Source organism: Antechinus flavipes, chromosome 1, assembly GCF_016432865.1.
Source record: "Antechinus flavipes isolate AdamAnt ecotype Samford, QLD, Australia chromosome 1, AdamAnt_v2, whole genome shotgun sequence".
Classification (NCBI taxonomy): Eukaryota; Metazoa; Chordata; class Mammalia; order Dasyuromorphia; family Dasyuridae; genus Antechinus; species Antechinus flavipes.
Window position 1 is genome coordinate 666965658 of NC_067398.1, and position 125990 is coordinate 667091647.

Below are 125990 nucleotides of genomic sequence, written 5' to 3' on the forward strand. Positions count from 1 at the left end.
CAATATAGCCAAAATTAGAATAAAAGCAGGAAACTGAGGAGGAAATTGTACAAGAAGTTCCTCTTATAAAGGCCTCATGTCTCAAATATATGGGTAACTGAGCCACATTTATAAAAATATAAATCATCCCCCAATTAATAAATGATCAAAGAATATGAACAGGAACTTTTCAGAAGAAATAAAATCTAATAATAATCATGCAAAAATACTCTAAATCACTACTAATTAAACAATTACAAATTAAAACAACTCAGATACATTAGATTGCCTAACATGACAGGAAAAAAAAATGAGAAAAGAGAGGGGATGTGGGAAAATAGGCTCACTGATGCATTTTGTTAGTGAAATTGTGAATTGATCCAAATATTCTGGAGAACAATTTAGAACTATTCCCAAAATTTAGAACTCTGACCCAACAATATCACTACTATGTCTGCATCCCAAAAAGGTCAAAGAAAAGGAAAATGGCTTAAATGTACAAGAATATTGCTATCAGTTCTTTTTTGTAATGGTAAAGAATTGAAAATATAAGGAGCGTCTGTCAATTGGGGAATGATTGAATATGCTGTGGTATATGACTATGATGGAATACTATTGTATAAAATTGTATTGTATAAAAATAGTAGGCAGGATGTTTTCAGAAAAACCTGCAAAGATTTATATGAACTGATACAAAATGAAGTGAGCAGAAGTAGAAGAACAATGTATACCATGTAACAATGGGCCACTGTGAAATTCAGCTTTGCTACTCTAATCAATACAATGATGCAAGACAATTCTAAAAGACTCACATTTTAAAAGGTTTTCTATCTCCCGAGAGAAGTGATAAACCCTTACTTCAGATTCAAGCATACTGTTTTATTTGCTTTTCTAAAAAACATGTCTAATTCAGAACTATGTTTTACATGACTTCACGTGTATAATTGATTTCATATTGTTTAGTTTCTTGACGGGCGATGGAGGGTCTAGAGGGAGAGAATTTGGAACTCATAATTTTTATAATGAATGTTAAAAAATTAGAAAGATTAGAAAGAATGTTAAATTAGAAAGATGGCTTTTAAAAATCAAAAGATCATGTATATTTAGGATGAGTTATGGAATATTGTGTAAGACATTTCTCTAAGCCTAATTTCTGTCAGACTGCTTTATAATTTTCACAACTTTCTTTTTATCAGATAAGGAGCTCTTTTCTAAGTAATTTCTGTTTTCTGGTTTTATAAAAAATAAAAATAGTTTAAAAAATAAAAAGAGATAAAACACTGGGTTATTGAGTTCTATCATTTCTGGTTCTCCTTTGTATAATGTATTCATTGATCATTGATTATTTAGTACCAGACAGCAATGATGACTAATGCTTTACACATAGTTTGGATTGTGAAATGCTATGCCCTTTTTGTCTCTACTTCTTTTCACAATTTCCCTTGATATTGTAGATCCTTTTTAAATGAATGTTGTTATTATTTTAGCTAGTTCTAAAAATCATTGCTTTGATAATTTAATTGGTATAGCACTGAAGTATAAACTAGTTTCGATAAAATTGTCATTTTTATTATATTGGCATGACCTATCCATAAGCACTATATATACAATATTTTAGTTATTTTCCTTAAGGAACTTTTATAATTGAATCTATTTTATGTATTCTGGTTGTTTGAACCTGAGAAGCATTATATATTTCATGATTATTTGGAATGGGATTTCTCTTTGTATTATACCTTTTTGAATTTTATTATTTTTACGAAGAAATGCTTTTGATATTTGAAGTTTTATTTTCTGAAGTTGTCTCAAATTAGTATATTTGCTGATTCCCCAGGAATTTCAAAATAAATCCATCATTTAATTAGCAAGAGGGGATAGTTTTATCTTCTTTTACTCTTTATTCTACTAACTTCTTTCTTTTGTTTAATTATTATTGCTAACTAATGATGGGAAGAATGGTTATCCTTAATTTACTCTTGCATGTATTGGAGAAGGTACTAGTATGGCCTCAATGCATATTATGTTTGCTTTAGGTTTTAGAGATATATTTGTATATGATATTTAAAAGGTTTTTCTGTTCCTATGTTTTATAAAATTGTTAGCATAAATGAGTGTTGTACTATTTCAAAGGTTTTTTCCATATTTGTTAAGATAATTGTGTGATTTTAGATGAGTTTTTTATGTAATTAATTATAATAATTGCTTTCATAAAACATTATTGAAATTGCATTCCTGGGATAAATCCAATTTCATCATAATGAATGATTTGGGATAAATAATCGTAGTCTGACAAGATTTTATTTTTTAAAATTTTAATCAAAATTCCTTAATAACACTAATCTATAGTTATCATTCTTTGTTTTATTCTGCTGTTGTTTGAGTATTAGGAATTTATTTGCCTCATAAAATTAATTTTGTTGGGAGCTTTCCTTCTAAATTTTTGAGAATAATTTGTGTAGTGTTGATACTATTTGTTAAGTTTGATAGAATTCTCTTATGAATCCATCAAGATCAGAAGTTATTTTGTTTTGTTTTTACTTTAAATATTTTCTTTATACTTGTTTTCTCTTCCTGAAATTAAATTATTTAAGATCTCTATTTGGTCTTCTGTTCATTTGAATATTTCATATTTTTAAAGTATTCTATTTCATTGATGTTTTGTTATATGCTAGTGGGTTCTGATTATTCTTTTGGGAGGAGGTTTGTTTTGTTTTGTTATGATATTACTGAGTTTACTTGAAATTTTGTTGATTTTATTTTTTTGCCATATTATTTTTACTCCAATAAACTAACGATTTGTCAACTTAATAAGATTTTTCAAGAGTCAGGTTTTAGTTTTATCTATTTTTTTTTATTTTTGTTCTTTTAATTTTTGATATCTCTTTTTGTGCTTATTTTAGATTTGTTCACTTTCTAATTTTTAAGTGCATATTCAATTCTTCAATGCTTTCTTTTTCTGAATTATTAATGTTTAGGTGAAAGGATATGATTTTTCTATTGAGGATTATATTGGTTGCATTCCAGAAAATTTGGTATCTTGTTTCATCATTATCATTTTCTTTCAACTAATTATTAATTGTTAATATGAGTCATTGTTTAGTATTTATTATTAAGTCTCCATTTGGATCTGTCTTTGCTTTGGGTCACCTGAACTAATTACTGTTTTATTGTATTATGTCTGTAAGAAATGTATGTATTATTTCTAACCTATTATGTTTCTTTGAAACAGATCTGTATCCAAATATATTAGTTTTTGTGAAAGTTCCACATAGAGCTTAGAAATACTTGTATGCTTACAATGGATGTTTGCTTTCAAACTGCAGAAGCATATTATTGAGGAAAATCCATCCAGACAGAGTAAATAGAACAGAAGGAGAAGTCCAGAAGATGTAAATTCAAATTTTGCCTCATACATTGAGAAGATGGCAAATCTCTTAATGTCTTCCAACCTGAGATTCTTCTGCTATAAAATGGGGATAATATTAGTCCCTAACTTCACAGGATCATTGTGAGGATCAAATGAGATAATGTTTAAAGTGTTTTGCATGATTGCATATATAAAACCTTTATTGATTGCTCACTGTTTCAGGAAGGGGAAGGGACAGAATTTGTAATTCAGAATTTTTTTAAATATTAAAAATTATTTTAGCATGTAATTGTGGAAAAAATCCAATTTTAAAATTGAAAAAAAAATACTTGTATGCTTTTAGAAAAGAATATAAATTGATTAGTTTTATTTTCTCCAGTGAGTTACCTAGTTTTTATATGTTCTCTTTTATTTATCTTTCTGTTGGATTTATCTAAAACTGATAGAGTGACATTGAAATCTCTTCTTTCAATTCAGAAATTTGACATTTCCTCTATGAATTTAGATGTTAAAGCATTGGGAGTATATGGGTCAGTATTGATAGAGAAAACACAAGTCACTATTTTGCTACTCTCTATTTCTTATTATAGATCAATAAGCATTTCTTTTATGAATTTAGATAGTAAGATATTTGGAGGATACAAGTTGAATCCTGGCATTGTTTGTTGCCTATTTTTTCTTTGAGGATGATTTGGTTTCCTTGTTTATCCATTTTTATGTTAAATGTTTGTTTTTGTTGTCTGATTAAAAATCTTCCTTTTTTAGATTTCCCTAATGCATTTTTTTTTAAATTTGTCCTTTTTATTCCATGTTTATTTTCATTTTTAAATGTATGTTTTGTGAACAACAGATTGTAGGATTTTTTAATCCAACCTGTCACTCTTTTCTCATTTTTATTGGATTCTTTAACTCATTTACATTTAAAGTTACAAGCATCAGGTTTATATTTTCCTCCATTTGCTTGAAATTTTTTTCAAAATTAGCATTTTTCCTTCTACCTCCATAAATACAGTATTATATATCTGTAATTATTTTAGCTTGTTCTACTCAATATTCTATTTTATTCCGATCAATTTTCTTCTTCTCATCCCAAGTCTCAACTGTCACTCCTTTCCCTAGTTTTGGAGTTTTTCTTATTAGTAGTTACTATTTCTTAACTGCTTTTATCTTGTTAATTATTTAATTTTTCTCTGCTTTTTTCCCCTCTCAGTTAAGAACTACTTTACCTTCATAGTAAGCCTTTTACTTGATTATAGTACACTGCATATTCATTTCTGTTTCTTCCTCTCCCCACTTCTATGCCCTCTCCCATTATGCAATTTACTCTTGCAAAAAAAGAAAATCATTGGTTCATCTGTATAAGATGGTTGTAAGGCTTAGTTTATGAAGTTTTAAGACTATTTCTTCACTATCATTTCTATTTGACTTCAGTGAAATCAATTTTGAAAATCAATTTTTAATAGTCTCTCTGTTATTACTTTATCATTTATGTCCTCCGTTGCAGTACTTGTTCATTCTTCTTATATTTCTGTTGTCTGCAGTATTTGAGAAGCAAGTGACTTCTGTCTGATTTTCTCTTTAGACGTATTTTAAACACCTTTTTATTGAAATTTTTTTCCACTAATAGTGTAGGATCAAATGTGTAGGGTAGGTCACCTGGAACTCTTAACTTCCTCTACTCTTTAGAATACATTATCCCATCCTCTCCTTTGTTTTTGTGGGCACAGAAGAGTCTTCTGTTATTTGAATTCCTTTCCTTTACATTTGAAATTCTTTCACACTATGTGTCTTGGAGATTCAAACATAGGCTGTTTTGTTTGGAGTTGCAAAGAGGGGTGTTCTTGAGTGATGTGTGAATTCTTTCAATCAGCACTTTGTTTTTTGTGTCCAGAAATTGTGAACAATTTTATTGTATTATTTCTTGCGTTATCATAAAAAAAATTGTCAGGTAATTCTGAGAAATCTACAATAACTAAAATGTCTTTACATATCTTATTTTCAATAATGATATTTTATTTGCATGGAGACTATGGTTTTTTAGTTATTGCTTTTTGCTTCTCTCCTTCAAGACTGTCTTTCACTTCCATGTATTTGCAATTCCAATAAGTTATTCTCTTCTTTATTTCTTTTGTAAGACTTTCTATCATGAATTCAAGTTTTTCTATTCTCCCAATTATTTCTGCTGTGCAAGCCATAAATTCAGCTTTTATAATTCATATTTCTCCTTTAAATTATCTATGAATACCCTGCTGTGGTCCCATATTCTCATGAGAATCTCTAGCTTCCTCTGCTTCATAATGTTGATTCCTTTATTTTGTAATACCTATTCAATCCAAATTCTTTTAATTAGGAGGCTGCATTCCTTTTTGTTACTGGTATCTTCCCTGTTAGCTTATCTGCTTAAATGCCAAATCTTTCATTGATCTGACTTCCTTCCATCTTTAATTATTTCAATCTTTTTTCCCCTTATTTTCTCCTATTATTCACTTTCTGATTTCTCCTCTTTGATAATATCCTTTTAGGGGGCTGGATCTCAAAGTCTTCTCAACTTTGTCCCACACTGGAAAATTCAATTGGCCAGCATTGGTTTTTTCCCCAAAAGACAGATCTGGCTCCAACTAGATGGTGGGCTCTTTCCCTCAGATTTGTTGGAGTTTTACACACACACACACACACACACACACACACACACCCTACCTCAGTTCCTTTGTTCCCCAGATCTCTGAGTTCTTTTGAATCACAGAACACTGACTCCTTCTTTAGTAGCCTGAATGAGCTTCTGCTGTTTGGAATTTCAGTGTACTGGAAAGGATTAACAGGGTAATGTTGAGAACAACAGTGTCTCTGTAGTAAACCTATGGTTCTTTCTGTGCCACCCTATTGAAATGAGAATTTGATGGACATTGAGAGAAAGGTTGTGTGTACATATTAGAAGTTAGAAATCATGGGTTGTTCATCATGTTTTTAACCTCATTTGAATTAGACAGGTGAAATTATCATGTATACTATAAAACATAATTTTGAAGAAGTTTGAGGGATCATGAAGATCAAGAAAAAATACCTCTTGCTCCAACTTGTTGGTCACATGACCCAAAAGCTGTGTTCTTTTTTCTAAAGCCCTTCTACAACTGATATTCAGCATTCTCTTTTATATATAATATGATTTATTTAACTTCCTGCTCTAGTAATTTTGGGGATAAGGTCTCTTTCAAGTTCAAAACTGTAGGGTCTTGGTTATCAGGTCCATTCCAGCTATGATATTGAATGTGTAAAAGGAAATGCAAATCCCTTTCTATGTTGTATTCAGTAATGTATCTGGTGGGGAGGGGGGGTGAATAAGGAGTATAACTTTTCCTTAAACTCTTAAATATTTGGAGAGTCAGCCCCAAATTATTAGAATAATTTCCTCCAATGCCAAAGTGGGATTTGATGTAGACTGAGAAACAGTACAAAACCTTGTGAACCATGGTGGGGTAATAAATAATAGGAAGAAGCAAATACATGAGTTGAGAGTTCTGAAGGAAAGAAAGCGTTAAAATGTAATTTTATTTAACATAGAATTCACTGCTAAGATACAAGGGGAAATTTTTTCCTAGACTCATAGAAGAACTCTTTTATTTGAAATTAAGATATGCCAGCACAACAGAAGACATTAAAAAATGAAGGTATTCCTTGACAAGAATTACTCTTTAAATTATGCAGAGGATTCTGGAGATGGAAAGTTAGTCTCCTAGGAAAGAGAACTATTGCCACCTTCTGGAATATTAGGAAGAAGACAAGAATCATAAACCACAGTTATGTCAGTGAAAAAAATCCATAGCAGGGAACACTGGCCACAATGGCTGAGAACTGCTAGAGGTATGAATTGCAAGAAATTCAGTGTTGCACAGATGATGAAAGGAACTATGGAAGGAGTACTAATCCATTTTGGATCCATGTAAGAGCAACCTCTTATCCCATGACTAAGATGGTAAAGGCACAGTTGGGAGGGATGGTAAAGGCAGAATTGGGAAGGGTTACTCACTGGTGGTTATTTTCTTTGAAATCTGCAATGTGTTCTAAAAGCATTTAATTTAGATGTCAGAATTTCTGGGTTTGAAATTAGCTTTGCTACTTCCTAGCCATATGAATGTCATAACTTTCCTGTAGATCAGTTTCCTCATCTTTAGAAGCAACACAAATCCTTTGCCATCATCCAGAAGATAGGACCAGATGATGGCAAAGGATTTGTGTTGCTATGTCTCGAATAAGCCTTTGACATGAGGCTTACATATATTGCATGGCTTAACATCCCTCCCAGGTCTAGTTGTGTTTAAGATCTTTTATGACTGTGATACTCTATGTTCCAAGATCTAGAGCCCTTTCCCCAGAGGAAAAGGAAGAAAACAAAAGAGTTCTCAGCAAAATAAATTGAACAATATAAGGCCAAGTTCTATGCCAAAACAAACTGGGCCCAAAGAGGCTACAGTGCCAAATGGACAATTACTTTGTATTTACTTCTAATAAGAACCATAGGGAATTGGGTACCTGGGTTCAGGAAATTCCTATTAAAACACCCACAATCATCCCCACATACCCCTCCGGGGGGAAGGGCAGATTGCTGCTCTCATGCATACCACCTCAGTCAAGATCTCAAAACCTCATTCTTCTATATGAGTCAACAGCTTGGGCTAGCTTCCTGTTCGTAACTCTCATCTATAAGAACAGGACGAGAGAAAGCAACAGATCTGGGTTTCTCATGATCAGAACAAAAGATCCAGACCAAACACCCAAGTAAGTGCATCTGCAGAGGATGTTTTCCATTCATCTCAAGGTAAAGCTCTCACACAAAGTAATGTTGTAAATGAGAGAAAACATAGAAATTTGTGTTAAAAGGGTACTTGAGAATGTAGGAGAATGTCAGATATAGGACTCTAAGAACATGGAATATCAAAGCTTGAAAGGGCAGAAATTCTAAATTGCATTGGAAAAGATCTTATAATCTAACACAAAAAAAAGTCTGAGATCAAAAAGTTTTCAAACCATGAAGTCAGATGCTGAAAAGCATCTTAGAATACAAAATGTTCAAACTAGGAGAACCTAGAAGATAGAATATCAGAGATATAAGGATCCTGAGAATATAGAATGTAAGGGCCAGAAAGGAACATTAGAATATCAAATATGCATGCCTGAAGACTACTTAGAACATCAAATACTGAATATTAGAACTTGAAAGGACTTGAGATAATAAAACATAGAATATCAGAGTTAGGATATCAAAGCAAGATGGAAACTTACACAATAAAATATCAGACATGGAAGGGACCAATTTGTTAAACTATTTCATGTATCAAGTGAGAAAAGCCAAACAACATTTTGGTTGAAAATCAAAGGCTGAAACCCAGATTTCCTGAATTCCATGCCAATGCTTTTCCCCCTAAAAAATGCTGTCTCTATTTCCTAAATCTTAAAATTTTGGAGAAGAAGCCAATCACTGGAAAGGAAAAGAGAAATGGTCCTTTTCTTACTTTCTACTAAACTGAACTCATTATCCCAAACATATGTTCAATATGCATTAAAATAAATAGTCGTGTGACTAACCTTGGGAGGAGCAATAAAGATCCCTTCCCAATTCAAAACATAAGAATAATGTTTGCTGGCATGGAATAATAAGAGTCCTGGACTTAAAACTTGAAAAACTTGTGTTCAAATCCAGTGAAATTTTCTGACAGAATGACCATCCAATTCAATGGGCAATTCAATTCAACAAATTTTATTATGAACAAAGAACCTATTATGTACAAAGTTATACTCCAAAGATAAAAAAACATAAATGATACAGTCCTTGCCAATGAGCTTATATGCTATTAAGCAAAGAAAACACAGAAATTAAAAAAAAAACACACAGATAAGTGCCCAATTTATATATATAAAATGTTATACAACGTAATTTCATTAGAGAAGATCAAGAAAATCACCAAATAGGTGACACCTAAGTTGTTAATTAAAGAACTCTAGGAGTTGTAAGTGGCAGAGGTAAAATGAAATTTTATCCCAGGAATGGGGGGTAGCAGAAGGTCAGCTTGACCAGAATGGAGGGTATAATATGGAGGGAATGTAATATGAAATAAGAATGAAAAAGCAGGTGGGAGCTATACTGTGGAAAGTTTTTAATACCAAATGAGGATTTTGTATTTTATCTTAGAAGAAATAACTGATATTTGAGTAGAAGAAGACAAATGTGTGTTTTAGGATTGACACTTTGACAGTTGTGCAGAGGATGAATAGGAAAAGGAGAAACTTAAGACTGTAGGATCAATTAGGAGATTATTGCAGCAATTCACATAAGAAATAATGAGCTCGGGGCAGCTAGGTGGCACAGTGGATAGAGCACCAGCCCTGAAGTCAGGAGGACCTGAGTTCAAATCTGATCTCAGATACTTAACACTTCCTAGCTGTGGGACCCTGGGCAAGTCACTTAACCCTAATTGCCTCAGCCAAAAAAAAAAGGAAAGAAAAAAATAATGAGTTCTTGAGCCAAAGCAGAAACTAGTAAGAGGATAAATACAAGATCACCTACTCTCTTAAAATCTCAGTATCTTCATCTATGAAATGAGAATAATAATATCTTTATGTGACAAAGCACATATATTTCACAGGACCTCAACTAACTTTAAAACACCTTCCATATCCATTATTGTGATTATGATGATACTATGATTAAAACATTCTTGGAGCTAGAAAGGATCTAATTTCTAAATCATTTAAACCCATTGCTAAATCAAAAACCCTTCATTCAATACCACATGAGCAGTTTCCTAATCTAAGAGGATCTGATATTTTTCAGTCATTTTTCAGTAGTGTTCAATTCTTCATTGATCTCATTCAGGATTTTCTTGACAGAGATACCGGAGTGCTTTGTCATTTCCTTCTCCAGCTCATTTTTACAGATGAAGAAACAGGTAAGTAAAAGTTAAATAACTTGTCCAGGGAAAAGCATATAAATTGATAGCCAGAACATAATCTAAAAAACTTTTGACAGGCCAGAAACAACAGGATGAATCTAATGGGATGAAATTTAAGTTAAATAAATATAAAATACCTGCATTAAATACAAGAGTTAACTGCACAAACTCAAAGGAGTACAATTGTTCCTCTGAAAAAAAGTACTAGTTTTAATAGATTATAAATATATATGAATTAACCAGTTGTCATATTGACTTTTGTTCTTCCATATGATTTTTGTTAATTTTTTCTAGCTTTATGTTGCAATTCTTTGGTATTTTGATTGCTATGGCACTAAAAAAGATAAAATAATTTAGATAATATTGTCATTTTTAATATATTGCCAAGGCCTACACATGAAAAGCTCATACTTCTCCAATTATTTGAATCTGTATTTCTATAATGAATACCTTGTAATTTAATGTAATTAATACCTGTATATATCTTAGTAAATAGACCCTTAAATATTTTACATATTTTATAGTTTTTCTAATGGAATTTCTCTTTCTAACTCCTGCTGGGTTTCATTGGTGTTCTGCAGAAATATTGATGACTTCAACAACAATACTATATGATAATCAATTCTGATGGACCTGGCCATCTTCAACAATGAGATAAACCAAAGCAGCTCCAATAGAGCAGTAATGAATTAAACCAGCTACACCCAGCAAAAGAACTCTGGGAGATGACTATGAACCATTACATTGAATTCCCAATCCCTATATTTTTGTCCACCTGCATTTTTGATTTCCTTCACAGACTAATAGTATACTATTTCTTTTTGTACAGCAAAATAACTGTTAGGACATGTATGTTTATATTATATTTAATTTATACTTTAACATATGTAACATGTTATTGGTCAACCTGCCATCAAGAGGAGAGGATGGGGGGAAGGAGAAGAAAAATTGGAACAAAAGGTTTGGCAATTGTCAATGCTATAAAATTACCCATCCATAACTTGTAAATAAAAAGCTATAATAAAAAAAAAAGAAAAAAAAGAAAAAAAATATTGATGACATATATTTTTATGAACTGCAACTTTATTAAAGATTTTGTTTCGATTATTTTAGTTAATACTTTTGAATTTTCCAGGTAGACAACATCATTTTATCTAGAGAAAAAAAAAACAGATTTGGTTCTTATTTATCAATTCAGTAAGGTTTTTTTGTTATCAGTTTCAAATCTCTCATCTCTTCTTTGATTTTCAGAATTTTATATTGATAGTTGGAATTTGTGGCTTTTCAGACTTGTTTTTAATTGAATGACCTATTCATTGTTCTTTTTTTTATTCTCTGCTGGAAACTATTTAGAAATTGTACATTTCCCCTACAAGGACTACTTTAGCTCTATCCCATAAGTTTTGACACATTATCTTATTGTCATTTTCTTAAGCAATACTCTTACTGTTTCTATGATTTGGTCTTTGACAAATCAGTTCTTTGGGAGTAAATTACTTATTATTCAACAAAATTTTAATCCTTTAAGGTAAGCATGAAATGTATTGTTGTCATTCCTTCTTCCAAATCTATATGCTCTTTTTCTTTTGTACTTCACATATCAGAAATAGCAAATCCCACCTCTGTCTTCCTCTTTTCTTTGTCCTTACCTTCCATTCTTTTTACCCTCCTAAAATCCTAAGAATAAAACCAATCCACACCCAGGACCTCTGTTTTGTTTTGTTTTTAATTTAACTGCTTCAATACTTTTAGAAAACATTAAGGTTCTGAAGCAATACATTTCTATTCCCTCTATTAGAATATTATCAGTACCATCATATAGTCTCTTCCAATTGTTCAAATAAATTTACTTTTCTGGATTTCTTGTGAAATTTTGTGTTTACATTTCAAAGTTCCTACTCAGCTCTAGTCTTGTCTTCAGAAATGCTTGGAAGTCCTTTATGCCATTAACTTTCCCTGTAAGTTTATATTCAGCTTTGAAGGGTAAATTATTTTTTGATGTAAGCCTACCCCTTTGGGTTTTTGGAATACTGCATTCCAAGATCTCTCATTTATGGAAAAGTCATCTTCCCACATATACTACTACCTTCATTGATTTTCACATTACTCAGTATTTAATATCCTTTTTAGTGATCTCTTCATTTGTATGTGTATATTTCTGTTTTAGTTCTGCTTATTTTATTCTATATAAATTCATACAAATCGTCCCACTTTTTTCTAAATTCTTCATTTTTCTCATTTATTAATTTATAATATTTTATGTATACTTCATGTATACCAGGCTTTTTTTCCAATCATTCTCCATTGAATAATTCTTTCTTTCCCACATCTTTGCTCCTATGTTTAAAATTAAATATAAATATATAATTATTGAAATTATGAATATAAAATTATTTGAATATGAATAATTTGACATCTATCAATTTTTTATTTTAAAAATAATTAAAATTTAAAATATATATTTTAGGAAATATGACCAATAGTGGAATCTCTAAGTCAAAGGAACAGTTTAGTTACTTTTCTTTCATAAATCCAATCTGAAATCTAGAATGATTGAACTCCTTCAGTTTCTTCAATCAGTATGCCTATTTTCATATATTCCCGCTACCATTTTCATTTTTGCCAACTTAAAGTTTGAGATGAAAGCTCAGAGTTGTCTCCATTTGTATTTCTTTTATTATTTATGAATTTGAGTATTTTTCATGTGGTTTAAAATTTTTCTGAAAAATATTCATTTCTTTTCACCACTTAATTATTAGAAAATCATTTATGGTGTTATATATCTATGTCCATTTCTTCTATATTTTATACCAGATTTTTATTAGCAAAAATATACAGTGAAAATTCTTCATAATCTTTCTACCTTTCCAGATTTCTTACACATTACTACTTCCATACAATTTGCTCTCTAGGCACATTGATTTATTTACTGTTCCAAACACAGAGCATTCTATCTCTTATCTCCTGTATGCCTTTGCACTAGCTGTCCCCCAAGTTTGCAAGGGATTCCCTTATCATTTCCACCTCTTGTAATCTTGGGTCTCCTTCAGATGGCACCTTCTACATGAAACTTTTCCTGTTCTCTTCAAGCTGCAAGTGTCTTTCTTCCAAAACTACCCTGTATTCATTTTGTAACTGAGAGGGGGACCAGATTACCAGTGATTGATTGATTTCACACACACACACACACACACACACGCCCCAAACTGGTGCAATCACAGAAAATAAGAGGCAAATACAAAAGTGTTCATTTTTTTAATGAAGTGTCAAGATGGGTTTATCCCCTTATAAGAGGTACAAATACTTAGCTTATTCAATTAGAAGGGCTGTTTTCCAAGGGCCTCCTCTGGCCAAAATTGAAAATTTATTGCACAGTTTGTCTTTTAACACCTAGCTTGTCAAATCTGGACATGAAGTAGGTTCAACGAGTATAAATCCAGGCAACAGAGAAGAAAATAATCAATACAGGGGGAACAGTCTTTATCTCTCCTCCCCTCCATCCCATCAACCATGATACTTTATAGCAAAGCTACTCACCCAGTAGGAGATATCACATCCATAATAGAGCAGTCCAAAAGATAGTCAGCAAAAGTACTTCTAAAAAGAATAATTTATGACAGCAGAAAAGAGAGCTAGATATGAAATCAAAAGAGAATTATCCCTGGCAGTCAGAAGTTGAAGTATGAAGAGAAGCAGGTCCAGAAAGGTCAGCTGAGCAAACTACCCACAATAGATGTTGCTTCATTGATTTTATTCATCCAAAAACTTTAGATAAACTTCTTGGGAAAAAAAATTTAAAAAGCTGAAATAGATATGAGCTGAAATGGAGTGAGGCAGTCAAAGGAAGCACAAACTGCCTGCTAGTGTTCCATTTTAACCATTTATTCGTGCTTCCAAGATGATAGTCCCAGTTGTTCCTATACTACTCAGAAAAAAAATGCAAATGTTCTCTAAAATTTGGCATCCTGGGAAAAGCTCTTGTTATGTCATCCTAGTTAACAACTTTGGAATCTAGGGTTACTTCTGTATCATTATGACCTATTGATATAATACTTTAGTCAAGGTAAATTCTATTTCTATTTTCAGTTTAAAGTCTTCTGGATCATATGTATAAGAGTCTGAGCAAATATATGTTATACTAATTCTTATTCAGCACTCTATATCCGTGACCAAGTGCCATCATATCTATAACATTGGTTTAGAAATCCAAAACTCATTAGCAGATACCATCTTCATCCCTAGCAATCCCTACCCAGGCAGCTAGGTAGTTCTATGGATACAGCACTGAGCCTGAAGTCAGAAGGACCTGAGTTTAAATACAATCTCAGATATACAGCTGTGTGACTCTGCACTATTTACTTAACTCCTGTTTGCCTCCTTCAGTTATTAAATGTGAACTCTAGAGAAAGAAATGGCAAACCACTCCATTCTATTTATCAGCCCCTAAAAAACCCCTAAGGTAATGAAAAGTCAGAAAAGACAAAAAACCTAACAACAACCTAGTAAGAGCAGCTGGCACAAAACATTTCCTCCAGAAACATGGGATACATACATACATACTCAGAGTCCGTAGAGAGAAAAGACACTAAATTGAAGCACAAGGGTGTTGAGGCATAAAATTAGAGATTGGCCCTAGAAGTTCTTTTTTCTCTTGAATTGAAGTGTACTGTGGCTTCTGGCTTCAAAGACGGAGGAGTTTCTCCAGTGCTCAGCTAGGCTGGCTCCTCAAAGGAGATGACATTTCTATTGACCAGATCCATATTTTGAAGGGTAAGACAGATCTGCTGGATCAAGTACTTTTCTGAAGAGCCAAAGCAATTTTCTTCTTCTCTGGATTGCTCTATAAGTATAATATCACTGGTACTTTTTTCTTTAACTTTATGCTAGGATGCCTAAAGGACTGGAAAAGTTTGAAATACTTACAAAATAAGTGTATATGCACATCTGTTTTAAAGTTGCTGCCCAGTCACTTTGAACAAGCAAGAACAAAAGAGAAAAGGAGTCATATCTAACTTTGGTTAGATAAAAGACAGGAAATTCCTTTTCCCTCATAGGAAGACAACTCAAAGTACTCCTACTTCACTTGCAGACACATACACAGGAAAAAAAAAATATTGGCAAAGGAGACAGCTGCCTCTTTTGTATACGTTTTCAGTTTTGGCTCAGCAATACCTGAGTCATCAATTCTTCTGGATTTGTATCCAATTAAAAACATTTTTATTATTCACAAGTCAAGTTCTTCAATCACCCCCAGTCAGAAACTGACTCCCGAAATTCCATGCATTGGACTGGAACCCTACACTGTATGTCCATTCCCCTCAGGAAAGAGAAATCTGAGCAATGTTATTGTTCATTCAGTCATGTCTAAGTCTTCATGACCCCATGTTACACATCAATACTGTTTATGTGGCTTTCTCGGCAAAGATACTAGACTGATTTGTCATTTCCTTCTCCAGTGGATTAAGGCAAAGAATGGTAAAGTGATTTGCCCAGGATCACATAGCCGAAGCTGAATTTGAATTCGGGTTTTCCAGTCCTAGCACTCTATCCCCTGAGTCACAGAGCTGCCTTCCACGTTGAGCATCCCCCATTTACTAAAGTAAAATCTAAACCCTCTGGTTGATAAAGACTTCACAACTTGACCTACGCCTACCTTTCCAGCAGCATCATATATCACTCTCCTTCCTACATTCTACATCCAGCCAAACTGACCTTCCCTTTCATCAAAGCTCTCATTTTCCCTTCTGCATCTACACTGACCTGGAATGCTCTCTCTCTTTACCCTTGACTCATAGAATCACTTATTTCTTTTAGCACTGTGTTCTACATCTTTTACACAACCCACAGCTTCAAGAGTCCTGCCTCTCAAACACCTACATTTACTTTTATTTATCTTTATAAACATATATGAACAACAAAAATATATTTATCATTTAAATATGTTTAAATGAATATATTCATAAACATTATGAATAATTTATTTCCGCTAAAACAATGTAAATTTCTTGAGAACAAGGACTGTTCATTTCTTGGTTTTGTGTCCCAGTGGCTGGCATATAGTAAGTGCTTAATAAATGTTTATTGAGTGAATGAAATTGATCGATTTATTGAAACTTAATGAATTAAAATTGATATCTCATCCATGAGTACCTTTTTCAATTAAATGTTTTAAATTCTTTTTTCATCTCTTCCCACACGTACTTCCCAATAGACCTATGGAAGGAAGAAATCATTCTAGAATCTCTGAGTTCATCCTCCTGGGCCTTTCAGACCAACCAGAACAAGAGAAGCTCCTGTTCCTGCTATTCCTGTTTATGTACCTGATCACCGGGCTTGGCAACCTGCTCATCATACTGGCCATCAGGATTGACTCTCACCTCCACACTCCCATGCTTCCTTAGCAACTTGAACCCGGCTGACATCTGCTTCACATCCACCACTACACCCAAAATGCTGGCAAATCATGTATCTGGGAATAAGGTGATTCCCTACTCTGAGTGTCTGACACAAGTGTACTTCTTCATCTGGTTCGCTGGGATAGACAGTTTCCTCCTCACCGCCATGGCTTACGACCGCTATGTGGCTATCTGTGTCCCACTACCCTAAAAGACAATCATGACTCCCAGGGTCTGCACACTTCTGTTCACAGTATCCTAGTCCTCAACTTCCGTTAATTCTCTAACCCATACCATCTTGCTGACCCGACTCTCCTTCTGTGACCACAATGAAATCCCTCATTTCTTCTGTGACCTCAGTCCCTTGCTGAAGTTAGCTTGCTCAGACACCTTCACAATGACCTGATGGTCTACACAGTGGGAGTCCTGCTGATCATCAGCCCATTCGTCAGCATCCTGATCTCCTACACTTGCATTTTCATGGCCCTGCTGAGGATCCCGTCTGTGGTGGGAGGTGGAAAACTTTCTCCACCTGTGGTTCTCACCTTGTTGTGGTGTCTCTGTTCTATGGAACACTCATCGGAGTGTACTTCAACCCCACATCCACCCACACAACCCAAAAAGATACAGGAGCAGCTGTGATGTACACTGTGGTTACTCCCATGCTGAACCCTTTTATCTACAGCCTAAGGAACAAGGACATGAAAAGAGCCTTGAGGATGCTCATTACCTGGAAACCAGGCCTTGCTCTGTGATTATGGTACATCTCCCTGGGCTTGGACACTTGTGTCTCAGACAATAACCTCAGTGATGTGAGAGTGAATTTTTCACATCAGATGAAGTTAATCTGTTCCCCTCTTGACCTGTATAGGATACAGCAAGATATTAGGGAAACCATATTAAACTAAAGCTTTGGGTTCCAATTCTAACACTTCCTATCCATGTGACCCTCAGAAAATTAGTTCATTTTCCTGGGCCTCAATTTCCTAATTTATAATTTATAAAATATATATAATTATATATGAATATACAAAAAGTATAAATTTACATATAAATTTATAAAGCTTTATAAAGGCCAAAGAAGAACACTACATAACTTGATTCTATGATCATTCACTCACTGCTTATGGGATTTGAGGAAAGCTGTCTGTTTCATAGGTTTCCATTTCATAGAATCATGAAGGAACTTCAGATATCCCCTAGTCTAAGACTTTTTTGTGTCATGGACCTTCATGGGCAGTCTGAGAATGCTTATAGGTTCCTTTTCAGAATAATTTTGTTGCATTCATAATTGAAGAAAATACTAAATTTCAATTAAAAATTATAGTGAAAATTTTAAAAAGAGCTTTTTTTTTCCTATCCAAGTTCATGGATCTCCCCCCCCCCCCGACCCTGCCCGTCAAAAAAAAAAAAAAAAATCTATCCACAGACCTCAGATTAAGAGCTTCTGATCTAGTCCAACCTCTACCTCACTAAGAATTCCCTGACTAATGGTTATAAAATACACCCTCCCAAATGAATTTCTTCATCTATAAAATCGTGAATCCAATTTAATATATATTAAGTATTAATAAATGATTTTTATATGAATGAATAAACATTATGTGCAAAGCTCTTTGATAAGCTCCAACAATACAAAACACATATGAAATCATATACAACCCCTTCCTTTAAGGAACTTATAGTGTAATTGAAGGAGTGAGATATGTCCACAAATAACTAGGATACTTATAATAGGTTCAGATGTGCTAAAAATACAATGATCCCTGAGAGATTCAAGGAGGGAAGTATAATTCTAGCAAGGGTAATGGGGAAGCCTCTTGTAAGAGAAAGGATTTCAGTTGGGGCTTCAAGGCAGAAAAGATTTCAAAGAGTGGGAAATGATGCAGGGAGTCTATTCCAGGTAAGGGACGGGGTGGGGATCATTATGTGCAAATACAGAGATTTAGAAGTTGGCAGGACAAGGGCAGGGAGTGGCAAGAAGTTCAGTTTAATTGTAATAACGAATAAGTAAGAATAAGAATAAGAAGCACTGTGAGTTGAGGCTGGAAAGGCAGATAGGAGCTTTTGCTTTTGTTGCCTTTGATCACAGGAAGATATTAATTACATTATTATACCTTGATGGGTCCCAGGGAGATCAATGTTAAAACTGTCTTTTTAAACTGATTTAGTGACAGGAGCAATTTTAGGACCCCTGTGCTTGAATTCAAGCCATTTATAAATCATATGACCTCTGCCAAAATACTTTCCTCTCAAGGAGCCTCAATTCCCTCATCTGTAAAATGAGAGTGATATTTCTTGTACCAATTATTTCACAGAGCTATTTTAAAGTGCTTCATTTAAAATTCAAAGTTCTGCAGAAATGTGAGTTATTATTCCCACTTAGGGACTACTTCAGAATTCCCAATTAGGTGCCTCAGGTTTCTCTATGCTGTGTTCTCCCATTACCTTGCCCTTTTTCACTGGACAGCTGAACCTTATCCCCAGAGCCCCAGGAGGAGAAATCTGACCATCTGAATCTTAAGAAATGCCTTTGTGAATCTGTTGGCCATCTCAGCTATTGCCCCCTGACTTAGTGAAAAGTGAGAGGAAACAACTGGGCCCTCCTAATAACTGGGGTTCCTCACTTAGGGATCCAGACTCAGGAAGTGGAATCCTATTAGAGATAGGGTCTAGAAAGTGGGAGGTCTCTGACTTGGCTCAACCTTCAATTTTAGCTTCCCTGGTCTGTGCCCTCCTTGCAACACTCATTAGCTCAGTCAGGAATCAGATTCTACCTCAGAGAATTCCCAGGACATTCATCTTTCTCCAGGCCAGGCTTGACCATACAAGGCCATGGAGTGAACATGGGCCATTTCCTGTGGGAGGGATCCCATTTCCAGTATATTTCTGCCCGAGCTGTTCATCGACTTGGGTTTCAAGATAGCCAGTGAGTCATAGCCCTGGAGATGTCTAAACCAGTCTGGCAAAGCTGGGCTTCAGGACCCTCCTCCCTGCTGATACCTTCACCTTCCCACTCTCACAGACCTCATCCTACCTATAGCTACTCTGAATCCTTCAATGGCCACCCCAGGAGGCCACCCCAAAGTATGAAATAGTGGATAGTTTTTGAGTACAAATTCACTGTGTCAACTTGAGTAAACAACTTCCCTTCTCCTGGCCTTCTCATTGCTAAAATGGAAAAGATAATCAACTTCACATGATTGTGGTAAATATGAGATATCAAATATCAAATGAGATAAGGTATGTGTCAAAGACCCTTGTAACAGAGCATTATACAATTATACAATATTATAGAATTATACAATTCTGATGTACTATTATAATCAAAAGCCTTACTTTTGTCACTTCCCTTAGGATTGTGCTCAAGCTCCAGACTTACCTGAGTTCTGTCCTTTGCAGTCCAAAGGTTGTTCAATTTGGCAGAGAAAACAGAGGCAAAATAAGTGATCAAAGCTGCCTTCTCTTTTTGTCAGGTATAGTCCTATCTCCATCCCCATTCACAATATTATTTTTTATTTGATTCCAACTTATCCCCCAATTCTACCAAGATGGGGAGGAAGACCCTTCTTGTTATTATCTTTCCTTATTATCCTCAGTTCCTTCTGAACTTTGGTATCCCTGATACTGGGGGAAGGGGGAAGAGAGGTAAGAGGGGGCAGAAAATTAAGGTAAGTGATTTGCCCAAGATCACCCAGCTAATAAGTATCAAGTGTGTAAGAATTCAAGTGCAGGGCTGGTACTCTATCCACTGAACTGCTCCCCATACACATAAATTAGGGTCAAATGACTTGCCCAGAGCCACACAGCATGAAAGTGTTAAGTGTCTGAGGCCAGATTTGAACTGAGTTCCTCCTGACTTCAGAGCCAGTATGCTATCCACTGCATATCTAACAGCCCCACACACATTATTCTTACAATGGTAGTCATGTTTTTGCTTTGATTCTCCATTACCTACCATTGCTGAAATCTTCTATATGTGTCTATTTGGTTATTTTTCTATACATCCACATCAGCATCTTCTTATTTGTTTCCTTTTGCAAGTTCAAAATTTCATTCTAAGTTTTCCACCCTTCCTGGGTAGACTACCCCTGCAGAATTTTGGTCCAAGGTATTGTGGACCAGAACTCTGAACTTGAAACAAAGGATTCTTACAAGGTGCTAAGTCAGTGGAATTGATAGAGACAATGATTATCTAGTTTAGCATGGTGACTAATATTTCTCTAAGGTCAGTAAGATTGATTTAATCTTACAACAAATAATGGTTTCCTAGTGATATAATGATTGGTTTATACTCAGTATAAAGCATATAAGCTGGGAACCTCAGTCAGGATTCATTCAGAAAGATTCAAAGGGCAAAGAAGACAGGCAAGAGCTCAAGCTCTTGGAACCAAGGAGAGAGATAGGCCTTTAAGAAAGCTAACTGGGCCCCAGGAAAGGAGATAAGACTTTAAAAGAGATAATAAAGGATTTGGACCCTGGCCGCACTTGTGGTGATTACTGACTGAAATAAAGGCTGCTCCCAAAGACCCCAAGAAAACCAAACCCAAGAATATTACATTTTGGTGCCTGAACTTGGAACCAAGGATCTTCATCTGTGACCTAGAAATTAGGGTGAGTACAAGAAAGAAACTTTGTAAAGGCTAAACAAGTGCTTCAGCTGAAATGGGACAGATGTTTAGAAAACAGCCTTCTTTTCCAATTCAAGGAAAATGTGTAGAGAGCATTGTCAGATTTACGAAAAGCCAAAGTTTGATTGTAACTTGGGAGCAGATCATTGAATTTTTAGAAACTGTACAATACACATCTCCTTGGTTCTCTAAGGAAAAAAAATTAGATCCAGATGAGTGGAAATTAGGAGAGCAACTATGTGAATACTACAATGATAATGAATCTGACTCAATTTCCAAAGAAACACTTTATACATATAACTTAATACAACTGGCTTTAAGAAATTATATAAGTATTAGAATAAGAAAAAAAAAAAAAGAGAGAGAGAGAGAAAGAGCAGGAGGGGGAGGATCCAGATAAACTAGGTGAAAAGGATGAGGAATTAGATAAGAATGGAGTTAAGTACAATTCTGAGTGTGGTGCTTCACAGCAGAAGCCATTAAGGCATTCCCCAACCCCTGACCTACCTCCTTCAATTAACCCTTCATGGGTGGAGAAAGAAGGAGGAGGGAGAGAGACAGTAACACAATCAGTACTACCTATGAAGCAGCCTATGACAAGATTACAAAAGGCATTGGTTAAGGCAAAAAAAAAAAAAAAAAAAAAAAAGGACAGGATATATCTAATTTAAAAATAAACCCATACTCTGTGATTGAAGAGCTTGATTCTTCAGGTCAACAAAGGAGAAGATAAACTCCTTTTGATCTGGAAAAAATTAAGGATTTGAAAAAGGGTTGTACTCTTTATGAGGCTACATCATCTTATGTTAAGATGTTACTAGATAATTTGGCTTATGAAATCCTAACCCCTAGTGATTGGAAATCTATAGCAAGGACATGTTTAGAACCTGGATAAAACTTGTTGTGGCTTTTGGAGTATACTGAACTTATGCAGGATACAAGCCCAATGAAATAGGCAAACCAGAGTTAATATACAAGTCACTTTTGATCAACTAGCAGGTGAAGATCAGGATGCAGACAATTCAGCACAGATTAATTACCCCATAGGAGTGTATGATCAAATTGCTGCTGCTGTTCCCAGGGAAAGATGGAGGGGAAGCCTTCACAAAAATATAGTAAGGTCCCAATGAACCCTTTGTGGATTTTGTGGGACTTCTGCAAACAGATGCCATAAGAACCATTGGAGAAAATGCAGCTACAAGAATAATGATTAGACAACTGGCTAAGGAACTACTAATAAGGTTTGCAAAAGAATTGTATGGGGACTACACAAAGATGCTCATTTAGAGGAGATCATGAGATGCTGTGCCACAGTGGGCACAAATGCTTATTATATCCAGGCTATGGTGCAAAATATGGGAAGACAGGGTCCCTCTTGGCAAGGGACTTGTAGAGAAACTTGTTAATGCTTTCAATGTGGAAAAATAGGACATCTGAGAGCCCAATATAGGTATAGAGATAGAATGAGAAGACAGTGAAAAAAGACCTAAAACCCTATGTCCAAAATGCCAAAATGTTTTTTTCCAAAACCAAGGTTTCCACTGGGTCTCGGAATGTAGATTGGCCCAGGGAAATGAGAGGCAGGGCTCAGCTCCAAAACCTCAAACAAAAAACAGGTGGGGCATGATAGCAGCCAAGTTTACACCCAGAGAGTCTTTAGAAGTTCAGTACCCTAATATCAATCACCAAAGAAGCAATCTGATAGTAGAAAGGGATTACATGGTCAATCAGCCGAAAAGCAATCAGATGGCAGAAAGGGATTACAACTGGGGAGAATACAGGCTTTTTAACCCAACAGAAAGGCAGTGTCTAGTATGAGCAGCTCCAATGTAACTGCCAGGTGATGAGAAGAGATTTAGAAAATGGTAAGTATAAGGGACTAGATAGGTTAACTGCTTGTGAGAAAGGGTTTGCTTGTATCTCTACAGATGGAGAAGGAATCAGATGGGTGCCAACAAGCACCTAGAGAGAGAAAGAAAAAAGAGAGAAACCTCGAAACAAAGAAGATCTAAGAAACATCTGACACTGAAAGCATGGCTGATAATGAGACTGTTTACAGAACTTCAAAATCCACAGGAATCATTGGATTCCCTGAGATGAAAAATTGTTGATAAGACTGTTGCAGAACTTCAAAACCAGCAGGAATCATTGGATTCTCTGACATATGATGAGACTATTGCAGGACTTCAAAACTTGCAGGAATCATTGGATTCCCTTCACACATGAAGGAATGGACAATAGATTGTTTTTTGGACTATTTCTAGGACTTATGGACATGTACAATTCCTCATGCTGATTCATGTTATTTGTCACATCACTACTAGCCTATGTGCTTATGTAATTTATGTAATTATGTGTAATACCTCCCATATTGATATTATGTATACCTGTTTCAAGTGAGACCCTTCAGAAACCCACTAATCTGATTTTATTTCCCATTTCCCTTTGGTGTTTTCATCTCCCTTCCTGAGACATCAGGGAGGGCATGATCACTTCCTTTTATGGTGTTTTAACCCCTTTTTTTGAGCATTCAGGGAAAGCATGATCACCTCCTTTTTGAGGGTTCTCACCTCCTTGAGAAATCAGGGAGAGTGACCACCTTATATTCTAAAACAAAAGAAAGCAGGAGATGTTAGGGGCCAGAACTCTGAATTTGAAACATAGGATTCTTACAAGGTGCTAACTCAGTGGAATTGATAGAGACAATGTTTATCTAGTTTAGCATGGTTCAGTATGATTGATTTAATCTTACAACACATAATGGTTTCCTAGTGATATAATGATTGGTTTATACTCAGTATAGAGCATATAAGCTAGAAGCCTCAGCCAGGATTCATTTGGAGAGAAGACAGACAGGAGCTCAAGCTCTCAGAACCAAAGAGAGAGATGGGCCTTTAAGAAAGCTAACTGGGCCCCAGGAAAGGAGACAAAACTTTGAAAGAGATAATAAAGGATTTGGACTTTAACCCCTGGCAATTCTTGTGGTGATTACTGAACTGAAACGAAGGCTGCTCCCAGAGACCCCAAAAAAACTGAACCTGAGAACATTGCACCAAGGGATCCTACTTATTCTTCCTCTGAAACCTTTAAAATCTGCTCTCTCAAAATCTAAGGTACAGGTCAGATAATTCATTCCAAAATCTTTCTTCTCTTCCATCATAAATTCTAAGAGGGAGTGGCCAATTTCTCTTAAAGATCCCATAATTTTTGCACCCCAGCAACTAATTCCTCCCTATTGGTGAGAATCAGATGATAATAGAATTCTCCCTTTTTGATTCTTGTACCTTTTTAAGTAATGAAATTCTCATTGAGCTAAGCCAAGAAGCTATTACTTATTCTCTTCTGCTTTTAACAGAAAGATAAAGAGCTGCAAAAGATGTCTAAATAATTAAAATCCAACATCACTCTGATAGCAGACCTAAGACAGACTATTACAAGGAGAAGTAACCTCAGAGAAAAAAATTGTGAGAGCTGGGAGGATTCTTAGAATATAGAATGTCAGAGCTGAAAAGAACCTTAGAACATAGAAAATCAAAGTTGGTAGGGATTGCGCTGTCAGACATTTAGAACTGGAAAGGAAGTATGCATCAACTCTACCTCTACCTCTCACTATAAAATTTAAAAAAATATATCGTCATGGTGAAATTGAGTGATTTGCCAGCAATCCCACTGTAAGTATATGAGGCAACATTTAATCCCAGATCTTTCCTAGAATATTGAATGTCAGAGGTAGGAGAGATGTCTAGTACTATCTGCCATTGCAACACCATTTTATAAATAATAAAAGAGCCTCATATACAAGAGGTATCTTGCCTGGAATCAGACAACCAGTTAATGGTATATTGGGAGGAACCTTGATCCCCAAGGATCTTTCCATTACATCAAGTTTCCCCAAAGCACCAGCTGTTTAAATTCAGGCATGAAGCAGGGATCTTTAGAGTCTAGGACCCTGCCAACTGTTTTCTTTCCAAGATAACTAATAAGTCTGCTTTTGGACTGTTCCGGTTTGCATTTGGGTGTTCCAGGCCCAGGCTCTACTTAACTCCAACGCTAATGATTCATTGTGGGGAGGAACATGTTTGTACTTCTCGTATTAATAGGATGAGTTAATACCTGGGTATAGGTTCATTCATTCATTTTAGCTTAAAAACTCCCATAGACCTACCTAAACTGAGACCAGTTCTTGAGCCATTCTACATGACACTGATTTCCTTTCACTCAAGAAGTTTGGCAATGGGAAGCAGTTCACCCACTAACTTCCATGAGAGATAGTCATAAAGGAAAATCCTACTCTATTAACATCATTCTATTGGAATGATAGATAGCATAAATGATAATTCATAATTATATAAAATAGTAGGATTCAGAGTTAGAAGGGATATTCTGCTTACCTAATCAAACTCCCTCATTTTACAAAGGAGAAATTAAGGGCCAGAGAGAAGGGACTTACCTAAGATCACACAGAAAGATTCAAATTCAGGTCACAAAACTGCAGATAATCATAATGAATAATAATAATGTGATAATAACATGATAATAATAGTTATGGTGATTATTATTATTATTGATATAGACCTTCCATGTTTACAAAGTTTATTTTATTTCCATGGTCTCATTTAATCCTAACAACAATCCTGTGAAGAAGGTGCTACCATTATCCCCAATTTTTCAGATTAGGACACTGAGATTCAAAGATGAGAAGTGATTTATCCAATTCACAGAGCTAGTCAATGTCTGAGATGAGATTCAAACCTGGGTCTTCCTGACCCGGAATCCAGCACTCTCCACTGTATCACCACATAGCGATTTTAAGACCAGTCTCTTTTATCTGCAAAAATGAAGAGGCTGGGTTACATCACCATTGGGATTTCTTTCCACTCTAAATCTATAATCTTATGATCCTAAGATTTACAAACTACTTTTCTCACAACAATCTTGTGAAGTAAGTAGAACGTAGGTAGATATTCCTACCCATACCTCCTCTTACCAGGGCAGCATGGAGAATTATTATAAATTCATATGATTTGGAACTGGAAGGGATCTATTCCAATCCCTCCCACTACCACCACCTCATTGCCACTTTGCAACTGCTGAAAGTTAAGTCATAAAGGACTAAACTATTTATCTATGGTTCCACAGGTAGCAAAAGTTCTGGGATTTGAATCCAGTTGCTTTGACTGCAAATGTAGTAAGTATTCTATACCTTGCAAAGTCACTGTCCCAGTGACTTCCTTTTCTTCCTTCATTCCTCCCCACCACCGTCAATTCTCATTTCTACAGAAGATCCACACAAAATTTCTAAAGTTGGAAAGGACATTGAGTGGCCATCTAGTCCCAAACATGCCTGAAAGGTTTTTCCACTATAACATACCTGACAAGTGAACATTCAGAGACATTTGTCATTCAGCCACACTAGATAGCAATTCATTTGCTCTCCAAAAGATGCCTCAGTCTTTTTATACCTTGTTGGCAGCAGGTAATGAAAGTCTGGAGTTAGGGGGAAACTCAGGCTTAAAAATGTAAATCTAATAGAAATTTAAACTATGTTAGTGAATGAGATTGCCAAAGGAGAAATAATATTAACTAACATATAATACTTTAAGGTTTGCAAAACATTTTATAAATATTATCTCATTTTATCATCATAATGGTCTTGGGAGGAAAGTGCTAAATTATCATCCCCATTTTACAGATAGGTAACTGAGACAATCAATGGTTACATGACTTGTCAAGGGTCACACAGTTGGAAAATGATATAAGCAGAATTGGAACTCAGCTCTTCCTGACTCTTAGAGCCAACACTCCAGTCCCTGTACTACCTAGCTGCCAGATGCTAGGCTAGGTACTGGAGATACAAATACAAAGAATGAAGAATTCCTTACTTTCAAGAAGTTTACATTATCTTAGTAGAAGTATCATGCATATATACAAATATATAGAGTAACTGCACAGTGTCCCAAAAGATTTGGTTCACTTGTGCAACTAAATTAAATGCAAAAAAAGCACAAGCTAGTTAAATAGTGTAAAAAAAAAAAAAAAAAAAAAAAAGATCATGTAAGAAAAAGAAACAAGTCAAGACTCAGGAACAACACTTACATTATAGATTCAAGAGAACCAGAGGAGACTGGGAAGTGATTTAAAAAGTGAGAACACTCAAAAAGGGTCTCTGTCAGTATCTGTGAAGCCAAGAGAACAAAAAATTTGCAAAAGAAAGTTCTGATGAAATGAATGAATTGTGTGGTTCAGAAATGGTGAGGGGTCACCATTTAATAAAAAAAAGCTGGAGAGATCTCTAAAAGCAAAGCAAAGTTTATTATATGTTCTCGTGAGAAGGGTGTCCCACCAGTCAAGGAAGCACCTCCTGTGGGCAGGATTAATACTTTAATCCCTAAGGCAAATTCCCCCTCCCACCACTGACCCTCATCCTCATTGGCTGAGGGATTCACATTCTAAAGACGAGAACTACTCAAGAAACTGAACTTGACCAATAAATACATAGTCGCCCTATTTGATTGAAATAGGGAGAAAATGATGTCATAGGAAGATAGCAGGAAGGGGATTTAGGTATGCCCTTGGATCAAAGCTCAAAGTCCTTCAGGCCTACTCAAACTCTGAAGTAGATGAAGCCTTACTCAATTTTCACAACTGTCTTGAAAGATCTCACCTCATCTTGTTCAGAATGAATGAACAATCACTTCTTAAGACTGCAACATATACCAGGCATTCCTTTAATTGCTGGGAATATAAATACAAAAGAGAGATCCATGTCCTCCAGGAGCTGACAGTCTAATGAGAGAAACAATGCATATGAGGGAATGATGTCCAAAGGAGAGAATTTTTGAATGGGTTAGCTGATAAACTTTTGATTAATAGATCTTTTCCAAAAGCAATAATGGTATTGGTTACTGTATACTGGTTCATCTGCAGTGAAGACAGCTAGATATAATGAGCTGGGTAAATTTGCACTCACCTATTTACAAATCTACTCTTCTCAGCTCCCAGGATAGATATTTTAGAGATGAATAGATTAGCAATTCAGGGAACTGAAGAAAGACATGGTTTTTGGAGATCTGGTTTAAAAAGTACTGTGGCAAATGTTTAAGATGTAGAGGACTGAGGGAAAGTTATTGAATTTAGTGGTTATAAGCAGGATGAATACAGAGAGGCTTGGAGAGACCTACATGAACTGATGCTAAGTGAAATGAGCAGAACCAGGAGATCATTATACACTTCGACAACGATATTGTATGAGGACATATTTTGATGGAAGTGGATTTCTTTGACAAAGAGACCTGAGTTTCAATTGATAAATGACGGACAAAAGCAGCTACACCCAAAGAAAGAACACTGGGAAACGAATGTGAACTATCTGCATTTTTGTTTTTCTTCCCGGATTATTTATACCTTCTGAATCCAATTCTCCCTACGCAACAAGAGAACTGTTCGGTTCTGCAAACATATATTGTATCTAGGATATACTGCAACATATCCAACATATAAAGGACTGCTTGCCATCTAGGGGAGGGGGTGGAGGGAGGGAGGGGAAAAAAAAATCGGAACAGAAATGAGTGTCAATATAATGTAATTATTAAATAAAAAATTAAAAAAAAAAAAGAATTTAGTGGTTATAAAGTCATTGGGGAATTCAAAAGAGAAGTTTCATGAGCCTGATAGCCATAGAGACAGAGAAAGAAAGCCCACTAGTAATGAAAAATGGACACATTGATGGTTTAAAAAAAAAACCCTTTCCAACAATTTGGTAGTGAAAGGGAATAACAATAAAGAAAAGAAGAAGGGGAAGCTCAAGGTTAGAGGAAGATCTTAGCAAAGCCCTTTTAGAATGTGTAAAAACTAGCCTGACAGAGGGGAAAAGAGCCATTAGAAAGGGTGAAATTAAAGACACAAGTAAAAAAAAAAAAAAGCCCAGCCTGCCAAGAAGAATGGGAGGGTCCCCTCATTTGCTGACACACCCAAGGACTTTGGGATCTTTCCACATGACTTGCAGCTGAAACTTTTATATGTTATCTTCGCCTATTAGTTTTGAAGTTTCTTTAAACCAGGGACTGCCTTGCTTTGCTATTTATATCCACTGGATGTAGCACTATTTTTGGCACATATAAGTGCTTAATAAATGATTTTTCATTCTCCTAAAAATTTTTTTCTAAGGAAAACTATTGTATTTTCAAAGTCAATTCAGTTCAACAGGTATTTATCAATTATATACTTTGTGCTACACATTGTGCTTGATAGTAAGGGATATTATAATGATAGTCACAATAATAAAATTATCATCTTGAGATCTACAAAGCACAAAATAAAACCATGTCTGCATTAAAGAAGTATATTCTAATAGGGATACACAATATATAAACAGATAAATAGACATATAGTAATTTGTGGAAGAAGAGAACTCTAAAAAACAGAAGGATCAGGAAAAGTTTCCCAAAGGACATTATGACACATTAACTGAGCTGTGAAGAAAATCAGGGATGCTAAGAGGTCAAAATCAAGAGTAGTAAATTTCAGGTATGGGAGATAGCCTGAACAGAAACAGAGAAAAGGAACATAAAATGTTGAATTCAGGGAATTATCTATATGAAAGTCTGGCTGCAACATACACTACATGAAGGGAAGAAATATAAAGGAAGTCTTGGATAGCAGACTGGACCCAGACTGTGAAGGGCTTTGAATGCCAAATAGAGGCATTTGTATTTTATCCATGAGTCAATATGGAGGTCCGGTAAATTTTTTTTTTTGAGGGACAATGGACAGACCTGCATTTTAGGAAGATCATATTTACACTCATGTGGGAGATGGGTTGAAGAAGCAGAATCTGGTATCTGGGAATTCCATTTTTAAAAATCTAATAGTATAGGCAAGAGACAAGAGAGCCTTAACTAGAATGGTGACTGTATGAAGGGAGAGAGAAGTAGGAACGGATACTAGAGATGTTGTAGAGAAAGAAGGAACAATGCTTGGTAAATGATTCGATATGGAAGGGTTAAGATTAGAAAAAAAAGTTTAAGGTTGAGAATTCCAAGGTTCCAAGTGAATGGAAGGTGCACGAAGCAATAAATTTTGAGTGGAAGGCACTTTCAAGGTCATTGATTCCAATACCCTCATTTTGCAGATGAAATAACTGAGGTCTCAGGATTAAGTGCCACTAAGGCTTATCTAATTAGTACCTAGTAGAGACAGGATTCAAATTCAGAACCTGTGCCATAAAGTTTGATATTCTCTCCACTGTGCCACTGTTTGATCATGCTCCAAGGTAAAACAGAAAAGCCTGAAGAAGGGGTAGATTTCAGAAAAGAATTTATACTTGAAGATGATGAACCTTGGATATCTATAAAACAAAGAGATGGAGATGTTCAACAAGTAGCTGATTACACAGCTGAGCCACACTCCGAAGACAGACAAGGGCCACATAGGTAGATTTAGAAGGTATCATCACTGAGATGATGACTGAACCCACAGATTCTGATGAAGTCATCAAGAGAAAGAATTTAGGGAGAAGAAAAGAATACTCAGGACAGAGGTTTAGGGGATATTTGCAATTAGAAGGATAATAATTGCAAAGGAAATTGAGAAGCAATTGAGAGAACAATGTCATAAAAATCAAGAAAAGGAAAAAATCCAAGAAGAGAAGACAAGCAACAGCATCAAATGCTACCATACTCAAGAGAAATAAGGACTGAAAGGAAAGGTCATCACATTTAGCAAGTAAGAAATTATTTTGTCAGATTTGTCAGAGAAGCCAAAATGTAGGAGACTGAAAAAATGAGCAAAAATAGAAGAAGTGTACACGATGATAGAGAAAGGGGGATGATGTATGAGAGAAGTTTTTCTAGTAGTTTGGCTGAAAAAGGCAAATGAGACATATCACAATATCATTTGATACAAAGGTCAGGTGCAGATTTTTTCAAGGAAAGGGAAGAGTCAGACATGTTTATAGGTAGCATGGAAGGGACTAATAGTTGTAATGTTCATTTTGGTTTTTCTGGAGGTCTAGGAAGCAGCCTTCTTTTCAGTCAGAGTAATCACCATGAGAATAGCCAGATGTTAAAGTCCAAAGTCCTTTATTTTCTCCTTCACAATCTAGTTTCCTTGCCTGGGGCCCGGGCCAGCTTTCTTAGAGGCCTTCCAGAGTCTTGGTTTCAGTGGAGAAACTAAATAGGACAGGCCTGCCACCACGGGGCTGATGAAGATGAAAAGAATCTTTCTCTGAGTCCCAGGGCTTGTGCTTCAGCCTCCAGCAACCACAAAGGTGGACGATGGAATGAATCTCTCTCCTTGGCTCTGAGAGCTTGAGCTCCTGCCTTCAGTCCTCTGTCTTCTCTGGCGCTGAATGAGTCTGGCTCTGCATCCCAGCTTATATGCTCTACACTGAGTGTAAATCAATCATTATATCACTAGGAAACCATTATTTGTTGTAAGATTAAATCAATCATATTGAGCTTAGAAAACTATTAATCACCATGTTAAACGAGATAACCATTGTCTCATCAATTCCACTGAATTAGCACCTTGTAAGAGGCCTTGTTTTAAGTACAGAGTTCTGGCCCATAACAAATAATAGTTAGGGAGAGATTGAAGATTAGCTAGAAATAGGAGAATTATTAAAGCTTCCAAAGAAGAAGCAAAGGTTTAGGATGAAGAGCCCAAATAAAAAGTCTGTCCTTGGCCAGAATATCTATCTCCTTGCCAAAGACTGGAGCAAAGAAAGAAGAATGAAGGATATTATTGAGAGGTTCTGGTATGCAGAATTAGAGAGAAAAAGAAACTCACATCTAACAGTTTTTATTTTCTCAGTATAATAAAGGGTGAGATCCTCCATTGAGGATTCTGTAGAAGGCCTGAGAAAAGATGAGAAAGTTGCAATAGAATGCTAGGAGAGTACAGTAGAATTAATTAGAGACAAATAAAAGAACTGCTGGACAGCTAAAGAGTCTAGTTGAGATGAGAGAGCAATAATATGTAATGGACCTAGACATCATGGTTGCTCCTCCCACAACATTCAGCAACATGTCTATAGAAGTAAACAATGCATGTTGTTAGGGATGCCATGGTATACATAGCATGACAATGGGAGATGAAGGAGATAGAAGATTCTCTCACAAAGGACAGTATAAAGTCACACAGGCTAACTATAGATTCAAGATCATGAAGGGAAGAAGGAGAGTACAGAATGGGGATGACGAGGGAGTCAGAAAGGAATGAATGAAGGTTGAGATAAGGATGAAGAATAGGTTTAAGAGGATCAAGGCATGGACGGAGATAGGAAGGATAGGAGGTTATGACTGGGGAAAACAATTTCAGAGTTCTGAAGCAGGGAGGAAGAAAACTTAAAGGAAATGGTCATAGTGATCTTTGTTTGTGACTGGGATAGAGTCAATCATTAAACATGTATTAACTATATGTCAGATACCGTGGGAGATATAGCAAAAATATGGAAATATAGATATAGAAATAATATAAGTACAGATATAGAAAGAAAAGGTATAAGACAGGCCTTGTCCTCAAGGAATTTAAGACTCACAATCTAATGGGCAAAGACTACACAAAGGAAAAAAAAATTTTAAGCTAAAAGAGGATGGTTGGGAAAGGAAGCTAGGTTGGGGTCATAATAAAGGATTAAAGACAGAGTGGAAAATAATCAAGTGAATCTCCTAGACTCATTCTTTTAATGGTGGAGGAACAGAGAAGAGTTCTCTGATGTCCATCCTATAGCTTCTCCACATTTCAGAGAAATACATTTCGGAGTTAATGTCATCTTGCAAGATGTGCAGTTATGGGAGATTAGGAATTTCAGGATAGCAGGCAGATGGAAAATGATGAAGTGAATGCCCTGGACACTTTCTTTAAATGGGGGTAAAGCTCTCTTAGGTTCACTTTTCACTCTCTGCAGTGACAGAGATGACATGAAAGTGCAGATCATGGAAAATGAAGAAGTTGATGAATTTGGAGGCTAGAGTGTTCAAAAGGGCATCAATTTGTATATTAAAATCTCAAAGTAAGATGGCAAAGATTGAGACAAAAAGAAAGAAATTGAGCCAAGTGATAAATCACTTGAAATGGAAGGGAGAACCACCTAAGAGTTAGTCAAATACTATAACTAAAAAAAAAAAAGTTCTTCTTGTGAGGAAGGTAGGCCTTAATAAGTATTTCCCCAAATCTACATGGATAAGAGAACCCCAGAGCAGTTAACCTGGCCCTACCCAATAAATCATTGGCAGAACTGAGAACGGAAGGGTCTTAGTAAGCCTTGCATATTCTTGTGCAATAATCTAACCTTGGGATCATTCACTTCTGCTGTAGGAGAGTAAACATTATAGAACTCCTGGTTTCTTTCTCTTTTTTGTTGTTTGTTTAAACATTATAGTTGAAAAAGAGAAAAGCAGTTTTTTAAGAAAATATTTTGAGCAAGGTTGGAAGTCGGGGCTTGTCCCAAAGGACCTCTCACCAAGAGAAATCTGAACTAGGATACAAAACTAGCATGACATTGCCTAGGCAGATTATCATCCAAGAAAAGATGGAATAGGAGGGATTTTAAGCCAAAAAAGTAGAGTAGGGGACTGAGGGAACAGGAAAAGATTGGCATAGGAGCCAAGCAGAAAGACTGGTACCAGGGGTAATTAAGGAAGATTCAAGTTTTCAGACAAATCAAGAAGATAAAAAAACCAGAGAAGGCAGAGCAAGGCAGGATGCATGGACAATGACACTGAGTCAAAGCTGACAGAAAGTTTGGATTACTCTGAAGAATCCAAAGCCTTATTCCCAGTTTGTATTTGCAGTTGAAAGGGATCTAAAAGATCATCTAGACCAGCTCCCTCACTCTGTGTGTGTGTGTGTGTGTGTGTGTGTGTGTGTAGTAATTGGGGTTAAGTGACTTGTCTAGGGTCACACAGCTAGTAAGTGTTAAGAGTTTAGAGCCACATTTGAATTCAGTTTTTCCTGAATTTGGGGCTATCCACTTTGCCATCTAGCTGCCCCTCCCTCATTTTTCATATGAAGCTTCTAAGACTTTGAGATTTTCCCTGAAAGAGAGGAACTTGTTTGAGTTCACACAGTAAGTAGCTGAACCTAGATTTGAACTCAGACCTTCTGACTCAAAATACATCACTGTATTTTCACTGTATCAAATTGTAGAAGTTAAAAAAAAAAAATCAGTGGCACAGTAGAACAGCAAGAAAGGCAGAAGATATAAAATGAATGGATCCCAACTCTAATAAATCACAAAGAAAAGTAACCTGAGTGAAATAATAACCACCTTGTCATAAGTTCAAGGCAGAACTAGTAAGCAAAAATCAAATTATCTAAAATGTTATAGAAAAAGAGAGAACGTCAGGGCTGTATTGAACATTAATGACCATCTAGTCACATCTTACTCTCCTCTATCACCTTCTTCAGTTCAGAAAGAGGAAAGAGACCCTGAGAGACTCTAAGACCTAGAGAAAGGAATAAATTTCTGCCCAGCATTCCAAGAGTTTTGCTGTTTACACAAGCCCATGCTATCACACAGTAGCATTTAGCCTAGAAGTTGTTACTTGCCCTTCTTTCTCAGAGGTCCATGATATCAGGGAGGTGATGTCATGATATGCAAATATATTGGATTTAAGCTAGGGAGGGTTGTGCAGAGTCATCTGCTTCACTTTCCCCTCCAGAGCCATCTGGATATATGACCAGATATAGATCAAGAGGACTGGAGATGGCCTTGGATGAAATGGGATACCATGGCCTTTTTAAACTAAAATCTTCAACAGATCTCAGTTTGATTGAGGCACCACCCATTCAATGATTATGGCTAGGTAGCAATTGAGGCAAATAATCTCCTGTTTTACCTAGGCTTAAAAAAAAATCTAAATAAGAAAGACACTCAAGGCTTTTGACCAAAGCAAATGACCAAATGGGGCTTGGCCTAGGACCTGTTGGTGACCAATGAAAATCAGATATTTTTTTTTTTTTGGTTTAAGACCTGGTCCTTAAGAAAGAAATCCAGCCAAGAAACCCTAAGATATCTTGGGAAGGCAGCTAGATGGCTCAGTGGTCAGTGCTGAGCTTAGAGTCAGGAAAACCTGAGTTCAAATCCAATCTCAGACTTACTAGCTGTGTGACCTGGGCAAGTCATTGAATCTCCATTTGCCTTAATTCACTGGAGAAGAAAATGGCAAACCACTTTAGTACCTTTGCCAAGAAAACTCCATGGACAACAAGGCATAGTATGCTCTCCAGAGTCCTGAAGAATTGGACAAGATTCAAACAGCTGAACGACAATGTAGAGGCAGCCAGGTGGCGCCATAGTGCACACAGTGCTGGGCCTGGAGTCAGGAAGATTCATCTTCATGAGTTCAAATCTGGCCTCATATACTTACTAGCTATGGGGCCCTAGACAAGTCACTTAACCTTGTTTGCCTCAGTTTCCTCATAAATAAATGAACTAGAGAAAGAAATGGCAAACCACTCCAGTATTTCTGCCAAGAAAATCCCAAATGTGGTCACAAAGAGTCAGACATGACTGAAAACAACTGAACAGCATAATAAATAATGGCTACCTTGAGAGGCAATGAACTAAATGTTATTGAAAGTCTTCAGATAGAGGTTAAAAAATAACTCGTCAAGAATATTATAAGACACAATCATCTTTTTATTGCACTACATTATGGAAATGCTTGTTTTATTCTATACATTAAAAATAAAATTGGGGGGGAGGAGCAAGTAGATGGTGCAGTAGATAGAGCACTGCTCCTGAAGTCAGGAATATCTGAGTTCAAATCAGGCCTCAGACACTTAATACTTACTAGCTGTGTGATGCTGAGCAAGTCATTTAGCCCCAATTGCCTCAAAAAATTTTAATAATTTCTTTTAAAAATATTATAGGGAGAATTTCTGCATCAAGTATCCACTGGATTGATCTGCTTGAGAGTACAGGGATGAATGAACAGGCAATGGTGGGATCATAATTTAGTACTATAAGGATCCTTAGGAGTCATCTAATTTAACCCCTAATTTCATTGATAAGCAAAATAAGATCCAGAAATTTATCCACAATCCTTCAGGGACTTAATAGCAAAGCCAAGATTCAAAACCAGATCCTCTGATTCCAAATCTACTACTCTTCTTGCCACGAACTCCTTAAATTCCACTGAGATAAATATAGATTCATTGACAGGAATTGAGCTTTTATTAATCAACAAGTAACTACAATGGACTAGATGCTGGCATGATGGTGACCCTGTTTTTCTCCATTTCCTCATCTAAAAATTGAGCTGGAGAAGGAAATAGCAATTCTCTCTAGCCTCTTTGCCAAGAAAACTCCAAAAGTGGTCAAGAAAGGTCAAACTCAATTGAAAACGACTAAACAATAAAACCAACAAACCTCAACTGAAAATGAACCCTCCAGGTTCTAGGATTCTGTAAATCAATTGTTAAAAAACAACAACAACAAAAAAAAAAAAAATCCTATACAAAGACACACACACACACACACACACACACACAAGCACTGTGTCAGGAGTACCAAAAATTGAAATAATCCCTACCCACAAGGAGTTTACCTTCTAGCAGAGAAGAGAAATGCATACAAAAATATATGTGGCATAAATATAAAATAGGGTGAAAAATTTGGAACACAGGGTTTTGCAAGGGTGAATGTTGAAAATTATCTGTGTATTTTGAAAAATAAAAAGTTATTATAATAATTATATATAATAATATAAATTATAATACTATATTATATTCTAAAATATACATTATTACTGAATATAATAACATAATATAAATGATAATAAACAAATAAATATGAATATATATGCCAAATAGTTCAATACAGAGATATTTGAGAGATATTTGGGAAAGATATTAGCATTTAGGGATATCAGTGAAGGCTTCCCATAGGAAGTGGTAAATGAACTCTATCACTTTGTTATTGGAGATACTATTTGGTTCTTCTCTCACCCCTTAATTACCAGGTACTGTTATTTTAAGTTTTCTATTCAATTTTGGGAAATTCTGCTTACTTCTTTCTTCCATTTTACTTAACTTTATTATATCTTCTAGAGACATTTAATCCAATCAAGCTTTTTGTGGCTGCTGGTTTTCAATAGCAATGGATCCACTACCAGATCCTAACATCAAACTCAAATCTTTTCATCAATCATAGCAATATGAGAGACTTCCTGGAAGGGATGGAATCTTGTAAGGGGGAAAACACAGAGGGAAATGGGAACACCCCAACCAGGGGCCTAAAATCCATTTCAAACTCTTTTAACAACTCATTACACATTCTGAAGGGGCAATAACTAGAGTCAAAGGTAGGTAGAATTCACTAGTAAGTAGATTTGGATTAATATGAAGAACTTCTTAACAGTTACTTGTTCCAAAGTGAAATGAGCTGCCTTAAAAGATAATGAACTCCTCAGCACTAGAGATGTTCAAACAGAGACTAGAGGACCATTTATTGGGATTTATTGGACAGAGAAAAACCTGGACTAGGTAACTGGTCTTTGAAATCCCTTCAATTTCTAGACCTCTACTACTCTATGGACCATCTAGAACAGGGGTCTTAATCTTTTGATGTCATGACTCCTCTTGCAGTATAGTAAATCGTAAGGATCTCTTCAAAGAATATTTATTGCCTGCATTCATAATGGGGAAAAAATGTTAAATTTCATTTACAGGTTCATGAAAATAAAGCTTTCTCTTCGTTTCCTGTCCAAATTCAATTGTGAATCTTAGGTTACAAATCTCTAGTTTGGAAAGAGATTCTCCCTTTTACCATCCAGCCAGTAGGAGAGAGGGCCTGTCTCCTGCCTGGGATCATGCCAGACTCACTTCTCCAGTTCCTTGGGATAGATGGGTAACTAATGAGCTTTGTTCCCATCTCTGTATTCATGTGTCAACACTCCTGAGTCTGTCAGATGGTTAAAAATGGAAACAAGTTGTTTGCCTTTTTTTTTTTCCTTTAAGAAAACCTAACTATCCAAATAAGGAGAGGGTAGCCGGCTGAAGCTTCAGCCTGGGAACTGGAGCCAATTTGTTCCTTAGAAAGGCTAGGAGGAAAGTAGTTACTCGACCCTGGGGACTTGGGCAGCCTCCAGGCTTCCCAGGAAGGGGCCCGGGAGGTTAAAAACCCCCTCCTCTTGCTGCCAGCTTGCACTTGGTCTCCTGGTCTCCAGAAGCTAGTCAGTCGGACGTCTCTCCTTTGCTACTTTGCACTCAGAGGCAACCAATCCATCCTACCACCATGGAAGCCATTAAGAAGAAGATGCAGATGCTGAAGCTGGACAAAGAGAATGCCATTGACCGAGCTGAGCAAGCAGAAGCAGACAAGAAGGCAGCGGAGGACAAGTGTAAGCAGGTGAGCCTTGTGGCTGGGTAGCCCAGAGAGCACAATATGCAGGCCCAGGAGAACAGAGCTCATAGCATGTCCCTACTGTTGGCTTGCTATATGATTTGGGCTAAAACACTTGCCAGCTTTTCTCCCCAGTAAAGCAAAGGGTTCTGGGACTTCTTGTCTCTGTCCTAGAAACCTTGGGAAGTTGGTCTGGCAAAGCCTCCCCAGAATCATATTTGCAAAAGCATAAAATCAAATACAAAGGATTACAAAGAAATTTAAACTTATCAAAATTAAAAACAAAAAATAAGATGGGAGGCCATGGAGTTAAAAACTACTGGAGAGTCCCTAAATACCTAATATTCGATTATATTGTTTTCATCCATTCTTTTCTCTTGATGAGGAATCCAGCTAACATTACCCAGACCCATCCCTCTTCCCTTCTTCCACTCCCCAAGATAAAGATTCCTTGTGCCTTTCTGGTGTTGTCAAGGAGAATTAGCTCAAGTTAAGCTGTTTGCTGTAGCAAGGGAAGGCTCATATGCTTGTTACAATGTGTCTAGTAGATGGCATGTATGTGTATTTGCAGAATCAAGTCCAAGTAGAATGTTAAAAACTGTAACTTTGTAGTGAAATACAATAGCTTTATGTCTGGAAGCTGGAGGTGCATTCATAACTTCCTATTAATTTTTATATGGAGGTATATGTGTGTATGTTAATCTCTTAATTTTTTTATCAGAAAGCATGCATAGCTGTGGTTTTGTGTACAGAATATATATTTTCTTGTATATACCTATGGCTCCATGGTTGGAAATTTGGGGAGGAAGTGTATTAAAGGAGTATATGTGTAACATACTCATTTCATCTTGTTCTCTCACTTACTATGCAACAATATTGTGACTTTGTATATAGGATGCATATGTGAGTATGCGGTTATATACCTGTAACTTTCATAAGATGACGTATGGTGGGGAAATTGAGTTCTCTATGTAAATGCAGGAATATGTGTAGCCAGGTTTGTGGGGGAAGGGGATGTGTTCATACCTGAGTGTGAAAATGTGATTGGGTGTATAGGAGTGTACATAAGAGTATAAATTTCCGATGGTATATGTGTGTCCATGTGTGAGACTGTATACTTATGGCTTTGTATATAAAGGTATACGTTCCTGTGACTATATATATGTATATCCATAACCTTAAATATTAGGAATGTGTTCAGCATTTGTGTTTGTGTGGGACAGAGAGTGGGAATTGATTGAATATATATATGAGGCTGATCTAGGAGTATACATGTGGATATATATGAGACTGTTGATAGTTGTGATTTTGTGTATAAAATTATATGTATGTACATATGATTTCAACCTACCTCCTCATATTTCTACGTAACAAAACTATGACTTTTAGAATAAACTGTGTGGACATAACTGTATGTGTATATACTTGTGATTTTATATATATGATGGGAGTGAGATTGAATATATATTTGTTACGCTCTATAGCTGTATGTGTGACTATGTATGTGTGTGTGTGTCTATATCTGTGTGTGTGTCTGTATACATATATATGAGTTTTGCGTGTAAGGATGTACATGTGTACGATTATATGTGTATATCTGTAATCTTGTATACTAAAAATGTGCTTTGTATGTGTGTATATGTATATGTATGTATGTATATATAGATATATATCTGCAACTACATAAGAAAGCGGGATTGACCATATATATAACTTTATGGGAGTGTATGTGGATACATATCTCTATGTGTGAGTGTTTATGAGGCTGTGAGTTTATATATACTGTAAATTTGGATATAGTGCTATATATATATAGCTCTGTACATGTTTATATTGTGTATGGAATTAGTGTAAGTGAGCTGTGTGTGTGCCTGTGACTTTGTACACTGGAAGTGTGTGTGTATGTATGTGTTTGTGTGTGCACATGCATACTCTAAACTTTTTGTAAGAAAGTTGTACACAAGTATATATCCACAAATGTGTATGAAGATATGTTGGAAATTAGATTTTGTATGGGCAGCTACATGGCGTAGTAGATAGAGCACCAGACCTGAAGTCAGGATGACCTGAGTTCTCAGTACTTAACACTTCCTAGCTGTGTGACACTGGGCAAGTTACTTAACCCCAATTACCTCAGCAAAAAAAAGAAAGAAAGAAAGAAAGAAAGAAAGAAAGAAAGAAAGAAAGAAAGAAAGAAAGAAAGAAAGAAAGAAAGAAAGAAAGAAAGAAAGAAAGAAAGAAAGAAAGAAAGAAAGAAAGAAATTAGATTATATATACCTGTGATTTTGTGTTAAGGTGTATATGTGTGTGTGTACCCTAATCACCTCTCATTCAATAGCCTTCTGATTGGTCTCAATTTCTTCTGCATTCTAATCCATTCTCCATTCAGCATCCAGAATGATTTTCCCAGAGTGAAAGTCTGACTATGTCATATCCACCACTCAGTAAACTTTAAGGGTTCCCTATAACCTCCAGGATCAAATAGAAAATCTTCAATCTGACATTTAACATTCTTCACAACCCAACCCCTTCCTACCTTTTTCATCCTTTTTTATATTACTCCCATTCTTATATTCTACTCGTATATTCTATAGTCCAACCATACTGACCTGCTTTCTGTTCCTCATACACAGTACTCCATCTCCTGCCTTGGTGTCTTGGTGTCCCCATACCTAATATGTCTTCCTGGCTCACTTCTGTATTTTAGCTTCTCTTGACTCTGTCAAGAGTCAGCTCAACTCCCACCCTCTGCAGGAAGCCTTTCCCAGCCACACTGCACACACACACACACACACACACACACACACACACACACCCCTGGTGCTTTCCCTCAGAGATTACCTTCCATCTACTTTCTCTAAAGAGTAATAAAACTTGTATATACCTAGTTAGATATAGATATATGTTATCTCCCTCATTAGAATGCAAACTTGAAAGAAAGAATTTTTCCCCTTTCTTTGTATCTTCAGAGCTTAACGCAGGTTCTGATACATGGTAAGCACTAAATAAATTTTTTCTGACTATGTGAGCAATAGAGTCACTTGCCTCTGGCTGGATATTTGGAGTACATGAATGTATTTATGTGTGTGCAAATATATACATATATATGTGTGTGTTTGTGTAGGTATATGTACATACACTCATGCTTGTACATACATACTTGTGACCTTGTATAGAGGAGGGTGGAGAATATTAGCACCAACAAAGGTAGGATGGCACAGGATCTTGAAGCTGGGAGAACCCTTACAACTCAGAAAGTCAGATCTGGGAGAGCCCTTAGAACTCAATGTCAGACTTAAGAGGGCCCTTAGAACCCAGAATGTCAAAGCTGAGAGGGCCCTTCAAACCAAAATGCCAGAGTTGGGAAGAGCCTTAAAACTAAGAATGTCAGAGCTAGGAAGACCCTGAGAACCCAGAATATTATAGGTAGGAGGCCCTTAGAATCCAGAATATCAGAGCTGAGAGGAACCTTAGAACTCAGGATGTCAGAGCTGGGAGGACCCTGAGAACCCAGAATATTAGAGACAGGAGGGCCCTTAGAACACAGGATGTCAGAATTTGAAAGGGCTTCCAATACAATTCAATGAACAAGTTACCCATTAGGAACCTACTGGGTGAAAAGGCTTCCATGAAGGTCCTCATAATGATCTGGAAATCACTTGAGGTTCCCCAAGACTCTTTCGCAGCAAAACACAAATGCTAGCAGGTTCTATCATGCTACTAGTCTAATTGAATTTAGTTAAAATGAGTGGGACTGAGCAGCCCTGTATTGACTGCAAAGTGACAAATGTTTCAGCTGTAGTAACTCCCCAACACCAGTCTCTAAGTCAGAGAGAGGCTACAGTCTTCATTGGTGGAAGGAATATTTCCTGGCCAAAGGTGGGGGAGGGAGAGATGGAGGGGGGGTGAGGGGGAATGAAAAGAGTCATCGAGATCGGTATACTCTCAGCAGGAAGCTCTTTGGCTTCAAGTAATTGAGAGTAATAATAAAAAGTAACTTTTTTTATTTAGAGCTTCTAAGGCTTAAGTGAGGCAATGTGGGACAGTGGCTAGAGCAGGACCACCCGGCTTCAAATTCTACCTCTGATACTTTCTGGCTACAGGACTTGGGGTCACTTGTCCCCTCGGTCTCCTAAGCTGCAGAGAAAGTGTCAACATGAGTTAGCAGGGAAGATTTCCTCACCCACCACTTTCCTAATACAGATGAAATCACAGGTCCAGTCCCTCACCTTTGAACATTCACAAAATAAACATTCACCTGGATTCCCTAAAGGTCTCTAGGTGGCGCAATGGATAAAGAATAGCACTTTGCCTATATCACGACGAGGCCTCTAGGTGGCACAATTGATAGAAAATTAGATGTGGAACCTGAACCACCTAAATTTGAATTCTGCTTCTGACCCTGAGGAACTATGTGATCCTGGACAAGTCACTTAACACTGTCTGTCTCAGTTTCCTTGTCTATAAAATCGCGATGATAATAATTGTATTATATATCATATATTATATGTTATATCATGCTAGAAGTGATTCTTTGTGTTATGTTATACTATGCTGTGCTATGTCATGTCATATAACATCATATAATGTCATTTTATGTCAGATTATATCACATTAACTTGTAGGATATTGTGATGTGATTTGATGTGCTGTGACATGGCATGATAGGATATGATGTCACATATAACTATGTTATTATTCACCAAATCCCTCCACTCCACCTTCCTGATTTCATGGTCCTCTCCCAGAACGAAGGACAAACAATAGCAACAATATTGTTACTAAACCATCTCTGATTCTCACAACAATTCAGAGGTAGATGCTATTCTTTTCTCCATTTTCCAGATGAGGTAACAGGCCTGAAATGAGTAAAGTGACTTGGCCAGGGAGTGTCTGACATAAGGTGTAAATCCTCCTGAGAGCCAGGTCCGGCTGTGCCACCAGAAGCCTAATAGGAAGGATACTAATTACCCAAAATAAGTACTCCACAAAGTGGGGAGGAACAAGAGCCGGGGAGAAGAGCAGACGAAGTGCTTTAAGAGAAGGAAGAGAGAGAGCCCTTTTGGCTGAGGACTTGGAGGAGACAGAAGGGTTTAGTCTCTGGCATTCTAGGCCAGGGTGACAGGCCAAGGGAATGCACTGAGGTGTGAGGAAGCAACATGAGATCAGGCCAACAGCTCGCTGTCCATTTGTGTCGGGAACATAGAGTTCAGGAAAGAGAGAAGTGAAAGATAAGCTGAGAAAGGTAGGTGGGGGCCAGATGGAGAGGGGCCCTCAATGCAGAGGAATCCATGTGTTATCTTCTGGTTAATGAGAAGCCACTGAAGGTTTTTTGGTTTTGTTTTGTTTTTTGGAGAGGGTTGAGGGAGTGAAGGGGGAAGACAGTGTTGCACAATTTGCTCAAACCTGTGTCTTAATTATCTGATTTTGGCAGCTGTGAAAAAAATAGGACAGGAGAAAAGAGAGACAGAGATAGACAGAGAGAAGTGACAGACAGAAAAAGACAAAAAGAGAAAGAGAGACAAAGAGAAGACAAGGAGAGAGAAAGAGAGAGAGAGGCAGAGACAAAGACAGACAGAAAGATAGAGATAGAGAAAGAGAGAGAGAAATGGAGAGAGACAGAGAGGGAGAGAGACACAGAGAGAGAGAGACACAGAGAGAGAGACAGAGAGAGAGAGAGGAGAGGAGACAAGGAGAGATAGAGATACACAAAGAGAGACAGAAAAAGAAAGGAGAGGAGACAAGAGATGGAGAGAGACAAACAGGAGAGAAGATAAGAAGAAATGGAGAGACAAAAATGTAGACAGAGACAGACACAGAGAAGAAGAGAGAAAGAAAGATTTGAAGCAGCTAAGAAGCCAACTAATCCAAATCTCACAGGCAGCTCCAGATCACTTTACAATCCACTATCTCATCTGACCCACATAATAAACCTTTGAAGCTGATAGTAGAGAAATCCAGTGAGATAAAACATGTAAAATATTTTCCAAATAGGGTGTTATATACATGTCAACTATCTTCATCATCATTAATATCTTCATTTTACATGAAAAAAACTGAGACCCATTCATTTAGCCTTCATATATAACTTGTTAATCAAAAGATTTTTTTTTTTGATGTATTTACTACTTCCCAACATACAAAGAAACTCCCAAAGTACCATCCAGGACAAACACAGCTACACAAACTCTGCCCACATACGATGCATTTAGATGAAACTTTCTCAAGTTGCTCTGCCCCCAGAATTTATTCTCTTGTTCCCATCTGGTGATGAGGCTCTTAGAACTGAGCCATGTTGACTGGACAACAACTTCACAATTTCTCATACTTTCTCATACTTAAAATGGGATCATACTAAAGCTCTTTCACTTTTGTGATTTTAGGCAAATCACTTAATCTCTATGAGCCTCAGTTTTCTCATCTTTAAAATGAGCTAACATCCCTTCCAAGCCTCTAAATCTCTGATCCTACAAAGCCTTTCCATCTTGGTGGGACTTCCTGCTCGGATAGATTCACTGTCAAGATGCACACATATATTGTGTCTAGGAAATACTGGGACATATTTAACATATATAGGACTGCTTGCCATCTGGGGGAGGGGATGGAGGGAGGGAGGGGAAAAATCGGAACAGAAGTGAGTGTAAGGGATAATGTTGTAAAAAATTACCCAGGCATGGGTTCTGTCAATAAAAAGTTATTATTTAAAAAAAAAAAAAAGATTCACTGTCAAGAGCTCAAAGACACCTCACTTCCTTACTGAATCACTACAGGATGAAAGTAGATTCTAGAATTGTAGCCTTAGATTTGGGAAAGACTTCAGAGGCTATTTAGTCTAATTTTTTATTATTATTATTATTTTATAGATAAGAAAACTGAGGCATGAAGAGAAATGATTTTTTTTAAGTTCACACTTAGATACTTAATACACATTGAATGAATGAATACCAGTTTTTCTCTATGGCACCCAGTTTTCTTCTCTGTGAAAGGGATATAATATCAACAACAAGAAAGAATACTAATAATAAACACTAGCACATATGACAAGCGATATATTGAGGATTACAATCTGAACCCTCTGACTCCAAATATAGGACTCTTTCCACTGGGCCATGATGATTTCAATATGTCATTATTAATGTTCAGATTCTTCCTTTGTTGGTTGATCAAGTAAATCCAATTTGATGTTGTGAAGATATCATCAATTGAATGTCAAGTTTCAGTGTATCTTTAAATATGTCTCAGCTCTCACAGATAATTGTCTTGACTCTCATGCCAACCAGGGAGAATCAGAGTAATATTTTTTGAAGTTTTTTTTTTTTTTTTTTTTTTTTTTTGCTGAGGCAATTTTGGTTAAGTGACTTGTCCAGGGTCACACAGCTAGTAAGTGTTAAGTGTCTGAGGCCAGATTTGAACGCAGGTCCTCCTGACTTCAGGGCTGGTGCTCTATCCACTGCACCACCTAGCTGCCCCCAGAGTAATATTTTTTGAGTCATAATCAAGTCAGTTTCTTTAAGGACTCATATTTGTAGCTCTAGGTGCAACTAAAATGAAAGAGATAAGAAAAGAAGAAAATATTATTCCTGTCTTCAGAGAGCTTATTTATTAATAATGATGATCATGGAGATAATAATAATGATAACAGTTTACACATTAGACAAGTACTTAATTTATCTGAGCCTCAGTTTCTGTATCTGAAAAGAGAGTCTGACTAGATGACTTAGGTCCATTCCAGTTCTATCTAGTTCCAGATCTTTCATTTTATGACAAGATACTTATCCCTTTCGTTTCTATTTTCATGCTTATTCATGTCCCTCTTTCTTTTTTTTTTCTTTTAATCATGTCCCTCTTTCAAACGCTAACTTAAGTGTCACTCCCTCTATGGAGTCTTCTACTATTACCCCTAACTCCTCCTCCCCTCCAAAAAAAAAAAAAAACCCACTCCAAATTACCCTTAGAGATAGAACTACCAATTCTAGATCTTGAGTACACACAATACGATTAGTGTGCTCATTTTTACCTTAGATTCAAATGCACTTGAAATCAGAAGGTCTGAGTTCAAATTCTGATGCTAAGATTTACTGAACATCTCGGGACATTACTGGGATCTAAATGTAGGCCCTCTGACTTCCAATCCAATGACTTCCCATCCATTGTACTTCTCAATACACTACAAGATTTAGAGCTGGAAGGAATTTAAGTAACAGCTTTTTGTTTTTGAAATATATGCAAAGATAATTTTCAACATTCACCCTGGCAAAATCTTATGTTCCAAATTTTTCTTCTCCCCATCCCCTCCCCTAGACAGCAAGCAATCCAATATGTGCAAGGAATTTTAGAGATCATCCTCATCCAACTTTCTCATTTGACAAATACAAAAACTGAGGACCAGGAAAATTAAAGTGAGCTGCCTAAAATCAAATTCTGCACTAGGACGGTTATTTGGCCAGATGCTCTGCCTAACTAGGGATGGGTTAAATCACTCTCTGCCCAAAGTGCTGAATGTAGGAATAAGATCAAGGCATTCAGCTGAAACTGCTGGTCCAAAGCCGGGACCAAGGCCAGGCCACTTTATCAGCCAAACACAAACGTGATCCTGGAAATTCCTCAGAGCAAAGACCTCTCACAAAGGCAACATAAACAGACTTGAGGCAGAACACAACCAGACAGACCCCACAGATGCAGAACCTTAGATTCCATTAGTGCCAGTCGAGCTGGCTCCAGGAGGAGAGAATTAACCTGGCTGATGGCCATACAGAAACCCTCATGTTTCCATTCATTGATTCATTCATTCACTCAACAATCATTGAATGAAGGTAGAGGCAGGGGCAGCCCAGAGCTCGTGGAAAGCACACTAGGACTTTAGTTTGAATGTTGACTCTTCCTTACTGACTGGATCAGGCAAGTCCATTCTCCTTTCAGACCTCAGAAGTTGATCTCAAAAGGTCTAACTTTCTAAGCCAGCTCTAACATTCTATATTCTAAGGTGCATTTCAGTTCTAGAATTTTTTTCAAGAGCTCTCCCAGATCTGACAGTATGAGTGAGGGACAAAGAAGAAGGGACTTGAACCCTAGGTCTTTGGGAGAAATAGCATGGAAAGTAGAAAGGCTTTCTCCTATGTGCTCTAGGGTGTCTATAAGGGAAAGGCCTTTTGCTAGCAAAAAAGAGAGTTTTAATTGGGGAGGAATGTGAGAGTGGGTGGGAAAGAGACATCTATGCTGTGCTGTTGTTTCTTTTTTTTCCCCTAAAGAGAGAAAAGGCTCATATTCTTCATGTTTTCAAGGGGAAAGAAAGAAAGCTGATGTGGACAGAGTGGTCACAAATGGGGAGAGGGAGAGCAAGGGCAGTATAATGGCTAGGAAGGAATGAGTTTGTAGTATGTACATTTGGGGAGTCCAGATTGTACTAGATTTGGTTATTTGTATTTCTAAGAGAGAGGAAAAAGATGAGATTATATATGTTTGTGAGAAGACATAAGAGATTAGAAAAGAGAGAGTCTGAATTGTCATTATTAGGGAAGACAGTATGGAGGATACAGAAGAGTAGAATATAGGGCATTATGGGAAGTTAGTTGGAGAGGCACTGGGCTGTGGGGGAGTAAGAGAAAGGGAGGGTCTCAATAAGGATATATATGTGGAATTGACATAAGACACTGTCCTGAAAAGCTCAGGCTGGCTCCGACTATACATCTTCTAGGGACAAAGCCCTCTCTTACAGGGGAAGGAACTCAGTGTTTTGTGGCTGAATAAATACCACAGGTTGCTTGCTTTCCTGTGGGTCTTCATCAGCAGACTATGCAGCTCCTTAAAAGGCCACTTCTTCCAGGAAGCTTTCCCTGACCAACCCATTCCAATATCCCTCTCCTCGGGCTTTCTATAATGCTAACAGTCTCCATCAGTCTGGTTCCTAATTTAAATGGCGTTTACATTGTTTTCTTCATCTTTTCTGCATGCCTTAATTCTTCCATGAGACTCCGAGCTTCTTTGGGCAAAAACTGTAAATCCTCCTCCCATCTCCCCAATGGGGCTAAATGCATGCCTGGACACCAAAGATGCACAAACTGCATTCCCTGCTGATATGCTTTTTTCTCTTTGCCTGGGCTCCTCTTTAGTGTAATTTCTTTTAAGTTTATTCCAGAGGTACAGGAGAACAAATCAGGGAGATGTATGTGGAATAAACCTATCGCTGACTCTTAACGATGAAGGGTATTGGGTATAATGGGATGGGAGGAGGAAAGAGTAGGAAGGACCCTTCCCTCATCTCTGTAAAGGCCTCCTGTTCTCCCTGATCTGACCTTAACTTTAGACTGTGTCAGTAATTACAGGATAGGGGCACAGTTGGTGAAACAAGCGCGAGGGCTTGAGAGATAAGGGTGATGTTGAAGTCTAGATAGAAGAGGTTGTAGGGGTCCGAGGGTGGCAAAGGTAGGGGGTGGGAGATTAGTTACGGCCTGGGGAATGTATGGCGTAGGTAATGAGGGATGGGAGTGTGCTGTAGGGGGGAGGGGGGACCAGCTGAGGTTTGGGGGGTTGAGTTCTGTGGGGCATTTAGGGAAGGGGTAGGACAGAGGACGCAGGTGAGGGCTGGGGGATGGATTTGCTGATTGACAGAAAGGAAAGATGCGCTACTGAGTATACTCATTTTTGTTTTGCCCACGACCACAGGTGGAAGAAGAACTGGTGATCCTGCAGAAGAAGCTAAAGGGAACAGAGGATGAGCTGGACAAGTACTCTGAAGACCTTAAGGACGCTCAGGAGAAGCTCGAGCTGACGGACAAGAAGGCGACCGATGTATGTGCTCCCGGGCGTCCCCCGTTCCCCGATCCCTCCCCCCGACTCTTGCTGTGCAGGGTTGCCCTCTGGCGGATGAGGAACCGAAGCCACCTCGCTGTGGCCAGCTTTCGGCCCCTCGGTGAGGGGCGGCGTGGTCACATCCCTCTAGTCCTGGGGGAGCCAGGCTGGAGCAGCCGGGCTGGAGCAGGCCGGAGACCTCGGCGCCCCCAACCTCGGCCCACCTCGCCCCGCCCCACCTCGCCGTGGCCACCCCGCTTCCCTCCGCCCAAGGGCGGGCTCCGAGGCCGGGGGAGGAGCCCCGCTGCAATCTTTCTCCTAATAAGTCCCGAAAAGGGGCATTTTCCAAGCAGCTGCGGCCAGCGGTGCTGACGTCACCGACCCTCCCCCAGCTGTGCTGACGTCACCGCCCCCAGCCGCGGTGACCTCATCCATCCCCCCCACCGTAAAGCCGCCCGGCAGCAATAGGGGTGGGAAGGAGGCGGGGGCTCCGGGACCAGGGCGGCGGCTCCTTTTCCTAGTGCAGACCAGCGGCGCCAGTCCCGCCAGCCCCAACGCTCCCAGGCCGCCCTGCCCCGTGCCCCGAACCCCCTAGTCCCCATGGCCGGCCTCAACTCTCTGGAGGCGGTGAAAAGGAAAATCCAGGCGCTGCAACAGCAGGCGGATGAGGCGGAGGACCGAGCCCAGAGCCTGCAGCGGGAGCTGGACGGCGAGCGAGAGCAGCGGGAGAAAGTGAGACCCCCCCAGCCCCAGCCCCTGTTCTTACCCTCATCCCTCCACCCTTCTCCCTCTGCTCTTGTCTTTACCCCAGCCCCAGCTTTCGTCTTTCCCCGAGGCCCTCCGCCTCGCCGCTCCGCTCTGCCCGTCCTCCTTTCTTTCCCCTTCTCTCCTCCATTCTTTCTCTGCTCCTCCCTCCCTTCCTGTTTCAGACCCTCCTTCCTGAATGCCTTTCTACTCATTCCGCTCTCCCTCCATCTCTGATCTCTTTGCTATCTCAGCTCTCCTCTCCTTCCATCCTTCTCTGCTCTCTTCTCTCTCCATCTCCTTATATTTTCTCTCCATTTCTCCTGCTTTTCTTCCCTTCATTCTGTCTTCCCTCCATCTCCCTTTGCGCTCTCTCCATTTCTCTGCTCTCCTCTTTAATTCTCTCTGCCCTTCCTCCTCCCTTTGCGCTCTCTCCATTTATCTCCTTTCCTCTCTTTTATTCTTTCTCTGCCCTCTCTCCAACTTCCTTTGCATTGTCCATTCCTCTGCTTTTCTCCCCTTCGTTTCTCTTTCTATCCTCCTCCAAATCCCTTTTTCTCCATCTCTCTGCTTTCCTTCCCTTCATTCTCTCCTTGCTCTCCATCTCTTTTCTACTCTCCCTCCTTGTCTCTTCTCTCGACTTTCCCTTTCTCCAGTCCCCCTCTTTCCTCCCATTAACTCTTTTCCCTCCCCCTTCCCATTTTCCTGTCCTGTACAGTCTATTCCCGTCCTCCCTCCCCCTCTTCTTCCTCTCTTTTCCCCTCTCTGACTCTCCCTCCCTCTTCCTGTCTCCCTCTCTTTCCTTTCACTCCCCTTATCCCAATTGCCTCCCCCCCACTTTTCCCCGCCCTTCCCGTTCCCGCTCTCTCCTCCCGCTCTGTCTCTCTCTCTCTCTCTCTCTCTCTCTCTCTCTCTCCCCCTCTCTCCTCTCCCGCTCCCTCTGAAGGCTGGAGGTGGTTCCTGCCGGGAGGTAGCCCGCCTGCCCTCCAGGACTGTGTATCTCAGGAGCCCCGTCTGCCGTCTGCCTGGCTCCTTCTCCAGCTCTGTTTCCGCCTCTCTTTGGCCTTCCTTCTGCCTCTGTCCAGGACCCACAGTCGGTCACCTCAACATCCAACAGGAGTTTTAACCACTGATTTGTGAGGTCACTCATCCCAGTGACCCCCTGAGCACATTCCTCCCATTCACCTCCCTCCACTTAAATATACAGCATCCCTGAGCTGGGAAATGTGCAGAACTAATAATTCCAGGTTGGGGGAGGAGGGGAGAATTCTCACTAGAAACTAATCTAAAAGCTAACTGCCTTAAGTACAGGGAATCAAGGGCCAATGTAGGAGGGGATGGACAAAGAGAAGTAGGGCTTGACCAAATGAGGGAGAATAGGGCCAAGGGAAGAGGAAAGGGACAGAGACGTAGGTTTGATCAGGTGAGGAGGGGGAAGGGCCTGGGGGTTGGGGAGTGGAGAGGGCCTAGGGGAAAGGAAAGGGACAAAGAGAAGTAGGCATTAAACTAGTGAGGTGGAATGGGGCTAAAGGGGGAGGGGAGAGATAAGGAGAAGTTAGGCTTGATCAGGTGAGATAAGAAAGGGCCTAGGGGAGAGGAAAGGGACAAAGAAAAGTAAGGCTTAAATTGTGAGGGGGAATAGGGACAAGATGGGAGGGGAGGAACAAGGAGAAGTAGGGCTTGACTAGGTGAGGGGGGAAAAGGGCCTAAGGAGGGGATAAACAAAGAGAAGTAGGGTATCTTCTCTGGGACCACTGGATCCCAGGTAGTAGGGTATGGAGGGGAAGGGCACAACAGACTGGACTGGGAAAAATTCCGGATTTGCAAGTCAAAAAATTTGAGTTGGAAGTCCCAGCTCTGACATTTTCTGATGCCTGACTGTGGGCAATTCACTTCAACTTTTTGCACCTGTCTCTTTTGTAAATGCATATGCATGGTTGTTATGGCAAACTTGAGAGAGATGAATTAGTACAGCAATCTAAGGGACCATCTAAGCCACAGGGACCTAAGTGCTTTCTGATCTAACTCCCTTTGTCTCCCTCTCTGCCTGGAAAAACCCTTATCCTACTCTGGACCCTCCTTCCTCCCCACTACCACTCCACCCCCAACACACACAGGAGGTGAGACACCACCTGGGAAAAATCCAGGTGCCACCACCGGATGCAGAGCAGTTGACTCAAAGGCTGTCATTCTTCCCTCTGACTCAGAACTAGCCTGGGTGTGTCCCAAAGCACTGATCTCCTCCCCACAGAGGGGACACCCGCCTAGTTTTACCTGATTGGTTTCAGATTCATATTGTGTAGAGGGGAGACATCAGTCCACCCAATGCATATGGCAAAACCTAGCAGTCCCAAAGTGTCTTTTCATTTCAAACATAACTGGACTAGAAACAGAGGATAAACACTTAAGGCTTTGCACGCATGCACTATAGTCAAGCTTGAAGGCATGCAAGATCACCTGAAAATCTTGGGCTAATGAGGACACTGAGGTCTAAGGATATTAAAACCACTTTCCCAAAGTCACACAGAAAGTAGTCAGAAACTAGAGGCCATCTAATCTAGCCCATTGGTTTTATGAATTGGGAAAATGAACTGTTTTAACCTAATCTGTTAAGTGACTTGTCCAGAGCTTCACATGCTAAGCAAATGGCTAAAACAAGTCTCCACTTCAGACCCTCGGACTCCAAATACAGGGCTCTTTTCACTGTGTTCACCTAGATTACCTTTATTGCTGTCCCCTGAATAATGGTGGTGCTTATCTTCTTAGCCCCTGTTTCCAGTGTTTCCCCCTTGATCTCTCTTGGGGGCTTTTTTTCTGACCCACCAGTCTTTTTTCCCCCATTCCCTTTTGTTCTTCCCTGCTACCTTCTATCTGCAACCATCTTCCATCCTGTAGGAGCAGTGCCAGAAGTTCCCTAATCTTTCAAAGAAGAATCACTATAGATTTCTGACACACACCTCCCAGGTTTTGGCAGGGCCTTAAGTTAGGAGTGAAGACCTGGATTCTATCCCTGGCTGTGTCACTAACAGACTATGTCACTTCTTGCAAATCAACTTTCCTTTTTTCAGTTCCTTCTCTATAAACAGAGTATCTTGGACTAGATGATCTCTGAAGTCCTTTCCAACTTTAATATTCCCAGCCAAATGTATATGCAATGCTCTTCCCACAAATTGGACAAGGAGCTGGGTCTGGATTCTGATTATCAGGCTCTGAATTTATTTCTGTTCTTTTTCTAATCATGTGGCCTTGGGAAAATAATTTAGCCACCATAGACCTAAATATCTTCCTTTACAAAATAAGATGTTTGTAGAAATGGTCCTTTCCCACTCTAAATCTGTGATTGTAGAATTCTAATCATACTTTTATCTTTGACCTTTGATACATAAGGATTCTTTTAGTCTTGATATTCTGATTCTTACTTCGTGGCTCTTTTTCAAGGGAAACCCCCCTCCCCTCCAATTCCATCTGGGATGTAGAGGTCCTCCTAACCTTATTTTCAAATTAGGCCTTTTAAAACCATGGTATTTGGGGAATTCCATTCAACTATCATTTATTCAGGACAGTGTCCCAGACAGCACAAGAGGGCTACAAAAATGAAAAGGAAATTGTCTATGTTCTCTGGAGCTAATTATCTAACAAGGTACTTGATGCTGACACAAATAACTTTCATACAAATTAAAAAATGGCTAAACCCATAAGAATTTAGCACAGGCCTAGCCCAGAACAGGCACTTTAGAAATGCTTGTAGATTCATTGATAGGAGAGAATCCAAAATGCAACCTGGGAGATTCAAGAAGGAAGGAAATCCTTTCTAGTAGAGGTAATCAAAGAAGACTTCATGAAGGAAGGAATGTGTACACTGGGCCTTGAAGGTACAGAAAAATTTCAGAAAGGATAAAATAAGCCAGACAATTTATTCCAGACATGAGGGACCACATGTGTGACTGAACTTAGTGGAGAAGAGTAATGTGAGCTGAGACTGGAAAGGCAGGTGGGAGTCAGCATACAGATGCCACTGGAGCTTAGCTGCCAGGGAAGGTGTTAATTGCATTATTAACTCTTAGCAAGCCCAAAGAAAATAAAAAGGGAAAATTTTTGAATGTCTTTTCTAGATTGGTGAGGTAGCAGAAACACAAGGCTGGGAGGGAGGAGGCTTAGCATTGAGATCCAGCATTTTTTCACCTCAGATTCATCATTTCCACAAAGTTCTTCAATGGCTTTGCCATCTCATTGATGTAGGTACTAGACTGAAATCCAGAAGAAGTTGAAAGAATACTAAACTTTGGGTTTTAGAACCTGAGTTCAAAATCCTGAATATATTGAGATTTTCTAGTTCTGAGTATCTTCTTGTGCAAAATGAGAGAGAGACGTTGGGTGAGATTACCTTTAAAGCTATGTTCCATCCAATGACTTTTCATCCTATGTCACTCTTTGTCTCTTAAATCCTTCAATCTAAGTCTTCTCAGCTGTAAAACAGATAAAAGTACAAAATTTAAAAAAGAGAGAGAGAGAGAATTATTGTTAGGCAACTTCAGTAATCCTATTTTGGTCTTAGTTAAAGCATTCAACTGTTAGGCACCCCTCTTTATGCTGCCCTGGGGACATTTAGAAATATGTTTTCAGTCTGAAAACAGTAGCAGAGTTGGACTTTTCCCACCACATTCAACCATCTTAAATCTCCTGAGTCCTGTTTCCTCTGTGATCTCATAGCAAGTCATTCCTTCATCCGTAGAAGGATGACTTTTGCCGAAAATGGCCTTCTGCTTAAAAGCCAAGAGACAGGGATGGGAGGAAGGTTCAGTTGGAAGGAAGGATATTTTTGGAAAGTTGATGACTTTTGAAAACTTCATGCAAAAGCAGCCCACAGTGGGGAGGAGATAAAGCTTGGAGGTTTCTGGGAAAAATATAGCTGAAGTCCAAGCAGGGAAAAAAAATCCACTCTGGCATCAACTAGAAAAGTGGAGAGTCAAACATTCTGCAGACACTGCATCCAGACAGCTGGTTTCATTTAGATTTTTGTGTGATTAGCCGACATCTTCCTGTTACTTTACCACTTGGATTTAGTGAGCCTCTTTTACCATATAAGGAAAATCCTCTGTAGAATGTGGAAGGCTTTGATTGCAGGAAGAGGTGGAGTCCAAGAAATTACTAGCAGTGAGTGACTAAAAGTGATTGGGGGGGAATTTTTTTTAAGTCTACATCTCTGAGAGACCATTGCTGGCTTGTTGAAAAGAGTTCAGTTGTAGAATTTTCTTTACTAGCAAGAATTTGCTTTTTAAGTCTTGATTACTTCTAAGAAAGAAAGGAAGAGAGCTCTGCCTCAACTACCCCCTAAGAAGACAAGAATTTGTTGCTCCATAATTTAATAGTAGTTCCCTAAAATAGCTGTTTAGTCATTTTAGTGAAATCTTTCCTCAGATCAGTGATTGGTAGAAATTGAAAATCAGACTATCAAAACATCATCTTTCTCTCTGCTAATTCTGAGTTATGTCTGGCAACAGTCATCCCCTGCCTTGTTTATTTCTCAGGGATTCAGTTTTCCCTTTATTGAGCAGCCAAACCCCATGGTTAAAAAATACTTCTTGATAGCCACGCAAACACACAAACACACGCAATCTTTTCCCTCAATAGTCTATTCCTATACTTTGGGATTTTGCTTTTTGAAATAGTTTCTTTTCCTGGATTTCCATGCCCCGCCCTAACTTGGAGCTACATTGTAATACCTACCTTTTCTTCTATTCAAGGCACAGTTACAGTGGCTAAAGGGCTAGACTTGGGAAAGTCTAGATTTAAACCCCATTTAAGACATTTATTACCTGGTTGACTCTGGAGAATTCACTTAACTTTTTTCAGCCTCAACTTCCTCATTTGCAAAATAGAATTATCACTAGCACTTACCCTATTAGATTGTTGTGAGAATCAAATGAGATAATGCATATAAGGCCATTAATTCATTACCAGCAAATGGACAATTAGGATAATCCCCATTGACCTCAATCCATCTCTAAAACCCTGGGCCCAGAAAATACAGTAGTTGGGGGACCAGGATTCTAGGACTGACTTTGTTGCTAGGTGATGATCTCCATTAGTTGCTGGGACCAAAAAAAATTTTATCTCCCAGGAGCCAACCTTCTTCTGTTGAACCCTGCCACATTTAACTTAGTCGGTCCAGTTTTTCAGTGCAACCTATATTGGAAGCCCATTACCTTGGTAGTCCTTAGAGAAGTTTAAGTCCAATGGCATTGTCTTCAGGAGTTCAGAGTCATTTTAATGCAATGAGGAAGATTTAAAAGAAGACTTTTGTGAAAAAGAACTGGGGCTAAATATATATAGTTGACTGATTAAAGTCTATACTAACGAGACACATGGTTCTGAGTTAGCTACTTTTGGATTCTGTGCCTCAGTTTCTCTGTTGTTAAAATAGGGAGGCTAATACTTGCCCTAACTGACCAGAAGTTCAAATTTCTAGCTCTAATATTCCCTATTCTAAGGTATCTCCCATACCTGAGAATTTCATAATCCCTTTCAGGTCAAACACCCTCTGTGCTAAGGTCTTGGGCAAATGGTGTGTAGTGGACAGATCACAAGTCTGAATCAGCAGCCTGGAGTTCATGTCCTGGCCCTCCCATTTAGTATCTATGTAATTTGGAGAATGTCACTTTCTCTTTTCAGATCTCAGTTTCCTCTTCTATAAAATTGGGGGAGAGACCATGACACTTGCACTGTAACATTCCTTACATCTTTGGTAGCTATGTGACTCAGTTTCCTCATCTGTAAAATGAGCTGAAGTAGGAAATGGCAAACCATTCCAGGATCTCTGCCAAGAAAACCCCAGTGGGGGTCACAGTCAGACACAACTAAAAAATATCTCAGCATCATTTTGGTGGCTAAATGAGATGCTAGAGAGAAGACACTCTTAAAAAGCCTGAAGGCCTACACAATTTTGAAACATCTTGGCATAGAGGTGGCCCTGGTTTCTCCAAGCCAATGCCAGTTAAGGACAAACTCTGCTGGTTCTTGCCAAGTTTCAAGTACAGACCCAGCCACAATTTGTACTTCACTGGCTCATAACCAGAAGGCTAGCCACCAGGCAAGCCAAAACGTCTAGAATGGGCTTCCATGGAGCCAGTGTCCACATTAGCTTCTATTAGCCTCCTCCTTTTCTTTCCCCTTTCTCCTCCTACTTCCCTATTGGGTTTTCAAACTAAATATGTATGATATTCCCTCTTTGAGCTAAATCCGATGAGATTAAAGTTCCAAGCAATGCTCATCCCCATCATCCACACTAGTAAACAGAAGCACTATCCTATTGAGATCTAGATCATAGATTTAAAGCTAGGGGGTACCCAGAGGTCCTGAATTTTATAAGTGAGAAAACTGAGATATAAGGAGGAGACCTAGAGATAGTGACATAATCAGGATTTGAATCTAGATCTGATTCCCAATCCCATCATCTTTCCTGCCTTCTATACCATTCTGACACAGACTTAGAGTTGAAAGGCCATTTGGGCCAACTCCCACTTTTTACTAATGGGAAAACAAGCCCAGGAAGAAAAAGGGATTTATTTACCCATCATCACATAGGTGGAAAACCTCAGAAGTGGGAATTGAACCCGAAGGTTTTCTGACCCCAAATTCTTTTCCCTTGTACTATTCTGCTCTTATACCTTTGCTGCTCCTAATCCAAGGGGAAGGGAAAAGTAAAGGGTGCTTATATTTTATCATTTCTGGTCACATTTTGGCCTTTCCTAACTCCTACCCCTAGGATATTAATTAATGCTCTTCTCTCCCCTTCCCCATCAGAATTATTCCAAGTAATGAAGGCAAGACCTGTTTTGTTCTGGTCTTTGTATGAGTCCCTAATATAGTGTTTGGCTGCATGGATGCTTAATAAGCATTAATAATTTAATATTAATAATAATAATCATTAATAAATGCTTAGTAAATATGATTAAATTGAAGATAAATTGAAATGAAGAAGGAAAGGGATGAAAAAAAAAAAGTTTTGTTTCCTTTATATATAAGCACAAGGAATCTCTGGTCTTCTAAGCAGACAGAAGTAAAGTAGGCACCCTCATCCAAGGCTCTGCACAGATGCATCTGGTCTGGGCTAGGGGGCCTGGTCCTAGAATGTCTGTGCTCTCGAGGAACCTTGCACAGTTGCTGACTTTTGATTTTCAGGAAAGTCTCTGGAAGATCTTAAACTCACACTGTGCTGTTCCCTTGTGAGTTCCCAGAGATAACAGCTGGTTTTTAAAAGAGCACAAAGCTTTCTTGTCCATTCCCTCACACCTGGCGACTCCCTTTTGTAACATCATAGGAGGGGAATGTTTGTTCTAGGATCATAATATATATAAAGTATTTTGCAAGCCTTAAAATACAGCATCACCATAAGCTATTATCATTATAGACAGGAAGGGCAGGGGCTGATCCCCCTATTTCACCCCATGCCCCACTCTTGAGCACTTCTAGATCTCCCAGTAGGCAACCCCCTCTCTCCAGGAGTCTGGTCAGCAGAAATAGAAACAGACTTACTGAAAGGAGTATCTTAGAAGTAGTTGCTGAAACTGGATCCCAGTCTATGGACGATGTTTTTGTTTTGATTTTTTTTTTTTTAACCCAAGTGTCTAATGTCCACTGTATAGGCTGAAGGAGATGTGGCAGCCCTGAATCGACGGATCCAGCTAGTTGAGGAAGAGCTGGACCGGGCCCAAGAACGTCTAGCCACAGCCCTGCAGAAACTGGAGGAGGCAGAAAAGGCAGCTGATGAGAGTGAAAGGTAGGACTCTCTCAGCCTGTGACAAGAAAGAAAGCCCAGGGTCGGGGTGGGGCTCCCCACAAAGGGAAGGAGAAGAAAGTGAATGAAAGGCATGCTGCTGTTGAGTTGGCTCCAGTTGTAAACTGTAGCCAATATTCACTGGAAAAAATTCAGTGTAAAAGAAATCTCTACTGTTCTGCGACATCCACTTTTCTTCTTGGAACTCTTATAGCTTGTAATTTTGTATATAATGTAATTGCAGAAGGAGAGAAGGTGCAGTTTTAGAATATATGAAATCAGAGCCATAGAAATGAAATTGAAAGGGATTTCACAGGTCATCTTGGCTACTTCTTGCCACAAATCACAAATTGTCCCTACCATATCCCCTCACAAAGAGGAACTTTTGGGGAGGAACTTATTACTTCCCAAGTCAACTTATTCCATTTTAAAGCAGGCCTGATTGTTTGGAAGTTCTTCCTTAAAATTATTGAATCTCAAAGGCCATCTGATCTGATCCCTTTTCTGACCTATGAGTCATAACAGCACAAACCCCTGGCAAAATAGCTACCCAGCCTCCAGTGGTGGGGAATTGATTCTTCTTTATTCAGTGGCATCTGGGGTCCCCATTAACTTTAGATTTATGATCCTGAGGCAACCCATTCTGTTGTTGGATAGATCTCATTGATGGAAGTTTTTCCTTATATTTGGCCAAAAATTTCCCAGCAAATGGATGTCATTACAAAATCTGGAAGGGACTTTAAAGGTCCCTCAGTTGAATCCTCTCAATTTACAGAGGAGTTAAATGACTTGCCTAAGGCCACACAGTAAGTGCCAGTAGCAGGATTTGAATCCATTCCCAAATGACTCCAAATTCAGGGTTATAATCTCTGCCTACTCCGTCAGACATCGATTCCATCATCCTCCCTTCTCATTTTACACATGAGAAAATTGAGGTCCAGAAAATAGTGTCTCTACTATGTTCCCATACCTAAAAAATGGCAGACTCAAACCTGGGTCTAATGATTCCAAGTCCAGTATTCTTTCAATCATTCCATGCTTTTGGTCTTATTTCTGCCTACCAAAACCAAGCAAAATAAGCCTAATTCTTCCTTTAATTGAGGCCTTTGGCAATTTATGACAGCCAATTGGAGAAGACATGTGCTAATTCCCATTAATAATTTCTCATTTGATAAAGTCTAAGTAGCTCTTGTTTCCTTCCAATGCTGGGCAGCCATCGCCATTCAGCAGCTCCCCTGTGTAGTTGGCAGGGAGTCAAGGGGCTGAGCCTGAATTGTGTTGTGTGATTCACTTAAGGAAAAAGCTTTGTCATGTTAAATGAGTTCCTTAGGTAATGACAATGTCAGCCATGCTACCTCAGCCTTGTAGAGAGAGGATGGCTCAGGTTTAAAATCAGAAACAAAAACTTTCATCACCAGGACTCTGGTCTGCCTGATAAACTAGAAAGCTTTCACATCTGATTTCTCTGCTGTGACAAAAAGAATCCCAATCTGACATTACAAATTGGATCTCTCCCTGGGTAGGATCCCAGAGAAACTAAGGACCCATGCCAGGAATGGACATCCATGTCATTGTTCTTCAAAGACTGAATTCTTAAGAGAATTCTTTAAAATTCCTATTTTTATAACGGAGGGAACCAAGGTCCAGAGAGACATCAGATGCCAGCCTTGGGAGTTCATCCCAAGAGTTCTGATTCCTAATCCAAAGCTCTTTCTACAACAATACAGCTCCTCCCAATTGAAGGATATAGGGGAAATGTCTTTCACATTTAGGTACCTAGTATACTTAGTCTAATAAGAAATATTCTCAAAAGATAGATGAGGTAGACTTGGATCTTGGATCTAGAAGACAAGTATTTATAGTAATAATAATATCACTATTATGGCAGTGGACAATGTTTTTTTTAAGTATAATGCCACACAAGCACGATGTTTTATTTTTTTATTTGATTTTTATTAGCCCAGAGTATAGCCTGATTTTTTTTTTCCACAAGTGTCAGTTTCCTCATCTGTAATATCAGAATAATATTTGGATAACTTGACCCAGGAATGATTTTTCCAGCAGATAGTAAGTAGCTAGATGGCATGGTAGAGTGCCAGGCCTGGAGACTAGAAGACCAGAATTCAAATATCAGAGGCCTCTAATATTAGCTGTGTGACCCTAGGCAACTCATTTAACCCATTTGCCTCAGTTTCCTCAACTGCGAAAGGGGGATGATAATAATAGCAATAGATTGTTGTGAGGGGAAAAACTGAGACATTTATAAAACACAGCACTGTAGTAAATGCTTAATAAATGCTATCTCCTTCCTTCCCACAAATGGGTATCCTGCTTAATTTGTGTCATAAAAGAGACTAAAGTTTTTCTATTGCTCTAAAGCCTATCTTCTAGAAAATTTTGAACACATCAGTCTCAAAAACCTTAACCAGGAAATCAACTTCTTGATACTCTGATATTAGAGAAATAATACGGCATAATGTGTGGGGTATTGGATACTGGGATCAAACCCCACCTCCACTGATTTCTAACAAATAAAAGGAGGCAGATTATTTAACACCATTAATCCTTAGTCTCCACATCAGTAAAATGGAGACATTAATACTTTTAGGACATCCCTTATAGGTTTACTATAAAGTTTATATGATGAAATGTATGTGAAGCAATTTGAAAATTTTAAAAGAGCTATGTGGTCAGCTATTAAATTTATAGTAATAATATGGCTATTATGGCAGTGGACAATGTTTTTTTTTTTTTTTTTTTTAAGTATAATGCCACACAGGCATGATGTTTTATTTTTTTATTTGATTTTTATTAGCCCAGAGTATAGCCTGATTTTTTTTTTCAAGGCTGTGGGCTCATGGCTGAAAGGTAATTTTGCATATGGCCCTAAAGCAATATAGGAGAAAGGCCCCTTCAGTTGATAGAAGAGAGTAGACTTGTAATCCCAATGCTTCTGCTGACTTCCTGTGTGATAATAAACTGGCCACTTCCTCTTCTGCCCTCCATTTCCTCAAATGTTTTGTTGGAAGGACCAGAGCTGGAAAAGTACATGCAGCTGGAATAGTATTAGCAGTGAAGGATCGATCATAGAGCTTTTGCTGGGTTCCCTACATGGGCCAGTTGAAAGGACAGCTCTGACCTTCTGTGTTCTAAGGGCCCTCCCAGCTCTAATATCCTGGGTTCTAAGGGCTCTCCCAGCTCTCTAACATCCTGGGTTCTAAGGGCTCTCTCAGCTCTGACCTCCTGGGTTCTAAGGGCCCTCCCTGCTCTAACACTCTGGGTTCTAAGGGCCCTCCCAGCTCTCTAACATCCTGGGTTCTAAGGGCCCTCCCTGCTCTGACATCCTGGGTTCTAAGGGTTCTCCCAGCTCTGATCTCCTAGGTTCTAAGGGCCCTCCCTGCTCTGACATCCTGGGTACTAAGGGCCTTCCCAACTCTGACATCCTGGGTTCTAAGGGCCCTCCCAGCTCTGACATCCCATGTTCTAAGGGTTCTCTCACCTCTGATACTTGAATTTCAAAGGCCCTGCTATTTGTACTCTACCATATTAAAACTGAGTTCTAAGTTAGTGCATTTCTGGGCCTGGGCTATTGTTTGAAATTATGTAATGAAAAGGCCTGGACAAAAAGGAGTCTCTGTTGGCTCTCTGCAGAGGAATGAAGGTGATTGAGAACCGGGCAATGAAGGATGAAGAGAAAATGGAAATTCAGGAGATGCAATTGAAGGAAGCCAAGCATATCGCAGAGGAAGCTGATCGTAAATATGAGGAGGTAAGTCTTGGGGCCAGTGTCACAGGAAATGGGGGAAATGAAACTGTTGATAGAAAGAACCTGAAGGGTCCTTCCTAAAGGAAGCTCTTGGTGAGCTGAATCAGCCCCTTATGTTTTCATGTTTGTTTGTCCAAAGATAGTTATTTGGATACAAGCCATTTCCACAAGAGGCTTCAACAGCTGGCAGCTAGGGGAGTGCTGGAGTAAAGCCACCAAAGTGGCCATTTGGTTCTGTTGTTTAGAGAATTGGGTGATTCCATTTTCCAGTTTGTAGCTAGTGATTGTAGCATCTTCTAAATAAAACCTATTGTGAAGGATCTGAAGGGCTTTTGTTGAGTTTCCCATGCATGATCCAGTGGAAAGAGTGCTAGTTCTGAAGTCAGAGGATCTGGATTCAAATCTTGCCTCTGACACATACTAACTTTATAACCCTCTGCAGTATCCCCCAGGAAACTCTCTAAGACTAAGTTGTAAATAGGGCCATGACTTTTTAAACTGTATTTTAATGATAACTACAACAAAGCTCTATTGTCTTTTTAGCCACCTAAGGAAATTGTGAAACCGTATCTAGGAAAATAGGGAGGAGGGGAGGAGAAGCCCAAACCTTGGTTCTGTCTTTGCAGGTAGCCCGTAAGTTGGTCATCCTTGAGGGTGAGCTGGAGCGAGCAGAAGAGCGTGCTGAGGTGTCAGAGCTGTAAGTACTAGAGCCTTGGGAGTCCCAGCATGTGGCAGACACAGGCCATGGCTGAGGTCTGGGTTTTTCTAAGTGAGCTCTTTGTCCACCGTGAACAGATATGTTCTAGAGCAGGGCCTTGAGGGGCCTGCAACCCCGATGTTCATCCACTTCTAAGCTGAGGTCACCTACCCCATAGGCAGTCCCCTCACCCCACCCTACCCCCTTACAGAACCCTGTACTGCTAGTAGGAAATGACGCAATATCAAGATTGGGATCCAGGAGGTATGTTGTTAATTGTAGTCTACGTGGCTGTCTGTGCTTATTAACCTGACAGGATCAGCCCACATGTTGATTCTACTGAAAGAGATTGAGAAAGAAGGGATAAAGAATATAGACTGGCCCCCAAGAGAGTCTAGTTTCTTTAATGAAGAGCCAGGCAGCTCTACCTTTCCCCTAAGACACTATCTATGGAGAGCTGCTGATCCAGGTCCAGCTTATGAGAGGCAGCTTTTCTGTTGTTCTTGGTGTCTTTAAGGGAAGCAGGAAGCTAGATCCAGATCTAGCCAGCTCAAAAAAAAAAAAAAAAAAAAAACCCTCTCCCTACCTCAGATAAGATGTGAGCCAAGTACAGGATCTTAAATAAATGGAAATCTGTTTTCATTAATTTATCCCAATTTTCTCTGCCTTCTCCAAACTACCTGATCCAGATTTCTGACCATTGTCTTTCAATGGACTTTTTGCGTTCTCGCTTCTCACTTGAGTCCCAGTTAGTGGATGGGATTCATCGGTCCTGATTTCACAATGCCTGGGCAGCCTCTCAGCCCCACCCTTGGCAAGAGCCCAGAAATTCTTAAAAGGGGGAGGAGGAAGCCCTGCAAATACTCCTGGGTCTGCCACGCCTTTGCATGGTATGGCACAGTTTTGATAAGTGTGTAGCAAGTATGTCTCAGGAAACCCATTTTTTAAAAAAGGAAAGAAAGAAAACCCTCAGCTAGTAGCTGAATTTGTGGCTGGTGGCTGGTCTGTCAGGGCCTTGACCACAAGAGTGTTCCCCTGGATGAGGAAGACCCTTGAATAGATATAAATAAGCATTTATAAAGTACCTACTATAGGCTGGGCATTGAGCTAGGCACTGGAATACAAAGACAAAAAGAAGCAAGTTCCTGCCCTAAAAGAGCATGTGTTCTTTCTCTGGAGCCAGTCTCATCAGTTTCTGCTTCTCTCTTTGTGCAGTAAGTGTGGCGATCTGGAAGAGGAACTGAAAAATGTCACCAACAACCTGAAATCCTTGGAGGCTGCATCTGAGAAGGTCAGGGGGTCCACTAGTTTTCCAGTGGGGGATTAGCTGAACCTTGTTTGCTCTGTGGTTAGAGAAACATTTAGGATCAAAGAATGGGCCAAAGTCTTAGAAACTATCTTGCCAGGTCAGCTTAGGTGGGGCAGGAGGTAGAACAATGGCCCTTGAGTCAGGTGGTCAAATCCAGTCTGGGACTCTTAACACTTAGTAGCTGTGGGACCCTGGGCCAGTCACTTAAACCTGACTACAAAGAAAAAGAAGAGAGAGAGACAGAGAAACAGAAATACAGAGAGAGAGAAAGGAAGGAAACAAGGAAGGAAAGAAGGGGAAAGTGCACCTTGCCCTGAGCATGCTTCTGCTTCCCGTTCTAATGGGATTTTCATTTTCTTCTCCATTCTATCCCTTATAAAGGAGGGTATTCAAATCTGGAACTTCCATGGTCTGGATTTATAATGTCATCTTCTATTGCCATCAAATAAGAAAGCTGAAATGAAGAGAAGTTAACAGAGGGATTTTATAAGTATCTTTTTCGAAGCCTAAAAGGTCTTAGAAGAATATGGAATCCTACAAGTCCCTTGAAATTCCATTTTGCTATAGATGTAACTACTCTGGGATTCCAAGCAGTCTGAAGACCTCAGAAATAGGTTTGGGGGGCAGAGGATTCAATGACCCAAATACCAAAAAATAGTCATTAAAGGATCATCCCAAATCAGACTGTGTGTATGCGTGTGTGCGTGTGACACGCATGAGAGTATATGTGTACATATACAAATATCACTGCTGTTAGTGATTTAAATATATATACATATATACACATACATATGTATATACATGGTCTACTTAAGGGAGCTTCTTTTGATGTTTTTCTTTCATAAAGAAATTCTTCCTTCCAAAAATATTTTTTCTCTGATTGGTTTAATTAACTAAATATTTATTAAATATATAGAGCATCGTGCAAGGCACAAAGTTTGCATGAAACTAGGTTCCTGGCCTTGTGAAGTTATAGCCTAAGAAGAGGATAAGAAATAAGAGAGAACTAAACACATTGACTACAGTAGACACAAATTGTGTTCCACGAGGTCCAAGAGACAAGATCTTAGAAAATGTGGAACAGGGACATAGATCAGTGAGGCTTCGGGTAGGTGGAAACATTAAAATATGGGTCAGAATTCTGGCAGGCAAAGAGGAAGAAAGTCCTTCCAGACCTAAAAAATAGGCACGAAGCCAGGTAAACGTAAAGAATGTTCAGGTGGATTATCACCCAGTTTGCTTGCAATATAGCGTAATTAAAAGGGAGTAGATTTCGAGGAATCTTAAGAGGTCAGTTAGCCTGAGATTATGGAGAGCTTTGAATGCAAGGTTTGAACTGTATTAAATAGACAACCAGGAGCCACTGGAGATTTATGAGCAGAAGAGTGAGATTATCAGATTCATACATAAAAATTAGTCTGGAGGCAAGTAAAAGATAGATTGGATAGGACTGGGGGTTGGGAGAGAAGGGTATCGGGGTGGATAGAGCAGCAGATAGAGTTCAGATGCAATCTCAGACACTTACTGTGTGATCCTGGTGAAGTCACACAACCTTGTTTGTCTCAGTTTCCTCATCCGTAAAATGAGCTGGAGAAGGAAATAACAAACTGTGCCAGTGTCTCTAACCAGAAAACTGCAAATGGGGCCATGACTGCTCAGAGTAGAGACAGAAAGAATAGACAAAAGGCTCGTGCAGTGCTCCAAGCAAATGAGAATGAGAACCTGTGCCAGGGTAGTAACTGTGGGGACTGAGAGGAGGAGGCAAATTTGAGAGCTATTACAAAGGTGGATCGGCAGAACTTGGTGAAGTGAAGGAGCGAGATTAGAGTCAGAGATAATCCCAAGGTTACAAACATGGGAGCCAGAGGTGAATAACGGTGCCATGGGGAGAAGTGGTCAAATCAGGAGGAGAATGGGGTTAGGTTAAAAGGCATTTATACACATGTGGAAATTGATAGATGACATGAAACTGGGAGATAGCTAGCACACTGGATGACAGAAGGAACATTGTAAAAGATCTTGATACCAGGCCAAATCTAATAAAATTTAAATGTATTTACTAGGAACCAATAAGTCAAGCTCCCAAGAACAGTTTAAAGGAGATATAACTAGTTAGCAGTTCATCTGGAAACAAACAAACAAAAAAAAAAAAAACCAGAAAATCTGGGGGATTTAGTAAACTCCAAAATCATTAGTCAATAGTCAATATTATGGCCAAGAAAGTGAAAAATGGGGGCTGCATTAAAAGAGGTATCAGCTCTAGAACAAAGGAGGTGAAAGTGCCTTAAATATGGTCATTGGGTGCATTGGTTTCCTATCTGGGAGCCTCATTTTAGGAATGCCATTGCTAAGTTGGACAGAGTCCAAAGGAGGGTCACTAGAATAGGGAAGCAACCTAGGTTCATACCACATGAGGCTTAGTTGAAGAAACTGGGGGGGTTAGCCTGGAGAAGACTTGGGGTTCTTTAGGTCATCAGGCTGTCACGTGGAAGAGGGATTAGTTTTGTTCTACTCCATCCACAATGGCAAAAGGAACAGGGGTAAAAATTTCAAGGAGGCAGATCTAGGCTTTGTAAGAGGAACACTCTTCTGACCATGGGGCTATCCAGATGTGGAATGGGCCATCTTAAAAGATGGTAGACTTGTCTTACAGGGAGCCTTGAATGGTACTTTTTCAAATAAGATGTAGAAGGGACTCATTGATTAGACTAAATGGCTCCTCAAGTCTCCAGGGGTATTTTGTGACTCAAGATGTTGGATATAAAGTACCTTGCAAACCTTAAAGCACTATATAAATGCCAGTTACTATTATTATTGTTAACCTGCAGTTCCCAGGCCTGTAGTTTGGGGATGACTTTATTCCTTAACTTTTCTATTGCCCTCTTGCTGAGCTTAAACAGTGCTTGAAGAGTAATGCAGGAGTAGTAGCCAATGTTTAACAACTGGGCTCTTTAAGGGGATAAAAATGTATGCTTGCACTTTTATTTTGTATCGGCATTATTAACACTTTAAAAGCCTAAAAAATCAACAAAACAAAAATCAAGCTCTAAATTGTAGTGATTACTGATTTCTGAAGTATAAACTCTCACACTGAAAATTTAACAATTCCAGCAGGTTAGAGCTGCCTCTAGCACTAAGTCTAGTTCAGAGGCTGGTCTCTGCATGGAATAAGGAAACTATCTCTTTCTCTCACTATTTTAAAATCACATTGAAGTGTTCTTTTTTTTTTTTAACAGTATTCTGAAAAAGAGGATAAATATGAAGAAGAAATCAAGCTTCTGTCTGACAAACTTAAAGAGGTCAGTTTGCTCATGACAATGACTTTTTTTTTCCTCCCTGTGCTGGCTTTAGTTGCAATGTATTTTTCTTTTCCCTAGGCTGAGACCCGAGCTGAGTTTGCAGAAAGAACTGTTGCAAAACTGGAAAAGACCATTGATGACCTGGAAGGTATGACATGTCCATGTAAATATGTTCCCATCCCTCTCACTAGAAGATTGGCAAGAGGTCCTCAGATAAATTGCATTTTCTTCATAAAAATCTTAATAGGCTGCCATTAAGTAGCTACCAAACTAAGGCTTCTCTGCTAGGTTATGTTCTGGTTCTGCCTAGGTGACCTTGGGTGAATTTCATCATTTCAAGAGGCATTTGTTAAATGTCTATAATATGCAAAGCACTGCCTTTCTGTGACCCTCAGTTTCCCCTTCTATCAAATATGAGATGAACTAGAGCAAGGGTTCTTTCTGTCATAGACCCCTTTGGTAGTCAATCTGATAAAACATATGAACCCTTTTTCATTATAACATTTTTAAATTAATAAAATAAGAATATATGACATTACAAAGAAAAATAATTATATTGAAACACAATTATTAAAAAAAATTTTTTTTTTATAAATTCATGAATTCCAAGAACCCCTGGTTTAGATAATCTCTAAGATCTAAAAGAGATTGCAGAATTGAAAACAGAGTTCTTGGAAAATTTCATTTAAATTTTTCAATAATAATGTAATTAATATTTATATAGTATGTGCCAGCACTATACTAAGCATGCAAATACTTTATTCAAGGGTGCTTTGTAATTATAATATGATATGAATGCATGTACATTTATATTTGTATATGTGTATGTATATACATATATGAATATGAGCTTTTTAAAGCTCATAGTACTTGTTAAAACTATTCCATTTTACAAGTGAAAAAATTGGGGTAGAGAATTCAGGCCTTACTTAAATGTGAATAAGAGAGAATAGCTTTGCCATTATCTAAGTGACTTAGGATCTAACTTTTCCTATCTTAAAAAAAGATGCTGGACTAGGTGATCTTCCAGGTCTAGCTTTAGCATTTACTTGTCCCCATTCACATTTACCATGGGCTGCTTTATTCAGAGCAGGTTGTGGTCTTTCAGCAATATACAAAGTTTTGTGCTAGATCCTAGGAAACACTGATTTTAAATAAGACATCATCTTTGCTCTCAGTGAACTCACAACTTAGTAGAGCAGTGGTGTCAAACCTAAATAGAAATGGATATTGATTTAGAAAACCATAAATTAACATTATCTGTGTTGCATTGTATTTTTAATTTGTTTAGTATTTCCCAATTACATTTTAATCTGGTTCTGGCCACACTTTGGTTTGATACTTCTGAAGTAAAGAGATGATACCAAAATGGATAATAGGCAATATTATATGATAAGTGTATTAGAGAATTATATAGTAGTACTCTTTGATATTTGAGGGTAGAAAGGAGGTCAGCTAGAGGAATAAGACATAGTCCCTGTCATTCGAGAACATAGACTCTAAAGAAATGATAGCTAGTGTTATACTATTTGACAAGGAAGATGACCTATATTGATATGTTATTATACAATATGCATATAATATATAATAATTATATAATTATTGTGTCTTGAAGTATATTCTATATTCAATATTATATAAAATATAGTATACATGTAATATTTAATAATTGGATGAAATGGTGCCATTAGAAATTTGGGAAGGTGAAGTTTGTCTCCTTGAGAGAGCTAAGTGTTTGAATCATGTGGAACACTGTTCCAGTGACCAAATCTTCCATTCAACTTTAAGCACGTTAGACATTATTTCATGAACTTTTGGTTTTTCTTTCACTTTCTCTCATTTATACGTTTTCCTCACTTTTTTTTTCTCCCATTGCTCATTTGTTATCGCTTCCTTCCAATCCCTGCATTCTCTCCCTTGCATTCCTTCCCCTGTTTGTTCTCCACCGCTCCCTGTGTTCGGCAGATGAGCTGTATGCTCAGAAACTGAAATACAAAGCGATCAGTGAGGAGCTGGACCACGCACTCAACGACATGACCTCTCTCTAAAAGGCATTTCCTCTCTGTCTCTACCATCCTGCCTCCTGTCCTACTTAGCCTGGATTTGGTCCCTTCACTGTGATCAGGGTTTTTAGGGGGCTTCTAGCCTTTACCGTCTTTACTTTGCTCACTCACATCATCCAACAGTAACCATGTCTATAAAGGCCTATTAAAATAAAGACAAGCAGTCTGGATCTGTAAGCTTTCTTCTTTCTTTCCCATTTTCCCACTTGCTACTTTTTGCACCAGCCCCAGGGACCCTCTCTTTCCATGCTCATACATATGGTAATTTGACATCTTAGAGAAGGGCTGTTGTGATACGGGAGCCACCTACCAGTGGCTGCTGGAGGTCTTAACTCAGACCTATAGAATGGATCTCTTCATGTGAGAGGATGATGATGATACAAGGAGACTAAGAGGCAGTTGCATTCTCTGACTTCTCTCCTCTTCCCTCTTGCCTCCAATTTATTTCATTCCCAATCCACAAGGAACATCTGCGAAGGCTGCCTTGCAACTCCTTCAGATGTTATGATTCACAGCTGTGGAGGCTCTCGGAGAATTGACCTGCCCCTTCACTTAGCCATGATCCTTAACAATTCCTCATTTTTTGTTTTATGGGAGTGTAATTATTTTCCCCCCACAGCATGGTCTTTCCTCAGTCTCCTGGCTCAGCCCTTTGATGCGTTGGCCCATTTAATTACCCCGACTAAAAAAGTCTTACCAGGTATCTTCTCCCCTTCCTTCCCCATGGGTTACTGAAGGAACTCTGGAAGGATCCTACTCACACACAGCTCTCAAGTGCTGCTGCTTCCTTATTTCTTATGTTTCCTATGTCCCATGTTTGGGCACCAAAGGGCTCTTTTCGGATTCATTTCTCTGAAAGTTGATTTAATAAAACCAACAATTTCCATTTAGATTTAAACTTTCAAGTTTACAAAGCACTTTCCTGATTTTGGAATAAATATTAATTAAAGCCATGTTTGCACAAATCCCTAAACACAGAATTTTACTAGGATTCAGCCATTATGGTGATATAGTGAGATGACAATTATAAAAGTAGCTTGTATTTCTATAATGCTTTTAATAGTAGCAATGGTGTTTTCCTCACAGCATCCCTGTGACATTGGTATAATGTCAGGTAGCATCATCTCTGTGGTATACAGATGAGGAAATAGCTATAGTGATGAAAGGATTTGGTTAAGGATTAACAAGTTTACCAGAAGCTTCTTTTTAAGGATAGTATTAGGAACTGGATCTGTGATTTCAATGGTATGGGAAACTCCCAGCTGAAGGCATTCCCTCAGCCGGTGCAAGTGGGTACCATCTCTACAATTGAATTGCCTAAAGCAATAAAGAGTTTTTGACCCACCCTCTGAAATCTGGTTATGTCAGAGTTGAAGCTTAAGCCCAAGGCTTCCTGGCTTCAAGGCCAGTCTTCCCTATCCACTATTCTCTCTCCTTTTTTTTTTTTAATAATTGCTTTTTATTTTCAAAATATATGCAAAGATAGTTTTCAACATTCACCCCTGAAACCCTTGTGTTCCAAATTTTTCTCCCTCTGTTCCCCCACCTCCTTCCCCTAGACAACTCAATATATATTAAACATGTGTCCACTATTCTCTATTTACCTCTTCTTTCTTTTTAAATATATAAAAATTTGCTATAATTTTCCCAAATGTCTACAGCAGGCTTTCTTAAATTTTTTTCTACTTGTAACCTCTTTTTGCCCAATAAATTTTAATATGATATATAAGATAAATATGAGAACCAATCATTTACTGATAATAAATCATAATTTGACAACCTCCATATGGGGTCCAGACCCACAGTTTAAGAAGCTGAGTTCTAGAGGCTTCAGATACATTAATTGGGAAGACAGGAGACACCACAAAAGCAGGAACATTTTTAACCTTAAGCTGGTGGTGTTATGCAGAATTGTAACTAAGATGGGGCAATGGGTTTTTGTTCTTAAAATCTAGAGCAAGGGTCCTCAAACTACGGCTCGCAGGCCAGATACAGCTGGTCCCCCTCACTCAGGGCTATGAAGTTTCTTTATTTAAAGGCCCACAAAACAAAGTCTTTGTTTTTACTACAGTCCGGCCCTCCAACAGTCTGAGGGAGAGTGAACTGGCCCCCTATTTAAAAAGTTTGAGGACCCCTAATTTAAAGGATAGTATTTGGAGTCCTGGATGATTTAAAAAAAAAAAAAAAAAAAACCTGAACTAAGTGCTTAGTTAGCAAAACAAATTGGTTAAAATAGGAAATTAGCAGGTGGCCTATACTTCCTCTGCTACTGTCCCTGGTATACTCCTCCCAATCTTATCCCCACCCTTTCCTTTCCCCAACCCCCAACAGTGGCATAGCAGAATTTTAGAGACCCTTCTCCTGCCCCCAAATGAATTTAGGATATGTTTGATGTTTTATGTCCCCCAGGCTTTTGTGAGTACTGAAGACTGTAAGACTTGGAGTCCAAGGGTCCTGTTAAATCTCAGCTTTTTTATTCACCTGTGTAACTAAGCATGTCGCTTCCTCGGACCATCTCAGGTCTCATATTAGTTATATGAAAGATTTGGGCTAGACTATCTAGGGCTGCTTCCAGTTCTAACTTGCACAAGTCTGACCCTGGAGGTAGATTGTTCCTTGGATAGAGGGCTTGTATTCTAAGTTCTACATTTTAGTTTCATTTCATTTGTTTTTCTTCATCTTTTATTCATGCACACTTTTAGTAAAAGGCACTGCACAAATCTTAATTGATAATGAAATGTAAATCCTGCTTTTAGTCTTGGTTAGGTTGGCAGAACTTCCTAAATTAAGACTCCAGTGAGATTTACCTATTCATTTCCTGGCCCCTAGAGAAAAAAAATTGGGAAGGGAACCAATAAAATGTATGCTGGGAATTAAGGGATGATTCTTTCTGGGGGGTGACAATGTTCTTTGGGGAGAGGGAGTAATGTGACTTTCTCTTTCCATTGACTCTTAAGGAATTAGATTGTGTTCTGTGTTTCTAAGTCCTATAAATTCAAAGAACCACTTAGATAAACTAGAATGCCTCTCATTTCTGTGCTGATTTGTAGTTTACAAGGTCCTTTCCTCATAGTACCTTCAAAAGGTAAGGACCATCGGGAGAATTATCCTCAACATGCACAAGTGGAAACTTGAGGCTTAGAGATAATTACTTAGCACAGAACTAGTCACATAGCAGGGCTGGGATTCAAATCCAGGGTTTTGACTACAAGCTCCTTCCACAAGACTGAGAAGTCTCCCCTCATTCTTTTGACAGTCTGCCAAGACTGACTTAAAGATAGAAGGACTGAGTCTGAATCCTGATTTTGTGACCTTGGGCTAATGTCCTCATTTGTCAGGTTAGACTTTAAGGTCCTATTCAGCTTGTGTAGCAAGCTTTCCCTCTCTGAATATCAGTTTCTTCTGTAAAATGGAGTAAATGTATTTGTCTCACAGGGTGGGTTTTAGGAAAGTGCTTTGTAAACCTTAAAGTGCTATAGAGAGTAGAATTTCACCCAAATTCTATTATGTTTCTTTCTCTTCTCCCCAAACACCATCTTAGCTCCAGTTGCTTTTTCCTGGTAACCATTTTCTTTCGCTCTAATCCTTAACACACATTCTACCCATTCCCATCATATATGTATATTTGGATAAGTTAACAAACGGGATGGGTTTGCTTGCTGTTTTTTCTTATATGAATTCAAGTAGAACCAGCCCAGCCCTTCTCACATATTTGTCCTCCATCTTTTTGGACATCTGTAAACTCTACTCTTTAAATAATTGTGCAGCCACACCTGTCCAATCACTTTGCAGAATTCAACATCTGGCAGTACTTTTTTTTTTTTTTAAGGGGGAGGGGGGCAGGGAGCCTGCAACAACTGAACCCTGTTTCAAATTTCAGAACTAGTTCTAACAAAAATACTTTCTAATTAAAGATGTGTTAGTACTCAGGCATTCTCACAATTTGTAAAAGTTAATCATCTAAAAAGATAGGACATTCAATTTAATTCAACCAACATTTACTGTGTGGAAGGTTCTACGCTTGGCATTAGGAATACAAAGATGGGAAAAAAAAGTCCAGTATCTGCCCTCAAGAAGCTTAATAGTCATCTATGAGAACTATAAAAATAACTAATACAAGGCACAATTCATTTGGGCAAACTTTTATTAAGCATTCATAGTGTGCAAGAATTGGTAATTAAATACATAGTCAGGAGTTAGAGGATTGACATGAGACTTAAAGAGAAAGAAAGAAATCACTAAGAAATGGAAGATCAAAAAAGCTTTCCTGGAGGAGCCCATTGAGGAAGGGACACATGCAGAGATAGTGGCCAAAGTCAACTGTCATACCATGGTCAAACCATGGAATTACCCAACATAGTAGCATCGTAACTATCAAGTTAGAAAGGACCTTTGGATTATCTAGTTCTGTTCCCTCATTTTACATGAAAAATTGAGACCCAAGAAGGAAAGTGACATGCCCAGAAAGTACAAATTATAAGAAGCAGAACCAAGATCCAGAGCCATTCCATTGACTTCAAATCCAGTTGTCTTTTCCAGTAGTCTGCGTAGCCTTTGCAAAGTTCTCCAAATCCCTGATGACTCAACTTTTTAAGTAACCTTTAGTTGAGAGCATTGTCAAAAGACTTTTGAAAGTCTAAATAGTTGTAATAAAAAAAATTCTCTTCTCTCAACTTTTAAGTCAGATCTTTTTCTTTTTTCTGCAGTATGCCTCCATTCTTCCAGCACTAAGAGTTTCTTTCTGTCCTCTTTTCCAAACCACTATTTTATCTCTTCCTGCTTATTCTAACACAGCACTAACTGGAAATCCTTGGACTTTTCTTTTTCATTTGTGTCACCAAATTAGGACTTTAGTAAAATGACTAAGGTATAATTAAAAGTGAAATCATTGCATTGCCTTACTTGGGGGAGAAGTGGGAGAGAGAGGAGGTTGATTGTATTTAGTTTGCTCAGTAGATTATATTTAGTTTGTTCAGTAGTTGACCCTTCTGTGGTGTAGAGGAGACTCTGTCCTCTGGAAGCCTTTGTTAATGGAGCTGATCCTACCCAAGCTGGAAAGGTTTTCAGAGTGAGATGGATGAGAGATTCTGGGCCTGTCACCTGATGACCAGCCTTAGTAAGCATGGAAAGGCTCATTTATTACCAGATGGCTAACCATCAAGTGTTGGGGGGGGTTGTTGGGTTTTTGGGGTTTTTTGCCATAATTTGCAAAAACTGTCTTATATGTGAAGGGGCTATTGTGTGGGAGATTTTTAGAACAATGAAATCATGCATCCTTTCAGTATTGAACATCATGTAGAGATGCAGTAGAACTCATACATAAAAGTGTGATTTGTATACCTGTTCAGTGGAGAAAATTTGCAATTGACATCTCTAGGACCATTTTCAGTACTCAAAAGAAAAAAAAAAGAATTACAGGATTGTGCTTCTCATTTGGAAGAAGTAACAAATATTGCCTGCAAAAAATGTATTTAACATTGTGCCTGGGAGGACCAGCACTGTGGTTTCCAAAGTAGGTCTTTTGATAAACTTGGGTGGGTTTAATTTTTTTTTAAATGTGTTTTAACCTTTTTCCCCCTACTCTTAATCCTGATTAGAAAAACTTGCCCAGGCCAAAGAAGAGAACGTGGGCTTACATCAGACACTGGATCAGACATTAAATGAACTTAACTGTATATGAATCGAAAAAGAAGAATTTTGTTTGCCAGAAATTCAAGATCTCCGTGTTGTTGTCCCCTTCCTTTGTAAGAAGTTTTTTCTCTTATTGCATCTTTTCTTTACTGGAAATGTCAATCAAATTATGATTACCCCTCTAATATTTGTTATCAGAGAGGCTTTGGGCACAGTTAAATCTAGTTCCTTTTTTCAAATGGCACACTAAGGCTTTTAGTTAGCTTTTTTTTTTTTTTTATCCTTAAATTGCATTTTTTTTTCCTTAGGCTGGCAGGGTATTTAACTTAGGCCAAAATCTCCAAGATTGAGGGCATTCTGTTACACTCTAGGCAATAACAGGGAACCCAACTGAGCTACTGGATCATGCTTCGATTGATTTAAGAACACAAGCTTTCTATGTCACCCTGAGCCATTTTACAGAAGGGCAGGGACATCTCATAAAATGGGCGGGGACTTTCCATCCACAGTGAAAAGGTTGCTTTAGGAAGTCATAAACCACAAAGAATGGCCTAATTATTGTGGCCGTTCCTCCCACTCCATACTTCGGGGCAAACATCCTCTGAACAGTCACTGAGAAAATACTTTTTCAACAACATCTACATTTTTTTTTCTGGATGAATACTTGAGGTTCTGTTTTTGTATTGGTCCAAATATAGATGACTTGTATAAAAACTCAAATGTACCCTATAATTTCTGTTACTTTCAGTGTATACCTAGATTTTTTTTTTTTTTTTTGCTTTTGCTTTAAAAGAGATCTCATTTTAAAATTTTAGGTGAGATCAACCCATATTTGGACCAATATAGTACTTTGCCAACTTCTCTTATTTAGGAGTTGACTTCTGCAAAGCAACTGAATGTCTCATTCCAAATAAGGAACAATATGTGTTCTCTTCCCTGATTCTGTATGGCTGAGCATCTGTAACAAAGTCAGCCAGCAATGTAGTGGAATTTAATATGGCAGCCTGTCTCCCTTATGGTCTAGCATGGTACTGCTTCCTATCATTGATTCCAGCCGTTTTCCATGCTACTTTCTGTGTCCATGAATCTACTGGCTAGAAAGACAAGACTAAAGGAGTCTCGTCACTAAAGGAAAAATAAAATTTGAATTGTCTTGATTTTCTCGTAGACTGACATTGTATGGCAAATGGAAGATTCTTTTTCTTCTATTCCAGAGGGATTTTAATCCCTATTTTGGGACCAACTTAATAAAGACCAAAAACCTGATTTAACTGGATTCAGAGAATCAAATAGGCAGTACCTATTGTTGTTGGTAAATGGTTACCTTGTGTACAGCTCAGTACTAAAACATTCCTTATTCCACACAGTGTGGAACAGATATGAAGACTCAAGTTTACAGTTGTGATTAAAAATTACCCTGCTTCTAGCATATAATCCCAGTCCTGATTCCTATTTATTAAGCATCACACTACCCAGAAACACACTAGGAAATGTGAAGCTGAATGAAACCAATGCTTTTCATTTAGATCTTTACCAAATGTATCATATGTAATAGTATCACCTTTTTCTAGCTTTTGGTCAAATAAATTTTTACATAAACTTTTGAGTTTTTGAATGTGTTGTAGTATGTGAATATGTATGTGATGGGGGGGAGATGTAGAAATACCAAATTCTTAAATTGTCAATGGTATACTCATAAATGGAAACATCTGTGATCCGCTTTTTCTCACGTAAGAGCCATTTCAGGTAAGTGGCCACTGAAAACTAATATACCAAGAAGGCTTTTTTATGTGTAGATCTAATATAAACTAATAGATTACCGCTCTGCCTTAATCATTTGGAATTTTCTCCTTACTCTGTACTACCAAAACACCAAAATGGCCAGCCATAATATATATTGTTTCATCTCTAACGCAAACATTTTTTGAAAATCCTTCCAAGTGTAGGGTTCTAAGATAGCTACAAAGAAAACATGATCTCTAGTGGAGTTTATATTCTGGTAAAGGAGAAAGACCTAAATACAATTAGTAATACAAGGTAATATGTAATATAGATGAAAGTAAGAGTAAGAAAAGAATTCAGAGGAGGGAGAATTCAATGGAATGTATCAAATTCCAGCTCTTACAAAGAGTTGTGATCTTTCATGTAACTGGCTTATAAATGAAAATAGGCAGAACCACTAAAAGTTTACTGGAATTTAAGTTGGTCTGGGGAGTGCATTCCATTTCAATTCAACAAAAATACCTCTCCTCTGTTAAAGGCATACCTAACACGTGATAACAGTCAAGGCAAAAAGATCTTGACAGATTATAAAATTGGCCAAATTAAGAAGATGAAATTTAATAGGACTACATGGAAAATATTCCACTAAAGATTTAAAAAATCAACTTTACAAACAAGTACAATATAGGGCAGGCATGACCAAGTAGCAATTTATCTGAGAACTCTGGATATTTTTTCATGGGCTGCAAGCTCACCATGAGTCAACACTGATATAGCAGTAAACCAATGCAATTTTGGACTGCATTAAATGACTTAATGGCCAAATAGCCCTAAAAAGAGATGAAAATTCACCTCTCCTCTTTGCAAAAGTGGGGACACAATGAATGTAGAGGTTTTTTATTGTTAAAAGGGAAGGCTTTTTGAAAAGAGGAGAAGAAAGAGAATCATTAAGTACAGATGATATAAAAACTAAAGATACCAGTACCTAAAAAGAATACTGCTTTTTGTGGATATGAGACTATGGGTGTGGAACATTCCATATGTCAGGCTTGATTGATGTGTTTGTTTTGCTGACTCGTTTTTTTTCCCCTCTTTTCTTTATTTTAGGGGATGTTTTTCTGGGAGGGAGAAAAAAAAGGAGGGACAAATTGAGAAATATAGGTGATGTAAAAACAATATGTCAATAAAAATGTTTAAAAGAGATAAGCAAGTTGTCCAGGACTCTGAAGGTGATAATAGAAATCAACAATTATTAAGTATTTACTGCATACGTTAGACAGATCACCTCTAGAATACTGTGTTCTATTCTTGTGTCACATTTTAGGAAGGGCATTGGTAAGTTGCAGAAAAGAAATAGATTTAAAAAAACCTGAAATCATGCATTATGAGGACTGATTGAAGAAAATGATGGTATTTATCCTGAAGAAAGCTACAGGATCAGGTTAAGAACAGAAAAATAATCCAGAATGGTTCCATGTTAAAAATGTCAACAGAAGCAAGCAAGTTGAAGAGGAAAGTATATGAGTGCATTATAGTCATGTTAAAAGCTTTCTTCAACATCTAAGGTCCAGCAGGCAGATAACAAGTTCAAAAAAGACTTGAGCTTCCCAACCAGGAGAACTTCTTAAAGCAAAAGTAGATTGGGATGCCTTGGGTAATACAATGAGTTCCCTAGAAGTTTCACGAAGCAAAACTAGATTGGGATACGTTGGGTAATATAGTAGGTGGGTTCTCTAGAGTTCAAAGTGTTCTAACTGGAGTTGGATTACCAGTTTTCAGCAAAGTAGTACATGCAAAAGAAACCAGTGCCTGCTGGCCTAGGCAAACCCTGGATTCCTTTCCAAACTAAGATTCCAGGATTCTGGGCAGTTTCTTTATCTGCATTTTCCCTTCATCTCCATTTCCCATAGTGCCTTGAAGAAAATAAGCCTGCCTTCATTGTCTGTTAAAAAAGTATCTGCATACCTATTTTCTCTTCCTAGCACTTAAACCTTGTCTCCTGAAACAACCCTTCTCCCAACTCCTTTTCTCACTGTCTTCTATGTCTGGAATGATCTCACTTTCTCCTTGATTCATTGAATTCCTATGGATCCATTATTATTCTTTTAGTGCTTACCACTAGAAAATAACACTTTCAGTTCCCATTCTCAAGATGGTTCTGGAAGAGAAAGTGAATCTGGTGACTGCTCACAGCTCCCCTCTCACTTAAATCCAATTTACTTGCACTGCCACCATGTACCAAGCACTAGAAAATAATTATGATACAGTTTCTATTCTCAAGTAGCTTACATTGTATTGAAGAGAATATATAAGTATATAAAATTGGGTCCTCAGTTTGGCAAGGTGATTGCCAAAGTATCCTAATAGCTTTTTGGTTATCCCTGCCTTCTATACACCTCATGTATAGGTTCAGTTACTACAGTAGTTTTTGCAAACCTCATTCCTCCTCAAACATCTCAGGGAATCTTTCCTCATTCTCTCTTAGCTGCCACATTTAACTGAGGAAAAAAAAACTTTTCTCCCCTCCTCATCTCACATCCCTCAGATGCCTTCTGCCATTATCTGTTCTATTCTTGTCTCATATGAAAAGGTGACCCTTCTTGCCAAGGTAAATGCCTCTATGTACACAAATAATTCCATTCCATTTTACCTTCTCCAGCAGATTTCCTCCATCCTTATGCTCACTAATTTTCAGTCTCTATTGAGACTGCTGTCTATAAACATATCCATATCTTAGCTATTCTTTAAAAAAAAAAAAAAAAAAACCTTTTTAAAGTACTTTATCTGTCCCTGCTCCCTACTTATCATCCCATCTCTCCTCCCTTTTGTGGCTAATGTCCTTGAGAAGGCCATCTATTACTGATGCCTCCATTTCCTTTCTTCTCTCCTAACTCTAATCTGCCTTCCTATATCACTTTACTGTAACAGCTCTCTCCAAAGATAATGATCACATCATGCCTACTAAACACAGTTATCCCCAAAGGTTCTACTAACTCTCTTTTGCTTGGTGATCAGCTGCTATGGGTTCAGTTGTCATCTCTGTGCAGAAGATTCTCATATTTATTCAGTCCTAACTTCTTTCCTGACTTTCATTCTACATCTAGAACTAGTTGCCCCATAAATATCTTACACTTGATATGTCCAAAATAGTAATGCATTATTTCCTCCCCAAACATTATTTCCCTCTAAATTTCTGTCAAGAGCATCACCATCTTCCCAGTCACCCAAGCTTGCCATATAGATGTCATTCTTACTCCCCTCATCTAATCTGTTGTAGTACTGTGGAATATCCCTTCACCTCTCCTTTGACGCTGTCACAACCCTTTTCATGACCCTGCTATAAGTACCTATTATTCACAACAGAAGTATTGCAATAGCCTTCTGATTGACCCTACCTCAAGACCCCCAGCCTACTCTCCCTCCACTCATCTACCAAAGTGATCTTTCTAAAGTGAAGGTCTGATACCATCAAATTGTCCCCCTTCCCTTCATTAAAAATATAAAACCCTCTGCTTGGGTTTTATGGTCCTCAACATCTCCTTTCCTAGCTTTCCAGTCTTATTTCACTTTACTCCCCCAAAGAAGTGATCTCCTTACTAATGCCAGCTTCCTTGGTTATTCCTCAAACAAAAAGCTCCATACCCCAACAGATCAGTCTGTCCATTTTCACTGGCAATCCCCAAGATATGGAATCTTTGCCCTTCTCTACTCTGCCTCCTGGCTTTCCCAACTTCTTAAAGTTCCAACTAAAATCCAAAATCCTATCTTCTGCAAAAATCTTTTCCGGGTCTCCTGTCAATGCTAGTGCCTTCCCTCTGAGATTATCTCCAATTAATCCTGTATATATTTTATTTATACATAATTATTGGCATATTCTCTCACTTATTAGATTGTAAATTTCTTGAGGCAAGGAACTGTTTTGACTTTTCTTTGTATTCCCAGAGTTTAGTCCAGTGCCTCAGTAAAAGCTTATTGACCTTACAAGATATAAAAAGCAAGGTGGAGTAGCATAAGTTAGTCCTGGACTTTCAACCAGGAAGGCCAGGTTCAAGTGCTTCCTGATACATATTGATTTGTGTGACCTAGACAAGTCACTCAAATTCTCTATACTTTAGGCAATCCTCAACACTTTACACAGACAAAATGCTTGGGGTAGAATCCCTCATTTAGGAATGAATTCCTTTTATCCCTGAAACTATAGTTGGTAAGAGTCTGATACAAAATAAAAACAAAAGTAATAGAAGGTATGAGAGGCTAAGCTAGCTTGAGTCAGGATGACCTTTGTTCAATTAGCTTCCAGTTCAAACTGGCTGCTTCACCATAGGCAAGTCACCTAACCTCTTTATACTCCCCTTCTAAGACCTAAGGGCAGAGCAGGTCCCTCTCTAAATAAGTTTCCTTCCTCCTGGTTCATGATATCAATGAAATCAAAGGTTCCATTAAAAATAAATTGGAATGAGAACAGGGATACAATGCAATTCATTCTTTCACCTTCAAATAAAATTCTACTTCCAACAAGTTTTCCCTAGTGGGAGGAAGGGGACAGGCAATTATCTCCCTCCCACAGTCATTTGTTTTGCACCTCTCAAAGGCACTTATCATGGGGTGTTTTACATATTTCAGTTATGTGCCCATGTCTGATACTCCTTTGATTTGAAAAAGGGTGACCAGCCAGAAGGGAGCCAGACTGCAGAGAGTCTGCAGGGACAACTTGCACATGTCATCAGGTAGGATGACATATGTCATCCACTGAAACTGTTGAGTGACTTTTTTTTTAATCACCCTAGAAGCTGAAGCTCTGAGGATGGAGATGTGACTATTAGTCAGTATGTCAGAAAGAATTAGGGCCAGACTGGTAGATACCAAGGAAGAACCAAAAATGGAAGGGAGGGAAGGAGGGAAGGTGGAAGAAAGAGAGGGAGAGAGAAAGGAAGAGAGGAAGGGAGGGAGGGAGGGAGGAAAAGAGGAAGAGAGGAAGGGAGGGAAGGAGGGAGGGAGGAAAAGAGGAAGGGAGAAAGAGAGGGAGGGAGGGAGGGAGGAAAAGAGGAAGAGAGGAAGGGAGGGAAGGAAGGAGGGAGGAAAAGAGGAAGGGAGAAAGAGAGGGAGGAAGGAAGGGAGAAAGGAAGAGAGGGAGGGAGGGAGGGAAGAAGGAAGAGAGGGAGGGAGGGAGGAAGGAAGGAAGGGAAGCACAGAGGAGGGAAGGAGGGAGGGAGGGAGGGAGGGAAGAAGGAAAAAAAGGAGGGATGAAGGAGGGAAGAGGGAGACAGAGAAGACAAAGAGAGGGAGACAGAAGAGGAGAAAGGGAGGGAGTATCTGACTTCAAATATCTGACTCAAATTCACTGGAGGGAAAATAAAATCAATATATGCAGCCTTGCACTAAGAGGACCAGGCTCGGAGTTGATGAAGACATGAGTTCAAGTCTCAGGTCTGCCTCAAGCTTATTGTATATTTGTACATGTGGTCCAGGGCAGTTAACAGAATTTCTTCATGTTAATAAATTACAGAGACACTGGTGCAAAGTCGTGGAAGGAATTCGAGGAAAACCAAAAACGAGAGTGGGGGGAGAGACAGAGAGAACAATGGATGAATGAAGGGATGGACAGAAGAATGGATGGATGGATGAACAGATGAATGGGTGCATGTGGATGTATGTTGGATGGACAGATGAATGGGTGCATGTGGATGTATGTTGGATGGACAGATGAATGGGTGCATGTGGATGTGTGTTGGATGGACAGATGAATGGGTGCATGTGGATGTGTGTTGGATGGACAGATGAATGGGTGCATGTGGTTGCGTGTTGGACAGATGAATGGGTGCATGTGGATGTGTGTTGGATGGACGGATGAATGGGTGCATGTGGATGCGTGTTGGATGGACGGATGAATGGGTGCATGTGGTTGCGTGTTGGACAGATGAATGGGTGCATGTGGATGTGTGTTGGATGGACGGATGAATGGGTGCATGTGGATGCGTGTTGGATGGACGGATGAATGGGTGCATGTGGATGCGTGTTGGATGGACGGATGAATGGGTGCATGTGGATGCGTGTTGGATGGACGGATGAATGGGTGCATGTGGATGCGTGTTGGATGGACGGATGAATGGGTGCATGTGGATGCGTGTTGGATGGACGGATGAATGGGTGCATGTGGATGCGTGTTGGATGGACGGATGAATGGGTGCATGTGGATGTGTGTTGGACAGATGAATGGGTGCATGTGGATGTGTGTTGGATGGACAGATGAATGGGTGCATGTGGATGTGTGTTGGATGGACGGATGAATGGGCGCATGTGGATGCGTGTTGGATGGACGGATGAATGGGCGCATGTGGATGCGTGTTGGACGGATGAATGGGTGCATGTGGATGCGTGTTGGATGGACGAATGAATGGGCGCATGTGGATGCGTGTTGGATGGACGGATGAATGGGCGCATGTGGATGCGTGTTGGATGGACGAATGAATGGGCGCATGTGGATGCGTGTTGGATGGACGGATGAATGGGTGCATGTGGATGCGTGTTGGATGGACGAATGAATGGGCGCATGTGGATGTATGTTGGATGGACAGATGAATGGGTGCATGTGGATGTGTGTTGGATGGACAGATGAATGGGTGCATGTGGATGCGTGTTGGATGGACGAATGAATGGGTGCATGTGGATGTGTGTTGGATGGACAGATGAATGGGTGCATGTGGATGCGTGTTGGATGGACGAATGAATGGGTGCATGTGGATGCGTGTTGGATGGACGGATGAATGGGCGCATGTGGATGCGTGTTGGATGGACAGATGAATGGGTGCATGTGGATGCATGTTGGATGGACAGATGAATGGGTGCATGTGGATGCATGTTGGATGGACAGATGAATGGGTGCATGTGGATGTATGTTGGATGGACAGATGAATGGGCGCATGTGGATGCGTGTTGGATGGACGAATGAATGGGCGCATGTGGATGCGTGTTGGATGGACGAATGAATGGGTGCATGTGGATGTGTGTTGGATGGACGGATGAATGGGTGCATGTGGATGTGTGTTGGATGGACGGATGAATGGGTGCATGTGGATGTGTGTTGGATGGACGAATGAATGGGTGCATGTGGATGTGTGTTGGATGGACGGATGAATGGGTGCATGTGGATGCGTGTTGGATGGACGGATGAATGGGTGCATGTGGATGTGTGTTGGATGGACAGATGAATGGGTGCATGTGGATGTGTGTTGGATGGACGGATGAATGGGTGCATGTGGATGCGTGTTGGATGGACAGATGAATGGGTGCATGTGGATGCATGTTGGATGGACAGATGAATGGGTGCATGTGGATGCGTGTTGGATGGACGAATGAATGGGTGCATGTGGATGTGTGTTGGATGGACGGATGAATGGGTGCATGTGGATGCGTGTTGGATGGACAGATGAATGGGTGCATGTGGATGCATGTTGGATGGACAGATGAATGGGTGCATGTGGATGCGTGTTGGATGGACGAATGAATGGGTGCATGTGGATGTGTGTTGGATGGACGGATGAATGGGTGCATGTGGATGCGTGTTGGATGGACAGATGAATGGTGCATGTGGATGCATGTTGGATGGACAGATGAATGGTGCATGTGGATGCATGTTGGATGGACAGATGAATGGTGCATGTGGATGCGTGTTGGATGGACAATGAATGGGTGCATGTGGATGCGTGTTGGATGGACGGATGAATGGTGCATGTGGATGCGTGTTGGATGGACGGATGAATGGGTGCATGTGGATGCGTGTTGGATGGACAGATGAATGGGTGCATGTGGATGCATGTTGGATGGACGGATGAATGGCGCATGTGGATGCGTGTTGGATGGACGGATGAATGGGTGCATGTGGATGCTGTTGGATGGACGGATGAATGGGTGCATGGACAGATGAAAGGATGAATGGACAGACGGATGAATGGGTGCATGTGGATGCGTGTTGGATGGACGGATGAATGGGTGCATGTGGATGCGTGTTGGATGGACGGATGAATGGGTGCATGTGGATGCGTGCTGGATGGACGGATGAATGGGTGCATGTGGATGCGTGTTGGATGGACGGATGAATGGGTGCATGTGGATGTATGTTGGACGGATGAATGGGTGCATGTGGATGCGTGTTGGATGGACGGATGAATGGGTGCATGTGGATGCGTGTTGGATGGACGGATGAATGGGTACATGTGGATGCGTGTTGGATGGACGGATGAATGGGTGCATGTGGATGCGTGTTGGATGGACGGATGAATGGGTACATGTGGATGCGTGTTGGATGGACGGATGAATGGGTGCATGTGGATGCGTGTTGGATGGACAGATGAAAGGATGAATGGACAGACGGATGAATGGTGCATGTGGATGCGTGTTGGATGGACGGATGAATGGGTGCATGTGGATGCGTGTTGGATGGACGGATGAATGGGTGCATGTGGATGCGTGCTGGATGGACGGATGAATGGGTGCATGTGGATGCGTGTTGGATGGACGGATGAATGGGTGCATGTGGATGCGTGTTGGATGGACGGATGAATGGGTGCATGTGGATGCGTGTTGGATGGACGGATGAATGGGTGCATGTGGATGCATGTTGGATGGACGGATGAATGGGTGCATGTGGATGCGTGTTGGATGGACGGATGAATGGGTGCATGTGGATGCGTGTTGGATGGACGGATGAATGGGTGCATGGACAGATGAAAGGATGAATGGACAGACAGATGAATGGATGGACTGAATGAATGAATGAATGGACGGATGGACAAGATGGACGGACGTATCAATGAACGAATGGACGGATGAATGGGTGCATGTGGATGCGTGTTGGATGGACGGATGAATGGGTGCATGTGGATGCGTGTTGGACAGATGAATGGGTGCATGTGGATGTGTGTTGGATGGACAGATGAATGGGTGCATGTGGATGCGTGTTGGATGGACAGATGAATGGGTGCATGTGGATGCGTGTTGGATGGACGGATGAATGGGTGCATGGACAGATGAAAGGATGAATGGACAGACAGATGAATGGACTGAATGAATGAATGAATGGACGGATGGACAAGATGGACGGACGTATCAATGAACGAATGGACGGATGAATAACGCCTTCGGAGGGACTGGGGCCTCAAGGAGGAGCCCTGGTCTCTGGGGTTTGGCGGCCGGCTCGGGGACCGCGGATTCAGGGTGCTCCTGGATGCCTCAAGCCAGCGCCAGGCCCCGCTCGCTCCCTTCTCTAGCCCCAGGGGAGGCCGAGGAGAAGCCGACCGCCTCCTGCCGGCAGCTTCGGTTAACGGCTGCAGAGAGCGATTAACGGCTGCAGGGGACAGTCCAGAGCTCCCCCCTCAGCGCCCCGCCCCTCAACCAAGCCCCACCCTTTCCTCTCACGTGACTCTCCTCCCGCGCCCCATAAAAGGGGCGGAGCTTCGCCTCGGGGCGCGGGAGCCGGGCTGGGTCTCCCCCGCCCAGCTGAGGGCAAGGGCGGGGTCTCTGGGCTTTGCTCGGGGAATTAGCGGTACCCTCCCTCCCCTATCCCCGCCTCCTCCCCATCTTCTCATTTGAACCTCGAGTCTCTACCTCTGGCCAATCCCAAGGCCGTCCTGTCGAAGTGAACGCGACCCCAGCCAATGGGAGGCACGCTCAGGGTTGCTTCCTGCTTCGTCTCCCCATCTTCTTCCCGGAGCCCGCCGAAGGGTCTGGGGGCCGGCGAGGGGTGGGCGGTGGCTGCCGTGACGCGCAGTGGGATCTCGGCCAATCGTGGGCGGGAGCGCCGCAGATTGACAAGGGCGGCGGCCAGTGTCGAGGCGCCGCCGGCACTTCCCGTCGAGGAGGTATAGTGTGTAATATGGCGAAGACCTACGATTACCTGTTCAAGCTACTGCTGATCGGGGACTCGGGGGTGGGGAAGACCTGTGTCCTGTTCCGATTCTCCGAGGACGCCTTCAACTCCACCTTCATCTCCACCATAGGTAGCGGTGCCGGGGCGAGGGGCAGAGAGGCGGGGCCCCGGGTGGCTGGGAGGGAATGGGGTCGGGGACGGCCGGCAGGGCCCGGGGGACGAAGGGGGAGCCCCTCGAGGGGAGAAGAGGGAACGAGGCAACTAGGGTCGAGGGTGGGGGTAATGAGAGGTAACAGGGCTGACCGGGAGGGAACAACAGGAGAACAAGACGTCCGGGGTGACTGAGAGGGGCCCGAGACTGGGTGGGGGCGGGGGTCTGAGAGAGAACCACTGAAGGCACTGAGAGAACTGGGGATACTGGCAGGAGCTGGGACGACAACGGAATCAAGTGATGGTTAAGGAACAGATCCCCTCATCCTCCATGATTGGGGCGGGGAGGGGGTCCTGGTTGAGGGAGGATAGGGTCTGGGATGGTTGGGATAACCATCAGGGGACCAGGTAGCAGGGAGAAGCTGCACTATCAGGCATCAGTTTGCTCCCCTGCCCCGGGTTCCGAGGCTGACAGGGGAGCCAGGCAGCCCGGGAGGACAGAAGGGGCTCCCCGTCCAGGTCCCCCAGGAATGCTGCCCCATCCTCTTCACCCCAGATTCTCCGACTCCCGAGATTCATTAGTCAGTACCACCCGACCCTGCTTTATGGATCTGGAAGCCGAGACCCGGAGAAGAACAGTCATTTATCCAAGGTCACAAAAAGAGGGTTTGTGTTGTGACCTAAGGTTGTGATTCCCTCCAAGTCCCCTGCCGGGCGGCCGTTCTCAAGCTGGAGCTCTTTCTGCCTGGAACTTGTCTAAGCTCGAACTCCACTCGCAAGCACCCGAGGCCCGATCACAGCCCTCTTTCTATTAAGTTTATTAAGTTCTATTGAATGTCTGTTTTGGCCAGGAAGCCCAAAAGTTGGTCACCAGATACCACAGGAGCCGAGTTCTAATGCTCTCTCTGACCTTATGTCACCTCCCGAGGCCTCGGTTTTCCAATCTGTAAAATGAGGGGACTGGGCTAGATGTTCTCGCGAGTGTCTAATAATAGTTCACATTTATATAGTCCTTTATGGTTTATGACATTTTGTCAAGAGTTGGTAACTTTAGTTCCTGTTTCCAACCCTCTCATTAATAGAAGGTTAAAGTAGTCCCAAAACTAAGATGAAATGATAGTACCTTCCTGTGTGTCATCAAAAGTAGATGACTATCAGATAAAAGCACCCCACTGCACCTTTATCAGCTTCAGCCAGACTTCCCTATCTTCATATTCAGAAAGTACAGTTGTTACTCCTTAGAGGGACTTTCAGTTTAGAAAGCTCCTGCTTTGATATTGAATGAGACTTGTTGAATTAAGATGTAAATATGGAAAAGTATTGACTAATGGGTACTTATTGAGCTGCTGGCAGTGCTTTTCTAGCTTTTAGAGTAACTTGGTCAGAGCTGGTTCCATTCAGAAAATTGTTGAATGGAGAGGCACAGTAGTACACTGAAAAGATTGACTTTTTGAGTCAGATGTCTGGACTTTACTACTTGGTTGGTTTTGCTGTTTAACTACCTGTGTCATCTTGGGGAAGTTCCTTTAATTCTCTGTGTTTCTTCATCTGTATTTAGTTCAATGCAGTAAACATCAAGGACTCTACTGCTAGCCAGCAATGTGCTAAGGGAAAGGGATACCAAAAGTGGAGAAGGAGTTGGTTGGGTTTTTGTTTGTTTGTTTTTTTAATTCTCTGGGAAGTAGTAGTCTCTTCACTTCCCTGCAAATCAGGTAGTTCATGTGATAGTAGTGTAGGTAGCGCTTAACTTAGACCTCATTTCTACTAAGTCACCAAAGATTTCAGCATAAAAGTTTTCTACCTTCTTGTCAGTGCTACTGAGATCTACTCTAAGGTTATCATTTAGGAATCCTAGTATTTTCAAGAGCAGTGGGTCTTGAGATCATTTGGTTCGAGCGTTTCATTTCCCCAGTGGAAAACCAGCCTAGAGAATGACCTTTGGTTCAGGTTACCCAGAGAGCAGTGGCAAAGCCCAACCTAGACCCCGCCAGCTCAATGAAGTTTAGTTTCTCAGTTATCTTTAATCTGTATCTGCAGGAAAGTTTGTACTTTGTAATTTGGAGGAAGAAGTAAGCGTGAAGACTAAACCTGTGGTCATTTTAGTTTTGGGGAACTCCCTAAGAACAAACTCCTTGTTCCAATATAGATTACTATTCTGCATTTCATAGTCTTAGTTTCCAGAGCCACTGAGAAGTTAAGTGACTTGCCCAGGAGCCCACTGAGGTTGGACTCACACCCAAGTCTCACTGACTCCAAAGACAGCTCTTGTCTTGTCTCTTTACCTTATAATTAGGCCTGATTCTTAAGACCAATAAATTATACTTCTTAATTAAGCTTATGGTATTAACAAAACCAAAGAAAAGTATGAAACAAAATGTTGCCTTAAGGGTAGTACAAATTCTTCACCTCTAATCACATATCCCTTTAAATTCTTGTCACAGAAAGTGAAGAAGAGTTGAATTGTTGAGTTGAAGAGCTGATTTGAATTGAAAGAGTTGAAAGTGAAGAAGCAGTCAAACTCTAGAATATAGAGGAAAGCAGAGTGTATGAGGACCATTTAAGAAGATAGTCTTTTCTATTGCTTTGGACTAATTGTCTTGCTGTGATATTTGCCACTGTTTTACCCTATATATTTTCTTTGGTTACCCTTAAGGTTCTTATCATTTAAACTTCACCTTTTGCCCCCTGGGAATCTTTTCCCAGTATTCAAGCTCCATTTCAGATAGCTCCATAGGAACTTTTATGTAAATATGTAGTTTGTATAGCTGAGTTAAGGGTGTGCAGTTGATTTCAATGAGGTGAAAAGTGGGCTTGGAGGCTATAATGAAAACATAACACAAAAGCAGTTGTGAACTTCTGAAAATGTACTAGTAATATTTTTTCTTTCAGGCATTGACTTCAAAATTAGGACCATAGAGCTAGATGGCAAAAGAATTAAACTACAGATATGGTAAGAATCTTCATATTGTTAGTATTTTTATTTTTTTTAACTATCTTTTCTTTATTTATGCATTTTGCTAGTACCTTTAATCTCTGTAGTATGTTGATTTGAAAAATTCAGTATCAGTGGTATAGGGCAGCACCCCTTATGAAGCTTTTCTTTCCCCTCCCCCTCCCCTAAATATCTTGACCATGTCTAATTGTTTACACAACTCTGGCTAGTAATTTGAACAAACAGGTTTTCTTCAAAAGAGTTTTGTGTTTCACACCCAGCTCAAAGGAGCTATTTTCCTTTTGGATCTCAGGCATAAGCTTTGTGTTGTTAGGACTTATGAGTACTCCATTAAGGTTTTCTTTAAGTTGAACTTTTGTGATCATATATCATTCCAAGATTATCATGAGCTAGCCAGCTATACCCTTCTTCCATGTGAGTATGAACTGTCATTCCTGTCTACTTGCATTTAATTTGGGGGATAGCCTGTATCTTTAGAAAAGTAACACCAGCTCAAATTGTGTTTGGATGATATGAATGTGTAATAGACTGCTTTAGCATATTCCACTTTATTCTCTTGTTGAAAATCCAAGGAGAGGCATATCACTAATGCAAACATCACTTTGCATGTTTTCCTGAAATCTTAAAGCAAAGTTTAAAAACAGATATGTCTTGCTTAAAATACATGTTTTCATTTTCAAGACCTTGGGAGTGAATTCCCATGTAATAAAATGTGCCAAATTGGCCAGGACTCTAAACCTTGTATCTAAGAATATTGTAGATGAATTCTTGGCATACTTAGGCATATCCATGATGTATACATTCTTGGTTGCCAAGAATGGACAGTTATGATAAAATTGTATTCAGATTTTAACATCTGAACAGATGCTACAAAGAGATTGTTTAGTTTTAGATTTCCCAAGTTGGTACAACTCAAATTAATAACTTTTTAAAAATACCTACATTATGCTAGATACACATGGTTGAGTTCTAACATAAATAATCCCAGGTTGCATTATTTATTAATATTCATATATCTCTCCTCTAATCTGTCCTTCACATTTTTGTCTGATTAGTTTTCCTCATGTGCCTCTACTCAGAATCCTTTGGTAGCTCCCCTTTAGCTAAATAAAGATCAGATTCTTTATCCTGACATTCAAGACTTTTTCCAGTATTGTCTCATACAACTTCCTTCCACACACTCTTTACCATAGCCCAAATGGACAGTTTGTAGCCCCTTAATATTCCACTCATATTCCTACTTTATGCCTTTTTTATACACATTTCATTACATCTTAAACTTACTATTTCCCCACCCTTCTTATTGAAATCCATTCTGTCAAAGGCTCAGCTCAAATGCATTCTCCATGAAAATCTTTTCTTACCTTCCCTAGATAATGCTGACTTTGCTCTTGGACCTCAGAGAGCCTTTATTAGCTAAAACCTTTTTATGTATTATTTTATATTATTATTATATATTATATATTAACTGTGTGTTATATTCTTCTTTTAGAAAGCAAAGACCATTAGCTAATATTTCTCTTACTCCCAGTGCTAACATAGTTCTCTGTACACAATAGATCATTAATAAATATTTGTTGAAACCTTCCACATGAATATGAGTGAATATAATTATATGTTTTAAAAAACTCAAATTTTTTTTTATTTTAGGGATACAGCTGGTCAGGAGCGGTTTCGAACAATTACAACTGCATACTACAGAGGTGCAATGGTATGGATTTTTTTTTAATTGAAATCATCTTTTTTTCTTTGAGTATACAGGCCTTAAAAGTACAGAATATTTTGTAGTTAGAAGGAAAACGTCTATTTCTAAAGAATTGGCTGTGTGAATAATGTAGAGTCATGGAAAATATGAGTATTTTTCTCTAGCTGTTCTCAAGAGTATGGTGGTGATTGACAAAGAAAACCTTGAAGAAACTGAAAAGGGATGTAGCATTTTAAATCTTAAAAGAAACTTTTGAGAATTAGAATATCAGATGTGGAATCAGAAGGTAGAAGACAAAAAGGGATATATTTGGGGTCAGAGTTGGTTCAGTTGCCAGCTTAGCCATTCTCTACAGGTAAGCCATTTGACTCCACTAGGCCTTTGTTATTTCATCTCTAAAATAAGAGATTAACTAGACAGCCCCAAGTTGTCATCCAGTTCCAAATATCTGTTATTGGGAAGTGGATTCTGCTGCTGCCTTTGATATTGTGTGACCATGGGCAAGTCACTTCCTATCTCTGAACCCGTTTCATTATCTGTAACATGAGGGTGATAATATTTATGCAAATCTTATGGGCCCTGAGGATTAAAATACTTGTAAATGGCAAAGCACTTATTTAAAATTCAAGCTATTAGTAAGTTAGGCAGAATGAACCTAGTAATTATTACCATTTTATAGGTGAAGAAACCTCATTTCAGTTGAAATCATAGATAGGCTCATAGCTTTGAGGCTGGGAGGAAGCTTAGAGCTCTGATCCTGGTTTGCCTGTGATTATACAGTTAACAAGTAACAGAATAGGGACCAGAACCTGGTCCCCCTGACTCCATTGTTCTCTTCACTACAATCTACTGTTCCTATCTATTATTGATTTATTCATAATAAAACAATTCAAAACAGTGATTTTTCTCAGCTGATGAGATCCCCTTTTGTTCTTTAATAAAAGTACAGTGTCAGATAATCCAAGCTGAACTTTCTCATATCCTATTTATTCCAGCCATTTGGCTTGTTTTCAAGCCCCTGTTGCTTCATTACAGCCAGTTTTTCTGGTCCTTTCTGCTTTAGCTTGAGCTGAGTTTAATTTGCAAGTTTCCCATGTAAACTACTCTTTTCTCACTGATTTCCATCTCCACCTACAGAAAGGCTCTAAGCATTAGGTTGTGAGCATTAGGTTGAGGTCATAGAATGCTACTAGGATGTGGGTCCACCTTTCAAGATTTCTTAGTTTTTTTAACAGAAGCATTTATTTATCTTTTATAGGGCATCATGCTGGTCTATGACATCACCAATGAGAAATCTTTTGATAATATCCGGAACTGGATTCGGAACATTGAAGAGGTAGTTAACTGCTGGTACTTTTAAATTACTTGGGGATTTTTAAATGTTTGTGAGTAAGTGAATGATTTAATTTTATCTAATTTTTATGTCTAGGATCCTAGCCTTAGTTTTATTTTGTAATCAAGAGGAAATAATTTGTAGCAAGTAATGGAAAGAACTTGGGAGCTTGAAGTAAGAAGATCTGGGTTCAAAAATCCTAGCTCCACTACCAATACCTCTCTGAGGCTCAATCTTTTTATTTATAAAATGAGACTTCTATTTGTGCTTTTGAAATTTTAAAGAATGATAAAAATGTAAATTGCCATTCTTACCTGGTATAGGTGGGGCTGGGAAAAACAAGGCCACAAGATACCTTTTTTTTCTTTTTGAGGTCCAAACTTTTTAATAGTCAAAAATTTAGAGCTAGAATTTGCTAGTTTTCTCTTGGTATCCCAGAGCAATAAGCCCCTTGGACAGAAGTGACCTTGGAACAGCATATCACCTAGCATTGATGACTAATTGGGAGGTGTTTCAGGCCTAAAGCTCAACAAGAGGACTTCAGTCAGTCATAAAGCAACAGGAAAGTATTGTCACTTCTCTATTAATAAGGGCCTTAAAAACGAAATTTCTTACTGCCTTTTCCCCTGTATTCTCGTTCCTACAAGCTCACAAAATGTAGAGTTTGCTGAAGTGCATTGCAGCTAGAGAAGTGGTAATATATCTGCTAACTTAAAGTTGAAATTCCAAAAGTCTATTTATTCAAGATAGATGAGCCATAACGCGGTGTCTGTTTCAATCAGACCAAAAATTAGACTAGTGAATAAATGTGCTATAGGATAAATGTTTTAATATAATTCTGTGACTAAAAGAGCTGTCTTTCCCAACCCAGCTCATCTTAGCATTTACAGGTTATTTTCCAAGGAATAGTGTGTCCTCATTAGTGTTCTTGAACTACATCCTAGTGGTAGTACTTCCTGCAGGCCAAGGACAATTCCTCCACACCTTAAAAGAACACAGCTTCCTACTTTGTTATGGGCCAAAAGAAATTCATCAGGCTTCTAGTGATGAGTCTCTCCAGATAAAGCTAGTCTGGTTCTTAAACAACTGACACACAGTATGTTATCAGCTCTCATATGCAGAGACTTTCTTAGCTAAGAACATATGACCATGCTGTTACCTTTTATTCATAGCATCCTCTAGTTTTTCAGTTAGTCTGTTCATTTGTTTTTTAAGAAAAGCAGGTTGGGCAAATAGAAAGAACATATAGAACTTTGAGGCAGAAAATCTAACTTAGAATTCCAGCTCTGCCATTATCTGTCACTGTGGCCAACTCACTTTAACTTTTCTAGACTTTAGTTTTCCTCATCTGTAAAAATGGGGTGATATTTAATGTGTTTCACAAGATTGGTGTGAAAATCAATGATGTCTCTTTTTGCCTCATATCATTATAAATAATTTCTCTTAAAAAAAAAATTTGTGGCCTGGGTTGTATTCATCCCTAATGGTTTTTGTTATTTCTAAGTAGAATCTATTTCCATTGCATTTCTCTAACTTTATGTCACTGAAGACAGTATTGCAATTGAGTTTTGTCTATTTATCCTTATAACTTTGCTGAACTCGTTTTAAACTTCTATTAATTTTTTGTTTTGTTTTTCCCAATTTTCCTAGATGTACAGTGATATCATTTTCAAAAAGTAAAATTTAAATTTAACTCGATTTGTGCCCATTATTCATCTTTTTACCCATCCTCACTATATTAAATACAACTGATAATTGAACATCCTTGACTTGTTGCTGATTTAAAGATCCCAAAATGAAAGAGTACTTTAAAATTGTCTAGTTCAGGTTCTTCATTTTATAGACCAGAGAACAGAAAGCTAATTATCCTCTAAAGAATACATATCCCTCATATCCATTTTTTTAAAAGGTTCTAATCATAATTAGATATTGAATTTCTTAACTACTTTCTCAAGTATCTGTTGAGAAAAGAAAGGATTTTTTCCATTTTTTTTTTTAACAATATGATAACTTATGCTACCATTACATTCATTGTAAAGCAAAGATTAAATGCCAGAGGCCACATGGCCAACTTGGGAAGATCTAAATAAATGTAAAGGAGTTGAGATAATTGACCTCAAGGAGTTTTTCCATTGAGAGAAATCCAGTTTGGCTTTCTATTATATTCCAATTCAGAGTGAGTAATATTTTGAAGTAAATCTGTATGATGTTTATTCACATATTACTTTGGATTTTTATATGCATGCTTATTAAGTATGCTTGAACTGCCATTTTTCATTGTTCTCCTTGTCAAGTTTGGGAATTAAAAAGATTTAGCTTCTAACATCATATTGTATAACTTTTTTGATATCTTTGAAGCAAGAATCTAGAATAGGAATATTTCTTCTTAGTTGGTTGGGGGTGGGGTGAAGAAGAAGCTTTAACAAATCAGGGTAGCTCAGTTCCAACCTGGGATTTAGAAGATCTGAGTTATAGTTATGTATCTGTTACCAAGTTACTCCCTTTATTGGGAGTTCAGTTTGGGGGATCATTGGACTAAACCATTTCTAAGCACCTTCAATCTCCAGAATTATTGTCTGTTACTTTACTGGTACCAGTTTCTTTTCTTGGGATTAGGAGGGGGAAAGGGGTCCCAGTGAGTGGAATCATGTCTATTCAGTTATCAACTGTATTGACCTAGGACTGAGAATAATAATCCCACTTTCTAATCTTTTATTAAATATTTTTGGTAGTTGCTATAATCTATTGGTTTTATTTAATTACATTTTCTTTTTTTTCTTCCATTTGGCTAATGGTTCATTGGATTGTGTTTAATTTTTTTTTTCTTCAAAGGATTAACTTTTGGTTTAAGATGGTTGTTTTTCAATTTTGTTGGGGGCTTTTTTTTTCTGTCCATTTATTTCCTAGAAACAAAATGTTAAAGCTGGAAGGGACCTTAGAGAAAACTTTCTTTTTTGATTTTAATATAAACTTAGAAGGAAAAATGTAAGCTTAGTAAGGAAAACAAACATTCTTGACATACAAATTATAATGAAAAGATTGTGAAACTATGAGCTTCTGTTTAGATTAGTCTTTTTAAAATGAGCATATTGTATAGGGTTTTTTCCTTTGTTTATTCTGCTCTCTTTGCTCTGCATAATTTTATATGAGCCATATTACTTTAGATTCTTTATGAATGATGTTTTTTTATAGGACAATATTCCATATTCCACAATTTTTCAGGATATCTTCCTAGAGAAATAAAACCTCCTTAAGATTTGGTCCTGGTAGCAATATTACTATATGCAAAAGTATAAGCATCAATTCTGTGGAATGCTCTGTAGTTTTGTGTTAAAAAAATAAAAATAAAAAGATTGTGGCAATTCTTAGTCTCTAGCAGCAGAGTAATCACGTGCCTATTAGTGACAATTGTCATTTATATAATACTTTAAGGTTTGCAAAGTGCTGTATGTGTTTTCTTTATTCTCAGCATAGCTCTTTGTTATAAGTGCTATTATACCTCTATCTCCATTTTACAAATGAGGAAACTTGAGACTGAGAATTTAAGCAATTACTTAGAGTCATTACACAATTAATAATTACCTCAAGTGGATTTGGTCTAACACCATCAGACTCCCCAGTCTTAACTTTCCAGCTACTTCTTCACCTTTTTTCTTTGTATGATCCCACTAGCCCTGAATTTAATTTAATTTTTTTTGTCAATCTTTAACAACTCAATAAGTGCAAAGTGGTATTTCAGAGTTGTTTAAATTTTCTTTTCTTGAGCTATTAGAATGTTTGAACAAATTTTCAAGTGATTATTGATAATTTATTGGGGAAGGGGAGATTCCCCTGAAGAGCTATTTTTTTCTGCCTTTTGACCTATTGAGGAAATAATCTTACTCTTATAAATTGGAATACCAGATTTTTATTAGACATTTTATGGCATAATTTTTGGATTTTTTTTTTTTCCATTTTGTTTCTTCATATTCTGGACACCTTGCTTTTTGTTCTGTAAAAACATAGTAGCTGCTTAATAAATGTTTGTATATCAATATCATCAAATCCATCTAATTTATTTTCAGTAATTTTTTTCTTTTTGTTGGGTAACTTTCTTGCTTTACAATTACAATAGATGCCAATTAGTTTTCTTATTTTTTAATGATTAGATTATTGATCCATTCTAAATTTTTTTTGCTATATGGTATGAGATTGTGTGTTCCCATTTTTCACCGTACCGCTATCCAGTTTTCCCAATTTTTTTTTTTGTTTTGTTTATAAGAATCCTTCCCCAGTGTTTTATGCCCTTGGATTTTGCAGATACTATAATATTCTATATGCCTTTGGTTCTAATTCTAGATTGTCCATTCTTTTTTCATCCTGTAGTATAAATTTAATATCTGTCAGGACAAGTCTTCTTCATTTTTCCTCCCAGGTGTCTCCTTATATTGTTTTCTACTTATTATTCTACATACATTTTATAATCACAATTTAATTCTAGAAAGAAACCCATTAATGAGAAATAGTATGACATAATTGATAGTGAGCTGGCTTTTCAGAAACTAGAAATCGTGGGTTCGAGTGGCTGTGCAAGTCATTTAACCTCTCACAACTCTGAGTTATAGCACAGGTATTAATAAAATCTAAATCTGATCTCTCAAAATTCCATTTGGGGTGTGTGTGTGTGTGGGTGTGTGTGTTTCATTACTTCAAAAAAGTATGGGTTTTTTGTCAGGGACATTACACTAATTAATCACAGTCACCATAGTACATGGTCTTGAAGGATGCTGTAGCCAAAATATTTATCAAAATGCAGGCGAATTGGTCAGCATCTTCTTTGTCAAACAGCATTTTTTTTTTAAACAATTACTATTTGCCAGGTAATATAGTACCTGGAGCTAGAAAGAAAGGGGAAAACGCTCTGCCCCTATCTTTCCAGATTGATAAACCTGCCAGGATCTGCAGTGTTTTACCATTTTCAGAGGATCCCTTGAGATTGGTAGTGCAATCCATTTTATGGATTAGGAAACTGAGGCTTATAGAGGTTACATGACTTGGCAGTGAGCAAACAGCTAAGTATCAGAGTTGAGAATTGAACCCAAGTATTCTTATTCCAGATCTAGTATTATTTCCATTGTACCTTGCTGCTCTTTTAGAGCATTTTACTGTATGAGAAAATTAAGCCTTAGAGAAGGGCAGAGGTTGTTCTTCCTGATTTTATTATTTTTCTTTTTCTATTTTATTTTGACTTTGTCAAGTGGTTCTCTATGTAGGAAATTCATCAATTAATAATTTTTTTTTTCTTAGAGCAAGGAATCTTACCTTTAATTCTGCTTTGACAACATTCAATAAAACTTCATAGGGACAGCTAGGTGACACAGTAAATAGAGCAGTCATCTTGGAGTCGGGAGGACCTGAGTTCAAATCTGTCCTCAGACACTTAACACTTCCTAGCTGTGTGACCCTGGGCAAGTCACTTAATCCCATTTGCCTTAAGGGGAGGGAGATTAAAAACCTCTTCATGTATTATTCGGATTTGTTGTTTTCCTAAGTATTTCCGTTGTTATCTGGCAATCCTTTTTTCCTTCTTTTTTTGGAGGCTGTGGAATGTAAGTGACTTGTCGAGGGTCATATAGCTAGTAAGTGTCTGAGGTCACATTTGAACTCAGGTCTTCCTGACTCCTGGGCCAGCAGTTTATCCACTGTATTCCCTAGCTTCCCTTTTGTGATTTTATTTTTTGACCAGGAATTAAAGACAGTTTAAATTTCCATGTGTCTGGGTACCTTTTAATTGTGTGTTTCTATTTTGATTATATGTTTCTATTTTTAATGTAAAATATTCTGCAAATATAGTATATAGAATTTCTGCCTTTTTTTCCCCCACTTCAGAAAGCATGTTTTTATGTCTTAGTATAGAATCTTAGAATTTAGAGCTGACCGAGGTCTTAGATATGGTCTAATTCAGCTTTCTGACTAAGGCCCAGGGTCGGTCACATAGCAAGTTAGAAACACATTCTGAACCCAGTTCTCCTAACTGCCAAGCCAGTATTCCTTCCACTCCCTCTTCATTTTATTAATTAACTCCACCTTATTTATTATGTTTTTCAGCTCTTTAATCCTTCATTAATTCTTTATCTACTTACTAAGTTATTTTCTAATATTATAGTTTCTAATTCCGATTATTTTCTTCTCTATTTCTTTCTCCAAAGTATGCAGTCTTTCAATACTGGTTTTTATTTGTTGTTGCTGTGTCATCTGGGCCAGAGAGATTCAATATTGCTAGTTTTTCAATGTTTAATGTTACATTGTGTCCTTGTATATAGTTTAGTGTATTTTTGCTCTGTAGTATACTTTTATCTACTAATCACCCGTTCTTTGTAGTAATTCTAAGGGCCCTTATCTTTTTCTTCTTTCCCTTTATCCACCTAGGGTATCATATCCTAAGTCTGCTGAAAAGAAAGTAAATTTTCATCCCTGAAATCTCACAAGATATCTTGGGGTTTACAGATAAGGACTGTTCCTTAAACTTAAATCAGCCTTATTTGATCATTGTTTTGACCAGAAACTCTAAGGGTCTTCCTCTCTCAGATTGATTTTTTTAAATATTTAATTTTTTTAACTAGGTAAAACAGACTATTCTCTTCCCTATTTCTTACCTAAACTTTATCATTGATTGAGTCTTGCTTCAATCAGAGATCTGTTGAAGATCTTAGCTTAAAAAGGTCAAGGTCTTCCCCCACTGCATCTAGGGCCATATTCAATCATTCTAGCTAATCTTGCCAATGGAACCAGGTGGCTTTAGGGAAGAAATTGAGGCTGGGGTAACCTTGCATAGCCCTCCCTCACTTAAATCTAGTTTACTTACATGTCATGGCATCACCTTCCTGATATCATGGTCCTCTTTGGGAACAAAAGATCATCAGCAAAGCCCTTAAAGATTGAATATAAAACTCATTTTCAGATAAGGAAACTAAGCCCTTGAGAATGATAGTAATTTGACCATAGTCATCCCAGCAAATGAGTGACTGAATCAGAGGTAAAACTCAGTTCTTCTGAAGCTAAGTCCATTGTTCTATTAGGCAACAGATTGAGATTAAAGACAAAATCTAACTAATGGTGATTCCCTCTGCCCATTATTTTAATAGGGGAATTAAGCCTGTTTTCTATCATGTTAGGTTTCTACTCATCCAGTAAGTTTATTTTTATTGTTCTGGGCATTTTCTTCTCTTTACACAATTTCTGTAGTATATTTTAAACTCTTTTATTTCCCATATACCATTTCAAAACAATTTTTTTGCTCACTTTGTAATACTTTTATCTTCAGTGATTTTGCAGACATTTTGTTTCTAACTATTGGTTTTTATTGATAACTCGAAAAACCTTGAGGTTTCTATAGGGATGATATGGCATTTAACTTTGGGAACTAACCGTCACCAACCTGTTCATCCATGTTATGTTTCTATTCTTTCACATTTTCACACTGCTGTGTAATTTTTTTTTTTTAACATTAGATGTCTTTATCACGTATGTCTCATCTTTTTTTCAGATCTCCATAGTTTCTTTTCATAATCTTTGCAGATGTGAGACTTGAATGAAATATTTCCTTCATTTCTGCATAGTCTTGAAATAGTTTCCAAATTCAGCTTGCAATCTAAAAATAATCTTGAAATAGGGTCATCTGTTTGTGTCTTCTAGCTTGGTGCTTTACTAGTGGTATAATTCCTGTTTCTCTTTTGTTCTTTCTGGGTTCCTCCCTCTCCCCTACCCTGGCCCCCATTCTGTTCTTCTCCAAGGTCTTTGGGGCATGTCCCAAGTCATTTCTTATCCTCAAATCTCTAAATGTTCTCTCCTTTCTTCTTGGCAGCTTGGAAAATGCCATCTTTGTCTCTTAAAGTTTGCAAACTTGCCAGGTAAGTGTCTGGAAGGCTGTCTTTGAGGATGGTTCATGGAGGAGACTCTGTGACCCTCTCTTCATGTTCAGGCTGAGACCATTCTTAAGTTTTGGAAAATGTTCTTTAATCATTTCCCACGCTATGTTTTCTGTGGTACTGGCCTTTTCCATCTTTTTTTCTTTTCTTTTTAAAAATTAAATTTACCTATCATCAACAAACATAAATCTGCAAATAAGAACCAAACAAAAAATTATACCTAAAACCAAAAATCTTTAGTATTTGTAGTTTTTAAAATTTAAGTAAATTAATTTTAACAAAGTAATAACAAAAGTAATCTTTGTTAGTGCCCCCTTTAAATCTTTGCTTTTTTTCTAGATTTCATTACTACTATTATTGACATAATTACAGCCACTGTCTATATTCTTTTGGTCTTGCTTTCTTCTTCACTCTTATCGTTGCATATGTCTCCCATATTTATTTGTGTCCTATCTCTTTTGATGTTCTTACTGAATCATTATAAAGCTCCTTGATCTATTTTCTAGGGTCTTGTGTTTCTCCTATGAAATTGTCATCCATTTATATGTTCTGGCTGTAGCCCAGCTTTGCAATCTCTAGTGTAGCTTTCATTTTCATTGTTGAGACTATGCTGCCTCAGTTTTCCTCACATTCTTCATTCCTATTTTAGAAACTTCTCCAAGTTATCTTTTTATTTTAGCCTTTACATTTTAAGTTCCACTTAACCTCTCTGTCTGTTTACCTTACTCACCTACTCTACATTTTAGCCAAAATGAATCACTTTTTTTTGAGTTCTGCTACCTCAATGAAAACAATCTCTCCCAGATTTTCTTAGAGTTCATTTTTGGATGTCTTCATTGCTCATATAACATTCTTTGTGTACATGAACGTGTACATGTACATGTTCTTGAGAACAGAAGCTATTATTTTTCATCTTGTATCCCTGTTGCCTAGCAATCTGTGTTGTTACACATGTTTATAAATGTATGTTAAGTAGAATTAAATGTTTTATGGGATCTTGTACAATCTCCCTGAGCCTCAGTTTCATCATTTGTAAAATGAGGCTGAACCAAGGTGATTTCTGAGAGCCCTGCCATTGTTAGAATCTATGATTCTTTTGGTAGTTGCTAACACTAATTCTCTGTACTTTTGTCTCTAAGCTTGAGCCCAACATCAGAACCCCTAGATTCAAATCCTAGCTCTGCCACTTATTGCCAGTTTGACTTCAAACAAGTAACTTCTTAACAGACCTCAGTTTCCTCATTTAGACAATAATTCCTACTACCTTAATCTCACCAGGTTGCCAGGGTAAAATTAAATAATGTGTGCGTGCACATTTTGTAGTTGCTGTACAGATTTAGGAAGTAGAATATCTGCTTCCTGCTCCCCTCTCTTCCTCTTTTTTGGTGCCATAATTGAAGGCTACCTTTGTGGTTGCATCAAACAGAAGTTCTATGTCTCCTTTTACCTATCATCTTCCTGAAAGTTTCCCAATCCCAATTTATAGTCATATCTTCCATGAATTACCAGTCCTCAAAACAGTGACAATATGTTCAACACAAACTAAACCAAATTCATCTTTGCTGAAATGTACTTGGGATCTTAGATTATTGTGCCTCAAGATCTTTATCCTTAGCATCACTGTACTGTTGAAGTAAGTGAAGTTGGCTGAAATTTCCCATTGATAGAATATTGAATAAAACAGCTTTTCATTCATATGGTTCTGGAATCTTCATATTGCCCAATAGCTCTCTCTTTTATTCAAATCAGGAATAAAATTGGCTTTGATTGAATTCTGTTTGTTACTTCATACTATTTATTAGATTTAGTGATAAGCATCTGACATGTTTGTTATTAGAATCTACAAGTGTATTTTATATAATCAAGATTGCACAAAGAGAGTTTCCCTTCCCAGCTTTTGGAGCATGGCGGGAGGGGGGTTTTAATATTTTATTTTTTCCCAATTACATATAAAACAATTTTTAATTTTCGTTTTGACCATTTTGAGTTCTAAATTCTCTTCCAATCTCTTTCCCTTCCCCTATCATTGAGAAAGCAAGCAATTTGATAATGGTTATAAATATGCAGTCATGCAAAATATATTAGTCATGTTATGAAAGAAAACATACCCACAAAAACAAGAAAAATAAATTTAAAAAACAGTATGCTTTGATTTGCATTTAGATTCTATCACTTCTCTTTCTGGAGATAGATAGCATTTTTCAGCATAGGTCCTTCAGAATTATCTTGGATCTTTGTATTGCTAAGAATACCTAAGTCATTCATAGTTGATCATTATACAATATTGCTATCACTGTGTGCAATGTTCTTCTGATTCTGTTCATTTCACTTTGCATCGTTCATGTAACTCTTTGCAGGTTTTTCTGAAGTCATCCTGCTCATCATTTCCTACAGCACAATAGTATTCCATCACAACTAATATATCACAACTTATTCAGTCATTCCCCAATTGATGGTTTTACCCTCAATTTCCAATTCTTTGCCACCAGAAAAAAGAAGCTATGCTTTTGTATATATGGGTTCTTTTCCTTTTTTTTTTTTAATTTCTTCAGGATATAGCCCTAGTAGTGGTATTTTTAGATTAAAGGGTATGCAATTTTATGGCCCTTTGGTCATAGTTACTGCTTTCCAGAATGACTGAACTAGTTCACACTAGTTCACAATTTGTGCCCCAATTTTCCCATAATTCCCTCCAACATTTCTCAGTTTTCTTTTCTGTCATGTTAAACAATCTGATAGGTGTGAAGTAGTTCCTCAGAGTTGTTTTAATTTGTATTTTTAATTTGTATTTTTCTACTCAAGTGATTTAGAGCATTTTTTCATTTGATTATAGCTTTGATTTCTTCATCAGAAAATAGCCTGTTATATGCTTTGACCATTTATCAATTGGGGAATAACTCATATTATTATAAATTTAACTTAGTTCTCTGTATATTTGAGAGGTGAGGCCTTTATCACAGAAACATGAAAACATTTTGTTTTGCTAGTTTTCTGCTCTCCTTCTACTGTTGGCGGCAAAACCTTTTTAATTTAATAGAGTCAAAATTATTCATTTTATATCCCATAATGCTCATTATTTCTTGTCTGGTAATAAATTCTTGCCTTATTCACCAATCTGACAGTTAAACTATTCAGTGTTTCCCTAATTTGCTTATGGCATTTCCCTTTATGAAGAGTTAGAATTCTTCTTGAAAAAAGTTTTCTGAAGATTAAACTGATATTTGCCTAATTCTTTTGGTTCTTTTCTCTTTTAGCATGCCTCTGCAGATGTGGAAAAGATGATACTTGGAAACAAATGTGATGTGAATGAAAGAAGACAAGTTTCCAAAGAACGAGGGGAAAAGGTAGGAATGATGTTTTGTTCGGTCATGTTTAAATTAATGACACTTTTGTAGGCTGTGCTGACTTAAATATGCTTAAAAGACTTTTTTTTCCCTCTTTCTAACACTGAAAAATTGTCCTTATCTGTTGACTTCAGCCACAAGCTGCAAGGTGGTTGCTTTACCTAAGTGCATGTGTTTGTGCATATGTGCAAGAACATAGATCTTTAGAGTAGTAATATGGGAGGAGCACCAAATTTAAGTTTCAACCCTGCCATGATAGCCATGCAAAGATGGAAAAGCTTCCTCATTCTTCTGATCCTTTAGTTTCTTCCTTTGGAAAAAATAAGAAGGAAAATAATAACAGCACTTATTTGGCACTTTACATGTGGTTCATACTTGCCCTATCTAATTCACAGAAGCCCCAAATTAAGAGAGTGAAAGTGATTTAAAATATATATATAGCCGTAGTGGCCAACTGAATAGTATTCATTGTAATTAAATGCAAAAAAAAAAAAAAAAGTAAAAATGAAAATCTTTGCCTTACTTTCAAAGCAGAAATAATTTTCTTTTGTGTAACATTTTCAACTGATTCCTAAATATCCCATCAGTTTACTGGCACATGGTAGGCAATTAATAAATAATTAATGATTGATTGAATACTCGATCTCACTAGAGTTGCTCTGGCCACTCTCAAATACATCTCATAGATCCATGGAGTATTTGTGGTAGGAGATGGAAAAGAATCATATAGCATGTAATGGAGATAGTAACTTTCTTTGTATCCAGGTTGGCACAGCTAGGCGAATTGGTTTAAGTAGTGAATAAGACCTAAAATCTTCCAACAAGAACCAAACAGTGATCATTACGATTTCAATCAGTAAATTGATTAGCTGTTTGGGAAGCATTTGAAAACACTACACAAAATGAAGAAAAAGGAAACAATTTCTGCTTTGAAAGTGAGGCAAAGGTTTGAATTTTTACTTTTTTTTTTGCGTTTAATAGCAATGAATACCATGAGGTAGAGTAAGTCACTACTGTTCAAGTAACATCATTTTAGCAGCAGTTTGGAGAGTGAAGTGAATTAGGGAGAGATTTGATGAAAAAAAAATCAATTTTAGAAAGTCATTGGAATAATCTAGGTGAAAGATGATGAGATGAACTAAGATGGTAGCTGTTTGAGTAGGAAAAAAGGGGTCAGATATAAGAGATGCTAATTGATTAGATGGTGTATGGTGAAAAAGAGGGAAGAATACAGGATAATGCTGGAGTTGTGAACCTGGGAGACTGGAAGAAACTGTTTCAATAGAAACTGAGAAGGTGGGGAGATGACTGTGGGTTTGAGAAAAGAGACAATGAGGTTTATTTGGAGTATATGGACTTGGACATGTCTCCAGGACATCTGTTTTGAAATGACAGTAGACAATTTGTAGTATGGAATTAAAGTCATAAGGAAAGTGGTTAAGAGAAGAATGAGGAGAGAAGATCATCACAAAAGCCCATAAGTTTGGAGAAATGATATTTGGGGATAGGGGGGAGTGTTAGGTATCAAGTATAGCAGATAGTTCAAGAAAAATGAGGACTTAGACCAGTCAGATTGGGCAATTAAAGGATCATTGGGTAATTTTGGAGGGAGTAGTTTCAGTTGAGTGAGGTGGGACTCCAAATTAGTAAGAATTTAGGATCAAGTGAGGGGAGAGGAAGTGGAGATAGTAATGGTAGACAGATTTTTCCTGAGTGTTATCTGAGGAAGGGAACAGAGAGAGAAGATGATAGTTTGATGTAGGGTAAGGCCTTAATAAAAGTTTTTAAAGATGAGAGAGGTTTGGGCATGGTTGAAGGCCTTGAGGAAGAAAATAATAAGAAAGAGATGTTTAGTTTTTGCCCTTTGTTCTCAAAGAGGACCAAAATGACATCACCATGTTGGGTTCAGAGTACAGTGTGTCTGACTGTGGCTGATCAGATCAGTACTAGCTTGGAAGGCTCTCCCACTAATTGGGCATGCCTCTTGTGTAGTAGAGAGTAGGAGGAGATTGAAGTTGTAATCTACAGAAGAAAATGGGAGGGGATGGGGTCAAGTGTACATGTAGAGTCATTGATCTTCCCGGGAGAAAGTCCATCTCATTGTCAGGGACTGGGAAGGGACAGGGGTGACAGAGAAAGGGGAGATTTGTCAGTGTCTTCAGTCTTCTTAATAGAATGTCTCAGCCAAGAAAGAGGGGGGGCCTTTCTCAGTTGTGTAGATCAGAGAATAAAATGTTTGAGAAAATGTAGAACAATTTTCTTTTAAACTTGGTAAGAGACTTTTAAAAAGCAACGAAGTTCTCCTTACTTCCTTCTACCTCCTTAAAAAAAAGAAAAAAGGAATCACACAAACAGGTTAACTTTGAAAATTACATATTGGATTTATTATATACTTGAAAAGTAGGCTCTACTTAATAGAGATTCACAATTTTTATATGTAGTTCTCTCATCATCTAAAATGAGAAATGCTCATTTTATTTAGTGTTCATTCAGCAAAAGAATGCAAAAACATTTTTACAGGCGTGAACCCAAAAATATTAGGGAACTAGAAAGGATTATCTTGCTACATCAAGGGCCCAGGTGAAATTGAATAATATTATGTGAATTTATAATGTATCCAATTAGCATAGTTGTGGAACTTCCTCCAGCTCTCTAAAGCAGCATATGAATAGGATCAGAGGAGGCAGATGGCAGACTAATCTTGGGCTGAAGTTTGTCAAGGGATGAGAGGCAGTAGGGATTCAAGATAAAAGGACAATGTAGACTTGAAGTAGCTAACTATAGAGTCAGTTCTGAAGAAGGAAGTCAGAGCAGAGGCAGGGGTCTGCGGAAATACTTATTGGAGGTTTCAACATGGGCCTTTGTCCACACTGATTTTATAAGTTTACAAGAGGTGAGACATAAGGAGAGATGTGTGATCAGGAAAATGCTGAGGTTTTTCATTAATCTCTTTTTTCCAAGAACTATCTTTGACTTTGCCCAGTTGTAAAATCTTGAACATGTTTGTGTTTTTATAACAGGTGAATTAGAGGACTTTTTTTAATTGTCCTGGACTGTTGTATTAGAAGGTAATTAAGCTAACCTCACAGGAGCTAGCTAGATGACTCAGAGGGAAAAGTACTGGGCCTGAAGATAGGAAGACCTAAGTTCAAATCTGGCCTCAGACAACTGATTAGCTGTGTGACCCAAATCACTTAATGTCTGTTTGACTTAATCTACTGGGGAAGAAAATGGCAAACCACTCCAGTATCATTGTCTTAAAAATGCCATGACCATCACTGGTATGCTAAGGTCCACAAGGACACAATTCAAGAATAATAACCTAACATTTTGAAGGATGATACTTAAAACATTTTAATATACCACAGAAAATTATGTAGAAAGGTTATTAAATGGCTACTATTGCCTTGCAAATCCTTAATGCTTAGATGAATTCCTGTGAATTCCAAAAGCACAGGTCACAGCCCAACCTTGCTTCCTTAACTTCTACAATTCTTGTCCATGATTTTCTATCCATAAGTCTGTCAAAGCATATTCTTAAATCTCCTGTTTAATGTAGCTATAAATATGGCACAAGATATCTCTGTTTATCTCTACTCTACCTGCCTATCCCCATAGAAAAGGGGAGATTATATAACTCTTTAATACTTTGTGCCACTTCTTTCTCACCATTCTTCGTTTATAATATGCTTTAGCCTGTGCAGTCTACCATGCATCCTCATAGAGCCCATCAGGACCTTACCTTTCTCAATCCACCCACAGTAGCCCACATTATAGTGGGCTACTGCAGTTCCAGTAGTAATGAGCCAAAGAATAGGACAGTTACTACTGACAACCTCCTCCCCTTTCAAATCAATGATGATCACTTTCATCTCTATTCCTCCTGGATTTATCCAATGAATTTCAAGAAAGTCATTATACAAAGTTAGTTGTATAGTGCTTTTCAAGTAATCTGATTTCAACATTCATGGATTTCAACATTCTGATTTCAACATTCAACATCTTCTTGGAGGAGAACCTTAAAGATATAACTTTGTCAAAATGAAGCATTTTTCCCCTTGTCAAACATTAAATTCAGTGGGATCCTGTATTCTACCTTTCATTACTTGCATGACTATGAAGATATAATCTGCTATAGAATATCACAAATTTCATTTTGTATTTTCAAAAATGACTTCAGTATATGTATAAATTATTCTTACAAAGTTTTTGTAAAAATGAGAAAGTAGACATATGATTTGGTAGTTGTCAGTGCTTTCTTGGTGACTTTTTTTGATAGTAATAATAGCTGTGGGGGTTGGGAGAAGGTTTCCTGTAGTTTCCCCCTTTCAGATGCTTAGAGATTAGATCCCTCACAATTATCATCTGAATGGACTGAAATTAAGGGCCAATTAGGTATCTTCACTTACAGAGAAAACTTATTTTGTCTAAGAAATGTTGATAGATCTTTATTATTTTTCATAAATCTGTCTTGTCCTCTCAGTTTTATCCTTGAATATATTGGGGAAAATCATACTAATTTTTCTGCAAACTTGTTTTAGCCTCTGACACTTCACCATTTGTTTCTATATATTTTTCCCTAATCTTCCACTGTCTTCCATAAGATTTTGCAGAAGAGTTTATATTTTCCTTAAGCTACTGTTGCCTTTCGCTGTCACAGGTGTTTGAAAGGTTTTCTAGCCTCTTTTGGCCTTGCTTTACATTGTCTATATTTTCTTAGCAAATGAGGACAGTCTGTGTCTCATATTTTATCTATATCAATTCAGTGTCTAAATTGGTGGAGTTGGGTCTGTTTTGGTAGCATGCTGTAACTTCTTTGACTCCAGATTCTTCTGATTTGACAAAGACAGGAAATGAAGTGCAAGCTAATCAGGTGTCACATGAAATAGTTTTTGTGGTCCTTGGATTCACAATAAAACCAGCTCTATAAATACCTTTACTTGCCACGTCAATTTGCAGAACCTCTGAACCATCCTTCCGTGTAGCTACAACTTCTATCTTCTGGTTTCAGTTTTAGTGATAATGTTACTGTTAATATAATCCAGCTCCTCTAGTAAAATGTCAACTCATTGGTCTTTGGAAAAAGATCTCACATTAAAAGAATTTACCAACAGTTAATTTTATATATAATCTAAAATCTGTGGATTCTTAGCCCATCTTTCTGCATTTCTTTTTTTTTTTTTTTTTTTTTTTTTTCCTATTTAACCATCACTGCTGCACAGAATGAAAAGGACTGAAGACCATCTCTTTTTGCTTTGGTAACCATGATAAAAGAAATTAGCACCTAAGTGCTGTCAATAAGCCTCTTTGTGCTTAGCCTGACTGGGTCTGGGGCAGCAGACAATGTCTTAACTAGCACTGTGCTCATTTCCCTAGCACTATAGTAGAAATGTCGGTGTTTAACAAAGTGGTAAATGAGTAGCCACACTTGATCTGGCTAGAATATGCAGAGTGTCTTCTGATCCCTAGCTCTAGTATCTTAAACTGTGGTCCAGAAATTTAAATTCTGTTCTCAGATACCATCTTTCTAACTGTTCATTTCCCAAGTATTCCTTTCTTTTTTAAACCCTTTCCTCAGTCAGGAGTGATAAGGGAAAAAAATTTATATGCCCAAGTTGCAACCCCCTCTGCTCCATTAGTTGAATTTTGCACAGACTTTTATCTAGTTTCTAATATGGAAGACTCTTTCAGTGTTGAATAGATCTGGACTCTCATAGCCTGGATTTGAATCCTGTCTCTGTTATATACCTCCTAGAGCTTCACTTTTCTTGTCTAAAATGAAGATTATTAAATAATTCTTGTAACCTACTTTCCAAAGTTACAAGAAAAGCACTATCAACCTTAAGGTATTCAGAGAAAATATAAGCTAATGCTTACTAACCTGTCTTGTGTTCTGACTTTCTTGTAGCTAGCACTTGATTATGGAATTAAATTCATGGAGACCAGCGCAAAGGCCAATATCAACGTAGAGAATGTGAGTATGTGACAGAGTAATACGTTATATTAACCTGCTCACCACAGTTCCACTTTACTCAGACATCCAAATTGGAGTTAAAACTCTTTTAATCACTTATGATCATAGCTTTTTTAATAACTGCCAGGCCTTCCTAAGGACTTATTTCCAGGGAGTATTCTACAAAGTGGATATGTTCAGGAATTAGATTCAAATTAGGTCTTAATTCCTGTTCCTGATCCTCACTTATGATCTATTGTCAATAGATTTAAGCTTTGATTCTCTTATTCTGACACAAATTGAGTTAAGGGATTAAATTGACCTGGCCATAGATAAATCTGTGAGTTCTTTCTGATTTCTCTGATTGTATCTGTCTCCATGGGCAAGAAGTATATAAAAACTCCTTGCTCCAGCCTCTAATTGTGACACTGGTAGAGAGCTGCCCTGTGTTTTGATAGATCTTTTTCAAAATGAATATTCCGCACTTAACTTATGAGAAAACTTGGTATATTGGTAAAAGGAAATTTGGTTTAATTTCTGCTCTTTGGTACTTTGATCAGCAAACATATTAAGTGCCTTCTATATGCTGGATAGTCTGGTAAGGGATAAGTTACAAAGAAAAAGACAAAATAGTCTCAAATCTCAAAGAGTTTATATTCTCTCTCTTTCTCTCTCTCTCTCTCTCTCTCTCTCTCTCTCTCTCTCTCTTTTTTTTTTTGGTGTTAAGTGACTTGCTCAGAGTCACACAGCTAGTAAGTATTAAGTATCTGAGACTGGATTTGACTTCAGTTCCTCTTGACTTTAAGGCTGTACTCTATCCACTGTGCCATCTAGCTGTCCCAAGTTTACATTCTCTTGGGAGAGAAAACGCATATTGTATTAGAGAATATTCAGAGTAAACTTGGTTAGTCTTGAGTAAGCCAGCTAACTTCTTAACCTCAGTTTTTTTTAATCTATAAAATAGGGATAATAATCTCTTAACAAGCTCAAAGTTTTTGCCAGATCAAATCCAATAATGGATATAAATTATTTTCTTCTTGTCCTTAATATTTAATATTAATAAAATTGTGGTGGGATACAGATGTTGTGAACTGCTTCTCCGCTTTGTCCAGGCCAAATGAATTTATAGTGTGTTTGGTTTTGAATGTCCTTCCATTCTGATAGCCCTGAGAAAAGTAGTGGTTTTTAGACTCATTTCTTTAGGTAGAAAACTGAGCTAGACAGTGATGCAGAGTACTGTGGAGATAGCCAGTTTTGGTGTGGAGCCACTGCCAGGGAAACAAGTATAATTCACTTGCTGTTGTCAAGGAGTCCACAGTGTATTTGAATTAATCAGACATACATCTAGATAATTATTCGTAATCACAAACCTCCAATGAGAGGTGCAGAATAAATGCTGAAGGCAGACCAAAGGAAGGAGAGATGCTTCTGGGCAGAAATAGTCAGCAAAGGGCTTCCTAGAAGAAGTGAAATTTCATTAGGTCTTCTGTGAATGATGGATAGGATATGAATAGAAATAGGGAGAATCAAGGCTGGACAATGAATGGCATGACCAAAGTCATAGATGCAGAACATAAATTCAACAGATTATCTACTGTTTTAAAACATTCTGTTTGGTGTTGGGGGCATGAATTTGGAAAATGTAGTTCATGTTACACTCTTAAAGAAGCGAGCACTTTGGCAGAACTAGAAATTCATTGTAGAGAGTGTTAGAAGTTAAGATTAGAGAGTTAGTTTGGACCCAAATTGAAGTGGGTCTAGAATTAGCCAGACCACAAAGTTTGGACCTGATCCTGTAAGTAGATTGTAAAATGTAAATATACAAGTCCTGAACTACTATAAATTGTTTTGCATTGCCCATAAGAATGTAAGTTACACTCTGAGGAAAAGCATAGTTAGTATAACAGACTAGAAAGTCTTCAAATGGATTTTAAGTCATTTGTAACTTCCTGCTTAGGCAGCATGGATAGTAACTTTTCTTTGCTACTCTAGGCATTTTTCACTCTTGCAAGAGACATCAAAGCAAAAATGGACAAAAAATTGGTGAGTAATGATTCATTCCAAATCATGAAAAGCATCATTACAGTAATGACTGGTCCCCTGAGGACAAGTTCCCTCTTCAATAAAGTGTTAGTTATGGCAGATGTTTCCTCACTGTCTACAGAATTAACTGGGGTTTGCCAAGTTCGAGACTAGCATTTGCTGTGTTTAGGGAAACCTAAATGTAATAACAGCATTGAACTCCATATGCAGCTACTGGAAAAAGTTAGGTGAAAAGGTTCCCATTTGACTTTTCAGCCTTATAGCATCATCCTCTTGTTAGTAACTTTACAGTAATGCAAAAAAAACAAAACAGCAAGACTGTGCTTACACAAAATGACAGAGCTGGGGAATAAGATGTCCAGGCCATACAGTTCTTTAGCAATCATCTGCCCAAACCTTTGTGTTATAGATGAAGAAAATGAGACAGAGACAAAAGAAAAGGCTCGTCCTAAATCACTCTGGGAATCAGTAGCAGATTCAACACATTTTTCTTGCTAGCTTTCCATTTCCTCCTATGTAAAATAAGAAGCCTGGACAGCCTCTTGGGTCTATTTTAGCCCCCCTCTCCATCTCTGACCAGTTATCTTTTTTCTCCTGGCTCTCTCTGATTCATTATTCTCTGTGCTACACCCCTCTGGCTTCCTCCCACCCCCCTTGGCAGACTTTTTTGATGTGTCCCCTGGAGAGGTCGAGCTAGTCCAATGTGGGAGATGGGAGTAAAATGTTTATGTAGGAAGAGTTGTTTGAATACTAAGGGTATATACTGTCTCAGTACCTTTTCCTCCAGCTCACCCTTTTTCACTAGAAAAAATCTTTTCTATTTTTCAGGAGGGTAATAGTCCACAAGGCAACAGCCAGGGCGTCAAAATCACTCCTGACCAACAAAGGAAAAGCAGCTTTTTCCGATGTGTTCTTCTGTGAGGAACACCGCCTTAATCTGAGCCTATGCTCAGCTGAACTGGACTGTGCCCGTTCCGAGTGAGTTTTCCTCTTATCTGTGGACTTCCCACCTTCCAACACGCCTGTCCCATGGCTCCGTGGCTGCTGCGGGACCCCGGCTGCCGGAACGAAATTGAGAAATTGTTTATTTTAGTAACGGTCTGATTTTTCCAACTTTGGAGATGGAATAAGTTAAGAATTTACTATTTTTCCTGTAATGTTTGCCATATCGGCTCCAGCATTGTATGACCAGTGAAGAGAAACAGTTGAAAACTGACCAACAATAGCACCTTTCTAACAGGATTCAGTCTCTGAGGGTGGTTTGGCGTTTTGGTGTGTTTTGTCTCTCTTTATTTTTTGGTATCTGGAACACGTCTAAACTCCAACAAGAATACCAGCCTGGTCAGAAGAGGGCACTTAAATGCCAATATTGATTAAAGGTGTTTGTATACATGATCCCCATGCACCCACTGTACAGAGTCATGGACTCAGGCATTTTATCTTACAAGCATTTCTGTCTCAGGACCCACTGCAAAAGTCACTCATTTAAGCAGCAGAGAGCTGACTATTGAGAGTGGGGAATATATTAGCCTCAACCTGGGCCTTTCCAAATTACGCTTTACTATTCGGTCATAAGGCTACATTCATAGTTCTGGACAATCTACCAAATCAAATCCATTTTTTAAATGTTTTGTAAAAATAAACCAAAGTGAAACATGAATTTATTGAATTCTTTGGAGAGTGTTTCAAGGGGGAACTACTGGTTTTCTCCTCTTTGGTGCCTGGGTTTCAGTCTCTTATCCATAATCCATTCAAGTTTCTTGTTATGTGTAAGCCCGTCGGTGGCTTCTGTGATCTCTGACCTTTCACTGTCTACAGTAATGCCTTTCCAGCTGTGGTATAAGTAGCTCCTGATGGTGATCCTCACATGACTTAGGAAACAGGGATCACCCAGGGACCTTTACCTATTTCCTTCTTTGCCTATGATTTGGGGGAAAGGGTTGCCTCCCTAACATTTAAATCCAGAATGGCCAATGTTCCTCTGCCACCTCCAGTCAGGGACATCAGGTGGCCAAAACACATTCTTCCTCATGTATACAAACACAAATAGCCCCACGCTAGGCAGTAGGTCACCCTTATCTCCAAACGGGATGTCCTTTTTAGCAGAGATTTATTTTTTAAATTCTTAGTGCCATGAAGTGATTCAGTCTTCGATTTCCAAGAACAGGTACAGACGATTGGGGAGTCTGTGCTATTCCAATTGGCCGTGGCAGGAAGAGAAGAGTCCTCTCCACTGGCCCCATTCCCACCCCCAAGGTGTGCCAGTGACACACAACACATTCCAATGTGAAATACTAACAGTAAAACAGTTTGGGGTTGGGGGTTTTGTTTTGTTTTGTAATTATCATTATTAGGTTCTCTTTGACAGCTAGTGGCTTTCAGCTTAGAGCCTGTACAATTGAAAGTAGTTTACTAGGTTGGAGGTAACGTCAACAACTAAGTTGTTTAGAAGCTGCTGTCTCAATCAAGTCATTGGCATAGTTCCATAGTTTCTGAATTAAAACAAACATATCAACAGTATCCTGCTATTCACTGGAATCTCTAACATGCTCTGTTTACATTGATAAATGCACTTAAGGAAAAGAAATTAAAGCTCATTTTAAAGTTAATGGACTTTATTTCCCGTCGTCTCCTTTTAAGAACAGTTATAATAGATTTTTATTGTAACTTTTGTTCACCTCATTTGAGCCCCCTACCCCCCTTAGAAAGCTAGCAGGATGGATACTAATTTTTAGTCCAGCGAACTGAGAAGTAGAAAGGTCCATTGACTTGCCTACTATTGCATAGATACTAAGTAGGAGGGAGTTGAACCCAGTTCTTCTGACTCCCAGTCAAGCTGTCATTCCATTACACTCAGCTGCTTTGAATAGGTATCAGTGTTTCAATGAATGTTTGTTGATTTATTCAATTATTGTGATTTGAATCCCTTTTGAATGCCAGAACTCAGGTTCCATGAACTAAAAACAGCAGCCATAAAAGCAGCTGAGAGGTTAAAGTGTGGGTTGGTGATTTGGTTTAAATGTATCTCAGTCTTAAGTGTCACCTTTTCCCAAAGAAGTCCATCATCCTGTACTTGGATGGTTTCTATGTGTGCCTGGACCTTGGAGGCCAGAGGCACAACTGGGCCAAATACAGAAGTGCCAGGCAGTGGCATGGGGTCCCTGTATCTAGTATGTTTCTGGCTAGCAAATCAAGCAATCAAGGAAAAGTCCAGAGTTTCTGTTTCAAAGTTCCCCATTGGAAGTTTGTAGATTATGATAAAGTTCAGGAAAAAACCAATCCTTGGCTGTGAATGGGGCAACTGCCACAGGGCACTTACCTTGGTAAAAATAGCCTCTCCTAACCCATGTTCTTAATGTAAACAAGACAAGCCACAGCTGCAGTCAGCCATCTTACATTCAGGAAGTCACAAATGGGAATGGCCCTTTCATCAGAGAAGGTTAAAGCTGGAAGGGACTGATAGCTAAGATAAAAGTTTCATCCAATAGTAAGCATCATTTCACAAATGGAATAGACTCAAAGGCATTCTAACCTGGTGCCAAAGCTGGGCTTTGAACCTAGTGCTTTCTTCATCTTCTATTTCTCCTGCTGGATTTTATCTCCTCCCTTTGGATTAGATAGAATAAGGTTGAAGTTGTCCCATTTTCTTTATAAGCTCTGGGTGACATGTAAACTGAGTTGTCCACGGACAGGACAGGGTCAAAAGGTAAGATGGGAGCTGGTGAATGATTTACACCTTCCCCTCTTCTGCAGGGCTACACCCTTAGTCACTGGCCCTAAAGGGACAGATGGCCTTGCTCAGTACACTGAAAATCATTAGAGGATTGGGACTTTGGATATCCCCGATTTAAAATGGACCTAAATGCTTTGACACAGGTGAAATTGTTTTTAATCCGATTAAAAGCTATGGGCAGCTTTTGACCTTTTGATTAAGGTCCAGATTTCTTTGCCTGTGTAAGCTGGTCCCAACTGTGCTTATCTCGTGCTCCCCTTTTTATACCTAACATAAGTAACGTAAGCCAAACAGATCCTGTGCTCCTTGTGTATTATCCTTTCTTACTCCACTCCTTTACTCAAGCTATTGCTTTAATATTAAATGGTCATTTCTTCCTCCTCATACTTTTCAAGGTTCAACTCTATTTCAAATTTGTCCAGGCAGCCTCACCACTCCAGTCCAAACGACCTTTCCCATTTAGAAGCACCTGAGTGTTACAATGCATAGAGACTAGACCCAAGTCAGGAAGACTTAAATTCAAATCAGTAGCTTTGTGATCCTGACCAAGTCACAACCCGGTTCTCGACTGTAAAAAGGAGATATACCAGCATCTACCTTCCAAAGCTGTTGTCAAGATCAAATGAAATATTTGTGAAGTGCTTTACATTGCCTGGAACATCATAGGCACTATGTAAAATGCTTGTTTCCTTCCTTATGACTTCACTGGGTGAGCACTCCTAGTTTTGAATTTTCATTCAATTACCCACTTCTAAAGGTCTCATTACTCAAATAGACTTAGAACTCACCATTTTTTTCCCTCTAGAATGCCCCCAGCATAGGGCACAGAGAAAATAAAACATCAATATATATTTAGTATTATGGATTTAGAGGTGGAAAGAACTTCAGGTTCAGTCTCATCATTGTACCTGAGACTCATTTGCCCAAGGCAGAGCCAAATTTCAGACCTAGGTCCTCAAACTTCAAATCTATTATTTGTTTTCTCCTATTTAGTCCTGTTACCTTGGTTGAAGAAGTTGATGTGAGTTTATCTTCTAGCATATATCCCAAGTGTAACCAATAAGGTGAAAGAATCTGTGAACATGATTATTTAGCTAGGTTGTTTTGAATAAAACAAAAAGCATTAGACTTCTAAAAAGTCAACTTAAGCAAGTTGCCTTGGGACTGGAGATGACTAAATGTGGTGTCACTTTTCTAAGAGACAAAGGTGAATTCTTCAAAATGCATGCTAATAAGTTTGCGTTCCTTGTTTTTAAAAAGAATAGTTATTGGGGTTCCAGGAAGGCATAAGAGTAAGAAGTGAATTCAGGAGGGCTTAGTATCACAAATGTACACATAAGAAACATGAAGAAAGGAAGTAAAAAGAATTTTAAGAGCTAAACACTTGGAAATAAAAAATATTCAAATGGCTAAAAGAAAGTTCCAATACAATGAAAAACAAAGATATCAGAAGAAAAAATATACAAACAACAGAAGTACCAGAAATGAAAACCAAATTCCATAGGATATAAAGGATATGCAATGAAATGAAAAAAAATAGCTGAACTACCAAGATGAAATAAGAGACTGGATGCAGTTAAGAAATTTTAACCAAGATAATGAAATTCAACAATCTGTAAATATCAATGGGAAATAAAATTGTGATAAAAAAATATTTACTCAGGGCAGCTAGGTGGCACAGTGGATAGAGCACCAGCCCTGAAGTCAGGAGGACCTGAGTTCAAATTTGGCCTCAGACACTTAACACTTCCTAGCTGTGTGACTCTGGGCAAGTCACTTAATCCCAATTGCCTCAAGAGGAAAAAAAGTTTTTACTCAGATTACAAAATGTCAGAAACAAAATGACAAAATAGGAAAAAATTGAGCACAGGCAATTACACATCTAGAACAAAATTTTGGATTCAGTGATAACAAAAGTAAAACCTAGTTACTATAGTTCAGAAGGCCATATTAAAAAAAATTCCTTAGAAATTGAAAAAGAACAAACAAATCCATAAAATGTAGGAATATTAAATTCAGTTTGTACAAGTATCACTTTGTAGCTCTAAGACTATGGTTTCTTAATAGTTAAGATGGGGTTGTAAAGGTTTGTAGAGAAGCTTACATTCTGCAATACCTTCTCTGGCAAATATCTGAATATGGCCCCAGAAAGACTAATGCTAAAGGAACTCAAAAGGAAACAAAAATAAGTTGTTCCATCCATCCTACAATCACACAAAAAATGGTGATCAGAACAGGGTGAAGGATCAAACTAGATAGGTCATTGCCTGCTAAAGTAAACAAGGAAGGGGCAGGAAGAGGACCGGAGAGAAACATCATTGAAGAAACAAGCAAATCACAGCAGTCTGATTAGAACCTAATAGAGTGGAAAAAGGAATAGAGCCAACCCAAACTCCTTCAAATAGACAAGATAGCCATTTATGGATGCTGTAAACCAGCAGTACCTCCAGTGACCAGATTCTTGAAGCCAGATGCCATCAGAATACAGGAGATAAAAATGCCCCCATTATGTGCCCAAAACCCAGGTAATGCAATCACATAAAGCCATAATGGGAGACTGGGCCAATTTGACACCTAAGTGCCGCTGTTGCAGAGGACTATGCAAGAGAGGCTTATGACACTCTCTAACATACCATTCCGAAATATCAGAGAATCCTCAACAGAAGCAGAACCAACTCCTGCTTAAAGATTGTGCCAATGAGTTCCATTGCTCTTGTGATGGAGAGAGCCATCTACACCCAGAGAAAGGACTGTGGGGACTGAGTGTGGATTACAACATAATATTTTCACTCTTTTTATTTGCTTGCATTTTGTTTTCCTTCTATTTTTTATCCTTTTTGATCTAAGTTTTCTTGTACAGCACGATAATTGTATAAATATGTATAGAAGAATTGCACATGTGTGACATACATTGGATTACTAAGAGAGGGGGTAGGGGAAAGGGAGGGAGAAAAAAATTTGGAACATAAGGTTTTGCGAGGGTGAATGTTGAAAACTGCATGTTTTGAAAATAAAAAGCTTTTAAAAAAAATAGATTTAACTTAAACTTGGAGCCACAGAGGTGGGCCACTAAGATAAGGCCCAAATACCCTTCAGCTAGACTGACCACAGCTACAGCATCCTGACTACAAAGGAGACCGGGCCAAACAAGCCTTATCCAACCTTTCCAAGTGTGCGAGAGAGGCCTGACCCAAACACTAAATCCTAAAACAAGAACTGACGCTGAAAACATAAGTAAACGGGAGAAAACACCAAACATAATTAGCACTATGAATTAAAAAGAGATTAACCCAGAAAAAAATAATCTCACAACTACAAATTGGCCTTCAAAGGGGTTTTGATTTTGGTTTTAGTTTCAAATGGTTTAGCAGACACTATAAGATAGATAGGAAAAAAAATGAGACTTTGGGAGGAAAAATTTAAAAGGAGAATAAATGAGATTGATGAAGATGACAGAATAGAAGGAAGCAATAAAACCTAGCTATCTCCCACAATTGTTCCAATAAAGATCAAAGAATACCAGATCAAGTAATGACTGAGGAATTCAAGGAGAAACCAAAATAAGAAAATTTTTTTAGCACAGAGTAGCATATATCCAGAAATAGCCAGAGGCCTGCAGGCATTTGAGAATTCATTTGGGAAGGACCATGCATAGAATTCTAGCATAGACCTTGGGGGGTCCTGTGGTGCTGTGCACCAGATAAAGAAATAGTGTTTCTCTATGCTCAAAGGCCTATAAAACTCTGCATGCCCTTTGATCACTACTGGGTCTGTATCTCAGATCATAAAAGGGAAGAAAAGAGCCCACATGTACCAAAAAATGTTTGTGGCAGCCCTTTTTATAGTGGCAAGGACCTGGAAACTGAATGGATGCCCATCAACTGGAGAATGGCTGAGTATGTTATAGTATATGAATGTTATGGAATATTATTGTTCTGTAAGAAATGATCAGCAGGATGAGTTCAGAAAAGCCTGGAAAGACTTACATGAACTGATGATGAGTGAAGGGAGCAGAACCAGGAGAACATTATACACAATAAGAACAAGATTATGAGATGATCAACTGTGATGGATTGGGCTGTTTTCAATGATGAGGTAACTCAAGACAATTTCAATAGACTTGTGATGGAAAGAGCATCCACATCCAGAGAGAGTACTATAGAAATTGAATGTGGATAACAACATAGTATTTTCACCTGTTTGTTGTTGTGTGTTTGCTTGGTTTTTTTTTTTTTCCTTGATCATTTTTTCCCTTTAATTTGATTTTTCTTGTGCAGCATAGAAATATGTTTAGAAGAATTGTATATGTTTAAACGCTATTGGATGACTATGTGGGGAGGAGAAGATGGGAAGGGAGGTAAAAAATTTTGGAACACAAGTTTTTTTAAGGATGAATATTGAAAACTAACTTTGCATGTATTTAGAAAAACAAAGTTATTATTAAAGAAAGAAAAGACATATGCAGAAAAAAGTTCAAGAAACAAGGAATTACATTTAAGATCATAAATTTGGCTATTACTGCTATGAAGGAGAGAAAAACTTAGAATGGAAGACAAAATAGGCAAGTTTACAGCTTAGAATAATTTAACTAGCAAAAATTAAGATAATCCTAAGGAATGGAGTTTTAATGGAATAGAAAAACAGAGCTTAGTATAAACATTGAAATGCAATCATGAGAATAGAAAAAACATAAAAATGAAGTACAACTAAAACGTTTGAAAGGGACTATCCAAGGATGGAGTGTTTCCATTCCAGTAAGGAGAGAAGAAACATATCCTTACAGAACTTTAATGTCTTTAAAAGTCATAGAATGAGTTAAATAATACGAAGATCTTGAGACTGATGTAGTTAGATTTCAGTGATCTTAAAAGAACAAACAAACGGGAGGGGAAATATATACTGGAAAAGAAAGAAGAGGGAAATTTACTGTCATATAAACTGGGTATCCAGGAATACATCAGTAAAAAGAAATGGGCAAAAGGCATGGGTATCATTTGAACCTCACTTTGTTTTGAAGGATGATAGAATAAATACAGACAGTATGGTATAAAATATCTTCAAGGAAATGAGTGAAAGCAGAGACTTTGTTTTTTTTACTTTCTTTGTATATGCCATGCTTGTAGCAATATCTAAGACATAGTAAGAATTAAATAAATGCTAACTGACTGACTTTTAAAATTAAATTAATCCAGCCTTTTATATTTATCATCTGTATGACCTTGGGCAATTCACATAACCATTCTGGGATTCAGTTTCTTCTATAAAGGTAAAGTAAGAGGGTGGAACAGAAGGTCCCTTAAATCCCTTTTAGGTCTAAATCTATTATTCTATAAGCCTGAGAGACTTGAACTCTGCCCAGAATTCAATGGGGGGGAAAAGGGACTTGAAGACAATGCATTGAATCTGGGGGAGGAGAAAGAGTAACAAGGAGAAGCAATATTCTATTCTTAACCACACATTCAATAATACTATAAAGGATATTCACAATTGCTAGAAGTTTTAAACATTTACTTGGCATTGGGCCTGATCCAATATAGTTATGAAATAAACAAGAAATTAGACCAAGCTTCTCTTTGTCCTCTTACTGCACTTGATTTTTACTATTATTCTCAAGCAAGCAGTGTCTCTTCCTCCTTCCTCCACATCCAGGCAAAATCTGCTTTTAGGAAAGAATCTTGAAGTGATAGAAACATTTAATTTAATGTAACCTCATAAATTAATTATTGTACATCCTTGGAGGATAGCATTTTTAAATACTTCCAGAAGAAGGAATAATCTAATTTTGTAACTTAATTCTTGGAAAGATCTGATGTCAGAAATAACTTCTTCACATTAAGTTTAAATCTGTCTCTGATGACTTATAGTTATTGGTCCTGGTTTTAATTTCTATAACTACAATCAATTAATTAAAAGAATTTAATGGGCACTTGCTATATGTTTGATTATATTGAGCTCTAAGGAGCTTATATTCTATGGGTAGAAACAACTATGAAAATCAAGGCAAAATAAATACAGAGTAGATAGAAGATAACAATAAAAAGGGGAGATTAGAAAAAGCTTGGAGGAGATGGAACTTCAACAGTCTTAGAAAGCCAGGGATGCTAAGAGTAAGAGAAAGAGGTAAAACATTTAGAAGTCACAAAACAAGTGAGTGAGATAGGGAATTTTGATTCCAAAATTTGAAACCAGTTTTTCTGAGATGAAGTCCAACGGATGAATAAAATAATTATAGTAATGTTTTAAAACAAAAAATTTTTTGGTTTTTTTCTGTTACAAAACATGTAACAAATTATTACCTGAAAAGTACATAGATAAAATGATCTTTCTGAGAAAATTGAGGGGAAACAGGAAAAAAATGGAGGTAGAAACACTTCTCCATTTCCCTTCCTCCAAAGAGGGATTATTTATAAGCAAAGCAAACTCCAACATAGGAGAATTAAAAGGAAGAGAGGAAGAATAAGAATCTGTAGGTGGTGTCTGGGGAAAGGAAAGACAAAAGAAAGAACAGAAATAGGTTGCATCAAGTAACTGCACACTTCTCACTCACCAACTTCCTGTTTGTGAAGGAGTCCAGAAAGCAAAAAAGAGAGAAAAGTATAAGAGAACTAGATGGAGAGAAATGCACAATTATCATCATTATGAAAATGAATGAAATTAATTCATCTATAAAATTAAAGGGGAGAGCAGAGCAAATGAAAAAGCAAAATCCAAACAATATGCTGTTTACAAGAGGAAAAAGTCCCTAAAACATCAAGACTCACACAAAATTAAAATAAGAGGCTAGAGTAAAATTTTTCATGAAGGAGAAATTAAGAAAATTATGAGAAATATTTTGCCTAAAATATGTGTCAAGGAAAACAAAAGAATTGTTGAATATTTACAAAAATATAAAATGACTAAATTAACAGAGTAAGAAATAGAGAATTTAAATAATCCAATCTCAGATTAAAAAAAAAAGTATTAAATATGTCAGAAACTCCTGAAAGTGGGAAAAAAAGATAGGGCCAGATGGATTAATAAGTGAAACCTATCAAACATTCAAAGAAGTGTTACATAAATTGTTTGCAAAAATAGCAACATACAGATCCTACTGGATTCATCCTATAATGTAAAAAATGGTCTTAATACCATTATGAAAGCCAAATAGATGAAAGAAAACTAAAGATCAATTGGCTATGTATAAGTATAGAGATATAGTAAATGGGAAAAACCAAAAAGCAGAGATAGAAAATATATCATTTACACTTCATTTGTTGTTGTTGAATTGTTTTGGTCATATCCAACTCTTTATTTTCTTGGCAAAAATACTGGAGTGAGTTGCCATTTCCTTTTCTAGCTCATTTTACAGATGAAAAACTGTCACACAGGTATTTTCTGTGATGAATCTTCATGATTCCAAGCCCAAAAGCTTGGAGACAGAAGATTCTATGCACTGTGCCACCTTGCAGCCCTTTTATGGACCACAATGCAATTAAAAAATTAGTAATCTGATGAAAAAAATGAAACGAGGCACTAAAAAATGAAATTAGACTATGGGAAAGGGAGGGATTGAAAGAAAAAGTAATTTGGAACAGAAGTTGGAAAACTTGACCCAAGTAGATTATTCATTGAAAAAATAAAATGAGATAACCAGAATTCAATGATTCAGTGATACCACAAAAGATATTCAAAATCAAAAAAATGAAAAATTAGAACTTGTGAGTTTACTAAATTAGCTTCATTGGTTATTACAATTACCTAGAAAAGAGGTCAAGGGGAGATAATTAAAAATCACTGACCACAATAAAGCTATGACACACAAAAAATATATACATATACTGTATTTGAAGAAATCATGAATAAAACTTATCCAGATCTATTAAAACCAGAAGGCAAAGTTAACATAGAAAGAATTCACTGGTCATTTCCTAAAATAAATCCTAAATTGAAAACACCCAGGTATGAGGAGAACTGTTTGGTTCTGCAAATATGTATTATATCTAGGATATACTGCAACATATTTAACATATATAGGACTGCTTGCCATCTTGGGGGAGGGGGGGTGGAGGGAGGGAGGAGAAAAAACGAAACATAAGTGAGTGCAAGGGATAATGTTGTAAAAAATTACCCTGGCATGGATTCTGTCAATACAAAGTTATTATTAAATAAAATAAAATTGAAAAAGAAAAAAAAAAAACACCCAGGTATGTCATCAAGAAAAAATATTGCAAGTTTTCAAAAGGAAATATTTCATGTATCAAAGAACTACAGTTAAATCACACAAGACTAAGCAGCAACTATATAAAGGAGAGGAAAATCTTGGAACATGATAAAAATTTTACAACTTACAATAATTTATCATTAAAATTTGACTATAATCCTTCCAATAGATAAATGGATTTTTAATAGAATAAGGCAAACATCCTATTAAAAAAAAAAAAAAAAAGATGAACTGATTAGAACCTTAAAAAATGCAAACACAGGAAACCAGAAATCTTAAGAAGTAAATACAACTGTGGGGCAGCTAGGTGGTGCAGTAAATAGAGCACCAGCCCTGAAGTCAGGAGGACCTGAGTTCAAATTTGACCTTTGACACTTAACATGTCCTAGCTGTGTGACCCTGGGCAAGTCACTTATTCCCAATTACCTCAGGGGAAAAAAAAAAGAAAGAAAGAAAAGAAGGAAGGAGGGAACAAATTGAATACATTTTAATATAGGGAGAAGGGAGAAATATATCTTTAGAATCCCTCTTTCTTTAAGGGTCACAAAGGAAGTAAAGAAGATAAATACATGGCCTAGTATAAATTTGTTCTGTTTTATTTTTAAAGAGGGAAGAAAAAGGAGGGAAACAGGAATATAGGAAAGAAATAAGGAAATTTGCATTCAATATTTTGTTATTTTTGTTTAGTCATATCCAACTTTTCATGACCCTATTTCAGGTTTTCTTGGCAAAGATACTAGAATAATTTGCCATTTCTTTCCCCAGTTCATTTTACAGATAAGGAACTGAGGTGAACAAACTTTAAGTGATTTGCTCAAGGTCACACAATTTGTAAGTGTCTGAGGACAAATTTGAGGAAGATGAGTCTTCCTGACTCCAGGCCCAGTACTATTTGGCTGCATTATACTCAATATCAAGTCTGCCCATTACAACAGTGACATTATTTATTTTGGTTCTTGCTTTTATAAGCTGACTTTTGCCCTATATGTCTAAACAAAGGTTGGAGACTTGGGATGACAGACCTGTCTAGCTGAATAGACAATACTCATACTTCCTAGTTCTTCTTTTCTTTATTTTGGTTAAGGAGTCTTGTGAGTTGTTGTTGTTAAGTCATTTTCAATTTGTCTGACTCTTCACGGCCCCATCTAGGGTTTTCTTGGCAAATATACGGGAATTGTTTGTTATTTCCTTCTCCCGTTCCATTTACATATGAAGAAATCAAGGTACATGAGCTAAGCGACTTGCCCAGGTTACATAATAAGTGTCTGAGGACGGATTTGAGGAAGATGAGTCTTCCTAACTTCAGGTCCAGCACTCCATTCACTGCACTACAAAGCAAGCAG

The 125990-nt window shown here is 38.3% G+C and overlaps 2 protein-coding genes and 1 pseudogene across 5 annotated transcripts; all 3 read left to right on the top strand.

Moving 5' to 3' along the window:
- Positions 1-16505: 16505 nt before the first annotated feature.
- LOC127543481 (olfactory receptor 1361-like) lies at positions 16506-17440 on the top strand (annotated as a pseudogene).
- A 20935-nt stretch (positions 17441-38375) lies between these two features.
- On the top strand, positions 38376-77338 carry TPM4 (tropomyosin 4). Of its 4 annotated transcripts, none has more exons than XM_051972064.1 (9): positions 38376-38672; positions 49329-49454; positions 58844-58977; positions 62626-62743; positions 63367-63437; positions 64653-64728; positions 67983-68045; positions 68124-68193; positions 75706-77338. In XM_051972064.1, the coding sequence occupies exons 1-9, from the start codon at positions 38559-38561 to the stop codon at positions 75786-75788; spliced, it is 855 nt and encodes a 284-aa protein (XP_051828024.1). In that variant the 5' UTR covers positions 38376-38558; the 3' UTR covers positions 75789-77338. The 4 variants fall into 4 exon arrangements, with proteins under 4 accessions (XP_051828024.1, XP_051828023.1, XP_051828026.1 ...); XM_051972063.1 differs by lacking the exon at positions 75706-77338 and adding an exon at positions 70011-70285 and having other exon boundaries at positions 38377-38672; XM_051972066.1 differs by lacking the exons at positions 38376-38672; positions 49329-49454 and adding an exon at positions 49552-50186.
- A 9986-nt stretch (positions 77339-87324) lies between these two features.
- Positions 87325-115323, top strand: RAB8A (RAB8A, member RAS oncogene family). Its single transcript, XM_051972067.1, has 8 exons — positions 87325-87456; positions 90366-90426; positions 92080-92140; positions 93393-93470; positions 104629-104718; positions 110627-110692; positions 112664-112714; positions 113543-115323. Exons 1-8 carry the CDS (start codon positions 87333-87335, stop codon positions 113633-113635), a joined length of 624 nt encoding a protein of 207 aa, XP_051828027.1. The 5' UTR covers positions 87325-87332; the 3' UTR covers positions 113636-115323.
- Positions 115324-125990: the final 10667 nt, after the last annotated feature.

Bases quoted from the DNA above. Each gene is read 5' to 3' on its own strand.
- TPM4 (XM_051972064.1), top strand. From the start codon at position 38,559: ATGGAAGCCATTAAGAAGAAGATGCAGATGCTGAAGCTGGACAAAGAG. The intron at 58,978-62,625 runs GTAGGACTCTCT...GGCTCTCTGCAG, and splicing joins GCAGCTGATGAGAGTGAAAG to AGGAATGAAGGTGATTGAGA. The intron at 68,046-68,123 runs GTCAGTTTGCTC...TCTTTTCCCTAG, and splicing joins TGTCTGACAAACTTAAAGAG to GCTGAGACCCGAGCTGAGTT.
- RAB8A (XM_051972067.1), top strand. From the start codon at position 87,333: ATGGCGAAGACCTACGATTACCTGTTCAAGCTACTGCTGATCGGGGAC. The intron at 90,427-92,079 runs GTAAGAATCTTC...TTTTTATTTTAG, and splicing joins AGAATTAAACTACAGATATG to GGATACAGCTGGTCAGGAGC. The intron at 92,141-93,392 runs GTATGGATTTTT...TATCTTTTATAG, and splicing joins CATACTACAGAGGTGCAATG to GGCATCATGCTGGTCTATGA.